Consider the following 144,179-nt stretch of genomic DNA (forward strand, 5'->3'; position numbering starts at 1 on the left):
GATTCTCAAACGTAGGTGTGTTTTTATCCAGCTTTTTAAAATTGCACTGTGAAAGTATTCAAAATTGCATTGTGAAACCTAGGCCCTTTTCCCTCTATTCAGGATTCTCAAACTTAGATGTGTTTCTATCCAGCTTTTTTAAAGATTGCATTGTCATAGTCCCTTAAATCTGAGCGTCTGTCGTCTTGTTGTTGTTCAAATTTCTCCCCTCTCTCTGTCTTGTCTGCGTGTACCCTGCCTTGTGTCCTTCCCTAGTGTTCTCCCCTTCCCTCTATCTTCCTTTTCTCCCTCTCCCTCCCTACTCTATGGTGCTCTCTGTCTCTCCTATCTTTTCTAGCTGCTTCTCCATCGACTATCCTGCTCTCCTCACTAAATCTGGTAGGAAGAAGTTTAAAAAGTACATCCTGGTCTCCAACCCAGGCCTCCCTATCCCTGACACCTATACCAGTGCCTACTCAAGGCAAACTTTCACCGATATCCCCTTTGTCGTTCCCTCGTCAGACCTATGGATCCTACACATGGTATCTGGGCTCGCTCCCTTCTCCTCCTCCCCCATTAATGGTGGCACCCGGCAGGAGCCTCTTTCCACTCCTCTAAGGTAATAATCAATGTTTATGTGAATGGTACCGTCGTGGTCCAAGGCCCTCAGGCTAACCATCTCCTCTTTGATAGATGCTTCCCGCACCTCATGAACTTGCTTCTTCCCCTGCTGTACCCTCTCCCTCTTCTCCCCCCTCAACAGCTTCCTTGACTCCCCCTGCTGCCTCCTCCTTGGCTGCATTGCCCCCTCCTCCTTCCCTTTCTGCCCCCCCCTCGGGCTTCTTCTACACCTCCGCAGGGCATACCTCTGATTTGTGCCCCTCCCCGGAAGTCTTTCAAGGATGGCAACCTTCTCCATATTGCCACTCTTACAAACACTCTTACGACATCTGCCGCTTTCTTGAGGAACTTGACCTCGATGTCCTCAGTCTCACCGAGACATGGTTCACTGCCAGCTCTGTCACAAGCATTGACACTCTCCTCCCTGACGGCTACAAGATCCTCTCCCCTGTTCTCCCCAGACGAGGTTTCTAGACAAGTCCGATCTATGAAAATCTCGTCAAAACAGGTTCACCCCTGTTCCTCCAAAACCATCAAGGACCAAATCGACTTCCTGGCTCCTGCCCTGGCCGACTTCTGCAACCACTCCTTCGCCACTGGAGTCTTCCCTTCCCCTCTGTAGTACTCCTTGTGCACCCTCTTGTGCACCCTCTTCTTAAGAAACCCTCTGCCGACCCATCCTGCCCGGCTAACTATCGCCCAATCTCCATCACTCCTTTCCTGGGCAAACTCTTGGAAAAGCTGGCCATCTCCCAGCTCATTCTTCACACTGAATCTGTTGGTTGTTTCAATGACCATCAGTCTGGCTTCAGAGCTGCCAGAAGCATGGAAACTGCTCTCCTGAACATCCGTGAAGACCTGCACTCCAACCTTGATTACAACACCTCCTGTGTCCTCATCTTACTTGATCTCTCGTCTGCCTTTGACACGGTCACCAGGCCATCCTGCTCAACCTTCTCTGTGATAACCTGGGGATCACCGGCCAGGCCCTGGCGTGGCTGACTTCTTTCCTTTCTGACTGACCCTACCAGGTTCAACTTGGGTCCTTCCTCTCCTCTATCTCTATCTCTACCTGTGGTGTTCCCCAGGGGTCTAACCTCTCTCCCTGGCTGTTCAACCAATACCTGGCACTTCTTACCCACTGCATTGCCGCGCTCTGTCCCAACTTCCAGTGCTATGCGGATGACACTCAGCTCATTTTCAGGCTACCCTTGGCCACCTCTTCTCCCTCTCTAATCTCTGACTGTCTGTCTGCTATCCAGGAATGGTGTGCCACCACCAATCTCTGCCTAAATGCCAGTAAGACCGAGATTCTCCTCATCGGCACACCAGCTCCCTCCTTTCCTGTCACTCTCTGGCCGGCCTCTCCCGGCCCACCTCTTGCTTCCACCTGTGAGGCTAAAAACCTCAGGGTCCCCTTCAACCCCACACTCTCCTTCTCTCCTCACATCTCTGACGTCTCTAAGAAGTCACACTACCAGCTGCACCTCCTCAGGGGTATTCTTCCTTTCCTCGCCCTTCCACAGAAGCTCACTGTCTCCTCTCCAGAGCTCTGGTTCTTTCTAGGCTGGACTATTCCAACAGCCTCTTCTAAATCGGCCTGCTTCTACTCTCTGCCCTCTGCAACTCATTCAGAACAGGACTGCGAGACTTGTGCTTGGCCTCAAGCCCTGGGATCGTATCTCTCCAGGACTGAAATCCCTGCACTGGCTCCCAGTGGCTGCAGGATTAAGTACAAAACCCTCTGCATTGTCCACAAGGCCTTCTTGGGCCTGGGGCCTCAATAGCTTCAACTCTCTCTTCCTAAATATCTTCCTTCTCGAGCTCTTCGCTCTTCCGCCTCCTATTCCCTCAGGGTCAGTCGCTTCTCTAAGCAACGAGTTGGTGGTAGAACTCATTCTTCGGCGGGGGCCTCCCTCTGGAACAGCCTCCCTGCCTTCCTGAAACTTGAGGAGAACCATCTCCGGTTCTGTAAGCACCTTAAAACCTTTCTCTTTGCTTCTGCTTTTTCTGCCCCTCTCCCCTGCTGACCTCCTGGCTGAAACTGAAACTGCACCGATTACCTGGCAACCCTCTGATTACGGGCCCAGGTCCCTCCCCTGCCAGTCACACACATCTGCACTGCCTTCCTGGCAACCCACGCACTGGGAGACTGTTTTCTGTATCCCTACAGTCCCACTACCAGCACTTGACACCTGATGTCTGCACTTACCCTTGCACTTGCCACCTGCTGGCCGTACTTTTACCTATTGCTATTTATTCTATTATCCCATGTACCTCACCTTCCTCCTTCCCCCTTCCCATACACTTGCGCGATCTGAATGACACCTGGCCTAGTAGGATCGCTGTATGTCTTCCCCTGTTCCCCCTCCCTTACCTCGTCGCGCCTCGAAACACTTGTGTATAGGCGTGTTATAAATACCATATCATATCAGTACCAAGTTCTTCCCCCACTATGACCTACTGGCAGTTGAATACAGGTACGGATGTAAACATAGATGCTGGCACTTTTTCAATCTACCATTTAAAACCCATGAATGTACAGAAATCATTATGCACCCCGGATAGGCTGTGTAAAAGGTCAATAGGGAAACAACAATCTCTCTTGTGTAACAGTAGAAGGAAATGGCAGACATGTTAGTACAAATATGATGCCTATCATTGTGTAGGGTTAGACAAGGTAGAAGACCTCCATCATCCTGGGCAGTCTAACAAATGGTACTCGGATATAGACACATTTTCCGGATGGGCTCAGGCCTACCCCTGTAAATATGCTGATTTCATTACAGTGGCCACGAAACTGCTCAGAGAATTCATCCCATGTTTTGGCCTCCCAGTTTCCATAAACTTTGAGAGGGTTAACCATTTCACAGGAAAAATTGTACAGAACATTTGCAAGGCCGTAGGGATCCTACAGAATTTTCCCTTCTCGTATCACCCGGAATCGGCCGGGTCAGTGAAACCCTGAAGTCCTATGGGACTCAATGGGAATGGGGATTTACACCATTCCGCCTCCAGAATTCCCTGGTCACCAGGGTCGTAATGCCCCTGTAATTCCGTGAATCACGGAGGCGGAATGGTAATACGAGTGTGGCGGTAATCGAGGCGGTTTTACCACCTCGGTTACCGCCGGACTCGTAATGAGACCCATTTACTTCAACCTCTTCTATGTGGTGTTGCTTTCTTGGGGCATTGGTCTCCAAGAGACAACAAATATAACAAGGGTATGCTGCATCCTGTACTCACATTTAATCAGTGGTCGAAGTGTACGGAAGAAGTAGTGGAACTATGTTCCCTGCTGGCCTGCCCCCGCTACCCACAGCACGCTCCCTCCAAAGTGCAATCAAAACAAAGCAAACACACCTGCCATTTAAGGGAATGTTCAGGGGAGTGCACTGAAGTGTAGGTTACAACTTTTTCCTACATTTTCATTTGTTTAAAACAAAACCATTCCGGAACAGCTTCTTTTAAAAGAAAAAAAGCATAGGAACCGTAAAACCTTTTTTTAATACGTAGAGGAGCACCACTCCCAAAGTCTCCCGCCCACTTCGACCACTGCATTTAATAAAGAAAGTGCACAAGATGTATTTGATAATGTGGGGATGTGTGAAGAGGTTGGTTTTAAATTTACTTGCTCTGGTAATGTGATTTTTGGGTCAAACCATTGTAGAATGTGGTTTATTGTGTCTTGGATTAGAATCCCAGCTTCCCACATGACCAAATGTTTGCGGCCTTGACAAATGACCTTCACACACATTTTGAATGGTGAGTTGGGGCGCGTGCAGTGAAGTCTGGACTCAGTGCGCCATGGGCCTCTTAATTGTGCTTTTTCCATAAATTGCCGGTTTTCCAAGGGAGGGGAATGTTGCATTGTATTTTTTGCAACTAAAAGTATTTGTCATGCCATGCATCATGCAGCAGCCTGTCCCCTTTAACAAATAGGAAGAAATGTAAATAAAGCACATAAATGGAAAGACATCCATGGACTTTGCAGGTCAGATGTGTTCTTACACACACAACTCTGACTCCAACGTACACAGTAGCCCTGGCTTCTTAATAAAATGACTAATCCTATGATAATATTATTGTGTTCGTATATAGTGCTTCGTGACAAACCCCTCCAGCTTCTAAGAGCTATAATAACAAGTGTTGTCAATATCCCATTTTAGAAGGCACTTCATTTTTTAACCGTGGAAGTTTGAATGGTTGAGTTGGGCCTGCTGTGGGATTCGAACTTGTGAATTGCAAACTGCCCTCATGTCAAAGACTAACGCTTTACTCATGTAGTCTTCATCATGGCACATTCTGATACGAAACAAGGAGTTGTTTGGCAACATTGCCACTTCTACACCAATGATTTGTGGTGTGCACCCATTCTCCCCGCTGCATGAATTCCACAGTTTAAAATAACAATTCAGACTGATCTGCTTTCAATTTGATCCCTGAAGTCTCATGAACATTCGTAGTAGTGGGAACCTCGGGTGAATGGGCATAAACAGACAGAAAACAGGTTCCAGGGTTTGTTGCTGGAGTCGGCAGCCAACTTTCTTTGAAAGAGGAATACAACTAAGTGCTGTGATTGCGGCAGACGAAACAAAAATGAAGTGAGAGAAAGCTGAAAAGAGACAGAAGGGAGTGAAAGAAAAGCAGAATGGAAGGCAAGAAGAAAGACAAATGGCACAGGATGGGAAGCAAGAGGACAGGGAACTAAAGCAAGAGAAGAGACAACCCCGAACGAGCTATGAGAGACAGACACAGAGGGAGGGAGAACAGGACAGAGTAACTGGGACCCAGAAAGCAGAGCGATAAAGAGAGACTAGGACAGTGAACGGGAAAGTACAAGAGACTGACAAGAGAGATAGACAGGGAGGAGAGAGCTCCTAGAGACTGGGCTGGTTGGGCCGCTACCGTAAGTGCCTCAAAGCAGGCAAATGGGGCTGGATCCCTCAGACTAGCCACACCATCTAAGGCGCAATGTTAAGCCACCTTGGACATCCCTGGTTTAAAATCCAAAAGTGGAATATGGCTTTAACACCACTTGAGATCAGGCAGAGAGAGCTTGTGGTGTAAGACAGAACATTGCAGCATGTCAAGGAGCCAACCCATAAAGTAGGCCCAGAAAGCAGAGCAACTGTGAGCAGCAGCAGCAGTACACTCCCAGGGCATGGGGGCGGGGGGCATGGAACAACCCCCAACAGAGAATTGCTACTGGCAAGAATCCAAGAAGGCACCTATGTAACAATACCACAATAAAGCTGTGGATTGCAAGGTGTGAGTATTCCGGCAATTGACCAATGCAGAGATTTTGCTTAGTAGGTGTTTAGGAGAACATCAATGGGAACAGGTGGAAAAGCCCAATCTCAACACATGACACAACATCCCAGCAACCCCAGCCAATCACATGGGGAGGCTTAAATACACATACCATTATGGCCTTATTAAAGAGGCTGAGCAAGCCCAGTAAAAACCACAGCAGACTGGGAGAAAGGTAGGTTCCTCGCTGATGAGACAGGGAGAGCACCACTTGGTACATTCTGGCCATTTTGCTGGAGTTCCAACTTGGGACCTTGATTCAAATGTCCAACGCCTGCCAGAGGTCCTTGAGAAACCTGAATCTATGATGCTGAGAACCCTAGGTCTATCAGAGACAAGAAATATGAATACTAAAGAACACAAGACCTGGAAGAGGCCTGTCCTGACTGCTAAGAATTGAGAGGCCTGGTAGAGCTCTGCCTGGTAATGTGAAGTCCCACGCATTAGGAGGCAGCTCAACAGTACAGAGAGGCACTTAAGGAACGTTCAGTGCAAGCTCGAAGACAAAGAGGCAGAGGAGAAGCCTGCAAGTGAAGCATGAGAAACCATAGACCTGGGAGAGCTACAGATGTGCATTGTGGAAGCAGGAAGACTGGCAGAGGGTCCAGAGAGTGAGGGATACATTCCTTTCTTTTGTGTAATAGACTAATGCAGCAAGTCAGATACAGGAGGTGGACAACTAGGCATTTTGGTTCAAGTCATGGCTTTATTAAACGTAAAGAAAATCCTTGCCTGGCCCCAAAACTATTGTGGAAGTTCCTTTTTCTACAAAACAAAAAAATAGTGCTCGTCAGGATGTCTCACAAACACAGCTAGTTCTCTGTCAAAACCTATCCTATATCTAACTGGCCCTACCACTAAATAAAAGAAAGACAAACTTGCCTAGAGAAGTGGTTCCCGTTCCCCCTGTCTTGGCTTCTGCTGGTTGGTGCATGACCCCTCCGCAAAAGTGTTTCTTGAGAAAGTCTTTCTTGAACTCCCTGGTTCTCGTCTATGGATACAGTTAAAAGAAAGTGATACATTCCTGAAGTGGCCTACAAAATACAAAATCAAAGAATGTTCCTCTTAGCCTGCCAGGTTTCAGCTATCTTGCACAGCTCAAGCAAATCAGCAGTTCTTTTTATATAACAAAAGCACAAAGAATAATCTCCTGGGTTGCTTCACAAAGAGCCGCTCAGTTCTGACAGCTCGTCCCTAAGTGACAAACTTGGCCTTGTACCTCTTTCAACTTTCCTTCTACTTTTTTTTGTTAACCTTTTCCAGGGTTACTGGATATCAGGTAGGCTATACATGTTGGTGGTCCTACTGGGACCGAGTGAGCCTGGTCCCTATCCCTGCTTACAATTCTCCACCCACAGTGCGTGGCTGTGAGATTTTTATTGAGTTTTACATAATGTCCAACAGAGAAAAGAGCCAACCCCAAAACCCCTGACCTAAATCCAACCTAAGAGAAATGTCTCGTCTGTCTTTCATACCTGCTATTATGTGATATCTAAAATGCACAAACTTATCAGACACACGGACTAACAAAATCATTACCATTTCCCATTCCACATTGAACCGGGCATGAGGACGTAAGTATGCCTTCCTGTTGATTTTTAATCTCAAGTATTGTACGGTCAGCCCTTTTCTCCCTAAGGTGTCACGCCAGCAATCTATCTGCCTTATTTGCCTTCACATAGTATTTTTGTCTAGCGGGTTTTTCCGCACGCCTTGTATAAAGGATGTCCAATTGGCTTCTCACATTTCTATATTCCCTTTTGATTGCTTTGCTCTGATCCCGTCCCATGCACGCCATAATCTCTTTTAGCTTGGCTTCCAACTCATCCTGCATTATTCAGAGTTATTTAGCTCTCACGACCATCGTTGCTATAAGGTGCCCCCTTGTAACTGCCTTGAATGCATCCGACAACGTTGTTCCCGCCACCTCAGATGTGTTATTGAGGGCGAAGTACTCGCCCATTTTGTCCCTTATCTCTCCCGTTATGACCTTATCCTTCAACATCTCAGACAGAAGTGGCCATCGCACAGATTGCTAAGCCTCTCCTGATGGAGAATAGGTGTTACTAGCGGGGTGGGGTCTCAAAGTAGATAGTTCTAACCTCTACTTGACTAATCCAACCCATTATCGTGGCTGATGCCCATGCATAGTCAATTCGTGAGAGGGTGCGGCGCATGTGCGAATTGTATCTGCAGCCGTCTGAGTGACCCCGTAGTGTCCTCAAGACATCCTTTAATGGCAGTCACTCTATTCTGAATTTCAATGCCCGGGACAGCGCATCCTGACCATGGTAAGATTGTATGGCACAGTCCTTTTGGGGATCCCATGCAATGTTCAGGTCACCCATAAGTATTATTTCCCCAGAGGCAAATGTCTCCAGTGTGGCCAGTGGGGACCTAACTAACAGTGTGGCTGACAGATTCACTAGGAACCAGCCATCTAGACCCACAAGATCCTTCACACTGCCTCAACATCCCTAAGTACAAACGGAAAACTGCCGGTGGGTACAGTTTCCCCGTACTAGCTGCTAAGTCCTGGAACTCCATTAGGGCGGAACCTTCGTTTTGGACCTTTAGATCTAAAATCAAAGCTTGGCTCTTTGCCCAACACCATTAAACTTATCTCTTCCGGCATCCACCACCTATATGTGCAAATTGCTCCACTGCTTATGTAGCCTCGCTGTATTTATTCCTGATTTTGTTGTGTTGACTATTCTGTAACCCATGTCAACCCACCTTGTGTCAACTGACTATATGTATGTACTTGTAACAATTACCTAAGCTCAAGCGCCCAGATACCTCAGGGTTAGGTGCGCTCTACAAATTATAAACTAAACTAAACTAAACTAAGGAAAACATCTTCACTCGCATTTCGGGCACATATCGATGCAATTGTCAAGACTTGATGACCTAGCTTACATTTGACAAACATAATATCTGCCTCCTTTATCCCACTTGGTATCTAGGATGGTCAGATCCTGCGCCTTCCGAAATGATAAATGGGTTCGGCACAATTTCCCGTCCATATTGGAGTGGTACATGATCGGGTACCCCTGCAATCTTAGCCGTGGTCTGTCCCTCCTGCGAATATGGGTTTCCTGAAGTGCATTTATCTTTGGGCGTTCTTTGGCTAAATACTGTTCTGCGTTTCTCCCTGCCCCCCCCCCCTCGACCCCGGTCAATCAAAGAGCCTGTGGGATGGAAAATGTACAGATTTTCAGTAAGCCAAAGATAGGGGGTGCCCCTTTGGATATGAATGGCTCCAGGATGGGATCGCACAAGGCTGATTTTACCATTGGGGAATTTTCGAATCTGAAGTCAAGCTCCGCGACGGAACTTCAGGGCAATATGAAGCCGAAGGCGGCCTTATTGGTTTCTGACCCTGATATTGGCGGCTCAATGAATAACGCTGAGGGTAATGCCCTTCCTACTCATGCCCCAGATGACCATCAGTTATTTGATCACACTACAATGGGCATGTATTTCCCGGTATTGACCCGGATTTTACATTTGTTGGATAAGGGGCATGAACAGACGCATCGTGAAATTCGAGATATGAAGAGCTCCCTGCTTGAAATTCTATGCAAAATTAACCGGATTGAGGGTCTCCTATTTGCATGTGACACAGTTGCTGCGTTAACAGTAGGCAAAACTAACCCTAAGATACTGACAGTCGATAGATTCGTGCAAACGCTGGAAGATAATAGGATGATTGGGAATTCTATCCCATCTTTTGCTGAATTGGCAGCTCCAAATTCTACTCAAAGTGAAACAAATGCAACTGCGACAGTGATAGAACTTGTCCAGGTTGTTAATGCTAACTCATTGGCTATCCAGTCAATTGTCCAGGACATTATGAGATTGCCACAAGTGATACATGACAAGCAGGAGCTCCTAAATCTGGAGGGCCGGGGGGATCTAGAGGAGGTATCTTTTAGTGAACCGCTGGATAGCCCATCGGCACTAACTAATCTATTTGATCTAGAAGATGACCTACAAGGGAAACATGACCAAGTCCCTACAGGAGACGAAACAAGGGAACAATTAGAGACCTTGGTGCCAGTATTGACCAGAAAACAAAAAGAATTAGCAGTGAGGGCAGAAAAACGAAGAGCCCGAAAAAATAAAGCGGTGAGTGCTAATATAAAAAAATCAAAAAATGAATTCCTAAAATAAAATAATGATAAGCACTGCTCGCATATTAAGGACCTTTGTTATCTATCTAATGTGGATGGGCTCATTGATTTACAACAACTTAATAGTGAATCTATAGCCCTATTGAATATTGAAAACAAAAAGGCGCCCTTAATGGCTCTGGATCAGCCAAAAAAAAAAAAAAAAGAAGTCAACTAAAATATTAAGTGCTCAATCTGTTGATTATGAGCTTTGTCCGAAACAGATCGATGAGATATCCATTGAGGTGTCATTCACATTCAATCAACAAAAACAATCGGACCTTTTGAAATTTTATCCCACGCTGGGAAAAAAAGGCCTCAAATAGAATTAAAGGTAATGTCTCAAAAATACCTTCAAAATTAGACATGCAAGGTACCAAAAACTTAGAGCTGAATGCCAATCCGATGAGGCAGCAACCTCCAAAAGCACAAAGTGTTGACTTGGCAGTTAACTTAAATGCACCAAAGGGTGCTACTAATCTGCCTGGAAGGACAAATAAGATATCGACTAATATGGGGAGGTGTTTGGGAGTGAAAGTGGTGAATCAGGAAGTGATACTTGGAAAGGGTAAAGTAACTGCTAACTTGTTGGCTCAAGGCAGAGAAAGTATGCCTAAAGTGAGTGAAGCACAAGTCGTGGCACAATTTGAAGGCTATGTTTTGGCTCCCGAAATGCCATATGTTATGGGGTGGGAAGCTACCATTATACCTAATGTGAAACCCAGCCTAAATCAGTCTGCTATTTTGAGGGCATTTCAGGCTATTCCTTCATTAAGAATGATAAGATCTGACGATATAGACTGGGTAAGGCTGTCACCCCACAACTCGCCACGAATGATCTGTGGGTACCATTCATATATAATTATAAAATTGATTTGGGAACAAAGGGAACATTTGGCGTTGATTGGACTCACTCCCTTTATATTCTTAACTGAATCAGAGGCAACAGTGTTTGTGGAAACACCTCCAATAAAGAGTGAACCGATATCTGCCTGTCAAATACACACAATAATGGGGAAGAGGTGTCGACACACTCCCCTGAATCACAGAAGCCAAATGAAGTCGACCCTCCCACCGTGGTTGGCACAGGTACATGATATAGATTACACAGGACACCACGTGGCAGCCAGTGGGGGGAAGAGGGTTAGGGAGAGGTTGTGGACAGGGTAGGGGAAGTTAGGAACACTGGATAGAGGATGAGGGAGAACCTAGTTTGGATAGGAATGGGGAAGTAACAGGAAAAATCCCTACACTAGCTATACCTAATCACACCTTGAAACACTCACCAAAATGTGTGTTTACTCTTATAACATAGTCACCATGATACACACTTAACCTGCACACTTAAACATTCAGTTGGTTTGCATAACATGATTAGTTAGTACATCTTGATACATGTACCCTTCTCATTTGCTCATAGAAAGAAAACATATATATATAGCTTATATGGCAAGCAAAATGGAACATACAATGGGAATTGCTCCCACTATGAAAGACAAAGACTCATGGCCCCCTTGGCTGGCGTAAGCATTGCTGACATACAATGAACATAAACAGAGAATGAACACCTATCTGGGCGTCACACATATGGGCTTCTTGTAATAGTTCATAAACTGCTCCTCCCCCGTTCTCAACACGTGGAGAGCTTAAACGTTGAACAACCCAAAATAACTCAGTTTTTGACTCCTCCAATCGGGCAACCTTGTGTATACTACAACGTTCTTTTCCAACTCATAACCATGCTCATAGGAAATGCATATAGTGCCGTTTTCATAAACACTCCCGAGCACCTGCCCGCACTTATCTTTGGTCTGGGAGGCTCCTGAGCCTTCCCGGACATAGTAGCTGTCGCTCGTAGCAGCCTCTCAGCACAAACCACTCCTCACGGCTTCTGTAACATCACGGCCGCAATATCTGAGTTCCGTCATTGTCCATAAGTGGGCGGCGGCTCCTTTCTTCCTCGTACACAGCAATCTCCAGAAACAAAATAAGCCACACCTGCCGTGCGCAGTGGGCCTCCTCCTAAACCGTTGCTAATCACGATCAGCTGGCCACACGCGCGCACGGCAATGGACTACATATTTTCCCAAGTACTACTGGGAATTGTAGTCTTTACTGTGTTTTTCTTCAATACAGTCTTTTCCTCAGTCCCTGACATCCGCGCCTGCCCTTATTCCTGACACTGCCCCAGTAGCACCCCCCCAATCCAGTGAAGATCTGATTAGGCAATTTCTGAGTTTGCATCAGCCTTTACGGGGATTGCGGCGTTGATGTCTTCAACCACGAATCAAGTTCAGTCTTTAACTCAGAACCATTAGAACGACATGGTGCCCGTGACTTTCATGTCATGGAATTCGTGCGGTCTTAAGAACCTTTTATCATGGCCCTCAATCCTTGACACAAACTCACATCCGGGAGTCATTATGATGCACAAGTCCATGCATCCAACAGGTTTTGTAGTGGATGGTTATGAAATGCTCTATCAGGTAGCTAAAAGAGGAGCAATGGGACCCCCATCTTGGGGCCTGGCGATCCTGATAGATAAAGCGTTGATGATTCATTCTAAATTGGTGTTTTCACATGAAGCTTTGTTAATTGTAGAATTACAGTTCCCAGGTAGTTCCAATAGGGGTATTTTGGCTGTGAGCCTATATTGGTTTAGAGTCGTCTACTCACTTTCAGATATGTGGGATATGTTGAATTTGATATTAGAGCAGGCGGCAGCGAGTAGCCCCCCCTTAACTGTCATCATAGGAGGAGATTTTAATTCCACCTGTATAGATTTACGACAAACTCCTAGTCCATCCTTTAGAGGGCTGTCACAAGTATCTCCCCTTCTCACCTGTTTTTCCTTGCTTGCTACCTTCTTGGATGATTTCTTTCGCACGGTCTGGGATTTGTACAGGCCAGTGTGTTGGTCTTCGGATTCCAGCATGAGGATAACAATCCTACACTAGGTGGCGTTCAGATGTCCAGGACCGGGAACCAGGAAGGAAACAATGTCCGAGCTCGGAGGCACAGAACGAGGAAGAAGATTGATGGTAAGTTCGAGGAAGGAAAAGGGAAGAAAGTTAATTCAATTAATCGGGAAACAGGACTCAGAAGGAAGCCCCGAGCGAACTCTGGCGACACACGTCAGTTTACATAGAGCGGTAGCTTTGAGACGCGCAGAGCCACGGGGGCGTGACTGTTTTGTAGGAAGTTGAACGTAGCGCGCAAAGGCTGGCAAGCTGTGTTCTGCACCAAACGGCCATGTTGGAAGGATCACGGAATTCAGTCCTCTATGGGTCAGGGACCACGAAGTCCAGAATGGATACAGTCGGCAGTTCATGACAATATGCCTCCTCTGAAGCCCGGCTCCACCTGGTTTGCCTGGATGGATGAGGTGGTATCTTCGTATCAGCCGGGGGGGCATTCATGTTTGAAACGGGTTCCCAGGTGCGCTCACTGGGAGGATACCCTTTCCACTCGACCAAATACTGTAGTTGACCACGTCGGTACCTAGAGTCACAAATTCTGGAGACCTCATATTCGAGTTGGTTATCGACAATCACTGGGGTAGATCTTGGAGCAGTTCGAGAGGGCTGAACATATGGTTTTAACAGAGAAGTGTGGAAGACTGGATGAATCCTTTTCCACGACTCTGGTAGTCGGAGTCGAAAGGCCACTGGATTAACAATTTCTTTTATAGAAGAAGGTCCATAATACCTGGTGTTAGGGAGAATTCTCCTTCTAGGGCTAATTTCCCTCACCTAGTGAATCCCCCAGCAGCTTTGCTGGATTTCTGGAGTTTATTTTTCCACCTGGTAAGAGTGTACATCCTTTTTCCACTCTTACATGTGTTTTGGCCTATGTGTTGTTACCCATTGTGTGATCTTGGGCACTGGAGCACACCACTCCAAGTGCCCCTGTTCTTGTATGGGTTACACCGCACCTTTAGTGTAGTAACCCAGGGTTGTCTTTTAGACTTCCCTCTGACTCCATTTTCCATTTCCCCAGAGAAAGGTAAAGTTGCCATTTACTTTACATAGTAATTTTTACCACAGACCCAGTACACCCCATCTTACATGGAGTACTGGAAAGGGCTAATCTGCACCCCTTTTCTGTCTGTACCTCACTGAGCATTGTTTTGCTCTTTTAACATTTAGACTTGGCTGGTGGCAGTGGTATCTACCCTAACTTTTCTACCGCGATTATATTAGATGAACGTGGTACTGTTCTTGGCTATTATATTAGCCTCGAACATAAACCCGCTTGACCAAATCGTCTTTCTTTTGGCTCCGGTTGGGTTTATTCTCCATTTCTTTTTTTAAAAGTCCTTCCTGTGTTTTACTTTGCGCGGCAAACTACGTTCGCCTTCTTTGTTCACCCTCCTCAAGGCACCTGGGTGTCTAGGTGCGCTGTATGTGAGGGAGGGGTGTAGTCACCCCCTGCACAGGGTATCCTAGGAAACCCAAGTCGCACTTTGCCATAATTGGCTGAGGTGGTTGTCCTAGCTGGACAACCCCCCTGCTGCGTGATGACAGCCAGGCTGCATGAATGGGGGTTTTGCACATAAAAGGCAGGTCTCTTGGGCTAGAAGTCAGAGTCGCCTCTGGAACTACAAGGAACCGAAGAGAAGCGGAGAGAACGACGTCTGCTGCAACTACCCCATCCCGGTGAAGCCCTGCTTCAGTCCTGAGCTATCTATCCTTCGACGACTAAGAGAAGATCCAGTCCGGAGTCTTCTTCCCTTGAGCCTTGTGGGGATAACCAGCTCATCTTCTTCAGCCAGAGATCTCCGCCGTAGTCGAAATCGCTGCACACTGCTGTAGTGGTCCGGATAGCCACCTGCTGAGCCTCTCCTGTTTTTAAGGAGCACACCTTTTCGTTGTCGCTGCTGCCGGCTTCATCCCTGTGTGGTGAAGACCCCCTTCAGACGTCCTCCTTCACAACGAAGCTCCAGGAATCGTGGGTCTGTGGGAAACCAACAGGAACAACTGCCAGGGCTCCCACTGCATCGTGGAAATAAGGTACTCTGTTCTGCTCGAGGAAACTGGGTGAACTCCTTCTCTTCATCTCCAAGGCTCGTCTTTGTCTTCCCTCCTTCTTATAACTTTTGCTTCCGAACATTGACAATATTCAAGTTCTCTTGGGTTATACGGAATCGTGAACTGTCTAACGGTGTGATCTTCGGCACAGCCCTCCGGTGTCATCTAAACCTGGCTCCGACCCTTTGACTTTTGAACTCCTGTTTCTGAGTGTTTCTCAATCCTGTCTGCCTAACCTATTGCCTGTGATTTTTTGCCTCCAACTCCCTCTGGGTATCTCAGGTGCTAAGTGTGTTTTTGCCCCGGTAGCATTTCATGTCACGGATACGTGTTTATTTAGTAGACCGAACTGTCAAAAAGTGATTGCAACCGTATCCGCGGTATCGTGTTTTGTTCATAACACTGGTTCATTCAAACACAGGGTACTTACCTTGAGACTTACTGTACAAAGTGAATTGTTAGTTGTAGTATATTTAACGTGTGGTTTTGTTTAAAGTTTAATAGAGGTTTTGTGTTTATAACTGATGGTTTAAAAATAAATGTACTTATATTTTTTACCTGAAACCTTGAGTCAGTGTTTGCTTGAGTCACAGTAATTGTGGTCCCTTTGTGTAATCTCTGCTACTGCTCATATACTCTTGGGATAAGCCTGGCTGCTCTGCTACTGCTACCACTATAATTTAGTAGTACGGGTTTGTACCAAAGGTAAAACTTGTATTGCTACCAGTGGTCTTAATTGTGAGTAGTGGTCCCAAAAGGCACTGCACAGGATTCTGCCTAACACCTGGGAACCAATTTATTTGGTCGGAGGTGACGAGAAAGGAGTTTAGAGGATAGCCAGACCTTATCGCCTATAGAATAGGAAGGCCCAGGCCTTCTTTTGGAATCAGCATATTGTTAAACGTCTCTTCAGGCCCTTTCTAGGTGTTCCTTTGCTTCTTTGTGCACATTGATTAGTGTTTCAATCCAGGAATCAACCGCAGGAACTGGGGTAGGATGTGGGACAACGGATGGTAGGACTGAAGGATGAAATCCTTGACTACAGAAGAAAGGACTTGTCTTGATGGCAGAATGATCCGAATTGTTGTATGCGAATTCGGCCACAGGTATCAAGAGTGACCAATCATCCTGGACATTGGTGGCGAAGCAACGAAGATACTGTTCCAGGGTTTGGTTTACTCGTTCGGTAGCTCCATTGGTCTGTAGATGATAACCCGAAGACAATGCACGTTGAATTCCCAATATACGACATAGCTGTTTCCAAAACTGGGATATGTACTGAGGACCTCTGTCGGAAATTATTTTGGAAGGTAGTCCATGAAGCTGGAATATGTGTTCTAGAAAAATCCCAGCAAGTTCAGATGAGGATGGTAGTTTGTATATAGGCGTAAAATGAGCCATATGTACAAATCAATGGTAACCATTATAGTCGTGTAGCCTCTGGAAGAAGGTAGTTCTATGATAAAATCCGTGGCAGTGATTTCCCAGGGTCTTGTTGGTAGTGCTGGGTGGTGTAGGAGGCTTTCTGGTCTTTTATTGTCATGTTTGTTCTGATTAAAGACTGCACAAGTCTGGACATGGGTCTTGATGTCATCCTTCATCCTTGGCCACCAAAACTGTCTTTGTATAAGATGGAGGGTGTTGGTGATGCCACGGTGTCCTGAATGGAGAGTATCATGGCATAAGCTTGTGATCTTTTGTCTCAACCCAGGAGTAGGGATGACCAGACGATTATCCTTGAATAGATATCCATCTTTTATTTTGAGATTCCACCGATTGTTACTCTTAATCTCCTTCCAGGGTTCAGGGGACTGAGTTTGGAGTCGAATATCCTCCAGGAGAGTAACTGCTTGAGCAACAAATATTGTGTTGGGAAACATCTTAGGAAAGGTCCGGTCCTCAAGGGGTTCATAATCAGGGCATCTGGATAAGGCATCGGCTATAATGTTATGTGTTCCAGGAAAATGATGGATTTGAAACTGGTATTGAGCAAAAAAGAAGGCCCAACGGGCTTGGCGACTGTTTCTACACTCCAGGGATTGTAGGACTTGAAGATTCCGATCGTCCGTACGGACTTGTACCGGGTGTTTGGCTCCCAGAAGGAGATGACGCCAATCAGTGAAGGCTTGATGAATGGCTAACAATTCTTTCTCCAGGACTTGTATAATGAGTTTCGCTGAGAGTTAAGGTGCGGGAAAGATAGGCGATGGGGTGTTCTAACTTGTTGCCAAGTTCCTGTTTCAGGACTGCCCCGATGGTATAGTTGGAGGCATCAGTCTCAACAAGGAAGGGTCGGTCAGTGTCGGGTTGAGCTAGGTTGGGAGCTTGTGTGAACTCCGACTTCAACTGTTGAAATGCCGAGTCTTGGGCTGAGGTCCACTGAAAGGGGGTATCTTTCTTTAATAGTGTGACAATGGGATGCACAATCTCAGAAAATGCAGGTATAAATTTCCTGTAGAAGTTAGCAAGCCCCAGGAAGGATTGAATTTGTTTTACAGTGGGTGGAACAGGCCAAGATAGAATTGAGTCAACCTTGGAAGAATCCATTCCAATCCCCTTTGGGGTAAGAACGAATCTGAGATAGTGAACAGTTGATACATGGAAAAGACATTTCTCGGGTTTGGCCAGTAGCTTATGTTCTCGTAAACGTTGTAAAACTGCCTTTACATGTTCTTCGTGTTTCAGATGGTCCTTGGAGTAGATCAGTATGTCATCTAGATATACAATGACGAAGAGGAACAGCATATCAGAAAAGACCTGATCCATGAAACGTTGGAAAATTGCTGGGGCAATAGCAAGTCCAAAGGGCATGACCAAGTATTCAAAATGGCCAAAGGGTGTTCTAAAGGCTGTTTTCCATTCATCACCTTCTTTTACACAAATAAGATGGTAGTGTCATGCCGCATTGGCAACCATCATGGACTACTTGGTACTCATTTATCCTCCTAATACTCCTTGAACAACTCCTTTTCACGCCTTGGTCTTTTATTTCCATTTGCTCAACTTTGGTTCTTTCTTATTTTATTCAATTAACTACATTTACCATAATGCACCTGGCTACAGTCCTCAATTCCTGGCTATTCTCATTCATCGTTATTGGGACCACAATCCCCAGAAGCCCTAGCGGCCAGTGCTGCTTCCACCTGCTCTGGACCAGAGAGGGAGGAGGCAGATTGTCTTCAGGTGTGCTGCTCCAGGTGCTGTCAATTAGCCTGCCTCAGAACAGGGCAGGGCTGTATATAAGCAGCTGCCTGCAGGAGCACAGCATCTTGCATCTTGAGATCTCCCAGCTCCTGTTTGCCTTGACCCTCTACTTTGTATGCTGTTCCTGTTGCTGCATTATCCTGTTTTGACCCAGTGCCTTTTCCGGGCTCCCTGCCTTGCAGCCGAACACACTCCGCTGCCTTCTACCAACAGCCCTTGTTCTCTGGGCTTCCTGCCTTGCAGCCTACTACAGACCTCTGCAGCCCTCTACAGTCAGCGGCCCTGCTCCTCTGGCCTCCTTGCCTTGCAGCCTGCCTCACTCCGGCTGCCTACAGTCCTTGTCCTCTGTGCTCCCTGCCCTGCATCCTGCCTCACTCCGGCTGCCTACAGTCCTTGTCCTCTGGGCTCCCTGCCCTGCAGCCTGCCTCACTCCGGCTGCCTACAGTCCTTGTCTTCTGGGTTCCCTGCCCTGCAGCCTGCCTCACTCCGGCTACCTACAGTCCTTGTCTTCTGGGCTCCCTGCCCTGCAGCCTGCCTCACTCCGGCTGCCTACAGTCCTTGTCCTCTGGGCTCCCTGCCCTGCAGCCTGCCTCACTCCGGCTGCCTACAGCCCTTGTCCTCTTGGCTCCCTACCTTGCAGCTTGCAACCCTCTGCTGTCTCCAAGCCCTTGTTCCCTGGGCTCACTACATTGCAGCCTGCACCTCTTCGCTGCCTACAGCCCTTGTCCTCTGGGCTCCTTCCTTGCAGCCTGCTCCCTCTGCTGCCTTCAGCCCGTGTCCTCTGGGCTCCTTCCTTGCAGCCTGTCTCCCTCCGCTGCCTACAACCCTTGTCCTCTGGGCTCCCTGCCTTGCGGCTTGCTACACTCCTCTGCCTTACAGCCTGCGGCCCTATTCTTTTGGGCTCTCTGTCTGTCGCCTACTACTAATCTCTCTCTGTCCTGTTCTTCTGGACTCCCTGCCTTGCAGCCTACTACAGTCCTCTGCAGTCCACTACAGTTTGCCTGCACCTAGTGCCACTCTTGACTGCAGACCTGCTTCCTACTTTTCAGTCCTTCTGTTTTTCTGACTGCTGTTCCCTAGTTCTCTTCCTTGAGTCCACTGTACTCCACCTTAGATTATCTATTTCAGTCTAACTCCCTTTCCTTCATTTGCTTCTGCTAGATTGCTCATTGACCTCCTTTTCGCTGGATATTTCTGTTGTCTTCTCATGTGTCTTATGTAATCCCTTTGTACAGAGATTGCCTGTTGGTTTCCGGCAGGCAATCTCTGCCCCTTCCCTTGTTGCGTTTTCAGTGTTACAGACACCCACTGCTGTTGTTCCCAGCCATGAGCATACAGCGTGGGCCTCTGTTATAGCAATCTGTGCAGAAGGCTGGAGTTTCCTAAGGTTCGTGGAACACTCTTTCCCATTTCAGCATACACCCCAAGAGGGAATCCAGTTTGTTTGTACCTTTGTATCCTTTGCCCCTTTTGGCTCACAGCTACAGTTTCCTACTCTTCTTTCTTGTTGAACTTCCTGCTGTGTGTGCTTATCTGCTACCTTACTTCAGCACAGCCACCCAAACCCTACCTGGGTACCCTGTGCCACTCTTGACAGAGTGCCATTCCTGACAGGTAGGCACCCCTGAGATCTAGTTTAGTGAAGATGACTGCACCTCTCACTGCTTCCAGGATGGCCGAGATGAGAGGCAATGGGTAATGGTCCTTAAGAGTGCATTGGTTAAGGCAACGGTAATCCAAACATGGCCTAAGCTCCTTGGAATCCTTCTTAGGGACGAAGAAAAGGCAAGCGCCCGCTGGGGACTTGGATGGTCGAATAGTTCCATTCTCCAAGTTGGTGTCCAGGTATTCCCGAGGGCCCTTTTTTCAGGTTCGGATAGAATAAACATTCTCCCGAAGGGAATCACAGCTGAAGGCTCAGTGTCAATGGCACAATCCTCAGGTCTGTGGGGTGGCAGAGCTTGAACAATTGCTGTTGAGAACACATCTGAGTATGACTGGTAGGCCTGGGGAATCCGGATAATGTTAGAGACTGTGACCGACATTTGCTGAGTTTCTTGAGAGTCTTCAGAGGAACTTGGTAAAGTGGTTGGGGACAAACAATGGGACATACAATGTTCTGAACCAAGAAATAAGGAGCCTGCTGCCCAGTTAATGTAGGGGTTGTGCTTCTGTAGCCAGAGCATGCCTAGAACCATAGGATAGTGGGCAGATCTTATGATATCAAATTTAATCCTCTCTTGGTGGCAGTTTATAGAAATAAGAATCTCTTTGGTTTGAAGGGTTATGGGTCCTGAAGATAAGGGTCTCCCATCAATAGCTTCAACAGGTTGCATAGTATCTTGTGTTTCGTGGGGGATATTGTGACTAGTGACCCAATCATGATGTATGAATATGCCCATGGCTCCGCAGTCCACTAATGCCAGGATGGGGTAGGATTCTTTCTTAGAAGGCGATAGGAATGCCTGTAGAATCACAAGATTGTTTTGTCCAGGAGAGTTCAAGGAAGGAATTGATGAGGAGCAGACACCTTTCTCCCGAAACTATGCCCCATCTAGGATCGGCAGCTGGCGTTTCCAGACGCCCAGGTGGAGCGATAGAGCACTCTCTCACAAGGTGTTTATCGGAGGCGCAGTACATGCATAGTCCAGTGTGAATCCGACGCATCCTTTCTTGTGGGGCTAATGGGTCCACGGAAGGCCCCTAGTTGCATGGGTTCTGGATCTGAGGTTGGAGATGCAGCAGGCTCTGGTCTGTATGGATGGTCTGTGGCAGCCCTTTGGGATGTTGACTTAGACTTTCTTTTCTCTGCCTTTCTTTCCTAGATTCGAAAGTCGATTTGTAGGGAGAGGTCCATGAGGGCCTGGAAGGAACTTGGCCGAGCTACCCTGGCTAACCCGTCTTTTATTTCTTCATTTATGCCTCTTCGAAACAGGCTGAAGCTGGCTTCTTGGGACCAATCAGCCTCTTTTACTTTTACTCATTTTGTTTACTTTTACTTTTACTCATTTTTGTTTAAAGCTGGTCACATAAGTAAGCATATCCTGGGATCCTTGTTGAAATTCAAGTAGTCTTTCTTGAGCACTGTAAACAAGCTCTGGGCGATCAAACATGGCTTTTAGGGCTTCCACGAACCCATCATATTCATCCAGGAGGGCGTCGCCCAAATTGACTAGGACGGTTGCCCAGGTCAAGGTGTTACCAGTGAGGTGTGAGATCATAAACCCCACCTCTGCTCTTTCGGTGGAAAAGCAGTAGGGCTTGAAGGTAAAATGCACCAAACATAAATCAAAGAAGGCACGAAGGGTCTTTGAAGAGCCATCATATTTGTCCACTACTCCTCCAAACAAGACATTTTCTTTGGTTGCAGAGTCACGAGACAAGACTAGCTGCTTTAAAGCAGCGTTCCCTGCCTTAAGGTTCTGGACTTCAGTGGTTAATTCCTGCATACCTCGCATGAGGTTTTGAACCGTGGCTTCCATCTCTGTATTCGTATCGTTTTTTAGGCGTCTCAATCTGTCACAAGTCTCTCCCCTTCTCACCTGTTTTTCCTTGCTTGCAACCTTCTTGGATGATTTCTTTCGCACGGTCCGGGATTTGTACAGGCCCATGTGTTGGTCTTCGGATTCCAGCGTGAGGATAGCAGTCCTACACTAGGAGGCGTTCAGATGGCCAGGGCTGGGAACCAGGAAGGAAACAATGTCCAAGCTCGGAGGCAGGGAATGCCGTGACCCGAGCACAGGCAAGGATCCAGGAAGAATATTGATGGTAAGTTGGAGGAAGGAAAAGGGAAGGAAGTTAATTCAAGGAATCGGGAAACAGGACTCGGAAGAAAGCCCTGAGCGAACTCCGGCGACACACGTCAGACTACACAGAGCGGTAGCAATGAGACGCGCAGAGCCGCAGGGGAGTGACTGTTTTGTAGGAAGTTGAACGTAGCGCGTAAAGGCTGGCAAGCTGTGTTCCGCACCCAACGGCCATGTTGGAAGGATCACGGAATTCAGTTCTCTATGGATCAGGGACCACGAAGTCCAGAATGGACGCAGTTGGCGGTTCATGACAAGGGCCTTCTGAACAATCAGTAAATGATGGGAAGAAATGGACGGACTATTTGATGGCTTGGGATCTACAATTTATCATCCCCACTAGGGACTCGTATCAACATACCTAGCATAGAGGGTCTGCGACTTCTATGATAGACTATTTTTTTATTTCAACTAGTCTGCTCCATTTAGTCGAAGGGATGTCGATTACCAATCTTGGGCAAAACGATCACTTGGCATTGACACTGAAGCTGAACATCTCGATTGGTACCTACAGGGTGGTCCACGCTATGGCTATCTTGATAATGGACCGACCGAGGTAGTCTGTTAGATGGGACATTAAAACCTGTGCGTGGTTTACTCAGAGAATGAGAGAGGATCAATTTTTGTATCATGGATCTAGCAGTTATGGTCTGGTGGGTAGTGCAGCAGAAAGAGTCAATCGAGAACGTATTCACTTTCACTTGAAATGGACTCTACAAAAGCAGACGAAAGCCTTAAGACAACATCGCCATTCCTTTAATGAAACTGTTCCCAAGCTTAGAAAGGAAATAAGAAAGTATCTCAGACTTCTGTGCTTGGCAAATTACGATTGGCCTATTTATAAGGCTATGAAATGTAATACCTTATAGGCATATCGTAATAAGATGAAAATGCTGAAACATGAACTTTATAGAAAGAATAATCAAAAGATATTACAGCGTCTTTTAACTAATGATTCTAGACAAGTGTGGACCATGCTCAGAGACATCACGGGAGCAAGAGGACCGGTACAAGAAACAGTTATTCCAGCCGCCACTTCGGTCACTTTTATTAAAAACAAATATGCTCTACCAAATGGTTTTAATGATACACAGCATATGCATTATGAATCTTTGATTTGGAATCACTCTCCTTGGTCTGTTGAAGAAATTGCAGGGGCAATTATGAAGATCAAAGGCTCTAGGGCACCAGGGCCTGATGGCCTTCCTCCATGCCTTATTAAAATAGATCCAGAGCTGTGGTCCAGATCCTAAAAATCAAATTTGATGTCATGTTTCTTTCAAAAGTAATTCCACTGTCATGGGGTTCGGCAATCATCGTACCCATCTATAAGAAAGGTAGGTGCAATGGCCCGTCTAACAATAGGCCTGTTGCTTTGATGGATGCCGCAGCTAAAATATTTACTCTTTTGATTATAGAACAATTACAGGCGCATATTACCAACCTTTATCTGTTATCACGATTTCAAGTGGGTTTTAGAAAAGAGATGGACTGTTCATTAAATGCAAGTGTTATGGCACATTTATATGAATACACTAAACATGCTAGAATGGGTCCGATTTATATGGCAGCTCTTGACCTGACTGTCGCTTTTGATATGGTAGTCAGGGATATTCTATGGGAGAAGATGATTCGGATAGGTTTTCCATTGTTTCTGGTTGCGATTTTAGCATTGTTACACAGGAACACTAACTATCAAATACGGTCGTCGAAAGACTGTGTAGTAACTGACCCGATTCCAACTGAAATTGGACTTAAGCAGGGCTGCATCTTGGCGGCGGTCCTGTTTAATTTATATTTATTGGAAATAGAGGTTGGATGGAATGAGAAGGTTGTTTTTTCGGTTAAGTTGGGACAGTTAGCGATAAACTGGATTGGGTTTGCTGATGACCTTCTGTTTATGGATCACACCCCATACGGTCTTCAGACTAAATTAAATTTGCTTCGTAGCTTTGCAGAAAGACACAATCTCAAAATTAATCCTGCTAAATTGTTTATTATTTCATTTCCAGATGGCAGGAGGAAGATAGCAAAGTTTACCTGTGTCTAAATGGGGTATGCATCCCACAGATGCAGTCTATTCGATATTTGGGTTATACACTTGCCAGCTCATATTCCCTAGTTATGTGGAAGAATCTACTGAATGAGAAAGTAAAGATGTTGACCTCTCAGATGCGGACATTTTTTAAAAAGTTGTGCCAATTTTCAATTATGCCCTGTATCTAGTTCTATCTGCAAAAGTAGAACCGATTGTGTTAAACCTATTAGATATTTGCACTTTTGATATTCAGGATTTTCTTGATATGCTGCAGGGCACAATGTGGAAACAGGTGCTTGGGTTGGTGCTATCAATTCCGAACATTCCTATTTGTCATGAACTTGGTCTATTGCCTCTGTCGGCAAAATGGCAATGGCGTAGGCTTAATAATTATGTTAAAATATTTGTCCCACCTAAACAATCTTTGTACAAGGACTTTGCGGTTATGCTACGAATGGCTGTGTACCGGCTATTATGAAATTTAAAAGAAATATGGAAACAATTTTGGTTGATACATTGATTACTAAGGAAGATCTGTTCATGTGCCTCCCAAGTTGCAAAATAAAATTTCAGAGATATCATTGGTGCATGTTGTCCGACAAGATTGGACAGAGCAGGGCATATTATGAATATGCTAAATTCCATAGATAATGGGGGTACAGGTCCCGATATCTTTGGATTTTTCCATGCAATAGGATGAGAAAAATGTATATGCGCTATAAGTTTAACCAGCTGATAAATCACAAGAGGGTACAATACTGAAATCGTTCTGATGGAAGGCTGACATCCGGAGTATGTCACTTTTGTGCACAGACAACTATTCTTGAATCCTTAAAGCATCTTACCTTTTATTGTGAGTTTTTTTAATTAAGTAGAGCTAGCATGTTTGGAGCCTACTTATCGCAATCATCTGTGATAAACAGAGAAAGCCTACGGGAAAGTTGCATGTGCGGAACCTCTCAGAAGCTGGTAATTAGGGTAACCAAATTGCTAGAGGTTATTGAAGAAAATCTCTCTCAGAAATCCAGTATTTAGATTCCTGCCATATTATTACTCATGGGGTTATTGGCCATTGAGCCCGAGGTGATATAAGGAATAGCGCTGTTTCTGTTGTAGGTGACTCCTTTTTTAATTACGATCAACAATGTTTAATTCCATGACAGATATATGACTGTACATGTTAGATGACATTTTAATAGTATTAAGGATTTACTATTTTATTTGTTTATGTAGGGCATCTTATTTTAGTTAATACATTTTTTACTGATATGATGAAAGCTGATGTGATGTTGATTATTCTGTAGGGAATGTAGTTTCAGTATCTTGTTTTTATGTGAAAAGTGACATTTTAGTAATGTGTATGTTAAGTAATTTTGTAAAGGTTTTTGTATAAACCAAATACAATAAAAGAATTTATTTTAAAAAATATACTGTTCTGCTTTTTTCCTTTTGACGGGAGTATTCAGCCCCCTTACACTGTACGATAAAGGTCTAAGATGTGGGCCCATCCCGTGTCCCTACAGTAACTGGTTTAGGGCACTTCCCCCTGTGTGTGGGTGCAATTTGGCTCAGCGTATAGCGGGCAATGAGTTCTTATCCCCCTAAATGTCTCATTTAGTCTCCTGATTTTGGATTTGGTCCCACAATCTCCCACTCACAACTCCCACCATGCCTGCCCTGCCACCCATCACCCCCAACACCTCCTGCCCCTCAACTACCCCTCTGCCCCCGGCTGTGTTAGGCAGAATCACATGCAATACCCTTTGGGACCACTAAATGCAATTAAGACTACACGTGTCAGTACAATTTCACCTTTGGTGCAAGCCTGTACTACACAGTATTGTGGTAGCAATGGCAGAGCAGCCAGACTTATCACAAGAGTAAAGTGAGCAGTACAAGGGGTTACACAAAGGGCCAACAATCACAGTGATTCAAATAACCATTTACTCAAGGTTTCTTGGTAAAAGAATATACATTTATTTACACAGCAATTTGGAAAACATTACAGTAGCAAGAGGAGCTCAATATCGTATACTAATATACTACACATACACAACCAATAAGTTACTGAACAAGTTGAGCTCCCCTGAAATGGCACTTCAATTACTTTTAAAAGGGGTAAAAAGACAAGGTTAAAAGAAATCAAGGCACAAATACTTTCATAGGCCGGGGCCAAAGTCAATGGTTCAGAGTCTTGTATAGAATAGCACAGTTCTGGTAGTAAACGGTTAAGTCTTTGCCACAGATCTTAGAAGAATTTGGTCAGAGGAAAAGTTAGATGTTGGTTTAGAGAAGGACAAGCCTTCAAAGTCGGGAAAGTTTCACAAACTTTCACCGCGGCCGAAAAGATTTCCTGACAGCATTACGAGTTGATTGTTCCCACCAAACTCAAGGGAAGAAGTTAACCTTGAAGGGCTTCTCTGTCGATGGAGTTTCAGGCAATTCGGACCCGCAGCAGAGCTTCACCGTTGGACCAGGAGTTGCAGCAGTTGTCTTCCTTCAGCTCGTCTTCGGTTCTTTCGTTCCAGTGGTTGACTCTGTTTTCCAAGTCCCAGAAGGCTGCTTTTAAACAGTTTTCCCCCATTCATTCCAGCCTGGCTGTCACTCACACATCAGGGTGGCTGTTCTTGCCGGACAGCCAGCCAGCCAATCACGCCAGAGTGCATTCAGGTCTCCTTGGAGACTAAGCACAGGGTGTTTCGGGAACTTCCCTCAATCCTGTCCACCCCAGACACTCAGGCGCCAGAGGAGGCCTTCAGCACTGAAGCCCGCCAAAGGGCAACAAACAAAGGGACCAAACCAGGTTTGGCGCGCAGAGTTGGACACTAGAAGGACCTTTCCTAAAAGAAACGGAAAAAAAAGATGACCAGAGTCTGTTTTTACGGATAGGTCTTAGGTGCCATATTGGACAACATGGCTGACCCGATTTTTAGCCACCGGTGTTCGCAGTCGGAAAACATCAAGGTAGTTTATTTAAAACCACTGCCACCAGCCATTTAAAGTAGGAAAGGGTAACATCTGACTGTTACATGAGTGTTCAGGCTCAGGGATGCTAGGCCTCCCCTCCAGCACTCTATAGTAAGATAGTGTGTGCTGGGTCTGTACTAGTAAAGTCAATTTAACTTTACATGCTCTGGGAGACAGTAGTCAGTCCCAGAAACGGTATTTAAACCTTGGGGAGTTTAAAAGACACCCCTGAGCCACTGCACTGAAGGTGCTGTGTGACACATAAGAAAAAGATGATGCCTATGTAGTTTAAAAACTCCATATCCAAAGAACACAAAAGTAAAACACATTGAAAAATGAAAAGTTCAAAGTCCCAAATATAGCGAAAGAGCTGGAGAGCTCTAAGGTAGAGGGAATTTAGGACTTGCATGAGAATTCTTCCTAACAGGCTGTGAGCCAAAGTTCCAAAGTAACATAATTCCTAGTGATTCAAGCCCCCAGAATTGACTTGCCTACTAAACCCAGAGTTGTCATGTAGGGTAAAACTATCCCTTTCTGAAAATGAATATCACCCCCCCCCACGGGCCTGTCTTGAGGCCCGCCAATCCGTAACTCATATTATCCTTGTCAATTGCGATCCATGGTGTGTAGATGTTTTCTACAGCCTTACGTACCTGAAGCGCCACATCATGTATCTACTCCCTTCTGTACCCCGATGTTGGTCTCAGGTCTGGCAGAAACCTTTGTCTCTCCTTGGCACCCGTGTCCACTCCAATGGCTTTCTCCTTGGCTGGGCCAAAGTCTCCTCCAGTGCCAATCGCCGGTGGGCCTCCTCGTCCACTTGTAATATGGACAACTCTTCTTCACAGGTAGTGGCGCAATGCTGTTTGCCTTCCCAGGTAAACAACAGGCCAAACGGAAAAGTCACTTTATACTTTATCTTCTTTTTGTATGAGAGCCCTTGTCACCGGGCCCATTGCTCGACATTTGAACAGTGTTGATTGCGCTAAGTCTTAAAATGAAGGATTTCTGCGGCATTCACCCTCGTTTCACCGGCAGTCCTTGCAGCATACAATATTTGTTCCTTCTGAGTGTAGTTTGACAGAGCCGCTAACACATCTCTAGCGCTGGCACTGGGTTCTCTCCTCTTAGGGCCCACTCAATGAATCCGATCAATCGGTATTGTCTCTTCCAGACCCACTCCCAATAGCCCTCTAAAGACATCTTGCACAGTTACCTTCAAGTGTTGGGGGGGTCATTAAGAGTCGGGCGGTAGGGGATACCAGGCACGGGTAAGGAGGCCAGTGCCGGTAATCCCCTACCGCACGATTCTGAGGTCCCCTAACGGGAAACGCAAGGGACTTGTGGTCGGACCACATGTCCCTTACGGGTCCCGTTAGGGGACCAGGCTGCTAATTACGGGCCTGCCATTAGCAGGCCCGTAAATAGCACCTTCCCCATTCCCATTGAGCCCTATGGAGGCTCAAATTGGAATGGGGAATCGTTTGTTCAATGGGGACTTACCGGTCCCGCCAGGGTCGGACTACACTGGTAAGTCCCCATTGAGCAGCACCGGACTCGGACCCGTTATTGGAGGCAGTCCAATCTCGGAATGAGGCCCTTTGTCCTCTATGTCCTCTGACAGATTCCTTATGCGGATGGTTGACCTGCGGAAGCTATTCTCCAGGTCTTCACATTGTATTTCTAAATTCTGTGCTACCCGGTTCTTCACTTTTCCTTGCGTCTTTTGCCAGCTCTTGTATGGCAGTTTCTTTGGCATCTGTACATGCTCCCAAGCTGTCTATCTCCCCCTTAATCTCTTGAATAGTTTGCTTCATGTCCACCTTCATATTCGCAAATTGCTCCTGCATGGAGGACATCAGTTTAGTCTGGAAATCTTGGAAGCAAGGCAGCAATTCCTCCCTACTAATTGCCATGTCTGGTGGTCCTGCTGGCTCCTCTGGCTCTGCACATGCATTCCACACCTCGCTTAGGGTGTTGCGGATGTCACTTCGTACCTAATGTCCATAGCACCTTTGTAGGCTTCGTTCCCGCTGCCTGCTTGGGTGTTTAACACTGGGAGTCCCCTCTTTAGGCTTATATCTGGGCATTGGGGGTGCCTGAGGTTCGTCCTGCTTGCGCCTCCTCGGTTCTCCTCCCCTTTCTGCTGCTTTTAAGCTGTTCTGAAAGGGGCCCCTAGGGGTCCCTCGTGCTATGGAAACAAGGCAATGACCATACACGAAAAGATGCGCCAGACACGAGGTTTCAAATTCCCAATGCTAGGGTTTATTGCATGCAAAAGATAATATCAATTGGCCAATTCTGATCTCACGCCCCGCGACGTGAGTTTCCTAGACCTCGAGGGACCCAAGAGAGCGAATTACGTACATCAATTGCATATATACAAAATGCATATCATACAATCAGCAAAGTCATGTTCAACACCCCTCTTTACTAAGTTCCTTTGAACTCAGGATGACGATGGACATATCCGACGAGTATGACGATTATAATGCTTTCGATGTCTATTCTAGTTACAATGTGCAATCAGAAAGTGCAGAGGCATCTTTTAGAACACAGTGGTTCTGTTCTTGGAAGCAAGCTGTACACGGGGGAAGAGCCACATTCCAAGCTTTGCTATCTATGAGGTACTATTTGTGTCCTGGGAGCCGACACGTTCTAAAGGGTTTTGCGAGGGGGGGGCCGTAAGAAAAGCATAATTCAAGCCTTTAACTGTATTATTCTAACATATTCTACCATCGTACGAGACTGGCTGGCAGCTGTGAAGTGATTAAATGCCCTGCAGCTTCCTCCCAATGCTACAGAGAGGGAGCGTGGGCATTCCTCTCTGGGCTACTCATGAGGAGTTTCAGCAAACTCTTCAGTCCCGCGACCTTGTCCTTTCATATTCAGACAACAATGTTAACAGTTGAGCAGAGTAAGCAGAATCCGCAAGAATTGCAAGCTGCAAAGCAGTTTTTAGACAGGAAGCAATGAGCAATGGTTAACAAGCAAAATGGCGATTCTTGCTACATTTTAAAATGGCCGCTCGTCGGTCAAGCATAGCGGATTATATTTCTATAATTCGGTGCATATGACGGTTGGCCCACGGCCATCAAGTTACGTCTATCATTCAAATGAAGGGTATTCATTTTTCAAGATTGACAAACCCTCCTTTTGCCCGTGTGCCAAACGTCTTATTTATTCATTGTATCCTCCTCTTCTGAGGAGGAGTCTGGGGTATCTACATCTGAATCATCTCCATCATTAATGTCTATCGCCATGAATTGTTTTACTATTTTTGTTTCCTCAGTGTCTCTGTTATTCCGGCCATGCGTTTGTTTTCCTCTCAACACCATGTGCATACATCCCTTAGTACATCCATCAGTATCCCGAGTACCATCATTAGTATCGAAATTAACTTCCATCCCCAAGACCGCAATAATCCCCATAACCAGGATCCTATCCCCCAACCCCCTGCTTCAGTAGAGAGTGTGGAACTTATGACATGTAATTTCCGGGTCGCTTTAAATATCTTAGGGGAGTAGTCATCTATATACACACAGCATGCAGTTTTTAAGAGCTTGCAAACTCCCCCACAATCAACTAATATTATATCGAGAGCCATCCTGTTTTGAAGTGCCATCAGTCTTATTCCTTTTTCTTCTAACGTCATATTCACTAAAATATCTGTTGTGGAATCTATTGTTTTTGTAATATTCCAGACAGTTTTCTTATATTGTAAGAGTTTTCTATTTGGGACAAGAACGGTATAAATGATTTGGCTATATCCATTGCTATCATTCCATCCTCACTACTCCGTTGAGTTCTACCTTTTGTTCGTCTGGCTACTTCTGCTGTCTCCAAGAGGAACACTCCTGGAAACAGTAGACCTAGGTAGCATGTACCTCCCCAGTTCCTAGGTAACCATGGATATGCTTTTTCTCCACATATAAAATAAACAGGGTCTCCCACGTACACGGGTTCTATTTCATGTTTTAAAACCACTGTGTTCAGGCAGTTGCTAAACGTTCCTACTTTATAGGAAATCTTTTTCTGTAGACATAGGGGAGCAGTTTTGGGGCTGTGATCCACTGTATAGGCAGGGGACACAGCATCTTTGTTCCATTCATCCTTCATCCGAAATGTCATTACTGATGTTCTTTCTGCTGGTGGGGTTGGTCTATTCTGCCTATGTAATCTATCTAGTCTTGTTATTTTCAGTGTATTCTTTCTCATGGGTTCTAGTGCAAACACGCAAGCTTTTTGGAATATGGAACAACCCACAGGTCTCATGATTACTTCCTCAATTTCATTCATATTGGTCTCATCTAGCTGACCCGTATTACTCTTGTTCCATTTCCCAAAGAACATCGCACTTAACGTTACTTCACAGGAATAAATCAGTGGCAACGGTTGTGCATACCAGCCTATCCCTTTCCCACCGTGCTGTGGTAAATGGGCGCAAACCCAGCAATCTTTTTTCTTTAACACCGCATGGGTCATGTTCATGATGAGCAACAATGTATTGTTGCCGTATCCTTCTCTATGTCTCTCTTCCATTGGGGGCAAAGTACCAGTGATTACATGAACCGGGCTTTCAGTAGCTGTTTTTGGCAAAAGTGTTTCTAATGGGGGTACGTATTCCAGGAACCATAGTGTAATAGCTGTTATTGTTGGTACTATCATACTTAAAAAACATAGGACCAATGTCCAAATCAGTACTTTAGTCCTTTTATCATGCTTTTTCCTTAAATTTACAGTCTCTAAATCTATTATCTTTTCAGCGGGGGTGCAGGAGGAGGCTGAAACCGGTCTTGACTTGTTCTTCATCATCCTTCTTCTTGCTGGCAAAGTTTGTTGTGAATGTCTTTTGTTCTTGATGCCAGAAAAGTTCAACGAAAAATGTCACAGTTCAATTCTGCCAGCCTTTTCACAGCCTGGATCATTTATCCACTCCCGAGCAAGATTAGTTGTTCTTTCTCCCACTGCTCAGACGATTTCTGAACAGTTCTTTATTGATAGAGTACCATGTGCATCCAGCTTGTCCCACTCTGGATTAGGACACATGTACTCTATCAGCCTTAGTACTTATGTGCGTCCAGCTTGTCCTGCTCTGGCTCCTGACACATGTACTTTTATAAGCGCACCGAGGAGCCGTGAGTCTTGAATTGTCCGACTTGCACAATTCTCACACTTCTCTCCTCTACGCCCCTGGTTCCTACTCCGTCCGTGAGTTGAACCAAAGGCCAAAAAGAAAAGCACCAAAGATCTGTGGATCACTTTGCCTGTCGAGGCCGCAGATTATATCGATTCACTCCTTCTATTGTATGATCCGTGAATAGTGCATTTGCATTTCCAGTATCAGGCTCAGTGTCAGCCTGTGGCACAATGATGGGCAGCGATGAGCGTCGTGGCAATGATGTAGTTTCTTTCTCTGGCTTTGGTGCATTCGCGAGAACTGGTGGGCGCCAAAGGGGTACACGCGTTGTTTCTGCTCGTGTTTGCAATGCAGGGGTTGTGTCGCTTGGCAGTGATGTTGTTTCCGCTAAGCAAAGTTGAGGCACTTTTCGCCCTTCCCCCTTACTGGCAGCCTTCTCGTTTGCGCTTTGTTTCAACTTTCACTTCTCGCTCAGGCTGATGCTGTGGCACTGGACTGGCAACAGTTTCTTTCGTTTCCGAGACCATGTCCTTTCTCTGGTCATCGGAAGTTGTCAGCAGTCCTGGGAATCTTTTGGCATGTGTCGCATGGATCCATGCCTTCCGTCCGTCCACTCGGATGGCCGTCTGTGTTGCCAAAAGTACTTGATAGGGGCCGCGCCACCTGGGTGCTAATGCTGTCTTCCGTTCGAAGTTTTTGATTAACACCCAGCTCCCAGGCTCCAGTGAGTGCCCCGGTCCTGCATATCGCATCGGCAACGCCTCCTGCACCTGCTGATGAATCAAACGCAACTTTTGTATTAAAAGTCCACAGTAAGTGCTTAACATAGGATGCTCGACCTCACATAATCTTTTGGGCTGCGGGGCGCACCATACATTTGCTGGTCTCCCCATTATAATCTCATAGGGGGAGAGCCCAGTAATTCATCCACCCAACTCAACTTGCTCCCAGCGCAAATTTTCGCTATCCTTGACTTCAGGATTCCGTTGTGTCCCTCCACAAGCCCGGCAGAACTGGGATGCCTGGAACTGTGGAATCGCTTCTCTATTTGCAGACCTGCACAGATCTGTAGCACTACTGCCCCCACAAAGTGGGGGCCGTTGTCTGACCACAGGACATGGGGCAACCCAAACCGGGAGAAATACTCCTTCAGCATTACTTTTGCTGTGGACATGGCAGTACAGTCTTTTAAAGGATATGCTTCCACCCACTTGCTGAATGCACAGATTACCACTAACACGTACTTGTAGTTCTGGCACCTTTCCATTTCTATGAAATCAAAATGGACCACCTCAAACGGCATTGAGGGTGGGCCGAAACTACCTGCTGGAGTCACGGTTCCCTTCCCTACATTGTGTTGCAGGCACGTGATACAATTCTGCACTAGCCTTCCTGCATTCTTTTTTATGCGCTCATTCTTCCATACTGTGGATAAATGCTGTACCATTTTCTTTGTGCAAATGTGGGTAGGGCTATGCGCCATTATAACCATTGCAGTTACGTAACAATTTGGCAACATCCAGTTCTTTGTTTCCTTGTCCACCCAACATCCTTCCAAATCTAACTCAGCAGAGCCCTCAGCCCACCCCTTAATGTCTTCGGTCGTGGCCTCAGCCTGCATTTCTTTGACTGTGGCAACTCCATTCTCTTTCATACAAGGTACTTCCTCACTCTGTACTGTCATCATTTTATTCCCCAAATCTGTGGCTGTTTGCTTCGCAATCCTGTCTTCAAAAGCGTTTCCCTCTCCCACTCTACATGTTACTTTCTTATGCGCCTCGCACTTCACTATAGCTAGGCGCTTTGGAAACGTGAGCGCAGACAACAATCGCACAATCAAAGGGCCATGCTGAATTCTGGCTCCATGTGATGTCAAGAAACCCCTCTCAGCCCAAAGTCGGCCAAAGTTGTGAACCACGCCAAAGGCGTACTGGCTGTCAGTATAAATATTTACGTTCACATTCTCCGAGAGTTCACAGGCTCGGGTCAGTGTTATTATTTCTGCGGCTTGTGCCGAATTGTAGGGGATCCTTCTGCTTTCTACAACTCTCTTTAGGGTAGTAATTGCATATGCAGCCATTGATGTGCCATCAGGTAATTTAAAACAAGAGCCATCGCAAAATAACTCCCCATCTGGCTCTTTTTGTGGGATATCGCTCAAATCAATCCTTCCCTTTGTTTCTTCTTCAGTGATCTTTAAACAATCATGGGGTGGTGAATCGTTGTCACCAATTTCTGCTATGGGCAGAGGCATTAATTCTGCAGGATTCAATGCGCTACACCTCATAATTTGGATGTGGGGTGTAAACAAGATGAGCTCATATCTTGTCAGTCTAGCTGAGGTGAGGTGTTGCGTCTGCGTCCTATTCAATAGGACATCTATAGCATGTGGCACCATCAGAATTAAAGTGTGCCCCAATACCATTCCTTCCGTTTGTTTCACTGACGCAGCAGCCGCTGCGACGGATCGCAAACATTGTGGTAGTGCGCGCGCTACAGGGTCCAACGCGCAAGAAAAATAGCCGCACAACCTATTTCTTCCAACTTGTTCCTGTGTCAAAACCGCCAATGCACATCCTTCACTCTCACTCACAAATAGTCTGAAGATCTTTTTATAGTTGGGAGTGCCTAAAACTGGCACAGCACACTTTCAATTGCTCAAACGCTTTCTGACATTCCTCATCCCACTGTAAAGACATCTCTGCATCCTTTTTAGTCAACTTTATCATCGGCTTCACAATCAACGCAAAATTACTGATCCACTGCCGACAATAAGAGGCCATGCCTATTACAGCTCTCATTCCTTTTTGAGTTTTTGGAATAAGCATACTAGAAATACTTTCTATGCGTTCTGGTGTTAATCTTCTCCCTTCTTTCGAAAGTAGGTATCCCAAATAAGACACCTCCTTTTGATTATACTGGAATTTCAACAAACTTGCCTTATGACCATGGGTCGCTAAATGTGTCAAGAGTAATATAGTACGTTCTTTGCAGATCTCTTTCGTGTCAGCAACTAATAACAAGTCACCTATGTACTGCAAGAGTACGCAACCTTCGGGTAGTTCTAGCATGTCTAGCTGCTCTTTTAGCGCTCTGCTGTAAATGCTCGGGCTTTCTGTGTATCCTTGTGGAATGCGTGTGAATGTGAATGATCGACCTCCTAGAGTGAACGCGAACAGATATCTACTGCTTTTATCCACTGGGATGCTAAGGAATGCGTTCTTCAAATCGACTACACTAAAGTATTCTGCAGTGGCCGGTATCATTGTCAGTATTGTTGTGACATCTGGGACCAAAGGGAATTGTGGGTCTACCACTTTGTTTAATGCGCGCTGATCAATTATGAAATGATAGGGTGCTTCATTGCCTCCTTTCTTGTAAACTGGAAGAATCGGGCTGTTGCACGTGCTACCTGCAATTTCCTCAACCACCCCCAATCTCACCAGGTCAGTAACAATACTTTTCAATCCCTTCTCACCTTCAACAGAAATTTTATACTGGGGAATTTGTGGTAGTGTTACACCTTCTTTCAGAGTTATTTTTGCTGGTTCTATTTTTAAGCATCCTACATCATTATCATGCTTTGCCCACAGACAGGTTGGTACTCTATTTAACTCTTCTGGCAACTCTTTTTACATAAATTCCATAACCGGTGCATCATGAGGCCACATTGTGTGGAACACCCCGTGTGCCGTACAATGTATGACTGCCCCCAATTTTCTCAACAAATTCAATCCTAGTAAGTTCTCTCCACAATTTTCTGTCAAAAGAAATGGACACTGCTCCGTAAATGGTCCTATTGTAATTGGGACAGATTCGGACATGGGGTTAATTACTGGTGTACCTGCGAACCCTACAGAAACATTCTTCTGCCCCGACAGTGGTATCTCCGGAACCAAGTGGTGGTCTATCGAGCACTTCTGTGCCCCTGTATCTACAAGGAAACGGTGCTCCTTATTCCCGACTCTCATTTCTACGTAGGGTCCTCTCTGATTCACGGGAATAGACACTGGTTCCGACCCCTGTCATGGGCTGTCCTATCGCGAGAATAACACATCGTCCGATGTGTAGTCACCGCTACTGCTATAATACGTGTTTGGTTGTGTATCAAAAATATTCCCATTTCCCCCTCGATGTCCTCCACTCTGATTATTTCTCTGTTGGCCCTGCCCGCGCTGATTTTGGTTCGAAACACTTTGGTTCAATGTCTGATTCTGTTGTGCTTGGTGTTGGCCATATGATTGGGTTTGAGTACCTCCATTGGTATATCCCTGCTGCTGCTGCATGTTACTTCTGCTTGGGCCGTTTGACCCCTGATGTCCTCTATGAGCCTTCTCTGACCAAACCCACCTCTATTCTGTAGGTACGGGCATTGCGCTCGCCAGTGTCCTTCCTCCTTACAGTACGTACATTGATTTAATCCCAATGACTCCCCATGCATATTATTCAAATTTCCCCGGCCTTGTGCATTACCTCTACCTCTATTGTATCCAATGACCTGCTGCAGTAACACCCCTACTATCGTTTGCATTGCTTCCTTTCTCATCTCCAATGGGTTCCCATTACATATCTCACTTACTTCTTTTACTGACGTTCTTTTGTTCGACATCCATCGCATTGTTTTCCCTACCCAAACCTGCAATCTTTGATTATTGCCTATTTGTCCCGGTACCGGCAAATGCTTTGTACCACCTGGAAAAACTCTCGGCCATGATTTTTCCATACTCAACCTTTTTTTTTTTTAAAAAAATATTTTTTTGATTTTATATTTTAGAAAAACAAACAACACACAACACAATACAACTGTTAATTATTTACAGAAACACCAAAGAAAAAAAAAACTCCCCCCGCCCCCCATCAAGCCAGAGCCGGCTCCCTTGTATCCTCAGTCGGGGCACTGTCAGGTGGAACATTGTCCGTAGGCTCATCTTCCGAATTCTCAGATTCGTCCAAGCCCTGTTGTGGGTTGGTCATAGAGGCCACCAATTGTCGCCAGGCCAGCAAGGGCCCTATCTCCTCCTCGCCCCCTCTAGTGACCGCTTCAAACCATACCACGGATTCAGCCTCCGCCCACCTCATAAGGTCCGCCCACCATAGTTCCACTCTCGGCCTGCTAGCCGATTTCCAGTTCATGGCAATCCTGCGTTTGGCCAGAACATATGCCAGGTCCCTCAGCTTGCTCAGGTGCCTAAAGTGTCTGGGCCTGGGGAAGATCCCAAGCATACACGACCAGGCAGATCCCACGTCCAACACCACTCCCCCACCTGCGACCTTCATCTTGACCTCCTCCCAAAATCTATACACTTCCGGGCAGGCCCAAAACATATGTAGCAACCCAGCGTCCACCTCCCCACACCTGGGGCATTTTTGAGTGATCGAGCCTCCAAACCGTGCGATCTTCTGGGGAGTCAGGTAGGCCCTGTGAGTAATGTAGAACTGGAGTTGTTGGAGCCGTGCATTTCGGGACAACTTTTTATGATATCCCAGGACCCTCTTCCACTGACCCTCCGTCATGAGTCCACCTATCTCCTCCTCCCATTCATGCCTCAGTTGGGCAACTCTTTCCCAGCCTTCGTTCTGAGGAGTTCATATATCCGTGATATTTCATGCCCGCCCTCTGAGACATCATACATAGTTTCAAGGGTGGCATCAGGATCATCTGCCAGTGCCGTCTCCGGCCATCTCTCTCTTACTCGTTTTACTAGCCTGGCATAGGTGATGTACTGGCCTCTGTGCACCCCCGTCTCATCCTGCAACTTTTGAAAGTCCAGCGCCTCCCCCTCCCGCCATATGTCCCCGAGCATGGCCAGGCCCACCGGCTCCCAGTGCCTACGGACTGACTGAAACAGTTGGGAGTCGTTTTCGCACAGGGCCACCAGCGGGACCTGCCAAGATAGCGGTTCTGACTCCCCCATCAATTTCCATGTTCTGTGCCAGACCTCCCATCCCAACCTCAATAGCCGCCCTCTTCCCGTCAGTTTATTCCTTTTGTAGCCACACCACCTCTCTCAGGAAGTATGGGGCCGCATCCTCCCGCAGCAACCTAGATTCCGCCGAATCTTCATCAGACAACCACCTGGCCACATACAACAGCTGCCCCGCCAGATAATATAGTTCGAAGTTGGGCAAGCCTATACCCCCCTTCTCGTACGAGTTCTGGAGCTTCCACAGGGCCACCCTATTCCCGGAGTTACCCCACACGAAGCCGCTACACATACTATGGAGTCGTACAAATAGGCTCTTAGGGATCAAATACGGGACGTTCACGAAGAAATGCAGGAGTCTGGGAAGGACCACCATTTTCAGCAAAGCCGCCCTCCCCATCATGGACAGGGGCAATCTGGACCAGAATGTCATACTGTTCCTGACCCCCTCTATGGCTCTCTCTGTGTTATGCTTGTGTACCGCCTCAGTCCGGTGGTAGATATTTACCCCCAGGTACCTAAACGTGTCGGTCCGCCATGGTATTGGCAACACAGGCAGCCTCTCCAGCGGGACGTCCCTGTACCCGCCCAGAGGGAACAGGCTAGACTTCTTGGGGTTCACTGATATGCCCGAGAGGACAGCGTAATGATCCAGTACTTCCAGTACGTACTGCAGGTTCTCCTCCGGGTAGCGTAAGTAAAGCAGCATATCATCCGCATAGAGAGATATTAATTGGTTGCCGCTGGCGGTGTTAATGCCCACCTCTCCGTATTGTTGCCGCAGGCATATCGCCAGCGGCTCCAGCGCGAGTATATATAACATGGGTGACCAAGGGCATCCCTGCCTGGTCCCCCTGCTAAGTTGCCAGGCATCCGAGACTGTGGCCCCAGTCTTGACCCTCGCCACCGGGCTGCTATATAACAACTGGACCGATCTGATATACCCCGGACCCACGCCGTATCCCTGCAGGGCCGCTTTCAGCCAAGGCCATCTTACTGAGTCAAAGGCCTTGAGCGCATCCAGCGACACTACCGGCATCTCGCCCGTGTCTTCCTTAGTATGGTCGATAACATGGTGCAGCCTCCTATGGTTATCACTGATATTCCTGCCTGGGACATATCCCGTTTGATCCGGGTGGATCAGCTTGCCAATCACCTTCTTCAACCTGTTGGCCAGCACCGCCGTGAGTATTTTGCTGTCCTGGTTTAGCATGGACAGAGGTCTGTAAGATCCACACTCAACCGCCGGCTTGCCTGGTTTCAGTAATGGGACAATCATGGCCTCACGGAGGGACAACGGGAGTTCACCCTGTTCGTATGCCTCGTTAAACAAGGCCAGCAGTGGCTGGAGCAGCTCCTGCACATACACCTTGTAAAACTCACCAGGCAGTCCATCCGCTCCAGGTGCCATACACGTGGGGAGGCCTCGGATCACCACCTCCAGCTCATCTGAAGTGATAGGGGCGTCCAGTTCCTCCCGCTCCAGGTCGTCTAGGGTGGGCGGACCAATGTCTTCCAGTGTGTTCAGGATGTCCTGGCTCCTGTCCTCCCCAGTGTCCTCATACGAACGTTTGTAGAACCTGAGAAATTCCTCGTTCACCCCATCCTGAGTGTTGCGAAGACAACCGTCCTCACCACGGATCTCATGAATAACCACTCGGGGGGGACTCGCTCTTGTACAGCCAGGCCAGCAGTCTGCCTGGCTTGTCGCCCCCCGCGTGCAGCCGCTCAGTGTATTTCCTATGGTTCAATCTACATAGTCGATCCCAAAGAGCGCTGCATGCCACCTGAAGGTCCCTCATCCTAGTTTTGTCTACCTGAGTGGCGTTCTCGAGACGAGCCAGGCTCTCCAGTTCCCTTTCGGTGTCCTGAAGCTCCCTCCCGATACCCCCTTGAAGTCCCTTGGATTTAGAGATGGCCACTCCCCGCACCACCACCTTAAAGGCCTCCCACAGAGTTCCCGCAGAACGCACGCTACCCGTGTTTATCTCAAAATATTCCCCGATGGCAACCCTCAGGTCTTCCCGGAATCCCTCATCCTGCAGTGCCTCCGACCGGAGCCTCCATGTGGGGACCCGAGGCCTAGGGGGTTGGTGTCGCCACTCTACCACCAGGGGCGAATGGTCCGACAATACTCGAGCCTTGTATTCCGCCCCCACTATTTCGCCCGCTATCTCGGCGGTTCCAAACACATAATCCAATCTCGTATATGAATCGTATGGCGCCGCATAGTGCGAATACTGCCTCTCTGTGGGGTGGAGTTAACTCCACACATCTACCAGTCCCAGGTCTCCTAGCAATGTCCTGAGCGCCTTGGCCGCTGGCGACATTTTCCCTTTGGTATCAGCGGACCGGTCGATTTTGGGATCTAAGACGCAATTGAAGTCCCCACCCCACACCATCGCATCCCCTACCAAGGGGCCAAGTTTGCCATAGAGGGATCTAAAGTAGGCTGCAGTATCATGATTGGGGGCATACAGGTTGAGGATGTGTACTTCCCTGTTCTCCAGGAGTCCTGTTGTCGCCACCATTCTACCCTCCGGGTCCACTATCGAGTCAAGCACCCGGAACGGCACGTGCGGCGCCACCCAGGTGATAACCCCTCTAGCATACGCCGAGTACGTGGCACCCACTACCTTGCCCTTCCACTTCCTCTTGACCACCTCCAATTTCTCCCTGGTGAGGTGGGTCTCTTGTAGCAGGGCTATGTCTATCCGCATCCTCTTCAGGTATAGCATTACCTTGTTCCGCTTGAGGTAACTATTGAGGCCTCGGACATTCCAGGTAACTATGCGAAGACTATCCGATGCCATCGGTTTGGTCTGTATTCAGCCCCGCCCTCCCCACAATACCCCCTTGGTCTAACTCTCCGCCGGCTCTTCCGCCCTTGATCCCCATCCCCCCTCCCTGTTTCCCAACTACAAACCACAGCAAACAACCCGTCCCACCCCAACAAAAGCCCAGCTCCATCCCTGGATCTCAGGCCCACCCGCGTCTGGTCTTATCCCGTATTCAAGGAGTAGGACCCCGCGGGGCGTCGCCGATCTAACAGCGACCTAACTAACTAGATATGTTACTACTGGGGACAAAGGAAGCCTCTAGGAGCTCCCAACCAAGTAACCACGGGTAGGCACGCCCAATGGGCCAGCCAGTCAACACCACATCATATGCATCATATACCATATAAATGACTATATTCAAGTCCCAATGTCTCAGCCCCATTGCCCTAGGCGACCCAGCCGTAAGCTACTTATCTTCCGTAGTCTCTGCCTGGATGCTCGATTCTTGAGGACTGGCCAGCGCGTCTAGCCAGTCCATCGCTTCAGTTGGTGTTTCAAAGAACAGGGATCTGTTTCTGTAGAAAACTTTCAATTTGGCCGGGTAGAGTAGCATATAGCGATGGCCAGCTTCACAAAGTCTCCTTTTCACCGCCCCGAAGTGCATCCGACTCCGCTGTACTTGTAGCGTGTAGTCAGGGTAGGCCGTGATCTTGGCCGATCCTCTGTCAATCGTTCCCCCTTTTCGAAAGAATTCAAGAATCCTTTCGCAATCTCGGTAGTTCAGAATTTTCGCGATCACCAGCCGCTGGGGGGCCCCAGGAGGCGGCCTCCTGGTTAGGTCCCTATGCGCTCTCTCGACTGCAAACCCCTGGGTCAGTACCCCGCCGGTGATCTCCTGCAAAAACATGGATTCCACAAATTCCGTGGGATCTGGCCCTTCCGTTCCTTCAGGTAGGCCCACGATGCGAATATTGTTGCGCCTGGCACGTCCCTCTGCCTGCTCCGCTCTGTCCTCCAGGTTGCCCACCCGTTGCACAAGGGCGTGTAGTTCCTTTTTATGAGTAGCACAGTCTGCCGTGTTCGTGGCCGTCTCCTTCTCGATGGTCCCCGTGCACTCCGAGATAGCCCTCACATCCAGTCTAAGCAGATTCACCTCCTCCTGGACGGCACCGATCTTAAGGTTTAAGCCTTCCTGTAGCTCTTTCATGGCGAGGCCCAACTTGGTCTCCCATGACACCTTTAAGTCCGCAATCGCCGCCAGCACCTCCTGTATCGTGCCCGGTGACTCCGCGGCCGTCACGGGGGTCTCTTTGTTCTTGCCTCCTTCCGCCCCTGAGGGGGACTTAGCGTAAGCCTCCATCGTGGGCTGTTTGGCCTTGGGTTTCACACCTCTCGTGGCCATGTTGTTGTATGAGTTGGGCGGGGACACCGAGGGGGAGTCACACCACACAGTGCTCAAAGCCTGGCCCGCCACACCATGGGGCATCCAACACGCCCGGAGCACCCCAACCACCGGGCCCACGGTCCCGTCGTCACAGCTACATCCGTTCGGCTCTCCAGATCGCTGGGCCACCGTGCGTCCTAGGCAGCACTCACGTGTTTTTGTCTCCAAGCAAAGGGACCCAAGGGTCCTGCACTCGTGATCACGATCCTCGGTGTTCGCAGCGTGTCGCTGCCATTTTGTCTTGTCCGCCTGCTCAGGGCTCGTCCCAGTCAATCACATTTAATTTGGTTTCTAGGCCTTCCAGACATCACAAACTTTCACCGGGTGTAGTGGTGGCATTCACACACCTGGACATCGATTTCCAGCGTCGGCCGGCCCCCGTGGATGTACCCCTCCATCAGGATCAAAACAGGATCAGCGGAGCTCCTCCAGAGTGCGACCTCTTACATGGCCGTCCAAGCCACGCCCCCCTTCCATACTCAACCTTGACGCCTCCTTCCTACCTTTCTTAATAAACTCTCTACTATACTCAGGTGTAGCAAACATTTCAGCATATCTGTCTTCCATTTCATTTTTTACTTCAATCAGTTTGTGCACATGTTTTCTTACATCCTCATCTCTTTGCTCACTGCATGCTAACTTATTCAAATCTAACAACCGCTGTGGCGGTAAATTCCCAGGTATCTTTTTCCATTCTCCCACCAGAATTTCCCCCATGCATTCCAACACTACCTGTCTCTCGTCTCTTCCTCAGTACCCATACAATGAGGCCAATGCTGCCATCTCATCATTTCCTTCTATGTACATTTCTGCCTCTTGCCGTAATTCAATCTTTCTCTCTTTGCTGAATGCGCTTCGAGTTACTCGTCCAAATCCTGTTCCTTCAGCCCCACCTCTCGCCTCCCCAGTCTCAATCTCGACTTCGGGAGGGGCGGATGGTGCTGAATCTGTCTCTTGAGCGGGAGGTGTGGATGGGACAAGTGACACAGGTGGCATCTGTGAAGGGCCTTGCTGGGTGCTGGGAAATTGTGTGTCCGCGGTCTGCGCTTGTGGGAGTGCTTGTGCTGTGGGCGGGGCTTGGGTTAATGCTTGCGTGAGGGGAAGTGCTCGGGCTGCGGGAGAGGGTATGAGAGCTATTGGTTGGGCCCGCGCAGTCATTGCTGGCGTGTTTGGTTTCGATTCTGGTTTTGGGCCTCGACCCGTGTTAGTTAACAAATGTTCCATTAATTCATCTGCTATGTGTAGTTCCCGCTGTGGGTATATTCTGTCTATGTTCATCTGGTCCCGTCTCCCTTCCCGTCTTAGACTCTCATTCCACTCCTCCTCTTCCTTTTCTTCTGCTATCTCAAGCTTCATTTTGTGCCTACTCGCATGCTTCTCTCTACTCCTTAGTCGGAGCATCGCTTCCCTCCTCCAATCTTTGACGGTCTCAAAAGCTGCAGGTCGCGTTTTCTTTCTAATCAGCACCCTCTCTAGGTTATCTATCCTCCCCATCTCAAAACTACCATTAATCGGCCACTGATGGTCGGGTTGCTTTCTAGTTTACCTGTGCCAAATTTCACGAAATATTATCGCACCCACACCATATTTCGCATACATATCATAAGCCAGTGTTCCCCCAGGCGGTGCACTTTGGCCATATTCCAAGGGCAGCTGAAAAGCCCCGCTAAAGTGGACACTACTCCAGGCATGTTTCTTTAACCTTCCCCTTTAGTTAGCCACTTTTACCTGGACGTTTGAGTTTGCAAAATCAACACTCTACCAAAAATCAGGTTTCTCTTTGAATCGGGGAATGACTCACCTGATAAAACAAGTCACCTGTTCTAACGCAACCTCTCCCCACGTCGTGTCTGCGCTTCTCTGGCTTCTGCCTCGTCTCGGGACCCTCGCCTCCTTTGCCCTCTGGCCCGGTACGTCGATCAGGGATCAGATGTGTGCAGATCTGCGGAAGGAATCTCTCCTCTCTTCTACAGGGCGCCCCATACACTTCTTGATCCCGGCTCGACCGTCCCGTCCTCGCCGTTCTTCCGCCTTTTCTCCGTTACAACGTATACGATGGGGAAAGTGGGGGAGGGTCCCTGTTCGGGCGCCATCTTGAAAGGGGCCCTTAGGGGTCCCTCGTGCTATGGAAACAAGGCAATGACCATACACGAAAAGATGCGCCAGACACGAGGTTTCAAATTCCCAATGCTAGGGTTTATTGCAAGCAAAAGATAGTATCAATTGGCCAATTCTGATCTCACGCCCCGCGACGTGAGTTTCCTAGACCTCGAGGGACACAAGAGAGCGAATTACATACATCAATTACATATATACAAAATGCATATCATACAATCAGCAAAGTCATGTTCAACACCCCACTTTACTAAGTGTCTTTGAACTCGGGATGACGATGGACATATCCGACGAGTATGACGATTAGAATGCTTTCGATGTCTATTCTAGTAACAATGTGCAATTAGAAAGTGCAGAGGCATCTTTTAGAACACAGCGGTTCTGTTCTTGGAAGCAAGCTGTACACGGGGAAGAGCCACATTCCAAGCTTTGCTATCTATGAGGTACTATTTGTGTCCTGGGAGCCGACACGTTCTAAAGGGTTTTGCGAAGGGGGCCGTAAGAAAAGCATAATTCAAGCCTTTAACTGTATTATTCTAACATATTCTACCATCGTACGAGACTGGCTGGCAGCTGTGAAGTGATTAAATGCCCTGCAGCTTCCTCCCAAGGCTACAGAGGGAGCGTGGGCATTCCTCTCTGGGCTACTCATGAGGAGTTTCAGCAAACTCTTCAGTCCCGCGACCTTGTCCTTTCATATTCAGACAACAATGTTAACAGTTGAGCAGAGTAAGCAGAATCCGCAAGAATTGCAAGCTGCAAAGCAGTTTTTTGACAGAAAGCAATGAGCAATGGTTAACAAACAAAATGGCGATTCTTGCTACATTTTAAAATGGCCGCTCGTCGGTCAAGCATAGCGGATTATATTTCTATAATTCGGTGCATAAGACGGTTGGCCCACGGCCATCAAGTTACGTCTATCATTCAAATGAAGGGTATTCATTTTTCCAGATTGACAGTTCCTTTGGGTGCGCCTGGTGTGGTGTGTTTGTGACCCCCTCCTTCAGCGTCTCCTTTAAGTTGTGACATCTTTTGAGCGCTGGAAGAGTACTTCCCTTGCTGGCCCATTGCACAAGTGCTTCTGGGCTCCCACCCCGCCTAGCGGGTGGGTCACAGTTTGGTTCTGCGCTGGGTGGTTAAAGTACCCCTCTTTTATGAAATGCCCCCTCTGCTGCCAGCACTCACTTATTTGGAGGTGTGGAGGTGTGGGGTGGGTCTGCTTGATTTTTATTCTCTGGACAGGTGGGCTCACTGCTCTCTCCCACCTGGCGCTTCCCTGGTGGGCATTGTTGTGCTGTAATGGATACATGCACTCCTGGGATCCAGAGCTCGGACCCAGGTTGCCTGTGCCCCACTCACCATCACCACACCGGGTTCTCCCGTTGTTGTGCCAGTGTTCCACTCGTCTTTGCCCATAATGGGTAGGAGCGGCCTCCTGCTTCCAGTTCCAGGCAAATACCAGTAAGGCTGCCAAACTCTAAACCATACATGCTTTGAAACACGCCCTTCCTCTTGGTGCCATATCCTTTGACCAAAGGCCCAGAAGACATTCCTCAATCCCCATAAGTGTGTCTGTCCCTACCACTGCCTGCATTGTCATGCATACTTGACCCCAAAACGCTTCCAAGGCCGGACAAGACCACCAAATATGGTGCCAATCCCCCTTCCTTTTACATCTTCGCCAGCAATCCTGGGATCTCTCCGGATACATACATCGAAGTGTCCCTGGAGTATAGTGCCATTGAGTGAGGGCTTTATAACACATCTCCCTAAGTTGGATGGATCGCATAAGCTTTGGGATATTGCCCCATAAAACCTCCCACTCCTCCTCTAATATATGTCGATCCAGAGTACGTTCCCACTTATCCATGTAAGACCACCTTTCCCTTGGACACCGTTCAGCTATCAACGAATAAAATGCAGAGATTAGATGTGAATCTCCTGTTTGAGTTGTTATATACTTTTCAAATGTAGTAAGTTGCCTACTTGCCACTGATTTATTACGGGGATGTACAACCCAATGCCGCAATTGATAATAGCTACGCCTGTCGTCTTCCTTAAGACTAAAAGTGTCATGCCTGCGCCATGGGCGCATACATTGGCGATCAATATGGACCTTATTTCCCATTTGCGAGACTTTGGTGCTTTTCTATTTTTTCCAACAAATTACACTTACCACAATGCACTTGGCTATAACCATCTATTCCTGGCTATTCCTATTGGTCATCATCGGAACTAATCCCCAGAAGCCCTGGGGATCAGCTCTGCTCCCACCAACTCAGGAACAGAGAGGGAGGAGGCAGATTGTATGCAGGTGCGCTGGTCCAGGTGCGACCAATTAGCCTGCCTCTGTGCTGGGCAGGGCAGGATAAAAGCTGCTGCCTGCAGGGCTCAGTCTCTTGCATTAAGAGTCCTTCCAGCACCTTTTTGCTTCGAGCTACGGACCTTTGTATGCGGTTCCTCTTTACTCCTGCTTTTGATCCAGTGCCCTGCAGGGCTCTCTGCATAGCAGCCGATCACGCTCCGCTGCTATCTTCTGTCCTTGCCCTCCAGGATCCAGACTTGCAGCCGATCACGCTCCACTGCTACCTTCCGCCATTGCCTTCCAGGCTCCAGCCTTGCAGCCGATCACGCTCCACAGCTACCTTCCGCCATTGCCTTCCAGGCTCCTGCCTTGCAGCCGATCACGCTCCGCTGCTACCTTCCGCCCTTGCCTTCCAGGCTCCTGCCTTGCAGCCGATCACGCTCCGCTGCTACCTTCCACCCTTGCCTTCCAGGCTCCTGCCTTGCAGCCGATCAAGCTCCGCTGCTACCTTCTGCCCTTGCCTTCCAGGCTCCTGCCTTGCAGCCGATCACGCTCCGCTGCCTTCAACCTACAGTCTTCGTCCGCTGGGCTTTCAGTCTAGCAGCCTTCTACTATCCTCCTGCAGCCTTCTACAGTCAGCGCCCCTACTCCTCTGGGCTCACTCGTAGCTGCCCGGCCCTTCTGGGCTCCTTGCCGTGCAGCCTGCTTCACTCCGCTGCCCTAAGCCCATTCCCTCTGGGCTTCCTTCCTTTCAGCCCTGCTTCTTTTGGGCTTGCTCATTGCTTCCCTGCTTTTCTGAGCTTTCAACCTTGTACCCTACTGTCCTCTGCTATCCACCTCAGTTTACCTACATTATTTACTTTCAGTTATTGCAGTCCCCCTGTTTCCTGACTGCGTGCCCTTGCTTTCTTCCTTGTTTTCAACCCTCAGTTCTTTCTCCCTATCCAATCCTGTTATACGGCTTTCCCTTCATTTCCTTCTGCTAGTTTGCTATTCGACTTCCTTTTCCCTGGATTTATCTGTTATTGTCTTCTCTTGTACTGTTTGAGACCCCTTGTACAGAGCTTGTCTGTTGGTTTCCGTCAGGCAACCTCTGCCCCTTCCCTTGTCTCGTTTCTGCATTACAGACACCCAGAGCTGTTGTTCCAAGCCATGAGCAAACAGCGTGGGCCTCTGTTATAGCAAACTGGGCAGAAGGCTAGAGTTTTCCTAAGGTTCGTGGAATACTCTTTTCCTATATCTGCATACACCCCAAGAGGGAATCCTTTCTGTACCTTTTTCCTTGCTACACTTGCCTACTCTTTGTTCTCTTTTCTTTCAGCTGTGTGTGTACTTATCTGTCCACTTTACTTTGGCACAAGCACCCAAACACTTCCTGGGTGTCCTGTGCCACTCTTAATAGAGTACCATCTGTGACAAAAAGACTGTTTACACTGCTCAAAGGTTTTAACTTCCTTACCCTCCATCATATCCCTTAACCTTAAACATCCTGCCTCCCTCCATTTCCTAAAGGTTCCGCATCCCTCTCTGGGGTACACAGAGGATTCCCGAACAATGGCATGGATGGGCCCGTAATTGTTGAGAAATGCCTCTGCTTTATGACCTCATCCCACACTTCCCCCACTAGTGAGGTAATCCGCAATGCCTTCATTCAAGGAGGTCGATCTTCTTTAGCTAACCATAAAACTGCATCAAGTGGGGCCCCCCACCACTGCTTTATCCATGGAAACCCAAAGTTTACTTTAGTCCCCCGACAACCAAAATTTCAGCACCCGCAGTTGGACCGCCCAATAATACAGTCTAAAATCGGGAACCGCCATTCCTCCCCTATTCCTCGGGTCATTAAATTTCGCAGGGCCACCCACGGTCTCTTATTACGCCAAATGAATGTGGATAATAAACAATTGGGTGACTTAAAAAAGATCCCAGGGAGGGACACCGGCAGGGCCTGAAAATAGTAAAGAAAACGTGGAAGGTTCACCCTTTTGATCGAGGTCATACGCCCATCCACGAGATATGTAACAGATTACATCATTGCAAGTCGGTTTTGAGTGTGCTAAGTAATCGGGAATAATTCTCCTCATATAACAAACCCATAGACTTCGTAATGTGAATCCATAAATATATGATTTTATCCATTGCCCATTGGAATTGAGTGTACCCTCGTATCTCCCTTTCCTTTTCCCTTGACAGTGAGAGATTTAATATCTCCGATTTGTGTGATATTTTTTTAATGGTGAGACTTATCCAAAGAGAGCCAGCTCAGAAACTACCGCCTTTAAGGACTCCACTGGATCCCTCGGGCTAACAGCATGTCATCCGCAAATGCTATTATTTTATGTTCCTGTCCCCCAAATTGGATACCTTTCACTCCCGATGCTTCTCCCAAATGCTGCAGAAGGGGTTCCAGATAAATTGCACAGAGCAAAGGAGACAGCGGACATCCCTGCTTGGTCTCCCTTTCCAATAGAATAGGAGCTGAAAGTTGTTCATTAATAGACAGATACAGGGTAGGGGGCTGATAGTTGGCTTGTAGGTAGCTTTCCCCCAAACCCCATGGCCGTCATTTTTCGAAACAAAAACAACCATTCCACCGGGTCAATGCCTTTTCGGCATCTAAAGCGAGAAGAACCGCTGGAATCTCAGCCTCTCTACCTTATTAAATGGCAGATTCTTCTAATATTGTCAAAGGTTTGATGTTGCCTTATGAAACCCGCCTGATCAGGTCCTATTAAAACTTGAAGTCTATCCTCTAATCATGAAGCTAGAATCTTGGTATTTATTTTAGCGTCAATGTTAATTAACGCTATTGGACGGTAAGACCGGCAACGTTTTAGCCTGATCCACAGAAGTTGTGATGTGACCACTTCTTTCAAAGAAATTATAAAATCGCATTAAATAAAGGACAAGGAATTTCTGGCACATTTTGTAAAAAATTGCAGCAAAGCCACCAGGACCTGGCACCTTATTCAGGGGGAGCTTGCCGATAGTTATACCAACTTCCTCCTCTATGATTTTTTTATCTAGTTCTTCACTGTCCTCTCTCGGCAACATCGGGTGAGTTCCATCTGCCAAATAAGAAGATTGCGATTCATCTCTGGGCGTTTCAGAGGAATATAATGCTCCATAGAAGCGCTGAAAACACCCAATAATTCCCTCTGTATCAATCACATCCTCCCCGTCCTCTTCCCTGATTTTCAGGGTCATTTGGGGTGCTCCCCTTTGTCTCAATTGTTGTGCTAATAACCTCCCCGAACTGTTCCCCTTGACATGATGGTGTTGTTTGGCTCTAAGAAGGGCCTGTAGTGATACACAAAATTGCAAATTTGCCAATCAGGGCTTTAGATGACAGCATTAGCCGCTGAACGCCAATAGTTTATTCAAAGTATGTGCCAAAAATGCTGACAGTAGTCTGTTGTAGCACTTCCATTACGCAGTAGTGAGCTACAAGGAATATGCAGGCCTAGTAGGGGTGGTAGGTCACATTATGCATTGTAGATAGACAGGCAGGGCCAAGGCCCCAGCTCTGTAGCTAATAGACATTATTGGAGTGTTTGGAACATTATGGCACCTATATAGCGCTTAGATAGCCAATCTTAAGGGCTATGAACACTAAGCTATGAGTGCATGCCTTTTAGAGCTTGCTCACATGGGGTTAATTCATCTCGGCTTCTCTTAGAATATTCTGCCTTTCTAACGGTTACCCTGCATGGCTTCATAAACAAATCCTCTTTCTCTGAGAAGGCACTGATAAGACATTCCTGAGCTTTCGCACAGATGGGCTCCAAGTAGGGAGGGTCACAGAAAAGGAGCACAGTGGAAATTCACAGAGTTCGGTTTTTCCATGAGCAAGCCTATATTTTGCACAGGGAAAGTTCTGGAACTGTGCGTCATGGACTGACAGCACGAGATTATAAAAATGCATGCCCACATGACCCAGGTGGGAGATCGATCTGTGGACTTGGTTCGAGCAAGATCAAGTGTCCGGAATCTGTGGCTCTGTCGGCACCCTGTAGCGCTGTCCTCTGAGCGGGGCTTGTTACAGCTAGCTTATGAGGGCCAGGGTATTCCAGTGCTGATTGAAGGGGCGTAAGACTGTGTTTCTCTATGTTTCTCTAAGTTCTATGTTTCTCTATATTTTGCATTTCTCTAAATTTTGTGCTTTGTAATCTTCTCTAACTTGAATCCCAAAATGTTGCTGAAATTCACTGTTTAGAATAAATACTAAAACTTTCTGAAGGTGTCATTTGTCACTAGCATGAGTTCACTGCTCGGCACAATAGAACCTGTATTTTGGGCTGAATTGGGTAATTTTTGCTCCCAAGGGCTGGTCCCGAGGAAGATTTGCTCAATATCAAGACATTTGGTGGCAGCGGTGGGATTTGTGCAGAGCAATGCCTTGCTGTGAAATGACAAATTGTGTGAGAGAACACAGTGCAGAGTGATGAGCAGGCTGTCGCATTTCCTTGGTGGTCTCACTGCAGCTCTGAGACACAAAAGACAGCAACGTTGTGTCGGCTTGCCGTGGCCGATAGCTTGTGTGGTTAAGACTCCCTTCAGTAAATCAGTCGTGACTGACTTATTGCTTGGGAATGGAGCCAGGGAGCACAAGGCGATAAACAAGCGGGAAATGGCTATGTTTAAAGCGCTCCGATGAATGGTCAAGAAAGATTTATGTTCAATTAGGAAAGAATTTTATCATGCAGTTTCCCCAGTTTAAAGTTGTAATTTGAAATGCAAAGTGAGACGGAGTTCTCAACTCTATTCTGTCATGAGGGCAGGAAAATAGTTGCGAGGATTTGACATGCAAATTGTGAATAGTAATTCAACTATTGTGATTCAGCCCCAGTGTGCTAGCGAGTGGGGGGCTGTAATGTAAGGAGGCGAAGGTTCGCTTTTTAAATGTATGCTTTTGAAGTGTTGACATTCCTAAAGATAACGTGGGGAATGAGCTGTGTTTAGGAGAAAGAGTAACATCTGTGTTGAGAGCCCAAAGGTTTTTTTTTTTTTGGCAACTGTAAATTCCATGTGCTGGTGGTGCATTCTGTTTAAGGAAACACACTAAAATGGCTACATTGCATTTTAGCTGTGCCATGCTTACAATGGGTGAGAGACTCACTTAAAAAAGAAAGTGAGAGAAGGGTATTTGGATTTTCGATTTTTGTGTATTGATTTGGAATTGCAGAATCAGTTTGCAATGGTTTGGGGGGAAAAGACAATTTATATTTTTCTAAATTGCTCCTAAATTGCCCCTGGAGTATTTTTGACTGTTCCCACGCTATGCCATGGATTTGTACTGTTGCGTTATAAGTGATGTATGTTTTGGAAATAGTGACCTGTTGACTGCGGTACATGGTGAAAAATGTTGTTGACACATCAACAGCCCACAAGCAATATAGAGTGTGGGTTGCACTTAGAGGAAAAACGTGCAGGGAGCAGCACTACACATGGCATGTTTTAAATGCAGTGGTTATATAAGTGGTTATATTCTGGCAATGGTACAACAGAATGAAAAATCTGTGTGTGATAAGACAGCACAAAGATGTAGTGGGTTGCAGGTTCTTTTTAAAGATCGCACATTGCATTGGAGTGAGTTTGTGAAGCCAAACTACAAGGTTACGAGGAAAAAGAAAAAAAATGTATGCCTTTAAATGGGACATTGATCAGTTTCAAAACAGGCTAAAAGACGTAGAGCTTGTGCCTTGAAGATAACTTGCACTCTCTTGGGCGAGGTGCGCAAAGAAAAAAAAAACTGTTGGAGGAAGGCAGAAAAGCAGAATACTGCGCTCCTGTTCAGTGAAATGGTGTTTACAGAAGCTGGCAGATATGGGAGCTTTTCTGAGTTGCTGAAGCAGTGCAGGAAACAGTTAATCTGGATGAACTGTCTGAAACGAGTGCCTTCAATGGAAGCTGCCCCAGTTTAAGAGTTATAGGCAAAGAGATAAGTTTGCTGCATGTCATGGCGCTGCCATGTGCACATGAAAGATAAACAATGACATTCCTGCATTCCATCCCCTGTGAGAGACACCGTCAGTGTGAGCAAAAACTGAGGAGGGGGGTGCACAGACAGAATGCTGAAACAGAACTGAAGGCAATAATTGCAGTGAGTGAGAAAATGAAAAAGAACGCAATCTACCTTACACATGCTGATGTACGCATGCTTTCTAACACCGGCATGCAATAACAGAGCTGATCAGAAGTAAAGAATTAGCCCAGTATCAACACTGGAAGGAAAACAAATGCTGCATGCAGAATGGGCACATCGCATCTGAACATTTGGGGAACCTGTGCATCTGTGAATGGGCTAAGAAAAGACAGCTGCCCATTTCAAGAGACATTGCCGTGCAAGCTGCATCCCCATGTGCCATGTGATGTGAAGTAAAGCGACATTGCCGTGCAAGCTGCATTCCAGTGCTCCATGAGATGTGAACTGAAGTAAAGCGCTGTGCACTGGAGAAGCAACCTCTAGGCGCTTTGAGAAGTGAAAATACACAGCTGGCAAAATGCAAGCTACATTGCCAGGGCTGGAGTAACTGACAAAGACATTATGGTGTTCCAGATGGAAGCAAACTGACAAAGGTAGTCGTTTTGCAAGAAACAACATGCAGAGCGCGGTTTTGGAGTATAACATGAACACTGCACATTAGCCATTATCCAGAAGCCTCAAGGCTTAGTGCAAGAATGAATGATTTGTTGAAGCAAATAAAGAAACTGACTTAGACTATCGCGCTCAAAGGGGTGGCCCAAGAAATCAGCAGACACCCTTTGGGGAAATGACAAGTGGAAAACCAGAGGCTTGAAAGACACTAGCTTTATGGAGAAAAATAAACAAAGCTGCTTGTGCAACTGCAGGCGGTATGGGACTGAAAGACTTTACCTTTGAAATATGGAGTTATGCCAGCAGGGCAACCTAAATCAAGATCATGAAACACTGGAAGCAAGTTGGCACCTGGCATTTGTGATCGCTCTGGTGACAAAGAAAAGCATTGATCCATTGAGAAGTGTGACCTGGGTACTTATTATATGACTTTTGTAAAATCACAGATCAGTCTGAAGTACCATTGACCAACTAGGATCGCATTGCACAAATGAGTTTGTGATTAGGCAGTTACACCGCGTATGGTTGAGTGCAAATAAGCCCCCAGAAACATACAGAAGGGTGACAAATAATTGCAGTAGTTACCCGATGAGACTTCTGAAGGTGGGGGGTGGTATTAAGGGAAGTGGTGGATAACGCTGATATTGTAGTTCTGATGACATCCTAACGTGAAGAACAATGACATTGTACTTTTGATGAAATCCTAACATTTCTGTTTGTATTTTGCCTAGGCACAAAACCAAGACAGTTGCGTGCCATGATTGGGGTAGATGTGTGCAATTTGCGGGTGACACTGATCAGTCAAGCAGACGCATTCTCAGAGAAAGCGAGTCACTGCGGGATGATATGTGAATGTCATGATCTGTGCTTCCAAAAGGTCAGGGTTTTCCCAACTCCCTTGGAAGCAGATCCAAAACCCAGGTTCCGAGTGCCAACCAGTCCCAATTGGGACCTTTTGGACCCAGTCCTGGCGCTAGTGGCACCAGGCTCATAAATATGCCCAGTCCCAGCGCTGGAAGCGCCGGGCTCATAATGCTTGGGTGGACTTACCTGCAGCAGACCATGCTGCTTACTTGCCTGCCAGTTGAGCCTCTGATCCTCTTCTGTTTGGAACTACTTTTCCTGTTGGGTGGGGCAGGAGCCACTCCCTGGGTTCAGAACACTGGAACTCTTCTGGAAAGCAGGAACTCTTTTCTTACCTAGGCGTGGCTGTGGAAGGAGACACCTAAGCACTACAGGAGGCTATTTAAACCACACCCGATGGATGAATCTTGCTTTGCGTTATTCTGCATCCTCTGCAGCAGAACGCTCATCGTGTCTTCTGCATCTGATCCTGGGCCTAAGGAAAAAGGCTTACCATCCTGAATCCAGTCTTCAGCAACACCTATAAAGACAAGAAAGAACAGGTTAGCATTACGGTCTTCAGTGACAGCTCTTCACTTACCTGGTCCATCGGCTGTCACCAACGCCTCGCGCTGCATTCCGACATCTGAAAGACAAAGGCTTACCTACTCTTCGTGCGCTCCGGAGGTCTTCACACTGCATTCCGGCATCCGAAAGACAAAAGCTTACCAACTCTTCGCACGCTCCGGAGGCCTTCGGCGCTGCATCCCGCATCTGAAAGACAAAACAAGGTGCGTTTAAAGACATTGGGGAACTTTAATACTCACGTGCCATTACTCCTTTCACATCTAACCCAGTGGGTATTCCGGCACCCTGCAGCCGCTCCGAACTTGTACCTGCAAAATAAAAAGACAGCTAGAGCGCATCGTGAAGCAGGCAACAAGCGCTTACTTACGTGCTTCCAGGCGCTTCTATTTATCACACGGGCTCCATCTTCAACTCACTTCAGCCCGTCATCCACCATCGCCGGAACCCTGCAAAACAAGAGACATCATTACTAAAGACTTTAAAGACATTAGAATTACTCGAAACTTACCGTTCGTGCAGTAAACGACGGACAGCAGTCCTCTAAAGTCAAGAGGCCTGCTCCCCTTATCCAGTGAAGAAACTGGTTACAGCACCCTGCCCCGAGGCAGATGGAGAGCACGGCGTTCACTTACCTAAGGTGAGAGCGTTAACCTTCGGGGTTCTACAGGAGAAGAGAAAGGGAAGAAGAGAGAGACATTCAATAACCCAGTTCATTAATCCCATATTTTCTATCTGCAGACATCTTATCCTTCAAGTCAGACATACAGTGCCCAGAGGTCCAGCCCAAAGAGCCAGCTGTGTGTTACACATCACCTTTGAAGATACGGTATACGCCCAGTCAAGACCGGCGCCTCTACGGGAATCAGGTGAGCGTTACAGAACGCAAAGCCTATCACAAAACTCCCATCCAGGCGCTATGGAAACCTCGGATACCGACCAACTAGCCCAGTTACTTGGGGAACTAAGGGCAGAAGTGCATGCAGCCCGTCAGGAAACGAACGCTCTAAGAAGGGAACTGATTATTTCCAAGGAGCGAACAGATGATCTCGCTAAACAATTGCTACAGTCACAAGCCGGACAGACCCCGTTACCCGCATCTGGGGGAAATCTTCCTTCTACATCCTCTATGAATCCAGTGCAGATCAACCTACCTGGGAATTTACCTCTGGCTCCGCCCGAACGATTTTCTGGTGACCCAAAGAGGTTTGCAGTATTTATCAATCAGTGCCGGTTGCATTTCTTATGCCGGCCAGCAGCCTTTCCAACTGATCAAGCTAAAGTAGCTTTCGTGCTTTCGTACCTTAGTGGCAATGCGGCAGACTGGTCGATCCCTCTAGTAAATCAAGATGATCCGGTCCTCCATGATTTTCAAGCTTTTCAGCTCAGTATGGAAAAACTGTTCGCAAGACATTCACAGGGGCAGGCCTTGGACAATGAGCTTCTTTCGTTGCGACAAGGTAATCAAGACCTTTTGGCTTATATTGCGTCTTTCAACAGACTGATAGTGGAAACTCAATGGCCTAAGGACAAAAGGATTACGCTGTTTTATAGAGGTCTACGTGGAGAGCTCAAAGATGTGTTAGCCCAAGTAGTGAATCCCCCACAAGATTGTTCGGACTATATAGACTTAGTCATTCAAATAGATCACAGACTGCAGAACAGGAAGGCCGATCGTTCCAAGTTTGATGCTCGAGTATTTTCCAAACCGCCAACTCCTTCCAAAGGAGTAGACTCCGGGGAACCCATGCAAATAGGGGGTGTGAAAGGTCCTCTAACACAAAAGGAGCGGGAAAGGAGAAAACAGTTGCAATTATGCCTCTATTGCGGAAACTCAGGGCACTTTCTTCGAGACTGTCCGGTGAAACCTGCCAAGAAGGCAGTAGGAGCTGCAGTTACCAAAGTTACAAACTCTGAGCAGGGAAACGACCTCGCCCGACAAGAATAGAGGTCCTCTTGCCGAGCGTGAAAACCAGTTCCGTGACCTCGCATTTCGTGATTCCTATGGTCCTCATTAGCCCTGATAATCCGGATCGATTACATGCAATTGAAGCTTACGTCGACAGCGGTGCCATCGGCAATTATGTGGATCATGAAATGGTTTTGAGGATGAATCTAACTCTTTGTCCCAAGGCTGTAAAGGACGTCATTACTACGGTGGATGGTACGGAGATAGCCTCCGGGCCAGTAACGCATACCACTCAAGAAGTGACGCTAGTAAGTCAAGATGGACACCATGAGAAGATCGTGTTCGATGTGATCAAGGCCCCTCAGTTTTAGATTATTCTAGGAATACCTTGGTTAGAGAAACACAATCCTCTGATCGATTGGCGAGCAAGAACGGTCCAGTTTCCAGAATGTGTCTCTACTTGTCACCCTCCACCTGGTGTTGCACTGGCAGCAATTTCTTCAGAGACTCCCCAGTTACCTCCCGAATACCTAGAATACCAAGATGTTTTCCGGAAGGATCAGGCTAACTCTCTACCTCCTCATAGGTCTTATGACTGCCAGATAGACCTGATACCTGGATCTACTCCTCCTTGTAGTAGAATTTATGCCCTCACCGAGCCTGAGAACCTTCACCTTCGACAATACCTGGATCAATAACTGGCAAATGGGTTTATTCGTCCTTCCAAGTCCCCTGCTTCTTAAGCTTTGTTCTTCGTTCCAAAAAAGGAAGGAGACCTTAGAACTTGTATAGATTATCGCTCCCTGAACCAGATCACCGTTAAGAATAGATATCCGTTACCTTTGATCCCTGAACTCCTGGACCAAGTCAGAAAAGCATGCATATATACAAAGCTGGATCTTAGAGGAGCTTACCACTTGGTACGAGTAAAAGAGGGCGATGAATGGAAGACGGCCTTCCGCACCAAGTATGGGCTATTTGAATATCAGGTCATGCCCTTCGGACTTTGCAATGCCCCGGCCGCCTTTCAATATTTTATGAACGATGTCCTCGGAGAGCTCATAGATGTGTGTGTTGTTGTTTACATTGACGACATCCTCGTTTATTCTTCATCGGAATCTGAACATCGGAAACACGTAAAAATGGTCCTCGAAAGATTGCGTCAACACAAACTTTTCGCTAAGTTGGAAAAATGTGTTTTCAACGTGACTGAAGTTGAATTCTTGGGATTCATATTATCACCTGGCGGAGTGCGTATGGATTCAAAGAAGGTCGATGCAGTTCTCAAATGGCCATCACCATCCTCCGTAAAAGGTGTGCAAAGCATGTTAGGCTTTGCTAACTTTTACCGCAGGTTTATCCCCGAATTCTCTCGAATAGTCCAGCCCATCACTGCCTTGTTAAAGAAAAACAAACGTTTTGAATGGTCTACCGAGGCGGAACAAGCTTTCCAGGATTTGAAGACTAGATTTATCTCTGCACCAATCTTAAAACACCCTCGCCCCGAACTCCCCTACATCGTGGAAACTGATGCTTCAAGCCTTGCCATGGGGGCAGTTCTATCACAAAAGGACCCGGTAACCAATCAGTTGCATCCCGTGGCATTTTGGTCCCGCAAATTCTCACCTCCTGAAATCAATTACACGATTACTGACAAGGAACTTCTGGCTATCAAGTCTGCCTTTAAGGCTTGGCGGCATTATCTGCTGGGGGCCCGACACACCGTTACTGTGATTACGGATCACCGAAACCTGCAATATTTGAAAACCGCAAAAGCCCAATCCTCTAGACAACTCCGTTGGGCATTATTCTTTGCCGAGTTTGACCTCATAATTACCTATCGACCTGGTACAAAAAACGGTAAAGCTGATGTCCTTTCTCGGATGGGAGTGGAAGAACACTTGATCAACCCTAAACCCTTAACAATCATTCCCGAACAAAGAATTCTGGGTGTAATCGCCACACAATCCATAGAGGAAGTTAAGGATAAAGCCAGGCAACTTGTAACTCCAGCAGACATACAGAATTGGCATCTGCAGGGAAAGGACTTTGCAGTAAAAGACAACTTATTGTATTTCCAAGAACGATTATACCTACCCAGCACAGATTTACAGAAAAAAGTTATCTCTTGTTATCACGATTCATTAATAGAAGGACATCCCGGTATAGCCAAGACCTCAGAAAAGATCAAGCGCTACTTCTGGTGGCCGTCTTGGAAAAAAGATATCAGAGACTTTATAATGTCCTGTGGCGTATGCGCCCAAAACAAGAGTCAAAAGGAAAGACCAGCAGGCCTCTTACGCCCTATTGACATCCCACCTTGCCCTTGGCATACGCTTTCTATGGACTTCATCACCGATCTACCTCCATGCTCCGGATACAATACGATTCTAGTAATCGTGGACTTATTCTCCAAGATGGCGCATTTCATTCCGCTCAAAGGCTTGCCAACAGCAGCAACTCTGGCCCGAGAATTTCTCGAAAAAATCGTCCGACTGCACGGTTTTCCTTCGGTTCTAATTTCGGATCGAGGTAGTCAATTTATTTCTCATTTTTGGCGAAGTTGCTGTCGGTCGGCTCAAATTGATGTGAGACTATCGACCAGTCACCACCCTCAGACCGACGGACAAACCGAGAGGACCAATCAAACTCTGGAACAGTATTTACGCTGCATGCTGCAACAAACTGAAAAAACTTGGAAAGACATCCTTTGGATAGCCGAATATGCCTACAATAACTATGTCCATTCGGGAACTGGGAAAACCCCGTTTTTTCTTTTGTACGGCAGTCACCCTCGAACCTCAGAGTTGGATCCCCTCCAAGATCTTGAAACACCAGCAGTAGACTACCTGCATTCTACAATCACCCAAGCCTTTAAGGAAGCTGTTTCTCACCTTCAAAGGGCTAAAGAACAATACAAGAAAGGAGCAGATCAACATCGGAAGGAAGCCCCTCAATATCAAGTAGGGGATCAAGTCTGGTTATCCACCAAATATCTACCTCTAAAAGGGCCACGCACATTCAAGCCAAGATACCTTGGTCCCTATTCCATCACTACTATAGTAAACCCAGTAGCGGTCAAGTTGGACTTGCCCCCGCACATGAAGATACATCCGGTCTTCCACGTCTCTCTATTAAAACCCGTGCAACCTCAAACCCGACTAACTAAATCTCCAAAACCTATCCTAGTTCATGGAGAACTCGAGTTTGAAGTCAAAAGCATTCTGGACTCCAAGATCTCCAAATCTAAACTATTTTACCTAATTGACTGGAAAAGCTATGGCCCCCAAGAGAGATCCTGGGAACCTGCTCAATATGTCCACGCTCCTCGCCTAATCAAAAGATTTCACCGAACATTTCCTGACAAGCCAAAACCCCCGGAGAAGCCCGGTTTGGGAGGGGCCTTGAGGGGGGGTACTGTCATGATCTCTGCTTCCAAAAGGTCAAGGTTTTCCCAACTCCCTTGGAAGCAGATCCATAACCCAGGTTCCGAGTGCCAACCAGTCCCAATAGGGACCTTTTGGACCCAGTCCTGGCGCCAGTGGCACCAGGCTCATAAATATGCCCAGTCCCAGCGCTGGAAGCGCCGGGCTCATAATGCTTGGGTGGACTTACCTGCAGCAGACCATGCTGCTTACTTGCCTGCCAGTTGAGCCTCTGATCCTCTTCTGTTTGGAACTACTTTCCTGTTGGGTGGGGCAGGAGCCACTCCTTAGGTTCAGAACACTGGAACTCTTCTGGAAAGCAGGAACTCTTTTCTTACCTAGGCGTGGCTGTGGAAGGAGACAGCTAAGCACTACAGGAGGCTATTTAAACCACACCCGCTGGATGAATCTTGCTTTGCGTTATTCTGCATCCTCTGCAGCAGAACGCTCATTGTGTCTTCTGCATCTGATCCTGGGCCTAAGGAAAAAGGCTTACCATCCTGAATCCAGTCTTCAGCAACACCTATAAAGACAAGAAAGAACAGGTTAGCATTACGGTCTTCAGTGACAGCTCTTCACTTACCTGGTCCATCGGCTGTCACCAACGCCTCGCGCTGCATTCCGACATCTGAAAGACAAAGGCTTACCTACTCTTCGTGCGCTCCGGAGGTCTTCACACTGCATTCCGGCATCCGAAAGACAAAAGCTTACCAACTCTTCGCACGCTCCGGAGGCCTTCGGCGCTGCATCCCGCATCTGAAAGACAAAACAAGGTGCGTTTAAAGACATTGGGGAACTTAAATACTCACGTGCCATTACTCCTTTCACATCTAACCCAGAGGGTATTCCGGCACCCTGCAGCCGCTCCGAACTTGTACCTGCAAAATAAAAAGACAGCTAGAGCGCATCGTGAAGCAGGCAACAAGCGCTTACTTACGTGCTTCCAGGCGCTTCTATTCATCACACGGGCTCCATCTTCAACTCACTTCAGCCCGTCATCCACCATCGCCGGAACCCTGCAAAACAAGAGACATCATTACTAAAGACTTTAAAGACATTAGAATTACTCGAAACTTACCGTTCGTGCAGTAAACGACGGACAGCAGTCCTCTGAAGTCAAGAGGCCTGCTCCCCTTATCCAGTGAAGAAACTGGTTACAGCACCCTGCCCCGAGGCAGATGGAGAGCACGGCGTTCACTTACCTAAGGTGAGAGCGTTAACCTTCGGGGTTCTACAGGAGAAGAGAAAGGGAAGAAGAGAGAGACATTCAATAACCCAGTTCATTAATCCCATATTTTCTATCTGCAGACATCTTACCCTTCGAGTCAGACATACAGTGCCCAGAGGTCCAGCCCAAGGAGCCAGCTGTGTGTTACACATCACTTTTGAAGATACGGTATACGCCCAGTCAAGACCGGCGCCTCTACGGGAATCAGGTGAGCGTTACAGAACGCAAAGCCTACCACAAAACTCCCGTCCAGGCGCTATGGAAACCTCGGATACCGACCAACTAGCCCAGTTACTTGGGGAACTAAGGGCAGAAGTGCATGCAGCCCGTCAGGAAACGAACGCTCTAAGAAGGGAACTGATTATTTCCAAGGAGCGAACAGATGATCTCGCTAGACAATTGCTACAGTCACAAGCCGGACAGACCCCGTTACCCGCATCTGGGGGAAATCTTCCTTCTACATCCTCTATGAATCCAGTGCAGATCAACCTACCTGGGAATGTACCTCTGGCTCCGCCCGAACGATTTTCTGGTGACCCAAAGAGGTTTGCAGTATTTATCAATCAGTGCCGGTTGCATTTCTTATGCCGGCCAGCAGCCTTTCCAACTGATCAAGCTAAAGTAGCTTTCGTGCTTTCGTACCTTAGTGGCAATGCGGCAGACTGGTCGATCCCTCTAGTAAATCAAGATGATCCGGTCCTCCATGATTTTCAAGCTTTTCAGCTCAGTATGGAAAAACTGTTCGCAAGACATTCACAGGGGCAGGCCTTGGACAATGAGCTTCTTTCGTTGCGACAAGGTAATCAAGACCTTTTGGCTTATATTGCGTCTTTCAACAGACTGATAGTGGAAACTCAATGGCCTAAGGACAAAAGGATTACGCTGTTTTATAGAGGTCTACGTGGAGAGCTCAAAGATGTGTTAGCCCAAGTAGTGAATCCCCCACAAGATTGTTCGGACTATATAGACTTAGTCATTCAAATAGATCACAGACTGCAGAACAGGAAGGCCGATCGTTCCAAGTTTGATGCTCGAGTATTTTCCAAACCGCCAACTCCTTCCAATGGAGTAGACTCCGGGGAACCCATGCAAATAGGGGGTGTGAAAGGTCCTCTAACACAAAAGGAGCGGGAAAGGAGAAAACAGTTGCAATTATGCCTCTATTGCGGAAACTCAGGGCACTTTCTTGGAGACTGTCCGGTGAAACCTGCCAAGAAGGCAGTAGGAGCTGCAGTTACCAAAGTTACAAACTCTGAGCAGGGAAACGACCTCGCCCGACAAGAATAGAGGTCCTCTTGCCGAGCGTGAAAACCAGTTCCGTGACCTCGCATTTCGTGATACCTATGGTCCTCATTAGCCCTGATAATCCGGATCGATTGGAAACTGATGCTTCAAGCCTTGCCATGGGGGCAGTTCTATCACAAAAGGACCCGGTAACCAATCAGTTGCATCAGTTAAGGATAAAGCCAGGCAACTTGTAACTCCAGCAGACTTACAGAATTGGCATCTGCAGGGAAAGGACTTTGCAGTAAAAGACAACTTATTGTATTTCCAAGAACGATTATACCTACCCAGCACAGATTTACAGAAAAAAGTTATCTCTTGTTATGACGATTGATTAATAGAAGGACATCCCGGTATAGCCAAGACCTCAGAAAAGATCAAGCGCTAATTCTGGTGGCCGTCTTGGAAAAAAGATATCAGAGACTTTATAATGTCCTGTGGCGTATGCGCCCAAAACAAGAGTCAAAAGGAAAGACCAGCAGGCCTCTTACGCCCTATTGACATCCCACTTTGCCCTTGGCATACGCTTTCTATGGACTTCATCACCGATCTACCTCCATGTTCCGGATACAATACGATTCTAGTAATCGTGGACTTATTCTCCAAGATGGCGCATTTCATTCCGCTCAAAGGCTTGCCAACAGCAGCAACTCTGGCCCGAGAATTTCTCGAAAAAATCGTCCGACTGCACGGTTTTCCTTCGGTTCTAATTTCGGATCGAGGTAGTCAATTTATTTCTCATTTTTGGCGAAGTTGCTGTCGGTCGGCTCAAATTGATGTGAGACTATCGACCAGTCACCACCCTCAGACCGACGGACAAACCGAGAGGACCAATCAAACTCTGGAACAGTATTTACGCTGCATGCTGCAACAAACTGAAAAAACTTGGAAAGACATCCTTTGGATAGCCGAATATGCCTACAATAACTATGTCCATTCGGGAACTGGGAAAACCCCGTTTTTTCTTTTGTACGGCAGTCACCCTCGAACCTCGGAGTTGGATCCCCTCCAAGATCTCAAAACACCTGCAGTAGACTACCTGCATTCTACAATCACCCAAGCCTTTAAGGAAGCTGTTTCTCACCTTCAAAGGGCTAAAGAACAATACAAGAAAGGAGCAGATCAACATCGGAAGGAAGCCCCTCAATATCAAGTAGGGGATCAAGTCTGGTTATCCACCAAATATCTACCTCTAAAAGGGCCACGCACATTCAAGCCAAGATACCTTGGTCCCTATTCCATCACTACTATAGTAAACCCAGTAGCGGTCAAGTTGGACTTGCCCCCGCACATGAAGATACATCCGGTCTTCCACGTCTCTCTATTAAAACCCGTGCAACCTCAAACCCGACTAACTAAATCTCCAAAACCTATTCTAGTTGATGGAGAACTCGAGTTTGAAGTCAAAAGCATTCTGGACTCCAAGATCTCCAAATCTAAACTATTTTACCTAATTGACTGGAAAGGCTATGGCCCCCAAGAGAGATCCTGGGAACCTGCTCAATATGTCCACGCTCCTCGCCTAATCAAAAGATTTCACCGAACATTTCCTGACAAGCCAAAACCCCCGGAGAAGCCCGGTTTAGGAGGGGCCTTGAGGGGGGGTACTGTCATGATCTCTGCTTCCAAAAGGTCAGGGTTTTCCCAACTCCCTTGGAAGCAGATCCATAACCCAGGTTCCGAGTGCCAACCAGTCCCAATTGGGACCTTTTGGACCCAGTCCTGGCGCCAGTGGCACCAGGCTCATAAATATGCCCAGTCCCAGCGCTGGAAGCGCCGGGCTCATAATGCTTGGGTGGACTTACCTGCAGCAGACCATGCTGCTTACTTGCCTGCCAGTTGAGCCTCTGATCCTCTTCTGTTTGGAACTACTTTCCTGTTGGGTGGGGCAGGAGCCACTCCCTAGGTTCAGAACACTGGAACTCTTCTGGAAAGCAGGAACTCTTTTCTTACCTAGGCGTGGCTGTGGAAGGAGACACCTAAGCACTACAGGAGGCTATTTAAACCACACCCGATGGATGAATCTTGCTTTGCGTTATTCTGCATCCTCTGCAGCAGAACGCTCATCGTGTCTTCTGCATCTGATCCTGGGCCTAAGGAAAAAGGCTTACCATCCTGAATCCAGTCTTCAGCAACACTTATAAAGACAAGAAAGAACAGGTTAGCATTACGGTCTTCAGTGACAGCTCTTCACTTACCTGGTCCATCGGCTGTCACCAACGCCTCGCGCTGCATTCCGACATCTGAAAGACAAAGGCTTACCTACTCTTCGTGCGCTCCGGAGGTCTTCACACTGCATTCCGGCATCCGAAAGACAAAAGCTTACCAACTCTTTGCACGCTCCGGAGGCCTTCGGCGCTGCATCCCGCATCTGAAAGACAAAACAAGGTGCGTTTAAAGACATTGGGGAACTTTAATACTCACGTGCCATTACTCCTTTCACATCTAACCCAGAGGGTATTCCGGCACCCTGCAGCCGCTCCGAACTTGTACCTGCAAAATAAAAAGACAGCTAGAGCGCATCGTGAAGCAGGCAACAAGCGCTTACTTACGTGCTTCCAGGCGCTTCTATTCATCACACGGGCTCCATCTTCAACTCACTTCAGCCCGTCATCCACCATCGCCGGAACCCTGCAAAACAAGAGACATCATTACTAAAGACTTTAAAGACATTAGAATTACTCGAAACTTACCGTTCGTGCAGTAAACGACGGACAGCAGTCCTCTGAAGTCAAGAGGCCTGCTCCCCTTATCCAGTGAAGAAACTGGTTACAGCACCCTGCCCCGAGGCAGATGGAGAGCACGGCGTTCACTTACCTAAGGTGAGAGTGTAACCTTCGGGGTTCTACAGGAGAAGAGAAAGGGAAGAAGAGAGAGACATTCAATAACCCAGTTCATTAATCCCATATTTTCTATCTGCAGACATCTTACCCTTCGAGTCAGACATACAGTGCCCAGAGGTCCAGCCCAAAGAGCCAGCTGTGTGTTACACATCACCTTTGAAGATACGGTATACGCCCAGTCTAGACCGGCGCCTCTACGGGAATCAGGTGAGCGTTACAGAACGCAAAGCCTACCACAAAACTCCCGTCCAGGCGCTATGGAAACCTCAGATACCGACCAACTAGCCCAGTTACTTGGGGAACTAAGGGCAGAAGTGCATGCAGCCCGTCAGGAAACGAACGCTCTAAGAAGGGAACTGATTATTTCCAAGGAGCGAACAGATGATCTCGCTAGACAATTGCTACAGTCACAAGCCGGACAGACCCCATTACCCGCATCTGGGGGAAATCTTCCTTCTACATCCTCTATGAATCCAGTTCAGATCAACCTACCTGGGAATGTACCTCTGGCTCCGCCCGAACGATTTTCTGGTGACCCAAAGAGGTTTGCAGTATTTATCAATCAGTGCCGGTTGCATTTCTTATGCCGGCCAGCAGCCTTTCCAACTGATCAAGCTAAAGTAGCTTTCGTGCTTTCGTACCTTAGTGGCAATGCGGCAGACTGGTCGATCCCTCTAGTAAATCAAGATGATCCGGTCCTCCATGATTTTCAAGCTTTTCAGCTCAGTATGGAAAAACTGTTCGCAAGACATTCACAGGGGCAGGCCTTGGACAATGAGCTTCTTTCGTTGCGACAAGGTAATCAAGACCTTTTGGCTTATATTGCGTCTTTCAACAGACTGATAGTGGAAACTCAATGGCCTAAGGACAAAAGGATTACGCTGTTTTATAGAGGTCTACGTGGAGAGCTCAAAGATGTGTTAGCCCAAGTAGTGAATCCCCCACAAGATTGTTCGGACTATATAGACTTAGTCATTCAAATAGATCACAGACTGCAGAACAGGAAGGCTGATCGTTCCAAGTTTGATGCTCGAGTATTTTCCAAACCGCCAACTCCTTCCAAAGGAGTAGACTCCGGGGAACCCATGCAAATAGGGGGTGTGAAAGGTCCTCTAACACAAAAGGAGCGGGAAAGGAGAAAACAGTTGCAATTATGCCTCTATTGCGGAAACTCAGGGCACTTTCTTCGAGACTGTCCGGTGAAACCTGCCAAGAAGGCAGTAGGAGCTGCAGTTACCAAAGTTACAAACTCTGAGCAGGGAAACGACCTCGCCCGACAAGAATAGAGGTCCTCTTGCCGAGCGTGTAAACCAGTTCCGTGACCTCGCATTTCGTGATACCTATGGTCCTCATTAGCCCTGATAATCCGGATCGATTGGAAACTGATGCTTCAAGCCTTGCCATGGGGGCAGTTCTATCACAAAAGGACCCGGTAACCAATCAGTTGCATCAGTTAAGGATAAAGCCAGGCAACTTGTAACTCCAGCAGACATACAGAATTGGCATCTGCAGGGAAAGGACTTTGCAGTAAAAGACAACTTATTGTATTTCCAAGAACGATTATACCTACCCAGCACAGATTTACAGAAAAAAGTTATCTCTTGTTATGACGATTCATTAATAGAAGGACATCCCTGTATAGCCAAGACCTCAGAAAAGATCAAGCGCTACTTCTGGTGGCCGTCTTGGAAAAAAGATATCAGAGACTTTATAATGTCCTGTGGCGTATGCGCCCAAAACAAGAGTCAAAAGGAAAGACCAGCAGGCCTCTTACGCCCTATTGACATCCCACTTTGCCCTTGGCATACGCTTTCTATGGACTTCATCACCGATCTACCTCCATGCTCCGGATACAATACGATTCTAGTAATCGTGGACTTATTCTCCAAGATGGCGCATTTCATTCCGCTCAAAGGCTTGCCAACAGCAGCAACTCTGGCCCGAGAATTTCTCAAAAACATCGTCCGACTGCACGGTTTTCCTTCGGTTCTAATTTCGGATCGAGGTAGTCAATTTATTTCTCATTTTTGGCGAAGTTGCTGTCGGTCGGCTCAAATTGATGTGAGACTATCGACCAGTCACCACCCTCAGACCGACGGACAAACCAAGAGGACCAATCAAACTCTGGAACAGTATTTACGCTGCATGCTGCAACAAACTGAAAAAACTTGGAAAGACATCCTTTGGATAGCCAAATATGCCTACAATAACTATGTCCATTCGGGAACTGGGAAAACCCCGTTTTTTCTTTTGTACGGCAGTCACCCTCGAACCTCGGAGTTGGATCCCCTCCAAGATCTTGAAACACCAGCGGTAGACTACCTGCATTCTACAATCACCCAAGCCTTTAAGGAAGCTGTTTCTCACCTTCAAAGGGCTAAAGAACAATACAAGAAAGGAGCAGATCAACATCGGAAGGAAGCCCCTCAATATCAAGTAGGGGATCAAGTCTGGTTATCCACCAAATATCTACCTCTAAAAGGGCCACGCACATTCAACCCAAGATACCTTGGTCCCTATTCCATCACTACTATAGTAAACCCAGTAGCGGTCAAGTTGGACTTGCCCCCGCACATGAAGATACATCCGGTCTTCCACGTCTCTCTATTAAAACCCGTGCAACCTCAAACCCGACTAACTAAATCTCCAAAACCTATCCTAGTTGATGGAGAACTCGAGTTTGAAGTCAAAAGCATTCTGGACTCCAAGATCTCCAAATCTAAACTATTTTACCTAATTGACTGGAAAGGCTATGGCCCCCAAGAGAGATCCTGGGAACCTGCTCAATATGTCCACGCTCCTCGCCTAATCAAAAGATTTCACCGAACATTTCCTGACAAGCCAAAACCCCCGGAGAAGCCCGGTTTGGGAGGGGCCTTGAGGGGGGGTACTGTCATGATCTCTGCTTCCAAAAGGTCAGGGTTTTCCCAACTCCCTTGGAAGCAGATCCATAACCCAGGTTCCGAGTGCCAACCAGTCCCAATTGGGACCTTTTGGACCCAGTCCTGGCGCCAGTGGCACCAGGCTCATAAATATGCCCAGTCCCAGCGCTGGAAGCGCCGGGCTCATAATGCTTGGGTGGACTTACCTGCAGCAGACCATGCTGCTTACTTGCCTGCCAGTTGAGCCTCTGATCCTCTTCTGTTTGGAACTACTTTCCTGTTGGGTGGGGCAGGAGCCACTCCCTAGGTTCAGAACACTGGAACTCTTCTGGAAAGCAGGAACTCTTTTCTTACCTAGGCGTGGCTGTGGAAGGAGACACCTAAGCACTACAGGAGGCTATTTAAACCACACCCGATGGATGAATCTTGCTTTGCGTTATTCTGAATCCTCTGCAGCAGAACGCTCATCGTGTCTTCTGCATCTGATCCTGGGCCTAAGGAAAAAGGCTTACCATCCTGAATCCAGTCTTCAGCAACACCTATAAAGACAAGAAAGAACAGGTTAGCATTACGGTCTTCAGTGACAGCTCTTCACTTACCTGGTCCATCGGCTGTCACCAACGCCTCGCGCTGCATTCCGACATCTGAAAGTCAAAGGCTTACCTACTCTTCGTGCGCTCCGGAGGTCTTCACACTGCATTCCGGCATCCGAAAGACAAAAGCTTACCAACTCTTCGCACGCTCCGGAGGCCTTCGGCGCTGCATCCCGCATCTGAAAGACAAAACAAGGTGCGTTTAAAGACATTGGGGAACTTTAATACTCACGTGCCATTACTCCTTTCACATCTAACCCAGAGGGTTTTCCGGCACCCTGCAGCCGCTTCGAACTTGTACCTGCAAAATAAAAAGACAGCTAGAGCGCATCGTGAAGCAGGCAACAAGCGCTTACTTACGTGCTTCCAGGCGCTTCTATTCATCACACGGGCTCCATCTTCAACTCACTTCAGCCCGTCATCCACCATCGCCGGAACCCTGCAAAACAAGAGACATCATTACTAAAGACTTTAAAGACATTAGAATTACTCGAAACTTACCGTTCGTGCAGTAAACGACGGACAGCAATCCTCTGAAGTCAAGAGGCCTGCTCCCCTTATCCAGTGAAGAAACTGGTTACAGCACCCTGCCCCGAGGCAGATGGAGAGCACGGCGTTCACTTACCTAAGGTGAGAGCGTTAACCTTCGGGGTTCTACAGGAGAAGAGAAAGGGAAGAAGAGAGAGACATTCAATAACCCAGTTCATTAATCCCATATTTTCTATCTGCAGACATCTTACCCTTCGAGTCAGACATACAGTGCCCAGAGGTCCAGCCCAAAGAGCCAGCCGTGTGTTACACATCACCTTTGAAGATACGGTATACGTCCAGTCAAGACCGGCGCCTCTACGGGAATCAGGTGAGCGTTACAGTGAACTTTGAACCTGTCCTGCACCGCACTCAATGCTGCTAACATGCATGACGTATGAGGACATTTGTTCTGCAACCTGCGAAAGGTGTCCAACAGAGTAATAACTTTTGCTGAACTGGCACGGTGCAGACTTGGCTAGTTATCAAACATTTGATGCTGCACATTCAAATGATTCAGTTGCTGGAAATAACTTGGTTGATATGTTTTTCCTTTCTTGTTTAAAGGACTGTGGACAATGGATTGTGGACTGTGACATCATGCACCACACACAGCTGTGTGACACAGCACTTGAATGCTAACACATTGAAAAATGGTTTTTAAATGCATTTTTGAGATGAATCTGAAAAAACGAAATGTTTTGCTCTTCCAACTCAATTGCTTTAACCAGAGATGCTTTGCTTTTTTGAAAAAACAAAAAACTTCTACGTTGCACGTAGGCAAGAAAATGATTTATGAATTGTGTGGGCAGCAGGATTATGCAAGCAGGAGCGTAATATATTTTGAGATAAAATGAGTGCGCACACCAAAGTCAGCTGTGCGTTGGTTAAGATTCTTAATTTGTAGTAATGCTGCCAAGTGTGTGAGCTCTAATTTGAGATGGTAATCTTTGAAACACTGGATACTTTTACAGCCAGCCTGAAGGCGGGTAAAATGAAACCATGACTGACTTGATGTTTGATTTTATGACACATAGTGTGACACGGTTTTTTGTTAAACCAACCAGTTTCATGTTTTTGTGGTGACAGTTGTCTCCAGCACACTAATGCAAAGAGTCACCTTTTGATTGTAGACATTTAGTATAATTCTTTGGAAAAGCGCTACAAATGAGTATCCACATGGAATTGCTAGCGTACTGGCCTGGCACATTGTCGGGCATCTTTTGTCACTGACTCATATGACTGGTGCCTATGAAATCCTAGGCCCAAATGTTTCAGTGAATGGATCCAACGATTTGTTTAATTTGTTTAATGTGATGTTTTTTCTGACCAAGAACTGCAGCAAGTGTTCTCGCCAAGATTTTATGGACTATAATTTGACTAAATGCATTTCACACAATGGTGTGATGAAACAGCCACTGCCGGATGGTAGTATGGTGTTTGTAGCTAAAACTAATATTGTATATGGTAGGCATCCCACTTGGAGAAGGGTATTCTCCAAGTCACACAAGGTAGAAACTGTGAACATGTTAGATTTTCCAGTAGTAAGGCAACATTTAAATTGTAGGCTGGTAATGCACACCTCTATTATTACACTAATACACTTAGACATAGATTTATCACGAGGCAATGTTTCCTTAGTACTACCAAGCTGCTACAAATGGAGTCCATTTCTATGGCCTATCACCAGAGTGCACGTAGCTAGGGAGCTTCATTCATTAATTGTGGGAGCAGCGGGGAGTAACAGGAGCTTTAAACGATTTTGACATAGAAACTGTGCACAATAAGCTAGCCACTACGGGTTCTGATGCCAGCACTGCTATAAAACCTCTGGCCTAGTGGGGCCCATTGATACGCCCAACACTGCTGCAAGTATTGGCAACCACTGCAGATGGCAAAACTTTAGTTATGAAGACACTTTTTCTGCCATAGGGCAGGTCAACAAGACTGTTAAATACACAATGCATTTAATGGCAAACATTGTTTAATCAGCAGGTGTTGGCTTTTCACCGAGTGGGGGCGATCATCCTCAACACACTGGCACACAGAGCTACAGTTACCAGCAAACATATGGATCAAATCGCTTGCTTTTGATTGCATAAATAACACATGCCATGCTTTAATGTAAATTAGTAGAATTGTTTTCATTTAGATAACCTGATGCCCATGGGTTCACCTTGCTCATGAAATTAGATGGTTTTTGGTTGGGTTCCACATACATGGGGGAAGTGTCTAATCACACAGCCCATAGTCACGTCTGAATGCCCTGGGATCAGGGGGAGGGTAGGCCCTTAGAGTGAAAGGCTGCCAGGTTTAGAATTGGTAACCATACATAAATGCAATAGTGCATTGTAGATTATACTACACCGGATTGCCTTGACATTCTAACTGCATGCTGCTTTTTAACTGACAATCAGTTATACAATAATTATTTAGGTATTTTTGTGTAGGCCAGGTTTTGGCTAGAGTAAATGTCCATGTTCACTTTGTGTAGGTATTTTTGTGTAGGCCAGGTTTTGGCAAGGGTATATGTCACTGTTCACTTTGTGTATATTTTTGTTTAGGTAGTGTTTACTAACCTTGCATGCCACGCTGACTAACCGCTAGAAGATATTTTGCTTAAACCTCTTGCAAAGCCCCAAAGTCTTTATCACTGCGCTACATACTATGTTGATGGGTATTAGTCAGCATTGTCGCACACACTTTGAATAGGGGTGGAGTGTAGTGATACACAAAATTGCAAATTTGCCAATCAGGGCTTTAGATGACAGATTTAGCCGCTGAAAGCCAATAGTTTATTCAAAGTATGTGCCAAAAATGCTGTCAGTAGTCTGTTGTAGCACTTCCATTACGCAGTAGTGAGCTACAAGGAATATGCAGGCCTAGTAGGGGTGGTAGGTCACATTATGCATTGTAGATAGACAGGCAGGGCGAAGGCCCCAGCTCTGTAGCTAATAGACATTATTGGAGTGTTTGGAACATTATGGCACCTATATAGCGCTTAGATAGCCAATCTTTTAGAGCTTGCTCACATGGGGTTAATTCATCTCGGCTTCTCTTAGAATATTCTGCCTTTCTAATGGTAGCCCTGCATGGCTTCGTAAACAAATCCTCTTTCTCTGAGAAGGCACTGATAAGACATTCCTGAGCTTTCGCGCAGATGGGCTCCAAGTAGGGAGGGTCACAGAAAAGGAGCACAGTGGAAATTCACAGAGTTGGGTTTTTCCATGAGCAAGCCTATATTTTGCACAGGGAAAGTTCTGGAACTGTGCGTCATGGACTGACAGCACGAGATTATAAAAATGCATGCCCACATGACTCAGGTGGGAGATCGATCTGTGGACTTGGTTCGAGCAAGATCAAGTGTCCGGAATCTGTGGCTCTGTCGGCACCCTGTAGCGCTGTCCTCTGAGCGGGGCTTGTTACAGCTAGCTTATGAGGGCCAGGGTCTCCCAGTGCTGATTGAAGGGGCGTAAGACTGTGTTTCTCTATGTTTCTCTAAGTTCTATGTTTCTCTATATTTTGCATTTCTCTAAATTTTGTGCTTTGTAATCTTCTCTAACTTGAATCCCAAAATGTTGCTGAAATTCACTGTTTAGAATAAATACTAAAACTTTTTGAAGGTGTCATTTGTCACTAGCATGAGTTCACTGCTCGGCACAATAGAACCTGTATTTTGGGCTGAATTGGGTAATTTTTGCTCCCAAGGGCTGGCCCCGAGGAAGATTTGCTCAATATCAAGACAGGGCCCTCTATGCCTTTTTAGCCCTTAATATCTCAAGCTGCCCACAAACGGTTCTATATACTTTCAACATGTCCCTCGTTGGATAGTTATCCATTTTTGGCATAATTGCCTTAAGTTGAACCTCTAAATCCTCCTCTAACTGCCGACTCAATTTTTATCTCAGGACTTTACATGCAAACATTTCCCCCTCATTACCACTTTAAAGGCGTCCCACCATATACTCGGGGAGGTATCCTCCATCTCATTCTCACTGAAATAGCTCTGAATCTTCTCACCTAGCTTAACTGAGGATACCGTATCAGCCAAAACCAATTCTAGTAATAACCACTGCCATAACCCCTTTCGCCGAAATGTCATCTCTAGCATCGCCCCCAACAGTGCATGATCGGATAACGTAATCGCCCCCAGGAATACTTAGCGGACTCGTCCCACCAGTCAGGAGGAGACCCAAATATAATCTATACACGATTGTTATCTGTGAACATGTGAATACAATTTGAATCCCTTTTCCTTACCCCTACAGGCACGCCGCACATCTACCAACCCCAGATGTTTGATTGTTTCTTTAAGTGTTGGGACGGTGTGGCCCGAGGCGCATACCCTTCACCACTTCTATCCATTGCAGCATCCAAAGCTATGTTGAAATCCCCCGTTAATATAACAAACCCCTACATAAAGGTTTCTGGCATCGCAAATGTGGCCTCAGAAAGCCATCCTGTCCGGAATTAGGTACATACCCTGTTGCTACGGTATAATCTCCGTCCCAATCTGAAATTTAACCAACAGATATATTCCTAGCTTATCCTCCATGGAGCCCAAAATCACCATATCATGATTGGTTCTAAACGCTATTAAAACCCCAGCCTTTTTGTCCTTCGCATTAGCCTGGAACATCTGTGGATACCCCTTAATCTGAAGTCGCAGTCTATCCTTCCTGCATATGTGGGTTTCTTGGACCGTGAGAAAGTCCGGTTTCTCACGCCTCAAAAAATGCTCCACCTTACTTTGCTTTGCCTGTGAATTCAGCCCTCTGATATTGTATGAGGTGACTTTAAAACCCATGAATAGATTCCGCTTGTAGAAAATCCCGTTCATTCCTTTGGCTCCTTATCACTAACTCCCATTTGGAAGCCCACCTGGTCGCTTGACCTTTCCCTCCATCAGCATGAAAACTCCATCTGTGGGCCATTGTAGCTCCTGCTTTCTTACCCGCTGCCACGACCACCACCTCATCTCATATCCTGCAGCTCACCCTCCCTTTCCCACCGGACCCCTCCCTTGCAATGACCAAGGCCTGTTCATGGGTCCTAGTGACAACAACGGGGAGAAACCCTGACCATGGGTTTACTCCCAAACTACCTGGATCCTACCAAATGCAGAGAGATAAACTAACCCTCTCCCTTAGATCCCAAGCATGCCCCTGACACCAACCTCCCTCCTCGCCCAGCCCCCAACAGCTACCCCAGTGCCCCCTACAAGTCAAAAGCATTATCAGTCCAGTTCCCACCCACCAATAAACCTGTACCCCTCTCCATCACCCCTCTGTGCCTGACATGTCCTTTGACTTCTCCCAGCCCCTCGGGGCTCATGCTTCCCATTATCTCGTTTCACCATGGGCCATTCCCATTGTCGCCTCTGCTGGGTAGTTCCTTCTTCCTGTGTCCTGGTCTGCTCACTGTTCTCTGTGCCTCCACATCAAGGCCTTCCTCGCACGTTGTCACTCGAATCTGCCTGCCTTTCCAAGAAAATAGCAAACCAAATGGGAAAGTCCATCGATATCAAACCTTTTCCTGTTTAAGAATACTGGTGACTGGTCCCATCAGCCTCCTTTTTAATAGAGTAGAAAAATCTAAGTCCTGGAAGAGCTGTACCTCCGAGCCATTGCTAGTCAAGGACGTGCCTGCTCGTGCTGCCTTCAGAATCTCTTCCTTCTGCCCATAAAACGAGAAGGTAGCCAAAACATCCCTCGGTTGGGCTCCCGGCTCTTTTCTTATCGGACCCACTCTGTGGATCCTATCCAAATGGAGCGAAAAAGGTTTGTATCGATTGCTTAAGATCTTTGTCCGCTATTTCTTCCAGAACATTCTTTAAACAAATGTTCAAGTGCCTTGACCTGTTCTCGAGATCTTCGCACTGGTGCTCTAAATTTTGCGACATCTGTGCCAATCGTTCTATTGCTACATCTCCTCTGACAGCTCCTGCAAGGCTCGCTCATTCATATCTACTCGTTCCCCTAACTTTGAGATTTCACCTTTTATTTTCTGTACAGCAGTTTTAATATCAGATTTCAAAGAGGAGATCTGCTACTGAACAGATTCCTGAAGAGAGTCCTTAAATCGCTGCTGATGATCTGCTAAGCATTGCATCAATTCATCTTTGTAATCGCCGTCATATCCCAATGTTCAGAAATATTCTCGTCTGGTGGTAGGGATCGGGAAGAGCGAGCCACACCCAAAATTCCCTGTGTCTCCGTCTGCCAGCACCTTGTGATTGTGCCCTCAGCCCCCCGGGCGTTCAATACAGGCTGTGTTGGAGTAGCCTTATTCCGTTATCTTCCTTTGGCTTTCGACATGTGCCTCTCTTTGATTGATCCCCTTGGCGACCACACAGACCGTCCATTCTGGGCTGTGTACCAAAGTGTGCCGGTCCTGCTCTCCAAAGCCTTGGGTGGAGTCATCACTCTAACCAGTAGTAATGTCCTTCTATTAAACCGGTAGGAAACTCATATAGCCAAGGTCAGCATTCCAATACTTCCTTACCCCCTTTGACAAATCTCCCAACAGGGTAAGTCACCACTCTATACAGCAAGGGTCCCCACATTCCTCCTCACCTGCAGTTTGCGATTTTTGGGATTCCCAGAAAGGCGCCCTCCTGAAACACAGCAGAGCCCCACACCATTCACCTTCCACCTTCCTCAGCAATGTCATTGGGTGCTAATTACTATGTCCCAATCCAAGAATGTTCATGTAAAAGACCCCACAGAGCCACTGTACACAGTTCCTCAGGGAGGGCTCAGCCTCAATCCTCTCCACAATCCGGTAATAGGATATCAGCAGTCTCTTGATGTCACTTAGACTTGGCCAACCTCACTGTTCTATGATCGTGCCTCAAATGGCGCTCCTGCTCGCTGACATTGAGTAAGGGGCTCCTTCTCCTCATGCTCTTGCTCTGCTCCCTGCCATGCGCCTGCTCTCAGCCATCACATAATCCTCCAAGGCCCTTGAGACACACCAATGCCTGTGGTTTGCAGATTCAGCCGCTCCGGGCCGCGACCATGCGTCTCTCCTTCGCCGATCCCACGGACGCCTTCTGTGCCAGCGCAAGTGCTTCCTCGCTGTCTAAGCAACGCTCACCGTGCTGTCCCAATGGGTAGGCAGCTACTGCTTCTGATGTCTAAAGTGGGGGGTGGGGGCAAGGACCACTGCTTTAAGCTCCTTCAGAAGGGGGCGAGTGATAAGCCACGATTAACGCGTCCTCCCACTCCCGCCGGGCATTTTGGAATCCTGCACCATAATTTCATTGCATTTGTGGCTTTCCCTTGGAAACTGATTTTAGCTCTGTGTATTTTCCAATCCTGCAACCTAATTTCATTGCATTTGTGGCTCTACCTTGGAAACCGATTTTAGCTGTGTGTATTTTCTAATCCAGCACCGTAGTTTCATTGCATTTGTGGCTTTCCATTGGAAACCGTTTTTAGCTCTGTGTATTTGCACTTGTGCCTCTTGCATCCTGTGCTCTAATTTGCATTGCTTCCTGTTCTCCCTTTGCTACTACTAGTCCTCCGCTGAGTTTTGGCCAGAATCGTGCATTGCAGTCACCCTTCTCCTTTCTACTCCCCTCTGTTACCCTAATGGCACTCACCATCAGTTTCACACTGCCCATCATTGTCCTTCACGGGATGCGTGCTTTCTTGCCCTTCCAGACAAAGTCAGTTATCTTCCGTTGCAGCCTCTGAAGTGGGGCGAGTGGAATCGAGACGGGAAGAGCCGAGCATGCATAGAAGAATCGTGGTAGCAGGTTCATCTTGCAACGCGTAATATGGCCCAAAAGGGAGATTTGTCCCGTTCCATTTCCGCGAAGAGGGGGGGAAGTTTACTTGAAACGTTTTTGCTGGGTGGGCAGGGATCTGAATCCCCAGGTATGGGATCGATTCTGTCTTCCATTGGAGTGGAATTCGTTGCGCCAAGGATGCCCTTTGCTCCGGGCTTAGTCCCACCCGCAGGGCCACCGATTTCCCAAAGTTGATCTCAAACCCTGCCACTCTCCCGAAGTTCTGGATCTCCGTGAAGGCCGTCGGCATGGAAGCCACGATATCAGTGACAGTCAGTAGCACATCATCTGCGTAAAGCTCAATTTTGTGTTGGTCGGGGCCCACCTGTAGGCCTCTAATCTGGGGACTTCGGCGAATCCACTGGGCCAAGGGCTCCATGGCCAAAGCGAAGAGTAGAGGAGATAGGGGGCAGCCCTGTCTGGTTCCGCATGTAAGCGGGATCGGATCTGAATGGAGACCGTTGACTCTCAGCCGGGTCTTGGGGGTTTGGTAATTTGCTAGAATCATTCTGTGAAAGGTTGGGCCGAAGCCAAAAGCGTCAAGGATGAAGCGTAGGTAGCCTAAATCCACCTTGTCAAAGGCCTTGGTTGCATCAAGGGCCAGCTGGGCTAGTGGTTGCTTTTCATGGTTGGCAATCTCTCCGGATGTTGTCTTTCGTCGCTCTATGGGATATAAATCCTGTTTGGTCAGGATCTATAATGTTAGGAAGGATAGGCGCTAGGCAGTTAGCCAGGACCTGGGAGTATATGTTAGTGTCCAGGTTTAGTAAAGAGACCGGCCTATATGAGCTGATGTCCTCCGGGTCTTTCCCCGGTTTGAGAATGAGGACTGTGGTGGACTCCTGCATGGTCTGAGTGACGGACCTGCTTGCGGCAAACGAGTTAAATAGTCAGGTTAATGGCGCCACCAATTGCGGTCAGAATAGCTTATAAAAAGCAGGTAGAAAATCCACCTGGGCCCGGGGCTCTGGGTTTCAGGCTTTTGATGGCTTCGTCAATTTCCTCGCCTGTGATAGGGACTTCCAGTCCTTTGCTTGTCGTTGGTTGGAGTGGCGGGAGAACTGCCTCTTTGATGTATGCCGGCTGTTTGCCTGAGTCCCTTGAGGTCGTTGTTATTATTCCCGATTGGTGGGCAACTGCCAGGCGCAATTTCTCCTGTTCCGCAAATTGAATCACCCCTTTGGAGTTGCGAAGGCTCAGGATGGTATTTTGTCTCTTGATTTTGGCCAGTTTGCTAACCAACAACTTGTTGGCCTTGTTGCTGTTGATATAGTACCACTGTTTTGTCCTGGTCAATAAGTTCGCCGGGGCGTCGGCATAGTGCGCTTCCAGTCGTTTCCTTGCCACCTGTAGGGCCCTGTATGTTTCGGGGGACCAGCCCTTGCGTTTATGGACGGTTTCCGCCTCCTGAACATCCGTCTCCAGAGTGGCGCGGGCCGCCCGATTTCGTTTATTGAAGGGCGCACCTTGGGCGATCAGTTCCCCTCGAAGCACCGCCTTCATGGCGTCCCAGTTAGTGGCTGGTGAGGTGTCTTCTTCCCGGTTCTCCTTGAAGAAGTTCTGAATCGACTTGGTGATGGAATCACTCACCGCCATATCATTCAGGATAGGGTCGTAGAGATTCCACTGGCGGCGAGGACGAGGGTCTGGATTATGGGCTTGCATACCCAACGAGACCGGGGCATGGTCCGAGAGGATTCTCAAGCCGATGGAGACCTCGTCGGTAAAGGTCAGGAGCTGGGGGGAAGCCAGTAGCAAGTCGATCCTAGAGAAAGTGCGGTGCACAAATGAATAGAAAGGTGCACATATGAATAGAAAGAGAAGTCCCTCTCTTCCGGGTGCAGCACCCTCCAGGTGTCGACGACGTTTAGCACTCGAAACAGATGAAGCAAGCCCTTTGCTAATGTGAAGTCCCGTTGGGAGAGGGGTGTAATCTATCTCTAAGAGGATCCGGTGCTCCGTTGAAGTCTCCCCCAATGACGATTTGTCCCTCGACAAATGGAAGGAGGGCCTCCTCTAGATCCTGATCAAATCCTTCCTGGTGGGTGTTCGGGGCGTAGGCTGAGATGAGAGTGTACAGTTGGCCTAAGATGATGCACTTGATTGCGATGAACTGACCCTCCTGACATCCTGACATCATAGCGTGTCCCTTCTTGGTGCAATTAGACGCCAGGAATTGTAGGGGGAAGAGTCTGCTGCATAGGCGGGTGAGTCAGTTGGTATCAGGTGGGTCTCTTGTACAAATGCCACTGAGGCTCCCTCATCCCGCAGCATTTGCAAGATAGATTTCCACTTCGGGGGGGAATTAAGGCCTCTGACATGGTTCTAGGTCATTTGGTCGAAAATAAATGGTCGACAGGACAATTGTTTTTTCACAATTTTTTTGTCCTCTCCAACCCCCTTTTTTTTTGCTAAAACCCCCTTTTTTTCCCTAAACGAAAAGCTAAAAATATATATATATAAAAAAAAACATATTCGACCATTTGACCTGTCGACCAAATGGTGTCGACCAATTGTCCTGTCGAGCATTTGTCTGTCGACCATTTGACCGGACACCCTCTGACATTTAGACTGATACATTTCAGCTTCCAATGTGGGGGTAAGCTCCCTTCGCGCTCTTTTTGTGAAGGGAGGCTGGAGGGTGGGACGTCGTCAGCCATGATCATAGTGGGTGAGGTGCGTTGGGTTCTCCTGCGGCGGAGGGGTTTTATTTACTAACTTGGGCCTCCAACGAGGGGCCAACATTGTGGAGCGGGGGACCTATTTTGAACTATCGGTGAGTCCCCACTCCACCAAACAACCAATAGCCAATCTAGTTGGCCTTCTCTCCAAGAGTAACATGATGTCTTCCACCTTGGAGGAGGGTGTAGACCGCATGAGGTCCACGGCAGGCTTCCGAAGCTTCAATAGTTCCGTCGTCCAACAGGTTCCAAGGCCTCGTTTTCAGAGGGTCATTTCGGCTTACGGTTTCTCTGCACTCTGGTCCGGGGGGCGCACCTCGGCTTGGGGGAAGATGTGCTCGGGCCCGAACCCGCCATGTCGGGGGTGAGGGTGCCCCTCGGTCCCAGAGGAGCCATGGCACAGGATTGAAGCCGCATCGTCTAGGTGGCTGATGGTGCGTGGGATGCCCTTATGTGTAAATTGTAGCGCTGTGGCAAATAGCCATCGGTAGCGAATGTGCTGGTCTCGGAGGAAGAGTGTAATTGGCCGTGGCATTCTGCGCTTCTGCAAGGTTAGAGGGGAGAGAACCTGGAAAATTTGGAGTGGGGATCCCTGAAAGTATAGTTTGCCGCGTGAGCGACCAATCGCCGAGATGGCTTCTTTGGTGGTATAAAAGTGGACTCTCGTGATAACGTCAGGGGGTGAATAAGAATCGGTTCCTCGACGGGGGCGAAGCCTATGAGTGCGATCCAGCAAGAGCTGGGCCTCCTCCAGATCTGGCAGCAGGGCTTGGAAGAAGTTGCCCACATATTCAGGGAGCTCCTTGTCTGAGATCACTGTTGGCACCCCTCGGATGCATAGATTATTGCACCGGGAACGATTTTCCATGTCCTCCTGTTTAAATTCTAGGATCTCGGTTCTGTCCATTATGGCCTGAAAGGTGCGTTGGACCTCTGCTAAAGAGTTCGAGTGTTCCAGGGCCAAATCATCGGCCTCCCCCATCCTGTGTTCGATGTTGCTAACTCTATGCTCTGTTTGTTCCAATTTTGCAGTGAGCTCCGTCATACAGGACCTGAATTCCGACTTGATGTCTGACATGAAGGCTAAAAGATCATCTTTGGTTGCGAGGGTTCTCTTGTCCTCCATAGCCTTATTTTGTGTGAGTTTTGGGGGGTTCTGATTTCTTTCCCTTTTCCGTTGTCAGCAGCATGGTTGAGATGTCTGCGGATTTCAGCGGTTTCAACGCCTTGGCCATTGCTGCAGGCAGGGGGTGAGGGGACTCGCAGCAAGGCTGCCCGAGGATAACCCGCAGGGTGACAAGTGGGGTGCTAGTTGGTCAGCTGGTGACCCCGGGATGTCTGTGAGGTCAGCGGGGCCAAGGGGGCAAGGGAAGAGGCAGATGCAGGGAGCTGCTGTGGGCCAGGGCCTCCCGGAGCTAGCAGGCAAGGCAACCCCCCAGCTGTAGATGGGTGGCGGTGGCGCCAATAGGATGGAGTCAAGGGTAGATACGGGGCCCACAATGGCGCGGTGGGGATGCGCTTTTAACTCACCCCTTATCGTGAACTCCGGCGGTAGACGGGGGAGCCAGGTTCCCCCCAGCAACAATAAGCAGGGGGTGGGCAGGGGCGCCCCAGGAAGCTGAAGAAGGCCGTAGTGCAGGGAAGGAGTAGGCGTCAGCTGAGGGTCCAAGAGGGCTGCTGGAATTCGGGTGGGGGCCGTTGTTGTGGGCTGACGGCGAGTGGGCCACCGCCCCGAGGCCGGTCCAAAGCTCCTAGCACCGCGGCCATCAGCGATCAATTGGATAGTGAAGGCTGCTGGAGTTCAAGTGAGGGCCGTTGTTGTAGGCTAACGGTGAGCGGGCCGCCACCTCCGGGGCCGGTCCAAGCCTCAAACGCAGCGGCCACCGGAGGGATAAGGCCCCCTCAGCAGGTGCTGGAAGGACATGGGCAGGGGCGCCCCAGGAAGCCAGGGGGGGAAGGGCGGGTGGTGGAGCCCTTGTCCAGGCAGGCCGTGGTCCCCCTGGGGGCCACTGGGCTCAGATCAGTGAGGGGGCAGCCCCGCTGGATCCAAGAAACAGTGTCCGAGCCGCCAGCGACCCGAGACCAGGAGATGGTGATGGAGCGTCTCCTTCCCGGGGACGGCTCCAGGTTCGCCCGCTCCCCAGGCAGCGGGCGATAGTGCTGTGTCAGCGGGTCCCCTCCTGCTCCCAGAGGCCAGTTCCAGGTGTGCCCGCCCTCCCAGGCATCTGCGGCAGCGCTGTGCAGGCTCCAATCCAGGCAGGGAGCCGGGTCCCCGCAACGAGAAGCCGGGGCGCCCCGGCGCCGGCGGATAAGGCTCGTAGAGGCGGGTCCTCTCAGGCGGCAGGCTGGGTGTCACAGTGTGCGGATCCGATCAAGCCTCGCAGGTAGGCACCCCTTCACCCGATGCGGCTCAAGAGCTGGTGAGGGTTGCTAGCCGCCAGCCGAGGGAGAGTCGCAGAGATGCGGCCGCCTTTTTGGCCCGAGCTACAGCCGCTGCCGACAGCTCTCCACGCTGCATTTTAGCAGTTCGCTAGAGCGTTACGCTCCCAAAGTGCAGTCATCAGCGCTCCAGGACCTCCACAGCTGGAATCTCGCCATTCCATGTAAAAAACCTGACTGGAAGCGGGCATAATAGGGCTTAGCCGCGGGCCCATGCGGAGGCCATCAAAGGAGCTGCCTCATCGCCGGCGCTCCAGGCCACGCCCACCTTCAACTCTCTCTTACAAAATACTCTCCTTCTAGACCTCTACGTTCCTCTGGCACAAACTCCTTGTGTGTAAAGCGTTTAGCTAAATAGAGAGCAGTAGGTCCTTCACTTTCCTCTGCTGGATCCCTCCTTTGGAACAGTCTCCCCCTGCCTCTACGTCTTGAGCAGGACCTTATTAAATTCCGAAAGCACCTCAAAAGACTTTCCTCTTCTCCTCCTCCTTCCCTTCTTCCCTCCTCTGCTAATCTCACATTTGCTGTGATTGGTGTCTTGGAACCTTATGCATCCTCTGGGCCCTTGATCCCTCACACCCAATCTTCCCAGCTTCTGTTAACCTTCAGCATTTTTGCACCCTATGCGATTCTAGACCGTATTGCACTTACTATACCTTGCACTTCATCTGTGTCTCACCCACAAGCATGGACACCCCAGCACCTACCGTACTACCCTCTTCCTTGCTGCACTTGCATGTTCTAAATACTCACAAGCCTATTAGGTTTGTGTTTGTTTCCTTCCCCCACTGTTTTATATTTGTGTTTTAATGTACTTAAATCCAATGTTCCCCTCCTGTTGCCCTGTGGGCGCTTTGAATCAGAATTAATTTGCTGTATAAGCGCCTAAAAAGCAAAACAATAAATAAATAAATAAATAAATAGTGATGAGGAGCATATGGTAGTTCATTGCTTGCTGTGTGCGGCGAGTGACTAGTCACATATCACTGTCAAACCTCCTTGGTGTCCTGTAAAAATACCAGCACAAACGTGGGAGAAAATAGCGTTGGATAGCATAGGTCCCTTACTGAAGTGTTATCAGGGCAAGAGGTTTCAGTTTATTTTGATGGACTATCATAGCAAGTGGCTGTGTGTAGTGTAGTCTGATGATATTATCACCAAGTCTGAGGTGGATTTCTTGGATAATGTTTTCAGAGTAGAAGTATTTACCTCAGTGGTACGGACTGATAATGGTGTCCAATTTCAGTCGAATGTGTTTGCTGAGTACCTGAGGAGTGAAAGAGTCAGGCATGAGACAGCCGCTCTGTATCGTCCCAGACAGAATGGAATGGTGGAGAGGTTTAACCATGTAGTAAAAGGGACATTGCAGTTGGCGTTAATGTCAAAGTTGATATTGTTGGTGTGGTAAGGGACCTGGTACGGGCCTAGAAGACACTGCCACAGTCCACCACTATGGTTTCACTTTTCTGGTCATTGAGAGGGAGGAAGTCGGTGAGTGAATTATCTGGTAAACCTGAAGGCATCTCCCTAACTGTTCGCCTGGGATCTGTCATTCAAGTGGCCAGTGCGGGAGGATCACCTGAAAGAGGGGTCCTCATGGAGTGGGAGTGGGACACCGGACATGTGAGACACGGTATCCCCCTTCTTTCAACACCTTTTGCCCATCCTACCACATAGGTTATTCAGAAACACTTCCCCCCCTTTTCCGACACGAACACTTTCACACACCACCAAAGACAAAGGACTAACAATAGAGCCATTTACCTAACATGTTCCAATACGAGGGTCAGGCAAAGTCAGGCAATTGACCAGAACCCCGCACACATGTTGGCCCTTTCCCTTCCACACAGGGATAAAAGGTAGAGGACAAGAGCACACTACGAGCAAGGCAGACTGCACGACAAGACAGCTAACCCAGCACAGCAATTCAAGAGAAGGAGAAAGGCGGCGAGAACTAAAGGGGTGACAACGAGAGAAGCAACCTTGCCCTTTCTGACCATGACCCGCGAAGCCTCCCTGAAAGGAATCGTAGAACCGCAAACAATAGCTAACGTGTGTTGCGAAAGATGTCAACGGTACACAGAGCATGCCTGCGCTGATGAGCAGGACAGAGAGAGATGCCTGCTACCGTGGTGCCGTCCTTGACTCCAGATACCAAAGAAGCAAAGTAGTTCATCACAGTTGGGGAATCGAGGAGAGAGCCGGTACAAAACTGAACTGTGTTGAATGAAAGTTGCAGAGTGGCAAAAGGAGGGAAGTTCAAAGAACTGTTAACGTTAAGGAAAACCAGCTGCAGAGGGATCCGGCACCATGTGGGTGCTTACTCAAGAGACTCTGGTGAATCCTGTATTTTTGGAACTACCGATACCAGAAGGCCTTAACCAAACGGTCAATGTCATGCAGTATAGGCGTCAATGGTCGGTATGGCAACGAAGGAAGCGTGTCGGGCCTTCTACCAGAGGTTCTCCCATCATGGTGTTCCGAAGTGTGACACCTGCTCTAGTGTCTTGTGTGCAGCTGCCGTCTGTGACTGCGTCCCGTGGTTCTGCGAGTACTCAAGCAGAGCCGTCTCCTGCAGCTCATCGCATAGCTTCTCTGAGCACACGCTCCGTAAGTTTGTCTCTCTGTTTCCCTAAACTTATCCACATATTGTATCCTTCCTTTTTCAACATTTGATCTTGCTCTACTTAAATCCTCCCTAGATTCCGTGTATGCAGACATATCAACAATCTTATTTGAAAACTGATCGCTCAGATCTCACACTTCCTGGTAGGTTAGCATTCCGTTCCCTAGGCAACCAACGCACGTACCAGTCGCCATTTCACGGCTCCTGTTATTCTGTATTGCAGCTGATCCACCGCTTCTCCTTGTGATTCGTAGTGTTTACCGCGTCCCGCAGAAGAACGCTGCATGTTCTCCTGCTATGAAACACCTCTCTCATCTGTCAGCGCCGATCGACCCACAGCCACAAGTAAGATTTTAATCTGTTTTTTAATCTGTTCCAATCGGTTCTCTTACTTCCTTCACTTCTGGCCACTCTCACAAGTCCTTCCATCTGTTTACGTGTTTTATAGAATCAGCTCATGTTCGTTCCCTCCTTTCAAGTAACCCTGAACTGGAATCCTCATCTAGGGGTGAAAGTTTGGTCAAAGGAGATTAGCGAAAGGACAGTACACTGTATAATCAAGCTCCTTCTTCTTTCAGCATTCAGAACGGAACAGACTCCGCTTCACCAGCAGTTGGGGTTATGGACTTCACATGCCGTTGTTAAAGCAGGAAGTTAGAAACCTCTACACAGCTACATTAGACACTTCTTCACAATAACATCAGTGACCAGACAGGATTTTCTTCCCAAGAGTGTTTCCCTGGAATCCCTGCCCCATCCCTGCTACTCTTAGCGGGAAGGTGCAGGGCAACCAGGAGCATCTTCCCTTCGTCACAGAAAGTCTACTTTCCAGGTTAGTGTTGAATTCCTTGCTGCACTTGTTTCATTCATAAGTCATTGAAATCATTACAGTCAAAGTGGTCATAAAGGGGTCTTGCAAAATCCTCTGTACAGTTGAAAGTCTTTGATCAACCCATTAGTGGAACACTAAGGGAAAGTTATCCTGCTTAATTAAAACAGAGAAAGAACCCTCTGTAGTTGGCAAGAGTGAACCCGACAGGGGGATGCCAACAGGAAGGGGCAAAGCATGATGTCCTAAAAGACACTGTGATGTCAAGAGTGAACACAATGCAGGGACATCTAACAGTGTGTTGTTTAAAAAGACATTAAGACCTGTGAAATGCAATAGGTGAAGGAGTTTGTGAAAAGCCATAGTGAATCTGACAGAGGAAGGCAAGCAGTCAAGAAGGGGCTGAGCCCGGGAGAAGGGGATCCTAAGGTGAAAAGCCGTCACCCAAAGGTTTGTGAATGCGAAAGGAGAAAGCGTATGAACAAGAGCCATAGTGAACCTGATGGAGGGAGGCCAAGATTCTAGAAGGGTCTGTGTCATGATTCCTGCCCCTCATGTCCCAAGCCCTCCAAGATGTCAGGCTGGAGCCAGGCCACGATCACCTACATAGCCCTCAAGGGCCTCTCCATCCCTCCAAAGACCCACTTGGAGTCAGACTTGGCGCTTGTGGCACCAGACTCACTCACTCCCATAGGATAACATTCGGGAATTGGACTTGTAGTGCGTTGATGGGGACAAGATGGATGCCCCCAAATATTTCGGTTCCCAGAACTGCATGTGCAGTCTAGTCTTTTGGGTGTGGTTCAGCCCAGAGACACCTGGGATACCCAGAGACTATTTAAGCCATGCCCAGGCTGAGAAACATGCTTTGTGTTCTCTGCACCTGCAGCGTGACACTCACTGTGTTCGGATCGGTCTCCAGTAGGCCTGCATCTTTCTTCTGCGCTCAACTCCTGCAAGAACAAGAACACCGCTGGGAATAGCCTTACCTTGCGGCGCTTCTGCCCATCATTCATCGCTCCTTCTGTTCTGCGGGCATCTTCGGCGGTGTCATTCCCATCCCGGCACGCCGCTTCCTAAGAAAAAGGGAAAAGAACAGAAAAAAGGCATTAATAAGCATTCAGCAAATCTTCGCTTATTTTTAAAGACTGTACGAGCTTCAAACGCTTACCTGAATCCAGGCGCTCTGGGGGACTCTGTCTCCGGAACTTCTCATCCATCTGCAAGAAGAAAAAGACACTCCAGGTTAGCGTGAAAACATCTAAAGGCACTGCATACCGCGCTTACTCACCGTATTTCTTCTTCATAACCGGCATCCACGCTGAAAACGTCGCGGCACCTAAAAGACACAGAAAAAGAACTCAGTTCAATACAAATATGAAAGGGTCGCATCGCGCATCGCGCTCTCACTCATCTTCAGCGCTACTCATCTCAGCAGAAGGTCGCCATCCCCGGGCGCCAGCCATCATCTAAGGAAGGAAAGGAATGAAGTTAGAGAACTGTTCAAAAGACTCATTATACTTACTTGTCGGACTCTTGCCAGTGAAGTAACTAGGCAGCAACGAGCCTGCATCAATCAACGCGCCCCTGCGCTGAAAGCAGGATGGAGAGCACACTTTCCAAGAAAACAAGGTGAGCTGTGGATCAAAGGGAAGGGTTGGACCACGGGGAAGAAGGGGTTCAAGCACACAGAGACAATAGGGGGTTAAACTGTACCAATCCTGTGTTTCAGGCCCAGTCTCCAGTCGAGTAGACTCCAGGGAAGGGTTTGAGGTCGTAAGAGGTCAGAACAGGCTGAGGGACGTCCCCGTGGATACCAGGTGAGCGTTACAGAACACAAAGCCTCACATCAAAATCCAACTGGGCATCATGGAAATGTCAGAAACCGACCAGTTAGCCCACATGTTGGGGCAGCTACGTTCCGAAGTACATGCAGCCAGGCAGGAGACCAACACCCTGAGGAGAGAGCTGATAGTAGCCAAAGAACGCACTGATGATTTAAGCCGGCAACTTCTCCAGTCACAAGCAGGGCATGCACCATTGCCGGGATGCATGCCCTCGATGCCAGCACCATCAGCCAATCCCGTTCAGGTAACACTTCCTGGGGCAGTTCCCTTGGCCCCGCCCAAACGATTTACGGGGGATCCCAAGAGGTTTGAAACATTCATGAACCAGTGCCGCCTGCACTTCCTTTGTAGACCAGGGGCCTTTCCGAATGACCAATCACAGGTCGCTTTTGTGCTATCCTACCTGAGTGGTAGCGCCGCAGACTGGTCTGTACCGTTTGTGCCCCAAGATGATCCTTTGCTGCATGACTTCAGGGGCTTTCAGCAGGAGATGGAAAAGCTGTTCGCCCGTCGTACTCATGGGCAGGCATTAGACAACAAACTTCTGTCCCTATGCTAAGGGAATCAAGACCTATTAACATACATAGTCACGTTCAATAGTTGAAGCAGAATGGCCAGTGGAGAAGAGAACCACGTTATTTCATTGGGGGTCGCGGGGGGAGCTCAAGGATGTTCTCGCACAAGTAGTGAACCCCCCAAAAAGACTGCTCAGAATTCATTGACCTTGTTGTTCAACTGGATCATAGATTGCTGGACCGAAGAGCAGATCGAACCAGACTGGACCCGCGCCCTATGTATGTGCGTTCAAAGGACAATATTGCCCGCACAACGGAAGGTTCAGGAGAACTAATGCAAATCGGGGGGGTCAGATCCCCCTTGACTAAAGCGGAAAGGGATAAAAGGAGACAGCAGCAGTTATGTCTGTACTGTGGAAGGTCAGGTCATTTCCTTAAAGAGTGCCCTGTGAAGCCACTGAGGAGGACGGTAGGGGCCACGGACAAGGAAGATACCATCAAAGAATCGGAAAACTCCCCAGTCCGGCAAGTGTAGGGGTCCACTTGTCGAGCGAAGAAAGTGAACTACAGACCTCCCATTTTGTACTATCTGTGGTATTGATCAATCACCAACAACCATCTCGGATGCACGCAGTAAGTGCGTACATTGACAGTGGAGCCGTTGGGAATTACATCGACCAGGATCTTGCGGCAAAGATGGGGCTTCCGTTACGCCCTAAATCAACCACCGACACTGTTACCACTGTCGACGGCACGCATATAGCTTCTGGTCCAGTATCCCAATGCACTGTAGTTTTAACCCTTCTGTGCCAGGATGGACACCAAGAATCTATCGTTTTCGACCTCATTAAGGCACCACAGTTCCAGTTGATTTTGGGAATGCCATGGTTGGTAGCTCACAATCCTTGAATCGATTGGCGAGCAAAAGAATTGGCCTTTCCCAAGACTTGCGCCCACACATGTTATCGCCAAGAGAAACAACCAATGGATACCAGAACCTCCACGCTTGCGACTGTGGCAATCGGCACCCTACCAAGTGAATACCAGGACTTTCAAAATGTCATTCAGAAAGAACAGGCTAATACCATGCCACCGCATACACCATACGATTGCCAAATTGACCTGATACCTGGCGCACAAATCCCTTGTGGGCGAATTTACACACTCACGGAACCAGAAAACCAGCACCTGAAGGCCTACCTTGACCAATACCTGGCCAACCGGTTCATCCGTCCCTCGAAGTCTCCAGCAGCCAGTCCTCTATTCTTCGTACCGAAAAAGGAGGGGGACTTGAGAACGTGCATCGACTATCGCGCACTGAACCAGATTACTGTAAAAAACCGCTACCCCCTGCCACTGATCCCTGAATTGCTTGATCAAGTCAAAGATGCCCAAATCTACACAAAACTAGACATGAGGGGGGCATATCACCTTGTTCACGTAAAACATGGGGACGAATGGAAAAACGCTTTTCGCACCAAATACGGCTTGTACGAATATCAAGTAATGCCCTTTGGCCTTTGCAACGCGCCTGCAGCATTTCAATACTTCATGAACGATGTCCTACGGGAATTGATTGATGTCTGTGCTCTAGTGTACATCGACGATATTCTAGTATATTCTGCATCAAAGCGTTAAACACGTCCGATCCGTATTAGAGAAACTCTGTCAACACCAGCTCTACGCCAAGCTCGAAAAGTGCTCATTCCACGTCTCCGAGGTGGAATTCCTGGGCTTTATTCTCAGCTCGAATGGAATCCGAATGGATGTACACAAGGTAGATGCTATCCTGAACTGGCCATCCCCAAATTCATTTGAGGGGGTTCAAAGTATGCTGGGTTTTGCAAACCTCTACCGCCGGTTCAACACAGGATTTTCGCAAATCGTGCATCCCATCACGTCATTGCTAAGGAAAAGCAACAAAAAGTTCCAGTGGACAACAGAAGCCGAGGAAGCTTTCCAGAAACTCAAAGCAAGATTCACATCTGCACCAATCTTACGCCGCCCTCGCCCTGATCTCCCATACCTGGTGGAAACGGATGCCTCAAGTATGGCTATGGGAGCCGTCCTCTCACAAACGGACCCCGAATCGGGCCAGTTACACCCTGTTGCCTTCTGGTCGCGTAAATTCACACCCCCTGAACTCAATTACGCTATCACAGACAAAGAACTCCTGGCCATTAATTCAGCCTTTAAGGCATGGCGGCACTACCTCTTGGGCACCAGACACACAATCACCGTAATAACTGACCACCGGAACCTCCAGTACCTAAAAACGGCAAAGGCCCAATCCTCACGACAACTATGTTGGGCTCTTTTTTTTTGCTGAATATGACTACGTGATTACATTTCGACCAGGGGTGAAAAACGGGAAGGCCGATGCCCTTTCCCGTATGGGGGTGGAAGAGCAAGGGTATCAGACCCCTGACCCAATAGCAATCATCCCGAGTGACAAGCTTCTAGGAATCACAGCAACCATAACTCAGAAAGAATTACATGAAGAAATCCAAAACCTGATGAGTCCGGAGCAATTGTCCGGGAGGATAGCTCAGCGGCAGCGTGCGCATCTTGGAAGCAAGACAATACGGAGCAACAACAGGTTCGATCCCGGGTCCGCGCTTAGAAACCTCTGGGTGTTGAAGCGTGTTATAAATACGTAACTAAGACAAAAAAAATAAAATAACACAATTACGCAACTAAGAAAAACAAACAATTCCTGTAACAGCGCCTCGATGCCTGCGGGCTGTGTGAGCGCTTTATAAATGTAAAATAAAAAAAAATTACAAGCATGGAGTGCACAAGGAGAACATTACATGATAAAAGGTCAGTTGCCCTACTTCAGGAATCGTTTATTCTTACCAAACCAAGAACTACGAGAACAAGTCATGTCCGGTTATCATGATTCCTTGATCGAGGGCTACTCCGGAATCGCTAAAACCCTAGCCAAGGTAAAACGAAATTATTGGTGGCCCACGTGGCGTAAAGATATTATCCAATTCATCCTATCTTGTGGAGTGTGTGCTCAAAACAAGTAATCCAAGCAGAAACCGGCTGGGCTATTACAACCATTGGAAATCCCACCAGCACCCTGGCACACGTTGTCGATTTTATTACTGATTTACCACCAGTCAAGGGTTTAACACTATTCTTGTGGTCGTGGACCTATTTTCAAAAATGGCACATTTCATTCCTTTTAAGGGGCTCCCAAATGCTTCCACTCTGGCAAAGGTATTTCTTGAAGGAATCGTACGGCTCCATGGGTTTCCTTCAGTTTTGGTCTCAGACCGAGGTACTCAATTTGTATCTAACTTCTGGAGAAAATGCTGCTCTATGGCCCAGATCGACATCTGGCTATCCACCAGTCACCATCCCCAAACGGATGGTCAAACTGAGAGGACAAATCCTACGCTCGAGCAGTATCTGCGTTGCATGTTACACCAAGCTGAAGGAAGCTGGTTCGACCTATTATGGATAGCTGAATATGCTTATAATAATTCCCTACACACCAGCACTGGGCAGACACCCTTTTATACCATGTATGGCAGGCACCCACGTAATTCTGAGTTGGACGTTCCTACAACCCTGGAAATGCTAGCAGTCAAAACCTTGCACACAACCATTTCCCAAACCTTTAAAAGGGCAGCTGAACACCTACTTCAAGCTAAGAATCGGCAAAAGAAGATTGCTGATCAACACCGAGCAAAGGCCCCCAACTACCAAGTGGGAGACAATGTCTGGCTGGCGTCTAAACACGTGTCCATTAAAGGAACACAAACTTTCCGTCCAAGATACCTGGGTCCATTCACAGTCACCTCTGTGATTAATCCTGTGGCGGTCAGACTAGCTTTGCCGTCAAACATGCAGATTCACCCCGTGTCTCCTTAAACCTGTTCAACCTGGGACCCGGGTAGCAATGCCACCGCAGCCAGTAGTAGTCGCCGGGGAGCCAGAATTCGAAGTCAAGGACATCCTGGATTCAAAGTATGTCAGATCCAAATTATACTACTTAGTAGACTGGAAAAGGTATGGCCCACAAGACAGGACATGGGAGCCTTGTGAGTACATCCATGCACCTCGCTTGCTTAGACGATATCATCAAAACCATCCAAACAAACCAGGACCAGACAGAAGAGCCACCTTGAGAGGGGCCTTGGGGGGGAGTGATGATTCCTGCCCCTCATGCCCCCAGCCGTCCAAGATGTCAGGCTGGAGCCAGGCCATGATCACCTACATGGCCCTCAAGGGCCTCTCTATCCCTCCAAAGACCCACTTGGAGTCAGACTGGGCGCTTGTGGCACCAGACTCACTTACTCCCATAGGATAACATTGAGGAATTGGACTTGTAGTGCATTGATGGGGACAAGATGGATGCCCCCAAATATTTCGGTTCCCAGAACTGCATGTGCAGTCTAGTCTTTTGGGTGCGGTTCAGCCTAGAGACACCTGGGATACCCAGAGACTACTTAAGCCACGCCCAGGCTGAGAAACATGCTTTGTGTTTTCTGCACCTGCAGCGTGACACTCACCGTGTTCGGATTGGTCTCCAGTAGGCCTGCATCTTTCTTCTGCACTCAACTCCTGCAAGAACAAGAACATCATTGGGAACAGCTTTACCTTGCGGCGCTTCGGCCCATCATTCATCGCTCCTTCTGTCCTACGGACATCTTCGGCGGTGTCATTCCCATCCCGGCACGCTGCTTCCTAAGAAAAAAGGAAAAGAACAGAAAAAAGGCATTAGTAATCATTCAGCAAATCTTCGCTTATTTTTAAAGACTGTACGAGCTTCAAACGCTTACCTGAATCCAGGCGCTCTGGGGGACTCTGTCTCCGGAACTTATCCAGCTGCAAGAAGGAAAAGACAATCCAGGTTAGCGTGAAAACATCTAGAGGCGCAGCATACCGCGCTTACTCACCACATTTCTTCTTCATAACCGGCATCCACGCTGAAAACGTAGCGGCACCTAAAAGACACAGAAAAAGAACTCAGTTCAATACAAATACGAAAGGGCTGCATCGCGCATCGTGCTCTCACCCATCTTCAGCGCTACTCATCTCAGCAGCACGTCGCCATCCCCGGACGCCGGCCATCATCTAAGGAAGGAAAGGAACGAAGTTAGAGAACTGTTCAAAAGACTCATTATACTTACTTGTCGGACTCTTGCCAGTGAAGTAACTAGGCAGCAACAAGCCTGCATCAATCAACGCGCCCCTGCGCTGAAAGCAGGATGGAGAGCACACTTTCCAAGAAAACAAGGTGAGCTGTGGATCAAAGGGAAGGGTTGGACCCCAGGGAAGAAGGGGTACAAGCACACAGAGACAATAGGGAGTTAAACTCTACCCATCCTGTGTTTCAGGCCCAGTCTCCAGTCGAGTAGACTCCAGGAAAGGGTTTGAGGTCGTGAGGGGTCAGAACAGGCTGAGTGACGTCCCCGTGGATACCAGGTGAGAGTTACAGTCTGTGCCCGGAAGAGGGGGACCCAGGGGTGAAGAATCATCACCCTAAATGCAATTAGAAGGGAACTTTTGTTTATTATTCCGAAAATATCAAGCCCTCGGAAGTAAAAGACCACCAAAGGTCCTGATACCGCTTGGAACTTTTGTGGATCTGAGCACGGAAGAGGGGGATCCAGGGGTGAAGAATCATCACCCTAAGTACGATTGGAATCCAACTTTTATTTGTTATATTGGATACATCAGATCCTCAAGAGAAAGAGACTTTTTCATGAAAGGGGACTCAGCCATCGAAGAACCTGATAGCTGAAAAAGGAACTGTCAGCTCGTGCTGGGAAAGCTGAAGGGTGTACTGTGCTCAGGAGTGCCACCTTGTCCCGTGCTCAAAACGTGGGGAAGGGAGAACACTGGCTACCACATCCTGACTTATTATTTGTGAACACTTCTTTCTTTATTGTAACCCCTATCCCATACTCTTTCTATATTAGTTATAAGGACTGGCAATAGTTTTTTTAGTATAGGCCCTTTTACTTTGACCAGACACCACAAGGACTGCCTTTGTTTTCATTTGATGGCTGAAGCTTGCTCCCATCTTAGATTTAGGTTAAAATAGGCATTTTTCCTATCTGCTTATACAGGTAATAAACACCCTTGAACTGTGATCAATTGTGTCTGTCTTTACTGTTGCCACCATGTGGTCCCTACATATGGTGTCAGCAATGGGATGTTATTCAACTTATTAAAATTGAAAATAATTGTAGTACCAGCCGAAGGGGAAAATAAAATAGTTGATCTCCTAGACTCTGATCGCCTATCCACATTGAAAGAGGTGTTGTCCTCTCAATTATTTATTCCATCTAGTCAACAGGATCTGTACATTAATACCCAAGTCTTGCTAGATACCCTTCCCCTCTCCCATTATAAGATACAACCGTGGGACTGAATAATTCTAAACGTTCGGCCAGTCTTCTCTTTCATCAGACCCAGTGCTCTGAATCCCCCTCCCTCTGAGCCCTTTTTTATCATGGTATTCAGTCTTCGTCAGTAGAGGGACCCTCAAGATAAAAAATTAAACTGCCTTGTCAGACCCAGAATCAGAGGACTGAGAGGATTTTGAAACCTTGTCTGAGGGAGTCAAGAGTTGTTTCTTTTCTGATTCATACACCAAAGAGGGAACCCTTAGACCCCCGGAACAAATGTCTGTCTTAACTATTATCATCGCCTAATTGGCGGCCCATCAGACACAGGCCGAAAACAGACTCCAAGAAAAAAATGTAACTACACTAATTGAATTGCAAGAGGGACCTTTACTGCCACAAGGCATACTTCAACCATATCTCAGAGGGAAAGATTTGGGAAATTATTTTCTAAACTTTGAACGCCTGGCCAAGCAACTAGGATGGGAAGAGAACCTTAAGAGGTGCTATCGGGGTCCCTAGATAAAAGGTGAACTCCAAACTTCCTATCAACCCGTCAACCTCGCACTGGGAGCCTCCTTCCTATCCATCAAGGAAGGATTATAAGAGTAGGGCAAACCTGCAATTTTTATCGGCAGAAGTTACAAGCCATCAGGTTGAACCTGATGAACCCCTTTAGAGCTGGGTGAACGGGTCAAAAACACGGTGGTCCTGTGGATTAATAATACAACTTTAGAAAATCTAACAGAGATGATTACCCTAGAGCAATTAACAAATTCCTTACCTCCATTTTTGCAAATATCCGCCCTTCAGTTAAAACGACCTACCCTAGCTATGGCCTTTGAGATTCCGCAAAACCACTTGGATGCAGCTAAACATTTCCATCTAACCCATCGATGGGAAGAACGGAGACATCATAAACCCGTCCATCGACCTCAACCCCAGGGGATACAAAAACAAGGGGCAGCACAGGGGGGTCAAGGAAGGGATGCCACGAGAGAGAGTGGAAATCCAGAAAATTGATCCAAAGTCTAAGGATGTAAGCAGAAGGGAAGAATAAAAAAGAAGCAAACCTCCTCCTCTGGTCTGTTTTTCCTGTACAGAAACAGGACCTCTATCTAGACACTGCCAAAAGAATATAAAAGACCAACCTATAGAAATAGTCTGTTTAAAGGGTGAAGAATGGGAAAAATCTGGGGAAGAGCTAGAGACCTTTAACATCTGTTTGTGTCAAACTCCTACCGAGGTCACATATGAAAAGGCTTGGGTGAATGGGAAACAGGTAAGGGCCTTAATCGACTCAGGTAGTAAACAAACCGCTATACAGGCCAATTTAGTTACAACAAAAGACCTAGAACATGCAGCCCTAGTCAGAGTGAAATGTGTACATGGAGACAACAAAGTCGACTGGGTTTCCCTCCCGTACCAAATTGCTATTTACAAGGAGCAGCCGGCTTATGTTCCCGCAAGATCTCTGGCATGTTATTAGTCACCCTGTCTGGCTTTTTGATGACCCCCCCCCCCCCTCTGGATTGAACCTTTCAGGGATGGGGAGTATGTGATGGGGCTTAACATTCGCTTGTCCCCCTCTCGTGTATAGCCCATTCTTTGCCAACAGGGTCTCTCATCACCTGCACACCAGGCAACGCAATTGGGGCATTTTTGTCAGGTGGGCAAGACCTCCTAATCCACGCTCCATGCCCGAACCAGGCCCAGACATCTTCTCAACCAAACTGCCAGAAAAGGATAATTCCCTACAGGCTAACAACTCCAGGTCCGTAATTTCTTCCTGGGGAACGCTCGCCCCTCTTTGCTTGTCACACCACTGTGCAGCCCCAGACCTACCTGGTCCTTGATATGGGTTAAAGGGATGGCTAGGGGCTCAGAGCCAAACCTAAGGGTGATCGGAATAGAGGCACATGGTGAGTTTTGAGATATGCCCCAATGACGGAGCAGAGAAGACAGGCTTTCCTCATAGAATCAAAGAAGGCTTCCTTTGAGGCCTGTTGTGAACAAGTCAGTGTTTCAGGGGTGTAAACTTCAGCCACCATTGTTAGAGAACCATTTTCCCCCAAATGTAGTTGCTTCTGGCTACCGGTCTTTTTTGCTGACTTGCTCCCAACAGGCTCCTCCAAGGTGAGTTTACTTCTTAGGCCGGATGCCATGTGACACTAAACCAGCTGGGCAATATTCCTTGTTGGTCAAGGCCAAAATCCATGGGCGACAACCAACCAGGCCCCACAATCACCCGCCTTTTAATATGTGTCTTTCGGTCTACACTTTACTAATATTATTTTAATGGGTGATCAAGATCCCCAGCCGCGGCATGTGCAGAACTGATAATAATACAATAAAATCACATTCAAAATGTCTAAAAAGGAGAAGTCTAGCTAAAACATAAGGACAAGTAAAACAGGAATAATACCAATAAAAATCATCAAAACATAAGCATAGGAAATCGGCCCCTTTTAAAGTCAATCAGGGGTTGCTGCAATTCATAGACCCGTAGAAGTAAGGTTTCCTCAAGGCTTTCGTGACAAAACCCAGTAAATAGCTAAGTAGTTGAATTAGTGTGCCAGCATGCCTCAAAGACTTTAGCCCGCAGTCATTGCATGTGCCAGGACACAAACAGTGCAATCGTGGAGAGTCACAAGTCCCTTTACTCCTATGCTCACCCGCGAGTAAATACTCAGAACTCCCAAGCCAGCCGACCCCACCTCAGGTTCTTTTGTGGAGTACAAAGGCAGTACAAAGACCCACTGTGTCAGTCGGCCAAACCTCTTCACACCTCGCTGACTCGGCTTCCTACCAATTAAAGAGACGGCTCAAAGGTAAAATACCTGTATGGTAATACCCGCAGTCGCCTCTCTATCACACCATCACCCACAAAGGAAGGTGCTATATGGCAGCCTCTTGAGGAAAAGTCTCGGTCAAGTAAAAGGACAGGTAAAGAGGCAGCAATTCAAACAGATTAAGCGCAGGCTTCCTCCCACGCTTTGTCAGCTCTGTCCATATTACAGAGTGTACGAAACTCATGGTGACAATAGTAAGATGGACACAAGTGAATACGGTTCAAGGCTGTTTATTAAACAATTAAAAGGTATATGCAGGTTAGAAAAACGCCTAAGTTAAACCTAAATCTACAATGGGGACAGATGTCGACCCTTAAATGAAAAATAAGACAGCCCTAGTCGTGTTGTCTCAAACAAAAAGGGCCTATACTAAAATAAACCTATTGTCAAACCTTACAACTACTACAAAAGGGGGTGTAAGATATTTCTCAAGAAAGAAAGAAGTGTTCTCAAATGATAAGTCAGGATGCAGTGGTTTGGATCTATCTTCCCCATGTTTTAGCATGGGATGGGATGGGAGCATGGAGCACAGTACTGTCTCTGGTTTCTCCATCACAAGATGACAGTTCCCAAAGGTAGACAGAGTGAGGAAAAAACACGGGACGAAAAGTCAAGGGGGGCCAGAGAAGTAACCACTCCAAAGGGTCCGTGGAAATGGTTGAAATCAACCTTGATGCCAACCAACAAGAAATAGCAACGACCATCGTCCTCTGTTCTCGGACACAGAGATCCTCCAGAAAACCACATAGACTTCTATACTTTGGGTTCCTGGAATACAAGAGGACACACTCACCTAAAAATGACAGGGGACGTGGACCTGGCCCATTTTGACATCCTGTGCTTACGGGAAATCTGGTTGGTGGTGAAACCGTCCCTCAATGGTTTTATGGTTGAAATATCACCGGCAACAAAGGGTCTCTTAGGGCGCCTGTCGGCGGGGCTCCTGACCGCAATTAAAATAGGCTCGGGCTTTACCATGATGGCCACACTGAAAAAATCTTACAAGATGCTGGTTATCCTACTAAATTGGACTCAAATTACAATTTATGAAGAAGCAGCTTATCAAAAAAAGCTGGTGGTTATAAATATCTACTGGAACCCACAACGCATAACAACTAAAGCGTTCTGTTCGGACATGGAGGCAACAATAGATAAGATCTATCAGACCTGTGAAAAGATTGACATCATAATCTGCGGGGACCTGAACGCAAATTGTGAAGAAACCACAGATGTTCCCTTGAATCCATTTCCTCAAGGCCAAGCAGCAGAAAAAGGAAAGGCCTGGACTAGTCTAACAAGTCCAAGAAACCTCCATAATATAGCATCTCTGTTTCCACAACAAGATACAATCCCGACGTGGGAACGGGTAAACTCCAAAGCTACACTGGACCATATCTATGTGAGCCAAGGTTTATTGTTGATCATAAAAGCCTTCAATGTACAGAGAACTGTGCACAGTGATCATAACCTTCTTCACTGTGCCTGGCAAGGAAAATGAATATCCAAACGACTATACAAACACAATGTTGTAACAAACAATCAGCTATCAAGACTTTGCCTTACTATAACAGATGTTAAAAAATAAATGCCAAATATAACATCGAGGGTATTTTAGCGACACAGTCGGATGGATATGCAAGACCTAACTACCTCCCTTTCCTACTGGCACATAGAGTAACATCAACTGTTCAGAAAAAGTAAATAGAACAACCGAAACATATATATGACAAGTTGGTTGTAGAAAAACGGAAAGTCGTGCGAAGTTGAAGCGAATCGCGACGAAAATGAACACTCCTGAAGCCTGGAGTCACTGGGAAGATGAAACAAAAAAATACACCAAATGGATAAAACATCGAAGAGTGGCTCTCTACCAACACGATTCTGAAGAAATGCTGCGAAGACTGAGAACGAAAAGATCCGGGGAATTTTGGTCTTTGATTAAAACGATGACAACCCAATCAGCAAACGAGATCACAAATTGTGTGTCGGAAGCCCAATGGACAACTCACTTCATGACCCTTTTCGACTCCCCTAATTCTAGTCAACCTATCAGAATACGGGAATCTACCACTCCATTGGCTGACGTGACGAACAGCGAGGAGATCAAAAAATTGATCACCAAACTCAAAAACTCAAGAGCACTGGGCCCTGATGGGTTGACGACCCAAGCTCCGAAAGACTGGGCGGCAGTGATCAGTAAAATCTTTAACCATTGTGGTAGAACGAAATCAATCCCAGAAACATGGTTGAGGGCCATCATAGTTCCGATCTTCAAGAAAGGAAGCAGAGAAAACCCGGAGAGCTACAGACCCATAGCCCTGTTAGACATCATAGGGAAAATCTATGCCTCAAGCCTACTTGCACTCTTTAGAAGGTGGCACAAAAATGCACCATGTAACGATTATTTCCAAATGGGCTTTCATAAACATGGCAGCACCGCAGTTAACATCCTGATACTAAACATCTTAAAGCTCAAAGTGAAAGAAGGGGCACCAAAAGTATACCTAGCTTTTGTGGATTTATCAAAAGCATTCGACAAAATCGACCGAGCAAAGCTGTGGGCCAAACTAGAAAACTGGGATTGCCCAAAAGAGATCCTGGCGCCAATCATTGCCCTTCACGCAGATACACAGATCAGGGTAAAATTAAACAGACAAGGCACCCTTTCTGAGGAAATTCCTGTTAACAGGGGAGTAAAACAGGGCTGCCCACTGGCGCCGGTGCTCTTTATCTCTTTCTTAGGCGACTGCCAACAATGGGAATTAAAAGCAAGGGCTTTCCCCCCCTAAAATAGGGTCAACACCCATCCCAAGATTGATGTACGCTGACAATGAGTGTGATATTGATTGATCAAACCCAAATTGGCCTTCAAAGAAAACTGGAAAACCTGTCCAGATACATTGAGGAAAATAATTTGGAAATTAACAAAACAAAAACGGAAATCCTCGTACTGGACGGAGCGGGCAGAAAAAGCCAGAAAAACCAAAACTGGTATCAAGATAAAACAAAAGTGGAAAAAGTAAAAAACGTCAAATGTTTGGGAGTGACATTCGACAGTTCGCCCAGAGAAACCTCAATGCAAGATTCGCTGTGGGAGAAAACAAAGCGGCCAAACTAGTTAACAACAATACAGTAAATGTGCACTTCTTCAACAAAAGTTGTGCCGGCACTAATCTATGGGATGGACGCGTCTGTAAACATGCCTCAAACCATCTGGAATAAACTTGAGGGGCATGTCTGGAAGGCCTCTTTGGGACTACCTAAATCAACACAAATGGCAGCAATCAGACGGGAACTGGGGCTAATCTCCTTGGCAGGCCTAGTGGAACAAAGCGCGATGCTACTATATCGAAAAATTCTAGTAGCAGACTCACTACCCATCTACAACATCATCACGGGAGAACTGAGGAGTGAAAAATGAAAGGGCCTAAACATATGGGTCGTCTGCCAAAAAGAAAAACTGAAGGAGGTGGCCTGCTCGGAGGAGGACTTGAGACACAACCCACAAAGAGTGAAAAAAAAATGGAACTAAAAGACTGGATTGATACCATTGAGAAAGCAATCGCAAACAAACTGTTGATGCACCTCCCCCCGACCTTAAATACAGTCAAAGAACCGGAAAATTATTGCATCAAATTTCCAAACAAAACACTGCGGCCCTTATTCATGAAAGCTAGACTGGACCTGCTTCCGACGCGTGAAATTATAGCAATCAGATCATCATCGGCAGAAACTGGATGTCGTATGTGCAAAAAACAAGACTGCCTTGAAACACTTAAACATCTTGTGCTGATGTGCCCAAAGACACGTCAGAACCGTAACTCCTATTTGACATTGCTACTAATGGATCCTGGAACAGTTGACCTGGATTGTCTGATGCCTGTAGGTTGCGCGTTATAAATAAATAAGTACAAATACAAATACAAATTGCCTCTGGAATAGACTGATATCTGGTGAAACCAGAAGATGGACAGTAGCAGCAGTGAAACTTATAGAACTGGCGCTAAAAATGACAATGCAATCCACAAATGAGCTGATGGGATCTCAACCAGCTCAACAACCCATGTAAACATTCATCAAGACCTCCTAGATATCTAACCAGTGGACTAATAATCGCTGAAATTGACATTCTAAGAGGATCCTCTGCATAACCTTGTAAAAATCATTTTTCTTTTGATTAAATTCAAGTAAATAAATTTAAAAAAAGGCAGTTCTCAGGATCGTCGATGTCCAAGTCTCGTTTCCTCTGAAAGTCTCTTGCAAGTTTGTTCCCAATATTCGCAAAGTGATGGGCTCACCCTTGGGTCCCCCTCTTCTGGGCTGACCCTTTCTCAATAGCACTTCACAATTCTTAACGGCCTTTTAACCAGTACCCAAAACACGCTGCTACTTGGGACTCTAGACTCTGCCCCTCCTGGGATTCGTTTCCCAGATTTCGTCTCACTGTGGGATTCACTTAACTTTCTTTCATACCAGTTCCTGAACCGAAGTCTTTCAAATGTATGAGGCTTTTGCTGGACCCTCTCGTTTGACCACTTTGTGTTCCTTCAGTGGCCTTCATATGACCTTCTGGTTTCTGTAGTTTCTCAATATGGAGCTCGACCAGAGTCTCTTGCTGCAGCGTACACGTGGTGTCGGCTTCTCTCTTACTGCTGGTCTCCCCTTCCCACTCTTTACAGTTCAATTACAGTTCATAGGTTTACTTCAAACTTGCCCCTTTGCGATTCTCTCTCAACACAGCCCGGTGCCTATCAATTCTCCTCTTGACTCACCGGCTGTGATGAAATGCCTTGCTTTCAGCTCTCCTGGAGTCAAGGCCAGTACCACGGGTGTGGGAGCTTCCCTCGTTCCTGCTTATGAGCATAAGCTCACCCCATGTACCGTTCACATCTCCTGCACGACACTCGTATTATTGTTTGCGGTTTCAGACTCTCTTCCATGAAGGTTCCATGTGTTTGGGACGAAAAGGGCAAAGTCATTTCTCGCCTCGCCACCCTCTCATATCCTGCCGTCTTCCTCCTTCTCTTAATCTGGTACGTGGTTAGTCGTATCAACGTGCTGTCTGCCATGTTCTCCTCTCTCATACTGTGTTCTCGGGCTCCACCTTTTATCCCTGTGGGGAAGGGAAAGGGTCATCCGATGTGTGTGATTCTGATCAATTGCCTGACTTTGCCTGGCCCTGGTATTGGGACATGTCAGGTAAACAGCTTTAGTGTTAGTCCGCTGTCTGTTGTGTTGTGCAAAAGCATTCGTGGTGGAAAAGGGGAGCAGTAGTTTGGAATGTCCTACGCAAGGGGAGGGGAAAAAGGTGTCAAAGGAAGGGGAATACTGCGTCTCACCCATCGGTGTCTCACTCCCTGAGGACTCCCATCCAGGTGATCCTCCCTCACTGGTCCACACCCAGGAACTGGATCCAATAGCGATGGCTGTTTCCTGGTCACCTGGGGACTAGCTAGGGAGACACCTTCAGGTTTCTCACATAACCTTTCTCCATGCGATGTAGCCACATTTGCTTCACAGGGGAATCGGGAAAGAAAATTCACGTTTCCCTGGTCTTTTCCTTTCCGGTGTTCCCCAGTGAAAAAATAGGGTTGTAGGTCTAGAAACCATTGCATGACTCGAGTGTTAAACTCTTTGAGTTGGCTAATCCAAACTAAGGTGAGTGGTTGGTAACTAGGGTAAACTTTCTTCCTAATATATAGTACCTGAGATGGATGATAGCTGTAACGCTCACCTGATTCCCGTAGAGGCGCCGGTCTTGACTGGGCGTATACCGTATCTTCAAAGGTGATGTGTAACACACGGCTGGCTCTTTGGGCTGGACCTCTGTGCACTGTATGTGTGACTCGAAGGGTAAGATGTCTGCAGATAGAAAATATGGGATTAAGGAACTGGGTTATTGAATGTCTCTCTCTTCTTCCCTTTCTCTTCTTCTGTAGAACCCCAAAGGTTAACGCTCTCACCTTAGGTAAGTGAACGCCGTGCTCTCCATCTGCCTCGGGGCAGGGTGCTGTAACCAGTTTCTTCACTGGATAAGGGGAGCAGGCCTCTTGACTTCAGAGGACTGCTGTCCGTCGTTTACTGCACGAACGGTAAGTTTCGAGTAATTCTAATGTCTTTAAAGTCTTTAGTAATGATGTTTCTTGTTTTGCAGGGTTCCGGCGATGGCGGATGACGGGCTGAAGTGAGTTGAAGATGGAGCCCGTGTGATGAAAAGAAGCGCCTGGAAGCACGTAAGTAAGCGCTTGTTGCCTGCTTCACGATGCGCTCTAACTGTCTTTTTATTTTGCAGGTACATGTTCGGAGCGGCTGCAGGGTGCCGGAATAACCACTGGGTTAGATGTGGAAAGGAGTAATGGCACGTGAGTATTAAAGTTCCCCAATGTCCTTAAACGCACCTTGTTTTGTCTTTCAGATGCGGGATGCAGCGCCGAAGGCCTCCGGAGCGTGCGAAGAGTTGGTAAGCTTTTGTCTTTCAGATGCCGGAATGCAGTGTGAAGAGTTGGTAAGCTTTTGTCTTTCAGATGCCGGAATGCAGTGTGAAGACCTCCGGAGCGCACGAAGAGTAGGTAAGCCTTTGTCTTTCAGATGCCGGAATGCAGCGCGAGGCGTTGGTGACAGCCGATGGACCAGGTAAGTGAAGAGCTGTCACTGAAGACCGTAATGCTAACCTGTTCTTTCTTGTCTTTATAGGTGTTGCTGAAGACTGGATTCAGGATGGTAAGCCTTTTTCCTTAGGCCCAGGATCAGATGCAGAAGACACGATGAGCGTTCTGCTGCAGAGGATGCAGAATAACGCAAAGCAAGATTCATCCATCGGGTGTGGTTTAAATAGCCTCCTGTAGTGCTTAGGTGTCTACTTCCACAGCCACGCCTAGGTAAGAAAAGAGTTCCTGCTTTCCAGAAGAGTTCCAGTGTTCTGAATCTAGGGAGTGGCTCCTGCCCCACCCAACAGGAAAAGTATTTCCAAACAGAAGAGGATCAGAGGCTCAACTGGCAGGCAAGTAAGCAGCATGGTCTGCTGCAGGTAAGTCCACCCAAGCATTATGAGCCCGGGGCTTCCAGCGCTGGGACTGGGCATATTTATGAGCCTGGTGCCACTGGCGCCAGGACTGGGTCCAAAAGGTCCCAATTGGGACTGGTTGGCACTCGGAACCTGGGTTATGGATCTGCTTCCAAGGGAGTTGGGAAAAGCCTGACCTTTTGGAAGCAGAGATCATGACAATAGCCCACTTGATGGCTGGGGCCTCTAGTTCGACCACAGAGTAGTTTTTCTCACGTGGGAATCATTTTCGACTGGTATATAATATGGGGTGTTCTAGTTATCACAGACTTGGGACAGAATGGCTCCTAATCCCATAAGGGAAGCGTCCGTCTGTAACACAAACTCCTTTGAGAAGTCCACTACCTTTAGGATTGGGTTTTGACATAGTGTTTGCTTTAGGATGTTATAGCATACCTCGTTGCCCTCGCTCCACTGAACTTTCTGGGTTTAGCATATTTAAGTTTATCCTTTACCCGTGCCGTTTTATCCGAATAATTGGGGGAAAACCTACGGTAATAACTTATTGACCCAAGGAAAGCTGTGAGGTCTCTTTTGGTCTTGGGAATTGGAGTGTTCAAAACGGCTTTCACTTTTTCATGTTCAGGCTGTACAGTTACATTCCCTACGAAGAAGCCAAGATATTTTACGGCGGATTGGGCTAGTCTGCATTTGGCTGAATTTGCAGTTAGACCAGCATTCCTAAGGACTTTCATGATAGTATAAAGTTGGAAAAGATGGTCTTACTATAAATGACGATATCTTCAATGCAAGCTCCTCAAAAGTCCGAATTGGGTTGTAGGATGTTATCCATAAGACGTTGGAACATAGCTGGCACACTGTGTAGGCCAAATGAGAGGACATTAAACTGGAATAACCATAGGAGTGTTGAAAACACCGTTTTTTCCTTATCTGGCCCTTATACTGGGACTTGTCAGTACCCTTTTGTCAAATCTAGGGTCGATAGATAGGTAGCTGTTCTTAGTTTATCAATTAGATCATCGATGCGTGGCATGGGATAGCATCGAAGTTTGATATGGCATTTACTTGATGAAAGTCGATGCAGAAGCGCCTTGACCAGTCGCGTTTTGTGACTAACACGATAGGAGAGGACCAGGGACTTGAGGAAGGTTCAATGATATTAGCCTTCAACATTTTGTTCACTTCCTCGCTCACTATCTGTTTTCTCGCCTCTAGTAGACAATAAGGTTTTAAGTGAACTACTTTGCCTTTAGGTGTTCGAATATAATAATAGGTTACTTTTACTCTTCCCGTTTTTTTGGAAAATACATGAGGGAATTAAACTATTACGTCCTTTAGATCTTCTCGTTGTTGGCTAGACAATTCGGGTGGAATTAAGTCAAAGTTATCTATGTCCTTGGGAACCAGGCAAGCTAGGTCTTTGGCATGGATGGCTGACAGGTTTTCTTCGCACTCTTTTAGAAGGTTAATGTGATATAAGTGGACTTTTTGTTTTCAGTCTGGTTGGGCTACTTTATACAGGCACGTTCCATTTCTTTCTATTATCTCATAGGGACCGTGCCACTTGGAGACCAGTTTGTTTTCTGAGGTGTTTAAGAGGACTAGTACTTTCTGTTCGATAGAAAAAGATCTTAAATTTACCTTTTTGTTGTAATTGGCCTTTTGCTGGTTTTGGGCCTTGCCCTAGTGAGTACAAAGTAAGTCCGGGACTAAGTTCATGTGTACTCGCATTCTAGTGGCAATTTGGGATATTGGAAGGGGGGCCTCCTCGCGTTCATCCCAAGTTTCCCAGAGCATGTCTAGGACATCTCTTGGTTCTCTTCCATAAAGTAGCTCAAAGGGAGAGAAACCCATGGAAGCTTGGGGGTGACCTCCTGGCCACCTGGATGATAGATCCCCGGGGAAAAGCTAGGGAGACACCTTCAGGTTTCTCACAGGAGACACTGGGAAATGCTAGTGTAATTTGTGCTTGTTGAGATTGATGGTTACGTGCAACAAAAGTGAATCTGGAGGCCAGGGGCTCACACAAGAGATACAATGTGTTATTGCTGGGTAGCAGAAACAAGAACAGCCTTTTCTCTTTCACTGGGTGTTCTCAGCATGGTCATGCAGCAGAGGCAGCGTCGCAGAAGCAGCGGGAATTCGGTAGCTATCAGCAATCAGGTCAAATCAATCAGAATGCTGCGCAGCCGCAGAGCCTGCACGGACTGTACAAACTGCTCAACTCGATCTCCAACTTCGCTCTGCGGTAGGAGAGGGTTTTTGAAGGAAACTCCTCCTATTCCACAAACACTGAAAAAACACTCTGGGTCCTCCTACTGCACAGACTGCTCAACTTGCTCTCCAACTTCACTCTGCTCCACGGTAGGAGAGGGTTTTTGAAGGCAAACTACTCCTATTCCACACACAATGATAAAAACACTCCAGGTCCTCCAGCGGCACAGACTGTTCAACTCGCACTCCATCTCTGCTACGCTACCTGTTAAGAGAGGGTTTTTGAAGGCAAACTCCTACGATTTCACAAACACTGAAGAAAAAACACTCCGGGTCCTTCACTTGCACGGACTGCTCAACTAGCTCTCCAACTCCACTTCAACTTTTTTCTGACCCAGAGTCCCCTCTCGTGAGGGGACTCTGGGTCAGAATTTCCTGCTTTTGGAGTGTTGTTAGGAGGCTCCTGGAGGTTTTGGCTGGATTTGTTCTGCAGACGACGTTGCACTCGGTTATGGACATTCAACCCCTGGCATTGGACTTCTGCAAGACTGGAGAGGCACAAAAAGTCAGGGATTACGCCAAAGTGGAGTTTGTCATGAGCTAGTTGGTCTCACCAGCACAAGCAGTGAAGTCGTTCTGTCCGGAGCTTTTCTGTCGAGCTGAAAAAGTAGGTCAGCACAGCAGCAGGGCTTCACCGGGCAATTCAAGGTCCAGGAGGTTGCAGCGGTCTTCTCTTCACGATTTCTTCTTCAGATGTTTCTTCCAGTGGTCGACTCTGTCTGAAGTCCCAAGAACCTCACCTTTTGAGCTTGTTCTCATTCATTAACCGCCCTAGGCTGTCAATCAAACAGCAGGATGGCTGTCCTTCCCGGACAGCCAGCCGGCCAATCAGGACTGTTTTTTTGTGCAGCCACACCTAGAGACAAAGGACAGGGGAGTTACAGGACACTCCCTCACTTCCTAGCCTTGCAGACACACTGGAGCCTGTGGCAGGCTTCAGGGCTTCAGGGCTGAAGCCCGCCAAAGCCAAAACACACAAAGGGCTCAAACCTGTCTCTAAAAAGCCAAGAAAGACCTCACAAACAGAAAATGGCAAAAAAGAAGACAGGAGCCATTTTGACAGAATGTACAGCAGCTGAGGGTACAGACTGTGGTAAAAAAACACACTGGTAGTACAATTTAAACCACTGCCACTAGCCATGTAAATAAAGTGAGAGGTAACAAAAATGTTACATGAGAAAGTAGGATACGGGCTACTAGGTAACACCCCAGCACTCGACATAAGATGGTGTGTGATGGACAAGGAGTGAGAAAAAGGTCCCACTCACTCATGAGTTAAAATGAAAAAGTCCTAAATCCTAAATCCAGCAAAAGAGCTGGGAGTCTCTAAGGTGGGAGGAAATTAGCACTGAAATGAAAATTCTCCCTAACAACTGGCAATAGTTTTTTTTGTATACGCCCTTTTACTTTGACCAGAAGCCACAATGACTGCCTTATTTTTTATTTGATGGTCGAAGCTTACTTCCATTTTAGAGTTAGGTAAGATTAGGCGTTTTTCCTACCTGATTATACTGTTAATTAACACCCTTGAACTGTGATCGCTTATGTCTGTCTTTACTGTGGCCACCATAAGTTCCTTACAGTTAGCACTGTAATGGTTAGGTACTTCAGGTCCTGTGAAAGTGAGTAGGGAGGAGTTGATTAATAGAGCTGAGAAGTGCCATGAAAAGTACCAAAAGTGAAGGACTTTGTTTTGAATATCTTGTCTAAGGGAGAAGATGCGTAGTAGAGTAGAGCTGCGCTCCAGCGCGTGACATCGCCTCTGCTCCCGTTCGGGGATCGCTCTCCCGCATGTGGCGTCAGACTAGGTGCAGGTTTCAAACCGACTGCGGTTGACGCGGCACAGGGCACAACCAATGGCCGTTCGTGAGTGCTAGATCGAGCACGGCACACTTTCCTGTATGAGTCTATGAAGTAAAGGGTAGTGAATTTACCTCAATGGCTCTGACTCGGTTGTCTCTCCACAACATACACCTCTCAACCCTTTTAGTCCCCTGGGCGTGTGAAAGCAACAGATTTCATTTTGGATGAGTGAAAGCCCATGCAAGGAAATGGAAGCTTAAGAAGCTTGGCGCGTGAAAGAACCGATTCCCAGGTGGGGACACACGCCAAAAGTGTGGGTATAGCTCTCGACCTTTAGTGTAGCCAGGGTGGGTGAAAACATCAGATTTCGTTTTTGGTGGGTGCGGCCGATTAGAAGTGTATGGGTGTGTTGGGGGCTTGGCGGTTGAGACAGCTGATGGAATCAGTTGAGAGCTGTGCATGTAACACGTGCCACGGAATGACACACCATGCCACGTCTCCATAGCATGGATGAGAGTACATCTTGACCTGTGATGTAAGACATTGGAACAGCATTATTAGGCAACTGACATTTGTAGAAGAGCAAAGTATCCCAAGTATCTACTCTTCTGAAGTTTTATGATAGAGGTATTTTCGCAGCTGTCAACTGAGTCAGGATAATTAGGGGGACATAACATAAGTGAGCGAAAATGAGGGGCTAAGTCGAAAGGTTACAGACCCTGGAGCCCCTTCTCCCCTAACAGAAGACTATGCTTCTCAGACTCTTCATTCTAGTCGCGTGGCACAACCCTCCCCACACACAAGCACCTTCCTCCTCTCGCTTTCCAACCTTAGTCTTCCGCTAATTATCTAGAACCCCCTTCTTTCCCAATTGCACCTCCTCCATTGCGGTTCTCTGAAAAACTCTGTCTTCCTCTCTCGTCTACTCTGAAGGAACTGAACCGCTCATCTACTCCAACCTACTCGCATCAAAACCCAAATAAAACTAGGTCTGGAAAAGCTCAGCATCCCAAACAACGTTTCGGACGAAGCTGTAGCTATGACTAGCCTATATGCAAGTGTAGATGATACGTTCGATCACGCGATTCAGATTTAAATGCTCTGATGCTTCCTGCTATTTTGGGGTTGATACTAGTGCATATCTGTGAAGCAGACCTTTGGTTGCTACAGCCATTTCTAAGATGGGAAATAGCTGCTTCATTGTGACTAGACTAGCTCCCATTAGAGAAATTGCCCTGTTTGCCTCCTACTGGTCAGGTCCTGCATAATAAAAGGTTTTAGATTCTTCTCACTGAGAATGATGGTTCCCATTAGAGTAAAGGCACATTTTTCTTTCCTCATGATCAGGTCCTGCATAATAATGGGTTTTTGATTATTCTCACTGGGAGTATCAAATCCCATCAGAGGAAAGCATCAAGTTACATGTTCTATGGGACAATCCTAATTTCACTTAAAAAAGAAACTTTCATTACGGAAAGGCACACTTTTGTCCTGTTCCCCTCACCATAGCTCGTTAAGTCTACTCTGATGGGAACTATTAGATCGCAAGTGCATTTTATTAATGATAATATAAGCTTTTACAGATACAGACCACTCCCTGCTGCAGAAAAGGATGCTTCTGTGCTTTCAAAGAACAGAGTAGTTCCCATTAGACAACAAGACCTTGTGGTTGTCCCCGGTTGGAAGTCTCTTTCTCTAATGGGAAATTGCTGCTTCACTATGTAAGGAAGGCATGGTATCAACAGTAAGACAGACACAATTAACCACAGTTTAGGGGTGTTTATTGAACTTACGCAAGGGTGTGATAAACAGCTATCTAAACCTAAATCTACAGATGGGAGTAAGCTACGACCATCAAATAATAATAATGCAGTCCTAGTGGAGTGTTGTCAAACTAAAAAAATCTATTGCCAATCCTCACCACTAATTTACAAATAATGTGGGGTAGTGTACATGAAAAAGAAGGAAGTGTTCACAAAAAGCTATGTCAGGATGTTTGGCCCGTTGGCCTCCCTTCCCTACGGACCTTCTTTGTCCAAGTCTCTTTATTTCTTAACAAGTCTCTTGACTCAGAGGGCCTGATGTACAAAAACAAATCTCAAAGTTCCTTTCCTCTTATACATATTCAACTCTTGGTATTCACTCTGGATACCCCTCAGCCGGGCTCAGATCCCTTTCAATACAAAAGTTCAATGTTGGCTCTCCCTCTTCCGAGCTCAGATCCCCTTTTTACAATGTTCAGAGAATATTCTTTCTCGGGTGACTGACGGTTCACCCCGTATACCCCTCAGCCGGGCTCAGATCCCTTTCAATACAATTTCCAGAGAATATTCTTTCTTGGGTAACTTGTGGTTCACCCCGGATCCCGCTCAGCCGGTCTCAGATCCCTTTCTTTTACACAATCAGTCTCCCTCAGCCGGGCTCAGACCAATTGCAGTGTACATTAAACCATCAAAGACTTTTGAATGTGCACAGAGTTTAGCTTTACCCGTTGCAGGACCACTTCGATGTCAAGATTCCCTTTTCTCACCCTTAGCATCATTTGGATACCTAACAGAGATTTTTGAATGAGCACCCACGTGGCACTGGACCACTCTGTCTATGGTATCTTTTCTTGGCCTCCCAATGTTCAGTCACTCCTTTGGTTTCCAATTATATCCACGTTTCTTGTCACATATGTCTCACACACTGTTCTCTCTCTTTATCTTCATACAATGTTGCCGCTTGCAACCTTGGTTCAGAACACAGGCTGGTTTGGTATCAGTCTCTCCAACTCACCGGCTGTGCTGTCTATACTGATGCTGCTTTGTTGTAGGAGCCAGGGACAGTACCACGGGGCAATCGCTCCTCCCCGCCTTGGTTATCGACAAGCGAGAGCCCTGAGTACCTCCGACACACTGTGCTGATTTGATCAGCTTTCGTTCCTGGTCTTAGGTTTCTTATTTGCCAAGGCTCACGAAAGTAACAGTCTTTAAAGGTCAAGGGCTCTTCCCTCTTTGCACCCCTCTCTAGTCTCGTGTCCTTCTCCTTGTATTAAATTGCCATCTTGGAACCACTGTCTCCAAATGTCCTTTGCTTTGCTCAGAGTGTGCTTTCATGCTCCTCCTTTTATCCATGTGGGGAAGTGAGATGGAAGTCAGATGTGTAATGATCAGTAATTGACTGACCTTGCCTGACCATTGTTTTTGGACATGTCAGGTATACAGCTCTGGTGTTAGTCCGTTGTTGCTCACAGTAAGCTGTCCATGAGAAAGTGTTTTTTTCGGGGAGGGGGCGGGGGGACTGAGTTATGATATGAAATGATATGATATGATATGGCATTTATAACATGCCTATACACAAGAGTTTTAAGGCATGACAAGACAAGGGGGAAATAGAGGGATGACAGCAACAACAATCATGCTAGGCCTTGTGACATTCAGATCGCGCAAGTGCATGGGAAGAGGGAGGGGAGAAGTGCCGGGGGGGGATGGTGAGTGCGAGACAAAGTAAACAGCAGAGAGTACAGCCAACGGGTGGCAAGTGCAGGTGCACGGAAGTGCAGCCAACAGGTGGCTAATAAGTGCAAGAAAGGGGGCTGTAGGGTTACAGATACAAAGCACAAGTGCATGGGGTGCCAAGAGGCAGTGCGGTTGCAACTGGATAGGCAGGGACCTGGGGCTGAATTCAGGGGGTGGCCAGGTGACCAGTGCATGGATCAGACAGGAGATCAGCAGGGGAGAGGAAGAGAGAAGGCAGAAGGTCTTGAGGTGCTTCCAGAACCGGAGATGGCTCTGCCCAAGTTTCAGAGAGGCAGAGAGGCTATTCCATAGGGAGGCCCCAGCCGATGAAAGAGATCTGCCCCCACTCTTTGCTTGGAGAAGGGACTGACCCTCAAAGAGTTGGAGGAGGAGGAGTGGAGGGCTCGGGTAGGAAGATATTTAGGTTGAGAGAGTTGGAGGTATTGCAGTTCCAGGCGCCAGAAAACCTTATGGACAATGCAGAGGGTCTTGAACTTGATCTTTGCCACCACTAGGAGCCAATGAAGAGATTTCAGTGCTGGAGAGATACGAACCCTGGGCTTGAGGCCAAGGACAAGTCTCGCAGTCCTGTTCTGGATAAATTGTAAAGGGAGGAGAGTAGAGGCAGGTAGATTTAGAAAGAGGCTGTTGCAGTAGTCCAGCCTAGAGAGGACCAGAGCACTGGAGACAGTGAGCTTCTGGGGGAAAGTGAGGAAAGGAAGAGTACCTCTGAGGAGTTGCAGCAGATAGTTTGACGTCAGAGATATGAGGACAGAAGGAGAGTGTGGAGTCGAAGAGATCCCTGAGGTTCTTAGCCTCATGGGTAGGATCAAGAAGAGGGCCCGGGGGGCGGCCAGAGATTAAGAGGAAAGGAGGGAGATGGTGATCCTATGAGGAGGATGTCCGTTTTACTGGGATTAAGGCTGTGATCATGGTCAGAGCACCACTCCTGAATTGTGGACTGACAATCCGGGATGAGAGAGGGTGAAGAGGCGGCAGAGGGGAGCCTGAAAGATGAGCTGAGTATCATCAGCATAGCACTGAAAGTTGGAGCAGAGAGCAGCTATGCAGAGGGTGAGAGGTGCCAGGTATTGGTTGAACAACCAGGGAGAAAGATTAGACCCCTGGGAAGCACCACAGGTAGAGAGAGAGAGATAGAAGAGAGGAAGGACCCAAGTTGGACCTGAGAGGGTTGATTAGAGAGAAAGTAGGTCAGCGAACCAGGGCCTGATTGGTTATATCCAGGTTATCACATAGCTGGTTGAGCAGAATGGCATGGTTGACAGAATCGAAAGCAAAAGAGAGATTGAGGAGGATAGGGACAGAAGGAAGGTTAGAGTCAAGGTTTGAGAGCAGGTCTTCACCGATATTCAGGAGAGCAGTTTCCGTGCTCTGGCCGCTCTGAAGCCAGACTGATGGTCATGGAGACAACCAACAGATTTAGTGTAGAGGTTAAGCTGGGAGATGGCCAGCTTTTCCAAGAGTTTGCCCAGAAAAGGAGTAATGGAGATGAAGCGATAGTTAGCCGGACAGGAGGGATCGGCAGAGGGTTTCTTTAGGAGAGGATGCACAAGAGAGTTCTTCAGGGGGGAGGAGAAGGTTCCAGTTGTGAAAGAGTGATTGCAACAGTCGGCCAAGGCTGGAGCAAGGGTGCCAATGTGTTCCTTGATGGTTTTGGATGAACAGGGAAGAACCTGTTTTGACGAGACTTTCCTAGATCGGACTTGTCTAGAAATATCGTCACGGTGAGCAAAGGAAAGAAAGAAAGAGAAAGGGAAAGGAGGCGCAGCCACAGGAAGGCCAAGAGTAGAGGAAGAGGATGGAGAGAAGGAGAGGGTGAACAGGATGTCCTGGGTTTTTGTGATGAAATGGGGAAGCCAAGGCCGTGCAGAGGGCCTGTGAGGGAGCAGAAGAGGTAGAGACTGCAGCAGGATCGGCCAGCTCCTTGCAGATTTTAAAGAGTTCAGCCGAGTTGTTAGATGCCGCAGAGACAGGCTTGGATATGTGCTCTCTTCCTAGTGTGGGCAGAGAGTCGGTACTGCCTTTGAAGCAGGCGGCAGGCCAGTTTGTCAGAGGGTGCACCTGATGTCATCCATTTCCTCTCAGCCACCCTACACTTGCATTTAAGGGTGATGAGGTGTGAGTCATACCAAGAGTTGCACTTGGCTTAAGCCTTCAAGCGGATCCTCATGACAGGGGCAAGTACATCAAGGGTGTCAGAGATAGAACAATAGAGGTTAGACAGGGCTGCGTCAGTATGTGAGTCAGCCAGAGGTGCAAGAGGAGGAGAGAAAGTGGCGGCGAAAGCCTCAACTGACACACGCTTCATGCGTCAGATGACCGAGAAGGTGGGTGGCAGTGCTGGAGTCGGCTTGGCCTGAGGGGTAGAGAGAGAGAGATGGGAGGAGAGGAGAAAGTGGTCACTCCAGGAGAGACGAGTGGTGAAAGGGTTAAATCGGGGGAGGTCTGAGGAGATCAGAACATCCAAGGTGTGCCCTGCAGAGTGAGTCGGGCCAGAAGGAAGAATAGAGAGAGAAAGAGAATCACAGAGTTTGCACAAGAGTGCTGAAGAAGAAAAGGAAGCATCCAGGTAGATGTTGAGGTCTCAGAGGAGGAGAAGTTGAGTGGTAGAGGCCAGCAGGGAGGAGGAGAGGTCGGCCCACTCAGAAAGAAAGGAAGTTACCTGGCCAGGCGGTCGGTAGATAGTAGCCACAGTGAGAGAATCGGCCAGAAGAGAGAGAGATCCTGCATACAGAGCATTCAAAGGAGGAGTAGTCCTGCATAGGACTGATAGAGGCAATGATCCACTCCAGGAAGCTCAAGGTTACACGCTCACTGGGACGGTTGGTTCTGGGCACAGAGAGGATATTGTAGCCATCAGGGAAGAGCGTGTCAAAATTTGTGACAGATCTGGCCGTGAACCACGTCTCAATCAGGCCGAGAACATCAAGGTCAAGTTCTTCCAGAAGGCGGCAGATGTCAGATGAGTGTTTGACAGCTGAGCGAGAGTTGAGCGTGGCAATGTGGAGAAGGTTGCCTCCTTTGAAAGACTTCCTTTGTTGCCTCCTTTGAAAGACTTCCATGGAGGGTTACAGATCTGAGGTACGTCCTGCGGAAGTGTAGAAGGAGCCCGAGGGTTGGCAAAGGAGGAAGGAGCAGAGGGCAAGGTAGCCAAGTAGGAAAAGGAACTAAGCCAGAGAGGTGGCAGAGAAGGGCGTCAACAGGGTGACCAAAGAAGAATTTGCAGAAGCCATAGAGGTGGCAGAGGGTGGAGGAGGCAGAGGAGCCAGAGAAGGAAAAGAAGGGATAGCAGGAGAAGAAAGGAAGTTGATGAGGTGCGGGAAGCGTCTATCAAAAAGATGGTACAAAGATGGTACCATTTAGATGAACATTAATGATGGTCTTAGAGGAGTGGAAGAGGGTCAGGAGAGCCTCCTACTGGGTGCCACCATTAATGGGAGAGGAGGAAAAACGAGATAGCACAGAGACCATATGTGGAGTTCATAGGCCTGACGAGGGAACGACAAAGAGGATGTTGGTGAGGGTCTGTCTGGTGGAAGCGCTGGTGGAGGTATAGGGAGGCCAATGTTGGAGACCAGGATATCCCTCTTAAAATTATTCCTACCAGACTTAGTAAGAAGGACAGGATAGTCAATTGAAAAGCAGTTATAGAATATAGTAGAGCCAGAGAACACCAAAGAGGATGCAGAGGGAAAGGGTGAGGGGGAAAAAGGGAGTGGGGAGTGGAAGGGGGACAAATGTGGGGGGAGGAGACACTAGGGATGGGCTCAAAGAGGAGGGGTGCAAGGAGTCGGGACAGGAACAAGACAGAGAATATAAATAGGCAATTAAATATACTCAGAACAATGTGGTACAATGTTAGGAGAAGACAAACATTCTTAGGTATCCTACCTGGTAGGATGGGGAAAAGGTGTTACAGGGAAGGGGATACCAATTCGCACCCTCCGCTGTCCTACTTCCACTCCCTAAAGACCCCTCATCCAGGTGATCCTCCTGCACTTGTCCACCCCCAGGAACTGGATGCAGAAGCGATGGCTGTGTCCTGGCTACCTGGATGACAGATCCCCAGAGACTAGTGGGTGAGACACCTTCAGGTTTCTCACAACTGTGAATACGCTAGTTCCCATTAGGGAAAGAGGACCTTTCTATTTCCCAAGTTGTAGGTCAACTTCTCTAATGGGGAAATAGCTGCTTCATTGTGAATATGCTAGTTACCATTAGACAAGAGGACCACTGCATCTCCTTGGGTTAGGAGTCAGTTTCTCTAACAGGAAACAGCTGCTTCATTATGAATATGCTAGTTCCCATTAGACGAGAGTACTTTTCTCTTTCCCCAGGTTGGAGGTCCATTTATCGAATGGGAAATAGCTGCTTCATTGTGAATACGCTAGTTCCCATTAGACGAGAGGACCTCTTGCTCTCCTGTTTATCATCAACTTGTCGCAAATGTACTCTTTCTGACAATGTTCAAAACAGCACTTTATTGCCAACCCTCTCATTGCTGTAGCAAACTCCTCAATGGTCTCACAATGTTTCTGTTTTCTTATGGCAAAGTGATAGCAAGCCAAAACGTTATTCCCCTTCACCTCAAAATGCATATCCATCTTGGCTATGCATCTATTAAACTGAGTCATGTTGCCCATCTAGATGGATTCAGGAAGTCTTAAGAAATTCCTGTCCAGTTGGACCTCGACAATGAAACAAAAGTGCCTCTTTCTTTTTACTTGAATAATTAGGACCATATACTGCCAACGTATACTTCCTGAATCCTTCTTCCCATTTAATAACCTAGGAATAACACAGTGCCTGGTGTGTTTGCCATCATCTCTGAATGTAATCTCCCTTTTAAGGTGCAATGAAATAAATCGGTTCTATGCGATAATAATGAATCAAATAATTACGAAAACCTTTTAATGAATTATAAATAACTAAAAATTATTGAATTTGTTTTTAAATTTGGGGGGCCCACAACACCCCTGTTTCCCTAGCTTTATTAGCCCACCCCAACCCCACCCGTTTTAGTCCCTTACCCCACCCCCCATATATACTTTTAACAGAAACTTCAGTGTTTTTAATTAATTAGGGTTCATTCTAAAAGTCATTTGTTATTGTCGATTTGTTAACATAACTGTATACCAAATAATCCTCTCAGAGTATCAGGCAATTGTGCTACTGCATGCTCCCTTCATTATGTGTGCAATAGTCTCTTTCGGTCGCTAAATTGCATGTGGGAGGGACACTCCACGGAGCAAAGTGCCTGCAGTGAAGTCCTTCAGCTCATTACATAGCTAAGCAACAGACATGTCAACTCCTTATCATGTCTCACATTGCCAGGTAACATCTGGCAACACAGGACGATGCATTGTTGGATCACGCGCTATGCCGTGTGCATGCATGGCTTTGCTGCTAGGGGGGTTCCTGTGTCCTCATAGGCTTCCTGCACAGCCCAGATACTGCCCAATACGGACCTGGAGATTCCCAATGACCCACTCTTCGACTCTGCAAATAACCATGTACCTGTTCAGGCAGGACAATGTCTCCCCCATGGGCCGGCCGCAATCAATGGCACGTGCAAGCGCAGGCCGCAACTCATCACCAGTTCTTAAGGAAGAGAACCAGGACACAGTGGGCCTCATTCCGAGATTGGTGGTAGTCATGGCGCTATTTGCGCCATGACTGCCACCAATGACGGGTCCGGCACCGGTGTAGTTCAATGGGGACTTACCGGTCTAATCCGACCCTGGCGGGACCGGTAAGTCCCCATTGAACATGCCATTCCCCATTCCCATTTGAGCCCCCATACGGCTCAATGGGAATGGGGAGGGCGCTAATAACGGGCTCGCAACGTGCAAGCCCGTTATTAGTGCCCTGGTCCGTTAGTGGGACCGTAAGGGACGTGTGGTCTGACCACACGTTCCTTACAGTCCCCGCCAAGGGACCTCGGAATAGGGCGGTAGGGGATTACCGGCACCGGTCTCCTTACTGGTGCCCGGTATCCCTTACCTCCCTACTCATAATGAGGCCCGCAGGCAGTATGTGTTACTTCTTTATTTCCTTTTAGTTCATGTTTATCCATCAACAACTCTCTCTGTCCTCACCCTAGCACCAACCACTGTACTACTTGCCTTGCATTCTCTTATAGTGTTCTCTTCTCATACCACACCCATAACATTCCCTCTGCTGACATTTCCAACACTTGTGAGGCGGCAGCCTTTCTTCTAGGGGACTTTATTCCTGTGTCCATCCTCGCATTCATTCTAATAACACTCACCCCTTCTTCCTCCGTCATCGTTCACTCTGCTCTTTACTGCAACACTTGTTTCCCAACTACCATACTAGGCCTTTGCCCCAGCCTCCCTTTATAATTCTGCCTCTTTTGCAACTGACATGGTAAGGGTGTTAACAACGGTATGTGGGTTCTTGTGTGAATGTGACAAAGGGATTGGCTCTTCCGAGTATCACTTATCACCTTGTCAGAACTAGTGGTTCTTTTCAGTTATAAATTGTCAGCTGCCAACTTGAAGTCAAGCAGCGCTGTCATGGCAGCTGCCTGACCCCCACCATGGTTCCTCCTGCAGTAAGCTGTAGATAACTCTGCCGACCTTGAACCTCCTGATTTGCTAACTCCATTGCATACCCTCAAGCTCAAGTATGTCTTTTTCACAGTCCATCCTGCAGACTGTGTAGTCAAACATAATTTTAGTTGGGAATACCTCCTATACTGGCTATTATCTTTCTGAAGGTAGGGGGTCCACCATGGTCTCCGTAGCTCCATGCCCACATGTCCACCTAAAAACATTTTCATAGTTCTCTCCTTTTTTATGCTTTCCGTTCATTGTTGTACTCGATGTGTAATTCTTTTCATTGACGGTTTCATATTTTCAGTCATTTATAAAGTATTTATATTATAAAAGTAGAACTTATTTTATTTTATTATATGACTTGCATTATTAGTTCATGGTTCTTACATATTTATCATATTCCAAATTTATAACAACCATTTAATTGGACCGAAGTGTAAGATGATATCTTATCCATTGGCATAATTATGGATCTATGTGTTCTAATTGAACCTGAACTAGTTGCATTTTTTCCAAATGTTTTGCACTTATTTTTTTTAATGTCATAATGTGGGGTAGGTCGCCCCTTCACCACCCGCCCTCCTCCCCACCCCTTACCCAAACCAATATTGCCTGACCCCTACCCACCATCTACCTTTTGGTGGTAACAAATTTAAAAAATGAGGGTAATAATAAATGTGGCCGGTCTGGGGGTTGACCAAAATACATAAACCCATGACTTTACTGTTAACTGGTGTTACGTTCACTAATATTCTTAATAAAAATCTACCCAACTTTCAAAAATAATAACAAACAGTAACTTAATGAAATAAATAGACAATTGGGTAATGGAAGTGTTTTTATTATGACAAATGCTCACACTGTAAAGCAACACATAGTACATAAACATGTGTAGACTGGATACAAACTTTACATTACAGAGTATATTGGCAAATGCCTTTTTAAAACCAAAAATTGAATTGGCGGATCCATATGGAGTGCACCTGCTTTACCTGACGGTGGAGGGATTGGAAGAAAAAGGAGCCTAAGAGTGAAACGTTTGCAGAAAAACTGTTCTCATAACTGCACATGAAAAGCTGCAAGAATTTCATAACAGAAAAAGTAAATTGTATTATTGCAAATGTTCAGAATGTTGTTGTCACAATATTTCCTTTAAGGGATCAACAGATATCATATCTTCAGACCTTCAACAGGGGCACGTTGATACACATGGCCTGAAGTTTGTGACGCAATTATCGATAAATAATTTATTTGCTTTGAATAATCGTGTTGTCGGGTGAACAAGTACTGGTAAACTATAGACAACTAGTGATCTCAGAAAGAACATTTCCAAGTTAAAAATGTCCCTCGAAATATAGATTTATATGACAGTGAGTTAAAATAACATGAAAAGTAACTCACACTGCCTAAAATTAAAAATTTGATCAGAGTACAAGGACATCCAAAACAAAGCCTAACTCTTTGACCACTTCAGATGTTTAGAACTACAACTCCCATCAGACCTAACCAGCATAGTAAACGGTGAGGCATAAGGTTTTCCACCGTAGTGATACCTTTACTCTTAGCCCAAAGTACCCTTTCCTCCAAAATCTTGGGATGTTCCATGGAACAGGACCAGAGCCTGTTGCCATGTTCATCAGTCTCATACATCACTTAATAGAGAGTGTTAGTAATTGGCAATAAGCTCATATTTTCTCAAAACCTATTTTTAGATTGAATTTTCTGTCCTGAGGAAGACAAGGCTCTGTGCTCTTCATCGGATCTAGCCAGTCCCTTGGCTATATGATGACTAGAAAGGGAATGTAGTCTGAGTGAATGCTACAAGAAGATTTAATATGGTTTTAGCTAGTTTGCACTTGGCACCTTTTCAAACATGTGGCACTTGACACTTTTCTGAAGAGCACCTGGCACTTTTTGAATCTGCTATACTCTGCACTTTAGTCCGGTATTTCCAATATTTACGATTTGCCTTGGTGAAGTAATATGGTTCTGCATTGACTTTTCTATGACACATTTTGCACTCAGCACTTTTACATTGATGTATAATGAATTTGTATGTACAAGGCATTTTTTCTTTCAGTATTTAACATGTATTTATGTATATTTGATATGTGTTGTTTTTATGATGAGCTCTATGTTTTATGTATGCAGTTAGTCTTTTGGAAAAAGTCATTGTGAGCAGGGCAAAATGAGTGGTATGCATTTCTACATTAACTTGCACCTGCATATATTTTGCTGCCATTACATATATTATATGCATTAGGCTTTTATGCATTTATTTTTGTGCACAAACAATTCACTTATTTGCGCTCCAAACTGTGCTGAAGTATTGAGGAAAATGGATTTTAAAGTATATCAATGTATCGTTTAGCAACATTTATTGCTGATTTCAATAAAGCTAGTAATGTTTATTTAGAATATACCCACAAAGTTCTCTGTGTATTGAGCTTTGTTACTACGCAGCAGACACTGAGAATTTGTAGAAATTGGTATTGCTATTTCTTTATTGATTGGAAGGCAGAAACCACCTTTGCTCGTAAATTGGGGTGAGTTCTGAGAACTACCTTTTCCATGTAGAAGATAATAGAAGGTTGTTCTGCACGGAACGCTTGAAGCTCACTTATCCGGCAGGCCTGTGTGACAGCAACCAAAAAGACCACCTTTAACGGCAATCATCGACAATTGGCATTTAAAACAGTTATCACATGCACGCCGACAGAACCACATTGAGGTTGTGCAGTATTCTCCTTGGCAGGTAGTCTCTGTAAACCATTAAAATGTCTACAAATTATTTGATTTGCTAATGAAAGCACCCGCAGTTAGCTGTTCTAATATGCCCCTGTTACTGCCAAATAGGTTATACACGAGACCACAGACACACCATTTTCCACTAATTGAGTGATGCAGGAGATATCATCCAGGCTTGCCTGCAGTGGGTTTCTATTACTCCCTACACACCATTGACATGTAGTTGGTTGATCGCACGATCCTAGAACAACACCATCAGCACTAGCCTACAGCCGAGTCGCGTGGGCGATTGTATGGGAGGTACGAGGAACTGTGGTGGTTGGGAGACCTGTACTGAGTGCATGGTTTGAAACTTGCACCCTGACCGCCAACCATAACGGACCACAAAGTCAAACTGGCCGGATAATAGTAGAGTTAAACTGGCCGGATAATAGTAGAAGAAGAGAGTGATGGACCACAAAGTCGAGCAGACCGAGGCAGAATCGAAGAAGAGAGTGACGGGCCACAAAGTTTAGCTGGCCGAAGGAGAGTGGAAGAAGAAAGTAGAAGATCAAACCCGCAATCCCTGCCGAAACCAGTGAAGAATTCCCAAAGAGAAGGTAAAGTGGACAGTAATAAATCCGGGAGGGTGCCGTGACAACTTATGAAATGGAAACAAAGACATAAAAAATAAACCATTTTATTAAGCAATTCCCCAGTCAGTTCCACAAGACTGTTGTATAGATTAGTTGAGAAAAACTCGGGAAACCTCTCCCTCGTCCCAGTGGGGCTAAATTGAAGGACAGTGTTCAAGTAAAGAGAACACCAAGCCTTTGGGCGGAATTAAACACCTTGATGAAGGATTTGAAGCTGAAGTATACTTAAGAGGAATCTGTGTGAGCTGGATATTAGCTAGAAGGGAGACATTCTCCTAGTTGATATACAAGTGTGGAACTTTGTGAACTCAGAACATTATGAGACTTTTACTCTCCTGGGTTGTGATAAGAACTCTTCAGTTAGCTCAGTTGTTTGTGTTGTAGTGACATGGATAGTTTAGTTTGACTAGAATGGAATACGTTCTTTTTAACACAACAGATTACCAGGCCTGACCTTTAGTTTTGTTGAGGTAGGGAAACCACCTCTAGTTATGGTAAGGATAGGTTTTGCATACTTTAATCCATAAATAAATGTTTATAACCAAAACCATGCCTGCTTTTGGTCAGACTCCTCATTCCAGGTCACAACAGTCCTCCGGGACCAAGCAAGCAAGGAAAGATTTGGCTTGGGTAGAAGAACACCCTTATCGTTTGAGAAGATCCAACCTCAATGGTAAGCTCCACAGGGCTTCTGAACTTAGCATATTCTAGGAGGAGTACCACAACCTATTGGGCCAGTTCAGTAAAATCAGGATTAGATGGCAGTTGCTGAGGCATTTGAATTTGTGCAGAGTACTAGAGGGACTGGTGCAAAGGTGTAACGAGTCCAGCCTATCTCAAGGGAGGAGAAACATATCCCCATGAGAGTTCTCACCCTCCACCTTCCAAGATGCATTCAGAGTAGACTTTTTTCTGCCGAGTTGCAAAGACATTGAGAATCAGCAACCCCAAGCTCAGAAGATTGGCTGTAATGTTTTAACATGCTGTTCCCACTCGTGGGGGACGTATGACTTTCAACTCAGAACATTCATCTGTACATTCTCCTCTTTCGCCACGTTGGACACTATTTGGAAAAAGTTGCAGGCGCCAGCCCCACAACTTGAATGTGAACATGCAGAGAGGTGCAGACCTCATGCCCTCCTACTTGCTGACATAAAACAGGGTTATTGTGTTGTCAGTGTAGATCAACACGCGATGACCGTCCAGATGGTGCAAAACCCCTTCAATGTCAGATTACTTGAAGTTCTAGTCAGTTCATATTGTGTGCCAATTCCTCCGAGCTATAAAAGGTCAAAGACCTCCCATTGCCCCATTAGGTTCCTCAACCTGAACGACTGGAGTCCGTCACAAAGGTCCTGCTTAGGGGTGGGTAAAAGGCATTCACATAGTCTAGTTGCTTCCCTCCATCACCCCTGCAATTCCTGTCAACCTATTCGCTCCCTCTGAACCTGTGAACACAGGCTCACAAGGTTTAATTCTATATCCCTCATGTGCTAGGTCATGTTACCAATACTTGTAAACCGCAGCATACACCCAAAGGCATCTTGGTGCTAGCTAGCTGAATGAGGATGGAATGAACTAGAAAAGAGGTTGTGTGAGAAATAGGGCGTTGCAGTATTCCATGGAGGACATAACAAGTGAGGACACCACGGGGGCACGTAATTGAGGAGGGAGAAAAGGAAGAACCTTACAAAGGGTTTTCAGTTGAAGATAGCCCCTTTGGCATACTGCACTTATGAGATTCGTCAGACAGAGTTGATACATCCTTCACTGGGGAACAGGAGAAGGAAAAGGGACTAAGGAGGACAGCAAAAAATAGGGATGCAAAGACACCACCAACACCTCAATTCTTTACCAGTTCAACATGAGCCAGTCATGGCTTCGAGGCAGGCCCTGAATCTGGTGGCTGTCTTGACAAGAGTGAGATCTAAACAGACCAACATCTGTGTGTCATCTGCTTAGAGTTACATTGGAAGCCGTGAGAGCAGATAAGCTGGTAAGAGGTTGCATGTAAATGTTAAACAAAACCGGGAAGATGGAAGAAACCTGAGGGACTCCACATGTCAAGGCAGTGGGCATAGAGCGAAAAGGACGGAGGGAAAGAGACTGTGTACGATCAGAGAGAATGAAGAAAACTAGGAAAGAAGAGCACGCGAGGGAGTAGAACAAGACAGCATGACAGCATGGTCGATAGTATCAAAGGCAGGAGATAAGTCAATTAACAAGGAAGCACAGACGCCACCTGAGTCATGCAGCTGTGCCAGATCGTCAACAACGAAGACCAGCACACTCTCGGGCCGCGTCCTGGACAAAAACCATATTGTGAAGTGTGGAAGAAAGATATCTCAAGAAAGGAACTCAGGAGAGGGCAGACTAATGCTTCAAGAAGCTTCATAAGAAATTGGAGAAGCAAAATGGGGTGAAAAAGTATCCAGGACACAAGAGGATCTAAAGAAGGCTTTTTCAAAAGGGGAACAACCAATGGCTATTTGAGAGATTCTAGGTTCTGACCAGTGAGAAAAGTATTAATAGCATTTGTGACCATGTGTGACCAGAGGACCAATCAGGGGAAGACAGTCGTTCAAGATAGAGGAATAGGATCTAAAGGGGATGCTGATTTCAATGTATGCGTAGCCACTGTGATTTCCTCGGACGTAAACACAAACCAGCAATGGCAAGAAGGAGGGATAGTGGCCACCACCTGAGAGGCCATAGAACGCAGTCCTGAGGAACAGATATTTTCTCGAATTTTGAGCATCTTCTCATTGAATTATAATGAAAGAATCATACAGAGATTGGGACGAGTAAATAGGCTCACATGGAACCGATAGAGAACAAACCATTTTAAAAAGGTCTTTTTAAAAAGGTCTTTGGGCTAGTTAATAGAGTTTTCCACATGATATGGGAAATAGGCTTGCTTAGCCCAAAACCTTTGCTTTATGATACCTTGAGGAGATTAGTTGCAAGACAAATTTAGCAGCAGGATCATAATTCAAGCACCATTTGCGTTCGACTTGCCTGCGTTGGAGGTGAAGTGCACGAAGGTGTTCAGTAAACCAGGGCTCCGAAACCTGAGCTTTAGGTTTAACAGTTTAAGAGGTCACAGTGAGTGCTAGAGCAATGGTATTAAAATCGGGAGTCACAGAGCAACAAGATTCCAGCCGAGTAGAAATATCATCACAGGATAAAAGTCACCAATTCCAGCAAGGAGTAAGGCAAGTAAGGTAAGGCTTAGAAGGGACCAGTTTCCAAGAGAATGGGATAATGGAGTGGCCCGACCAGGGGATAGGGAGTGAAGAGTAAATATTAACATCAGATTTAGACGCAAATAAAAGATCCAGTGTGCTACCAAATCGGTGAGCATGGCGCTAACCAGCCCTGAAAGGGGCAGTTCATTCATGGCAGAAATAAATCTGAGACTTGATATCAGCAGGATCATTAACTTTAAGATTAAAATCATCAGCAATCGAGGTGAGCATGCCGAAGTTGTAAATCGGCTGCTAATTCTAGAAAAGAGTCACAAAAGTCCAGTCTGACCCTGGAGGACGATAAAACAATACAGAAATGAACGGACAGGGTTGAAGAAATAGTCAAAGGTGCAAACAGTGCCTCCATTTCAGTATTATGATTAAGGGGGTAATTCATAGAATTCAGTGCAGAGCCAGTCCAGAGGGAGCGTGCGCCAGCGTGCGCCAGCTGTGTGCGCTAAACAGTATTCTGGTGCACCGCAAATTCATGGATTTCCCAAGCCATTTAGAGCCGTGGCGCAGCGAACATCCCGCAGTGCCAGTTACGCCCCCAAGAACACCCCTTGCGCAAGGAAAAGCCATCGAAATCCCCAATATGGTGCAAATGGCCGCGCTAACCCTGGACGATCTTACAGGGCCGCTACACTGTAATCGCATGAAAAACTACGTGTACTCCGCTCACGGCAGCCAAAACGTGTGGAAATGAACACGCACATCCCCTTCAATACGCGTACTCCGCCTGCGCCAGGTAAATTGCATGGAAAATGTACCCACTATGGTGTGGGCTACCTGCAGGTCATGGTCTGGGGTGATAGGCTGCCTGCAGGGCATGCCCAGGGTGGATGAGCTGCCTGCGGGGCATGGTCAGGGTGGATGGGCTGCCTGCAAGGCATGCCCAGGGTGGATGGGCTGCCTGCGGCTCATGCCCAGGGTGGATGGGCTGCCTGTGGGGCATGCCCAGGGGTGATGGGTTGCCTGCGGGTCATGGTCTGGGGTGATGGGCCACCTGTGGGGCATGCCCAGGGTGGATGGGCTGCCTGCTGGGCATGCCCAGGGTGGATGGTCTGCCTGCGGGGCATGGTCAGGGTGGATGGACTGCCAGCGGGGCATGCCCTGGGTGGATGGGCTGCCTGCGGGGCATGCCCATGGGTGATGGGCTGCCTGCGGGGCATGCCCAGGGTGGATGGGCTGCCTGCGGGGCATGCCAGGGGAGGATGGGCTGCCTGCGGGGCATGCCCAGGGGTGATGGGCTGCCTGCGGGTCATGGTCTGGGATGTTGGGCTGCCTGCGGGGCATTCCCAGGGGTGATGGGCTGCCTGCAGGTCATGGTCATGGTGGATGGGCTGCCTGCTGGGCATGGGGAGGGCGGATGGGCTGCCTGCGCGTATACCGGGGGTGCGTGTGGAGTTTTACACGCAATTGGCCTGTAGCGAGCGGGATATGCGTATCCGGGGGGTGCGCTGGGAGTTTCACACGTGATTGGGCTGGTGCAAGCAGGCTCTGCGTATTCCGGGGTTGCGTGTGGATTTTCACACACGATGGGCCTTGCGCGAGCGGGGTACGTGGATTCGGGAGGTGCGCGGGGAGTTTTACAAGCAATTGGCCTGGCGCGAGCGGGGTACGCATATTCCCAGGGTGCGCGTGGAGTTTCACACGCGATTGGCCTGGTGCGAACGGGGTATGCGTATTTCGGGGGTGCGCGGGGAGTTTCACATGCGATTGGGCTGGCGTGAGCGGGGTACGCATATTCCAGGGGTGTGCGGGGAGTTTTACACGCGTTTGGCCTAGTGCGAGCGGGGTACGTGTATTCGGGGGTGCGCATGGAGTTCTACATGGAGTTTGGCAGTGTGGGCCCTCCCGGGTGTGCCCCTTCCGACCTCCCCAAGCCCCGCAGACAGCCCACACACATGTCCCCCACCCCACCCCCAGTGACGGCAACCTGCTAGCAGGCCCCGACTCATGTCCCCCACCCCACCCCCAGTGATAGCAACCTGCCAGCCAGCCCCGACTCATGTCCCCCACCCCACCCCCAGGTTCGGCAACCTGCCAGCAGGCCCCGACTCATGGCCCCCTCGCCCCCAGGAACCACGCACGTCATCATCACAAATGTCACATGTGCGCAATGCGACACCAATCAGGACAGACTCAGTCCTGTCATGGGTCCCCACATCCACAGGTAGAGGAGTGCCAGATGACATGGACCTCCCCCTACCTGCGGACGGGCCTGGGACGGGGCATCCCTGCTGGTGCATGGTGATGCAGTCACAGTGTCAGGGACAGTGCCATGCACAGGCCCCATCCACGGCGACCTGTGCTGCCTCCTGGCCCTGCCCCTGGACTGCACCACTTGCACCAGTGGTACCATCCGCACCAGGCCCCATGTGTGGCTCTGAAAAAGCCTCCTCCTCCTCCTTACACACTACCAACCTGGATGGCTCAGCACCGTCTTTCGCCGTTGGCAGCCTGTGTGGGGGCTTACCTGCCCCTTCTGCTGCAGCCGTAGTGGCGGACGCGACACCAGTCGCCTCGCTCCCGGATGATGAAATTTCCTGGGAGGGTGACTGGGCCTTGCGTCGTCGGCCGGTGGAGGCATCCCTGCTGCTTTCCTTCACAGCGCCGTCTCCGCCCTCTTCTTCACTTGCCGCTGTGTAAAGGGAGATATTGAACACAAGCATCAGGATACTGTACAATAGTCCCCTAGACAGAAACCAATAGCACATGAGTGGCACTGTCAAGCGTCACTTCCATCATGTCCCTACACAACACATGGGTCAGTGCAGGCAACACACATGCAGGAACAGGCATGGCACATGCAACAGACATTTGCATCCATGTCCAAGTCACTGTAGAAACATCCAATGGTGGGCTGAAACTCACATGCATCATGGGACATGCTGATCACATGCACACACATCACCGGAGGGTCATGCATCTGGCCCCGTATGCCCCCAGACACAGTGGATACAAGGATGAGTAGGCTGTATCAGTAAATCAACACATCGTCACGGACATGTGTCAAGCATCCATGCCGTTGACCAGTCACTCACACACTACTCAGACACACAGACATGTACATCATGCATGTCCATGACAGCAGCACCCATCTCTCACACCCCAAACATGTCCAAGTACAGACACAGGCATGCATACATGTGTGCATTCCGCATGCTTCTCCGCATGATGCATTGTAACACATATACCATGCATGTGGCTCACGCCTGACTGGACTCACATGCAGCACCATCATGTCCCTGCACACACACATCCATACATGACACGTGTCACACATACAGCCAAGTAGCTAACTACCAGCACACTGCAACATGCACTGTTTAAAACGTGAATGCATGGGCACTTACCGCTCGACTACAGACAGGCCTGCATCCTGAGGATCTGGTGATGAAGCACTGGGCGAATGCGCTCCAGGACCCTCATTTGCTGGGTGGTAAGGTGGACCTGGCACCCCCACTGCATCCACTGCGTCCAAGAGGCGCCGGGCCTTCTTGAGGGTCCTGGACTTGTAGTCTTCCCAGCGCTTCTGGACGTGTTTGATGTCGCAGGTGCCATCCCCTCCGCATTGATGGCACCCGCTATGTCCTTCCAGATCCTCTTCCGTCCTTCCTTGTCGGCACGCAATGGTGTGAAGAGGGCATCATAATGCCCCAGGACTTGCTCCACCAGGATGCCAACTTCATTAGCACTGAAGCTGGCAGCCCTCTGCCTCCCTGCTAAGGGTTGCTATTGGTGCCGGATGGTGTTGTGTCGGACATGGCAACCCCCGAGGCAGGTGTGGGTGGGCAACTGGGTCCTGGGGCTGCGCTCTGGAGAGATGGGATACCAGTCGGGAGTCTTCTGTTCCAGCAGGGGTGGTCACAGCAACTGGACCCCTGCAGATGGCTGATGTGCAGGCACCAAATGGCAGGGCACTGTTGGCAGCAGGCAGGCAGACAGACAGTAGCAGATGGCTTGTAGGAGGCTCCCCAGGGATCTGGGGGGCAGGAAAATGGCCTTTTGGGCAGGAGCATGGTCTTCCGTGTGTTGTTCGTTGGCCAGCTTGATGCAGAGTGAATTGGCACGTGAAAAAACAGCACGTCAGCGTGTAATTCGAGGAAAGGCCCGTAGCGCGTAAGTGACGTGACGTGCGCGGGTGTTTCCCTCGCACGGGTGCATAGTGAATCCGCACGTGCAAAAACAGCACATCTGGGTGTCACTGTGTGTAATTGGAGGAAAGGCCCTTAGCGCGTAAGCGCGTAAGTGACGTGGCACGCATTGTCTTTTCTATGTGCAGGGTTTACAGGTCCGCCATTTTCTTGTACGTGATTTTTGTGGAGAGCGAGCGGGTGATTCTTGTACTTCTTGTCGGTTCACACGTGATTACTTCACAACGGTTGCAGTGCGTACTCCTTGTTTACTGAGACAGCGTTTAATTCTTCTTTCGGCGGGGGTGTTGCCAACGCGCCCACGCCTGTCTTTTTCACATTCTTTTTCCAGGCAGATGGTGAGTCGCACACATATTTTTCCACTGTGGTTGCCCCCGTGTGTTGCGTACCCATTCATAGGTCATTGTAGCCTGCGTTTAACACAGGCATGCTTTTTTTGTGTTTCTGGGTGCCACAGTGTACTGCGGGTCCTTAATTACACGCACGTGGGCTACTGAGGGGTCGCGTGCATGATAAATTTTGTTTTCGGGGTGCCTGAGCATTGCGTGACCCGTCATCTTCCCTCGGGGGTCACAGACAGCCTTGCTAGAGCACAGGGGTACGTATTCCATCTAGTACCCTGCCCCCTTCACCCCAATTGCCCAGGACAATTGTTTACTGCACCTCCCATTCGCACAAGAACATCAGTGCCATGGTTGGGAGGCAACCAAGTGGTAAGGCAGGCAAAGGTGGCCGACCTCAAAGAGGTGTCCGCGGTATGGGACGTGACCAGGATGTGCAGGGTGGCCAAGGTGGCAGTGGTGGCCAACGTGGGCAGGGTGGCCCAAGAGGCCAGTGTGTCGAGGACCAATCAGGGACACCTATGCCCCCCGCAAGGGGTCGAGGAGATGCAGCTGACACCATCCCAGCTCAGGCCCTGTTAACCTGGCCCAGATTGGCCACGGAACTGGCACGGGATGACTCACAGGCCGACTTCCGTGGCACGTGTGGCAGTGAAAGTTGCTGTCACCAGGCCACGTGGATCTGGGGCAGCAATGTCATCTGCTGCCACAAGTAGCCAGGGCGAGGAGGCTGCAGGGGCAGCTGCAGCTCAATCCACCCCGGCGCTGAGTCAACCAGCCGGGACAGTGTTGATCCCAGACCATCACACCAAGGCAGTTGTGCCACTTGGTCCTGGCACCAGCACCCAGCAGCCAATGCCTGCAGTGAGACCTTTGGTCATTGTGCCATTGCCTGCTTCCAGTGCCCAGGCCACCTGCGCTTCAGCCCCTACCGACCAGAGCAGCGTAAGCCACTCAGGGTCTGCACCACCTCTCAAGAGGAAGAAGCTTGCTCTTGCGGAACAGGCTAGGACCCCGGACACGGCTCGCCCCTCTGGCACATCATGGAAGCAGAGTTTCAATGATGTGGAACTAGATGCACTTGTGGGCTACGTGTCGGCCCATGGCCGTGACATGCTGATGACTGCAGGGTGCAAGACTACGACTGCTCAACGTAGGGCCCACTGGCAGTGCATCGCAGACCAGATTAGTTCCCTTGGATTTGTGAAGCGCACAGCTGATGATTGCTCAAAGCAGTGGAATGACCTGAAAACGCGAGAAAAAAACAAGCTGGCTTCCAATTATGCCTCTACTCTGGTGACTGGCGGTGGATCTCCACCAGAGGAGGATGAACTCACAGAACATGAGGCAATCACAGGAGGGTTCATCGCAGAGGATCAGATCCAAGGTGTGGGAGACCTACCCGATCTTGAGGCAATGTCCGGTGAGTGGCCATGCGTGTGTGTGCAAACCATGTGTATGTTGCATGGGAGATGTGTTCTGATTGAGTGCCAGGTCAGGCTGTGTAGTCATGACTGATATAGGTCACCCATGTGGTCCCTCCAAACCATCCCCCGCACTTGGGTTTGGTTTCCACAGTATCCCTACTGACCGCAGAAAACACTTTTCACCTGATGACTGCACTTGCCCTTCAACTGGCATCATGCCACAACATTGTTAATACTGTTTTTCTTTTCATTCAGCCTGATTGATGGAATCATTTGCATGATAAACACACATTTTTGTGCCGTTCTGCCCCAAATTCACCATACTTCAGACATAGATTTCACCCGACAATGCCCCACATTTGTTAACTTTTTATGGGAATGATTTCATCAATCAGGCTGATTGACTTTTGTGCACCTACACGTGCACTGCACACAATCACTTCGGAGCCCTGATGGAATGTTCAACATGACAATTAACTTGTGCCATGTCCAAGTGACCTACCATTGATGTATCCATGTGCCTACCATCACTGTATTAGTAAACACTGTCTTTATTGCAGCGTGTGACACATGTTCTATTTCATGATGTGCATCTCACATGGATGGGGTACAGTACTGATTTACTAACATCTGGGTGTCATTGTCAATTCTGCCATGGCTATGCTACGTGCCATCTGTGTGCTGGGATGTGTCATGTTTGTGGATTGTTCATGCCACTCACAGGCTAATGTGTGATGCAGGTGCTATGCACCATGCAGCACATGTGTTGCTTTTCCATTTTGGAGCCCTCAGTGTCTGTTTTTAGGGTCCTCTTCTACTCCATTGCCAGTGCATGCATGCCAGAGTTAGTGTCATGTGTGACATGTCTCATTAATGTATTCAATATGTAGATTGTGATGCCTATGTGTGTCAGCTATGCTGTTCATGCCTGTCTTCATTACTTTTGTTTTATTTTTGTGCAGGTGATGAGGCACTAGATGCTGTTGAGGAGGAGGAGATGGCTCAGGGGCAGGTGTACTCAGAGCCCCAACCAGGCACCAGTGGAGAACATGGGGTGGTGGTGCAGGAAAATCCATTAGTCCTACAGATCTGTTAGGAAACTAGCGGCCTTGACTTCGTCGTGCAGCGTTAGAGTTCCTCAAGACAAAGTACCTCTTGGGTATAGATAAGAACCAAATACACCAAGAAGGAGATTGACCAGAAGAAGGAGATCAATGGACGTCTGGGCTCGTACGATGGTGACTTTCAACACTATTCTGGACAATAAGATACCTATGAAATGAATACCAATGGTCACCAACTAGTCGCATCCGAATGAAAACAATCAAGGTAGATACAACATGAAGGACTAACCTGCGCCAAGAACAGGATTGTATTTCACAGAAGTACAGACAAAACCGAAAAGACTTTTCCTCTGTAACATTAAACAAGAAACATAAGAAGCCAGACAGAAACAAAGGAACAAAAGCTATGAGATTAGACGGAAACCCAATGCTTACCACAGTGAGGAGATGCAAAATCTTCTCTCTGGTCAGGGGAAAGAACAGGGGCTCTCAACCCGATGGCACGCGGACACCTAGACGCTAAGATGGCTAGTCTCTAGTCCACAGAGAGCCACCAGAACCCGACGACACAAGGAAGCCTTATACTGAGGTGGTAAGTCTCTAGTCCCAAAGTACCACCGGGCCCGATGGCACGAGTACGGCTAGATAGTGCAGATTCCCAGACCAGAGGTTGAAAGGTTAATGTTGTCTCCTCGTCGTGATTGTAGGGGAAACACCAGGTATGTAGTCCGGACGTGTCGCACACAATCTCCGTGAATTGATGCGAACGGGAGGGAACTGACTTTCGGGTAGTGAGTAAATAACAGTACCACAATGTGTTGATAAGCCAAAACGTAGAAAACACTCTCCCACAGGTGTCAGTTCCACATTAGAAATAGATGGTGAACCATGAGCTGAAAACCATTTTACAGACCATTGTAGTTCCAGAAGACAATCCGTGAGGAAGGCTGGGTTTGGCAACACAAAGGGTATTCCAAAAACAAATGTGTTGCACAAAGAATATCCGTGAAGCAGGCTGGTTTCGGCAACAGAAAGACAATAAGGGCAGTGAAATGCCACTTAAGAAGATGTAACCAAATGAACGTAACTCGTAGTCAGAACAAGAAATCAGCAACAGAGCAGAAGGGCGAAGACAGAGGAAGTCAGAATTCCAAAATACAGAGGAAACGTAGCAAAAAGCAACTACAATAGGAACGTAGACTCAACTAGAGGTGCTGAGCTTCTCCCTGCAACTGCCTATGAGTTGGGAGTCACGTGATCGTATGTCGCATCGCACGTGACCACCACGGAACAGGAATCGGCCCAGTTTCCATGGCAACCGAACACGCCCAGCAAGCCGAGCGACATGAAGCAAACAAATACTGAGCTGGAACATTCTTTGGACACCGTTTCTTAACAAGACCATCCTGTCCACGGGTGTCTCTGGGTACACTGCCGATGACCTCTATGCCTCAGGTGCTGAATCAGACATTGAGACAAATGTCCCGTCGCAGGTGAGTGTTTCTGGCAGGGATGCTGTTCTTTCCAACGCACCTGCACTTGGGGTAGACCCCTCAATGGGCCATTCAGTGTTGGAATGCCTGCATGTGGCGGTTACGGATGCAGGGTCACACTCCACTATATTTGCTCCTGTTCCTGGGCCAGCAGATCAAAGGAGGAATGCAGTCCTGCAGCCTCAGGCAGTGCCAGCACAGCAAGGAGCACATCACCTTGGCCCAAACAGGTGTGGTGCCGGCCAACGTGTTGGCCGTGCGCCACCAGGCAATACTGTGTCAGAGAACTCCATGTATACTATTGCAGAACAACAGGGGACATCTGTTACTCACCACTCCGAAATAGGCCGAAGATGCAGAGAAGTGACCTTGGAGATGATGGTGGTAAAAGAATCGATATTCAGCCTTCCATCCCAGCTCCCCTGAGTACAAGACTCAGGCTTCCTCAAAGAGGGGCTCTTTTCCACAATGTACCTTACTGCTGTTTCAGTTGGGACAGACAGAGGTGTCAATTGAATAAAATAGCGGGGAGAACACACACCGCCAATACCAATGCTGCAAAGGAATACAAAGATATTAGACAGTGTTGAGGTTAATGCAAGTGATTAGAACAGTTGAATTAAATGGACAACTACCCAGATAGGTATTGGAGTGGAGCTTCCCCGAGGTGGATCTACAAGGAATAACACAAAATGAGTGGAAATGGTCTAATTCAATATCGGTCCCAACTATATATAGAATTGATAACAACTAACCTGAATAAGGATATATTAAGGAAAGGAATCCAGGAAACAGAAGACAACGACAGGAGAAAATAACAAATGGGGATGTTAGTATAGGGAAGTAGCCCCAAACCGCACGAGGGTCGCACTAGTGCCGGGTTGGTGCAGTTTCAGGAAAGCGTTTATATGCACTTAAGGACAATCTCACAGGAAAGTCACTCAATGTCCCATAATCCAACAGAAGACAAATATCTAAACAAGTCGTGGAGATAAATAGTAGCAGAGATGGGGATAGCCAATTAAGTATGTACCTGAGCACACATGTATCCTGAGTAGCTGTAGAAAAGTTCCAGATAGTCGACAGCAATTTGGTTCCGGGTGCAGAAGCAGCAACCTGGAATGAAGTACCGCAAGAGACAAAAGGGAGCCGGTAACCAGTAACGTTCCGAGTCAAACAACCAGACGAGCACAACAGGAATAAAGGAGGAGACGAGGCAATCCAGTAGTCGGGCAAAGGTCAAAACCAGGAGTTCAGATGAGGAATTGTGTAGGAAGACACAAAGAAGTAACGGACGAAACTGCGTGTAGCTTGTAACGCTAATTAGCAGCAACGAGCCCCTTGGAAGACAGTGGTTTTATAGTCATAAGAGGGGCGTGTCTTGCCGTACGTCTTCCACGTACAAGACGTGTCAGCTGACCCGGAGTCCATCGAAGTTTGTACAGACGCCATGGTAGCCTGTATGTGGTCCATGGAGGAGCTTGTAAAGAAGTCATACTCTGCAAGGAGGCCCGCGGGGAAGCCTGAAGTCTAACAGCATCGTGTGAGATGAGGGCTCAGGCTGTGGATAGGGTGGCCACTTTCATCATCCCCCCAGAAAGGTAGGTGGAGCTCCAGCAGCAGGCAACGGAGTCCACGTGCCGCTCACACAGGGAGGAAAGCTGGCGTCCAACAGGGACCGATGGGCTGAACTGGAGACTCTGCGCACAGCCATATCTGCAGAGTCACAGGCCCACAGGGATGCCCTGAGGTTAGAACACAGGTCCCTCAAAGATACTCTGGGTGCACTTGATGTGTCCCAGAGTACAAGGTCAGAACAGCAGCTGGAGCAGCTAACACGCACAATCTCAGCTGAGCTCCAGGCAACCCGTGAGGGGATCCCGGCATCACGTGAGGCCTTGCAGGCAGAAGTCCGTGCTACCCGTGAGGTGCTGCATGTGGATCTCCAGACCATCATCCTGCAGAATCAAACCTTTCAGACCCGCATGCTTGCTGCCATGAAGGAGCATGCCAGGGCTTTGCGTGGTCTGCCTCCTATACCATGCACACCTTCTAATGTACCACCAGAGGGTGACGACAGCGACGGCAGTTCTCCCACTATCGGGTAGCCGTGCAGGCCATGAGCCCATGGAGGGTTTTTTTTGTTCTCAACATCCCAGCATGTGGGTGTTGGGGTGCACCATGTACCTCCTCCCTCCTGGGTGGCCCCCCCCTCAGTCGACCCATGGGCATTTTTGATTTTGATTTTTGATTTTGATTTTTGATTTTTGATTTTTGATTTTTCGTTTTCATTTTTATTTTTTTCATTTTATTTTTTTGATTATTCATATTAGAATTTGATTTTTAATGTTCATTTTTAATTTTAATTTTTAATTTTCTTTTTTTCTTTCGATTTTAGAGTTTTTTCCTTTTTCATTTTCTTCTCATATTTCATTAGAATTTTTCATTTTCATTTGATTTTTTCTTTTTTCATTTTCATTTTTTCATTTGAATTAGTATTTTTCATTTTCATTTTTCATTTGAATTTTTTAGTTTTACTTTTCATTTTCATTTTTCATTTTCATTTTCATTTTTGATTTTTCCTTTCCTTTTTTGTTGATAACTTTTTTTTTCAGATTCTACATTCATGTTACAGTGTGTTGCATTGTGTGGCTACCGTAGGCATCCACTGTGTGTTCCAGCTGGGCCCATGCAGGCTTGTCCTGTGTTTGTGTTTGAAACTTGGGGTCCTGACACATATGCCACACCTGCTTCCCCTTTACATGGGCTCGCAAGGGTGTCACCGTGTGACAGTAACTTACACAGAGGCATTGGGCTTCCATAAGTTGTGTGGGCAGTCTGTAGTCCAAACTGTGTATACACCCCTAGTGGGGATTGCTGATGATTTCTCCACTGCATGGTTGATTTGTATATTGTATCCATACTGCCCATTATGCATATTTGCATGTAGCCTCTTCATGTCTTAACTTGCCTGTCTCCATTGCAGATGCAGGTCATGTTGTATGCAGTACACTGCCACATTTACCTACCATCAACACACTGGAGATGGAAGGGGTCGATGTGTTGCCTTTGTCAGGTTGTGACACTTGCACTATTATGATTGCTTACTGTTATACGTTGCCACTGCTGGGTCCTGTATTCATGTTTTGTCTTGGTGGTAAGTATTTGTTCATGTGTGCTGTTTCTTTTTCATTGTTGAGAGGGAATTGTCTTGGTCTGTTTCCATTAGGGACGGTGCACTCTGTGACACTTGTGTCATGTGTTGTGCATTCATTTGGTTCCTTTGACATTGCATGCCATGCAATGGTGTGTTGGGCAGCTGAGATGGGGTTTGGGAGTGGTTGAGTGACATACCACTATTTGGGTGTACTATTTTGCAAGGGGGTGGTCCTTCATGCTGCATGAATGTGTGCCTTTTACTGACACAGCATTGGGTCTGTTTAAGTAACTAGGGATGCACACAATGTAGCACTTCCAGGAAAACAATCTCAGGGTGGTATGGTTGTGACAGTTGACTGTCCATTTTCTCATCATCATCAATTGTCAGCTGGTATGTGCCAGGCATGTGTGCACTCCACAAGGGTGGGGTTTTAGGTGAAAAAATGTGCCACAAGCTGGGTACGCGCTGCCTCACCACGTGCCCTTTCCCCTCCCATGCGCAGCGGCCGTGCATGTGGTTGGGAATGTGGGGGCACCACCATGTGCACCGGCACGTCCCGCCGGGTTGCAACGTTGTGCAGGACACATGCTGCCACTATGATCCTGCACACTATTTGGGGCGCATATAGCAGCTGGCCACCAGAGCGGTTAAGGGAGCGAAAATGTGACTTGAGCACTCCAAATGTGCGCTCCACTATGCCCCGGGTTGCAATATGGGCTGTGTTGTATCTTACCTGGGGTGGTGTGGTGGGGTTCCGTATTGGCGTCATCATGAAGGTGCTCAGAGGGTAGGCACTGTCCCCTGGGGAGGTGTTCTGACTTGAGTGTCGTGTAGACCGTTGAGACCTCCATCCCCAAGTGACGCACAGGGGAACCAAAAAGAACCCTGCTGTGCGACCTTTGGGGCCACAGGTAGGAGATGTTACTTCCCGGATCCACGGAACCTCTGGAACACCGATGCAGCTGCAAAAAGAACGAGGTTAAGTACCAGGCAAATACAATATAGCACAAGAACCAAAGGATCTGAATAATCTTACCTATCCGGTGTTTGGAAAACCCGGGAAACCTAGGAGGGAGGCTCGAGACTCAGATGAGAGGCGGTCCCCAGAACAAGAGGGAACGCAGACAAGCGTGGACACAGGATATGCCACCTGTAGAGCTGAAGGCGTAACTTGAGTTTCCAAAAGGGCAATGGCGTAGAAGTCCAACAAAGTACCAAGGGATGATCCGAAGACAGGTGAGGGTCGTGTCGAGATTCAGCAATAGGTAAACAGTTCCAAGCAAAGGTACAAAAGGGTAATCCGAGGGAGTCCAGGTGAGAGTTCCAAGATCAAGGTAAACCAACAGAGTTTATCAAACGTAGCGCCAAACAGGGTCAGAAGACAGCTGAGAAGCGATGAGTGCTCCGTGCACCAGGCTTTATATACTGTGCGCTTCTGGGTCATGTGACGCCCACCAAGGTCACGTGGCAAACGCCGCTCTGAATCACGTGAGCAAATGAACGCGGAGGTGTTCCGCCGCCCCTTCTGCTGTATGTTCTCCATGGCAACTGCCAATGCAGGAAGGGCTGCAACCGGGCACGTAAATTGTACCTGGTACGGAACTTTCGATCCTTTGGGGTAACCAAATCACGTGAGTCTCGAACCCTGGAGGGAGTCGTGTGGGAACCCGGGGAAGGTGTTGTGGAGATGTTAGCAGTGTTCTGGTGTGCAGAGAATCGTCTAACAGGAGGTGATAATGGTTGTCATTAGTTGGGTTTTGCCATTTGTCAGTGTCTGACATGCATGCATGTGCAGAGGCATTTCTACTCACCAATGAACCATGTGTCGCCATGCCTCCCAGCTTCCAGGTCCCGGTTTAGGGGCGACAATCTGAATATAAAACTATCATGACTGGACCCTGGATAGTTGGCATATACAGAGGTGATGATTCCCTTGGCATCACATACAACCTGCACGTTGCTGGAATGCCAGTGCTTGCGGTTTCGATAGATGTGCTCAGTTGCCCTAGGAGGACGTAGAGCCACATGGAAGCAATCAATGGCACCAAGCACATTAGGGAAGTGTGCCACCCCGTAAAAGTCCTGGACCACAGCCTGCCTTTCTGCGGGTGCTTTGGGCATGTATATGTGCCTGCGGACTGAGGGGCGTGCAGTCATGATCACCAACACCTGGTATAGGCAGCGTGACTGCGTGGCCTGTGCAACCCCCCACACTATGGCACTTGTCCGCTGAAATGACCCAGTAACCAAGAAATGCAGTACATTGAGCACCTTTTCCAAGGGTCTCAGTGCTTGGGAGTACAGGGTGGGTGATGTGAGGTCATCCTCCCACTCAGAAGCCAGTTATAGGATGATTTGGGGTGGAAACCTGTACCTCCCATCAGGTCTATGGGAGGTACATGTGTCCCAAAAAGGCTGGTCCTGGGTAAGAAAATGCGGGGCCTGGCTATCCTCCTTCTCCTGTGGTGTCCCACGACCACTGCTGCGAGGAACGGTATATTCATCGTAGCATATGAGCTTGTTTGTTGTTTGCGCGCACTTTTATGCTGCGCGGGGCCGCTTACGCCTGCTGGCGTACGTGTTTCCGGATTAGCGCGTCTTTTGTCGCACGCGGGTTTCCCCTGTTCGATTCCATGAATACGTGTTGGAGCGCATGTGTGGGAATTGCGAGGATTTAGCAGTGGTACTTCCCCCGTAACGGCCACATTTTCACGTGTTGTTCCCCATTCCGCGTGTTCCGCCCCCTCTTTAGGTGTGTGCGCTGCCCTGTGTGCGCCTTCACTGGCTGCCTCGTGCACAGCCTTCGGGATGTTTCAATGACGTGTGCGCCACACGTCGATTCAGCGCACCTCTCAGGTAAGCCACGCGCAGCACATTACATGAATCGACAAACAGCTGCGTGCACGGCTTTAGCACGCGTGCGCTGCGATTTTCACGCTTGCGCTCCCCTTTTCAGCGCACATTCATTCCATGAATTACCCTGAGAGAGTCAACAAAATAATAGCTACTCCGCCACCAGGGTGGGGTGAGGTACAGTCCACATGGAGAGTGCTAACGTTGCTGAACAATGGCAGGAGCAGAAGAATCAAGTTTCAGTGACACACATGCCATCAGGAAAATGGTCACACGGTAAATCATGGCAATGGTCAGCATGCACAAAGAATCAGCGAGCATTTAGAAGTAAGCATTTCAAAGAATCAGAGGAGGAAGAAGAGAGGCATCCTCACTATAGGGAGAGAATCCCATAAGTAAATGTGTGGAATTTGGCACGAGCTGCGAAAGCCGGTAAAGCGAATAATCATGAGTACGAAAATTTGCAGAGGTTTCCCAGGTCTAAATAACAGGCGATCTGGCCACTGCACAATGGGCACAGATGGGCTTTCCTTTAGTGTGTCTTCGGTTTTCTTCGTAATATCATGTGCCGCATCACTGAGGTGTGTAATGCCATCAAATCTAAGAGGCGTTGCCATTTCACTGCTGCAAAGTGTGTACTTCTCAAAACTCTTTGCACAATAACTGGAGTGTCAATATCCCTTACGTCGGGAGTTAAACCCTCCTGTGCACGCAATCCCGTTACGTGGCCAGTATACTTGAACCTCTGAGTGGGCATGAGTGTACACTTTTCCAAGTTAATTGTCAGGCACAGAGCAAAAGGCAGCTTGACAACAAGATTTAGTTGAGACACAAATTAGCCAATTTTCCAGGTAAACATGGATCCCCTGGAACCGCAGTTGGTATATCACAGCATCCATCAACTACGTTAACACCCTCCGTGCAGAATTTAGGCTGAATTCCAGGATCTTGTGCTAATGGTGTGTGTATTGAGAATATTGGAAGCTTAGACATTTTCTGTGGGCCTCCAAATAGGTATGTGCATATACGTATTCTTGCAAGTCCAGTGAGCAAAACCAAACTAGATGAGGGATGTCAACATTTGGCTGAGGTTTGAGGTATGAAGGATGGCCCTCCAACCAGACTTCATGGGCTGGGCAAAAAGAAAACTGAGAAATAGCCATTTGGTGAACTTAGACATACCATCTGTATCGCATCCAACCTCAAGAGTTTCTGAAGTCCTTCTTCCAGATTTGATGAAAATTCTTCTGAAGTCATTCTTCCAGATTTGATGAAAATTCGTGAAGGGGTAGGATGGCAAAGGTGGTATCGGCTTGGTCAATGGCCTGATGTTATTTCCTTCCATGCTGAAAAGCAGAGGGATACCTGTCCGCCCACTGGCTATTTATGGTGCTGGGATTATTGGGGGGAGGTGGGAGAGAAGAGGCTGTCAATCTTAGGCTTTTCAGCCCTGCTCCACGTGGTGCTCATGAACATTTTTCCTATTCCAGGTATTTTTTTTTGCTGGAGGTTCTGAGCACTGGCTTTGTCTCCCCCTACATTGAAACCGGGCCAGGAACCCACCAAAACCTGATGAGATCCTAGTTCCTCTCCACTGTTCCAGTGCTGCAGGCTTAGAGTAGACAGTGAGAGAGTGGGTTTTCTTTTTTAGTAATCTCTTCAGTCCTACAGTGAAAAGGAGTCAGGCCATCTGAAGGCAAGGCCTTAAGCTTTTCCTGCACTTCTGGTAAGGGCTCTGGGAAAATCCAGGAACATTGACATTCCTCTCGCTGTGGTGTCTGCGTGCCCGGCGGCTGACTCCAGAATGTCTGGGGTAGCCATACTAGCCTCCTGAATGCCTGAAAAGTACTGTTGCTAGCTGTCTCCCTTTTGGTCGGATACAAACTCTTCTATCTCGCTACATAGATTAATATTGCACGCCGCTAGTATGGTGTTCGAGTTTGTCTGCCTATGATGGAGTGCACTGTTCAGGTAGATCTTTTGTCAAGGGCATTCTCCTCCGAGACTCAAAGGGTAAGAGATGGGCACCGGACCATGAACCACTGATGTAGGAGCTCTGACCTGCAACAGGGCAGCCGTAACACAACCGAGTAAGGCAGTGGATTGGTGCCGATACACAGCATTTTGGAAGGAGTCAGTCTATAGAGGGCATCCAAAGCCTTACTTTGGCAGGCGCGGTGGCTGGCATGCCGGTGACAGCTAGTAGCATCTTCCCTCCTGTACCTGTGCTGCTTAGTTTGGGGTCCGAATGTCAGGGCCCACTTGAAGAGGTGCACGCTCCCTAACGTGTATGTACTCTCAGCACGGGCCTGATTTGGGTGACTGCCTGCATAGTCAGTAGTTTTCTTCCTACCATCTTGGTGACTCACAGGTGCACCGAACAGAGATATGCTGCAAGACTCTTCAAGGACCAAAATCCAGAATAGTGGTGCCAGGGTTCATAGGCTCTATACAACCCCTCCCATGCAGGTGAAACCCTAGCAGGGTGTCCCCCACGAGGTACCCTTGAGAAGAAGTTTCCTTACCCAACACCTTTCCTTGGCCATTGACATGAAAGTCTTCTACGTCTCACAGAGGTGGCTAGCCAATACCTTCCACTGCGAAAACCTCTGAATGAGAATGCGCCCCGAGAGTGCACCACACACGTCATAGGAGTGCCAGGCGTATGACCACCCTAAATGTGCAGGTCAGCAGAGGAAAAGCTCCATGCATAACCAACAGTGCTTACACCCCCATGGGCATGTGACACGCAGAATTTATGCGCATATAGGCACCGCTGTAGTGGTTGGTGCTGTCCCGTATGACGTAGAGAAAGGGACTGGTGGTTGGGTGCCGTGCGCAGTTTGGGCTGTGCAGAAACAGGCTCTGGCCCCATCTACGTTCCATGGGACATCCGAAGAGAGTGAAGGAAGGAACAGGACAAAGGGTATAGGACTAGAGTAAAAAAAAAACAGAAGAATGCAGTTTGCAAATCCCTGGCAGGCAAATCACTTTAGTCAATGTAACACAAAAAAACCCCAAGAGGGAAAAAAAAAGTTCACATGGAAGAGTACTATATTAATTTGAGTACCCAATAATGGAAATAGAGGCGAAGAAGTAAAGGGAGCCCAATCATGATAAATTCACATTTTCTATTTTAGTTTATTACCATTATAAAATTGCATAGTATACAAACATCAAAACAACAATAAAATAGATGAATTAATTTTAATATAAACTACTTGTCAAATCTAATGCCTTAAAACATTCAATTGCAATTTGATTACCACCATTCATAGCCTCGTATTACTCAAGGTAAAGCATCACCGTCTCATTTTCAAATTTCATTCGAATAGTGGAGATGCTGTAGAAAAAATGAATGGTTGACAATAGAAAAAAGTGCCAAATGCAACCAAGTGCTAAGTGCCAAATTGTTAACAATGGAATAAAGTGCTAAATGCAAAAAAGTGCTAGGTGCCTACTGTGCATACATGATCTTCAAATACCATAACAGTTTCGGCGAAATCAACCTATCTGGCTCGATTAAACGAGCCAGTAGTCGCCTTCTTCAGGGCGCACTAAATATTGCAAATATAAACCTGGAACATACTAATGCTTGAATTTTTTTCACTCAGTAGTTCTCAAAGGTAAAACTTTGTACAATTCAAGAGGGCTTGATTGTAGATCTGAAGGTCTGTTCAAGACGTTAGCCCTTAATGAAACACATTAAAACAGACAAAAAAGAAAAAACAAAGAAACTTTAAGTTTAAGATACAGAATATAATGAGTGAGCCTCCTAATATTCAACGCCTCCAACCATAGAAATGAAACCTGGGGATATATATATATTCACCTAAGTTGGTCCAAATATGGTGCCGAAAATTGTATTTGTTTCGATCTGCCACCCGAACAGGACTGAAGATGAAAGTAAATTTACATCTAAAAAGACAAAAATATGAAGCTGAGTGAGATATCACAAGATTATCTCAAACTTCAAATGCTAAACCCCAGTATCCCCTGTCTCCACAGGGAGTAGATCGCTATATTTCCCCTTCTATTACCAACCTTAAAATGTTGAATGTTTCAAACTCGGATCAAAAAAGCATTGGACTAAATTGTAGATAAAGATAGAAAATATTCCAAATCTGTGGATCTTAGACGATGTAGGGTCAAGCCGGAAGGAGAGACCACCAGTTGCAGGACCGTGGGTGAAGAACCCTAAAGGAAATCTATATAACAAATTTGCATTTTAATAGTTGCAAATCATTAAGTGCATCGATTACAAGAACATTTTGGGATGAATAACAAGCTGCATCAGAATTAGATAGATTCTGACAGATGAGTAGCCTCCGAGCCT

Source organism: Ambystoma mexicanum, chromosome 6p, assembly GCF_040938575.1.
Source record: "Ambystoma mexicanum isolate Mex_15411 chromosome 6p, UKY_AmexF1_1, whole genome shotgun sequence".
Classification (NCBI taxonomy): domain Eukaryota; kingdom Metazoa; phylum Chordata; class Amphibia; order Caudata; family Ambystomatidae; genus Ambystoma; species Ambystoma mexicanum.